The sequence below is a fragment of the Malus domestica genome, chromosome 11 (assembly GCF_042453785.1).
Source record: "Malus domestica chromosome 11, GDT2T_hap1".
Taxonomy (NCBI): Eukaryota; Viridiplantae; Streptophyta; class Magnoliopsida; order Rosales; family Rosaceae; genus Malus; species Malus domestica.
The window spans coordinates 5422321-5525656 of record NC_091671.1 but is presented as its reverse complement, the minus strand read 5'-3'; the positions used below and the strand labels follow the sequence as shown (position 1 = coordinate 5525656).

At 38.3% G+C, this 103336-nt stretch overlaps 8 protein-coding genes, 2 long non-coding RNA genes and 1 other non-coding gene across 11 annotated transcripts; 7 read left to right on the top strand and 4 right to left on the bottom strand.

The window, feature by feature from the left end:
• The first annotated feature begins 1726 nt into the window (after positions 1–1726).
• Positions 1727–4487, top strand: LOC103412800 (pentatricopeptide repeat-containing protein At2g30100, chloroplastic-like). Its single transcript, XM_008351328.4, has 2 exons — positions 1727–2990; positions 3410–4487. Exons 1-2 carry the CDS (start codon positions 2262–2264, stop codon positions 4181–4183), a joined length of 1503 nt encoding a protein of 500 aa, XP_008349550.2. The 5' UTR covers positions 1727–2261; the 3' UTR covers positions 4184–4487.
• Positions 4488–9011: 4524 nt separating this feature from the next.
• Positions 9012–13415, top strand: LOC103447338 (ethylene-overproduction protein 1). Its single transcript, XM_008386532.4, has 5 exons — positions 9012–9264; positions 9376–11366; positions 11716–12007; positions 12156–12465; positions 12706–13415. The coding sequence occupies exons 2-5, from the start codon at positions 9376–9378 to the stop codon at positions 12915–12917; spliced, it is 2805 nt and encodes a 934-aa protein (XP_008384754.2). The 5' UTR covers positions 9012–9264; the 3' UTR covers positions 12918–13415.
• Positions 13416–13566: 151 nt separating this feature from the next.
• LOC103447339 (probable inactive receptor-like protein kinase At3g56050) lies at positions 13567–17510 on the bottom strand. Its single transcript, XM_008386533.4, has 10 exons — positions 17385–17510; positions 17062–17221; positions 16786–16927; positions 16440–16511; positions 16190–16333; positions 15974–16105; positions 15181–15794; positions 14812–15002; positions 14566–14698; positions 13567–14389 (listed from the first exon to the last, which is right to left on the bottom strand). Exons 2-10 carry the CDS (start codon positions 17180–17182, stop codon positions 13791–13793), a joined length of 2148 nt encoding a protein of 715 aa, XP_008384755.2. The 5' UTR covers positions 17183–17221; positions 17385–17510; the 3' UTR covers positions 13567–13790.
• A 6852-nt stretch (positions 17511–24362) lies between these two features.
• On the top strand, positions 24363–25369 carry LOC139189367 (uncharacterized). Its single transcript, XR_011573266.1, has 2 exons — positions 24363–24791; positions 24861–25369. It is a non-coding gene; the product is annotated as an uncharacterized lncRNA (long non-coding RNA).
• Positions 25370–26756: 1387 nt separating this feature from the next.
• On the bottom strand, positions 26757–28382 carry LOC103447336 (uncharacterized protein At5g39865). Its single transcript, XM_008386531.4, has one exon. The coding sequence runs from the start codon at positions 27793–27795 to the stop codon at positions 27028–27030; it is 768 nt and encodes a 255-aa protein (XP_008384753.1). The 5' UTR covers positions 27796–28382; the 3' UTR covers positions 26757–27027.
• Positions 28383–34256: 5874 nt separating this feature from the next.
• Positions 34257–35587, top strand: LOC108174485 (uncharacterized). Its single transcript, XR_001791379.3, has 2 exons — positions 34257–34777; positions 34871–35587. It is a non-coding gene; the product is annotated as an uncharacterized lncRNA (long non-coding RNA).
• A 1854-nt stretch (positions 35588–37441) lies between these two features.
• Positions 37442–42243, bottom strand: LOC103408253 (ubiquitin-activating enzyme E1 1-like). Its single transcript, XM_008347112.4, has 5 exons — positions 41403–42243; positions 40754–40971; positions 39815–40609; positions 38793–39661; positions 37442–38666 (listed from the first exon to the last, which is right to left on the bottom strand). The coding sequence occupies exons 1-5, from the start codon at positions 41935–41937 to the stop codon at positions 37637–37639; spliced, it is 3447 nt and encodes a 1148-aa protein (XP_008345334.2). The 5' UTR covers positions 41938–42243; the 3' UTR covers positions 37442–37636.
• Positions 42244–45879: 3636 nt separating this feature from the next.
• On the bottom strand, positions 45880–49644 carry LOC103447335 (uncharacterized). Its single transcript, XM_008386530.4, has 3 exons — positions 48992–49644; positions 47737–48817; positions 45880–46325 (listed from the first exon to the last, which is right to left on the bottom strand). The coding sequence occupies exons 1-3, from the start codon at positions 49381–49383 to the stop codon at positions 46032–46034; spliced, it is 1767 nt and encodes a 588-aa protein (XP_008384752.2). The 5' UTR covers positions 49384–49644; the 3' UTR covers positions 45880–46031.
• A 1386-nt stretch (positions 49645–51030) lies between these two features.
• Positions 51031–68087, top strand: LOC103447334 (uncharacterized). The gene is made up of 22 exons (XM_008386529.4): positions 51031–51394; positions 51589–51632; positions 51748–51811; positions 52044–52152; positions 52262–52329; positions 52415–52512; positions 52775–52946; positions 53457–53673; positions 53886–54012; positions 62700–62809; positions 62959–63051; positions 63156–63284; positions 63436–63569; positions 63969–64058; positions 64178–64248; positions 65061–65325; positions 65424–65495; positions 65877–65916; positions 66044–66321; positions 66958–67135; positions 67235–67446; positions 67666–68087. The coding sequence occupies exons 1-22, from the start codon at positions 51338–51340 to the stop codon at positions 67960–67962; spliced, it is 2925 nt and encodes a 974-aa protein (XP_008384751.2). The 5' UTR covers positions 51031–51337; the 3' UTR covers positions 67963–68087.
• Positions 68088–68605: 518 nt separating this feature from the next.
• Positions 68606–68677, top strand: TRNAP-AGG (transfer RNA proline (anticodon AGG)). The gene has a single exon. It is a non-coding gene; the product is annotated as a tRNA-Pro (tRNA).
• A 26511-nt stretch (positions 68678–95188) lies between these two features.
• LOC103447332 (protein LIGHT-DEPENDENT SHORT HYPOCOTYLS 5-like) lies at positions 95189–96690 on the top strand. Its single transcript, XM_008386527.4, has one exon. It carries the CDS (start codon positions 95850–95852, stop codon positions 96519–96521), a length of 672 nt encoding a protein of 223 aa, XP_008384749.2. The 5' UTR covers positions 95189–95849; the 3' UTR covers positions 96522–96690.
• Positions 96691–103336: the final 6646 nt, after the last annotated feature.

Here is a 103336-nt window from a genome sequence, read left to right as displayed (position 1 = left end):
TACAACCTTTGACTTTCTCAACGCTTTCCCTCAAATTGGTGAGTGAATGTTTTGAACGCCCAACTTGCCCAGCAAAGAATGAAATCTCTCATTTCAAAGAGCCTTAGTGAACAAGTCGGCCAGATGAGCAATAGATGGAACAAATCTTGTTACAATCTTTCCTTCCATAATCTTATCACGAACAAAGTGACAATCAATCTCAATTCCCAATGTCTTATATGTTCATGAAAGACTGGATTTGTTGCAATATGAAGACTGAAGAGCAACTTGATTATTGCAAAACAAGGTGGCTGGCCTTTTGTCTTGGATGCATAGATCGTGAAAGATTTTGTAACCATGTGAGTTCACAACAAGCTTCAACAGAGGGTAAAGATACTATCTTTTGACGTTTACTTTTCCATGAGAAGAGAGTTTCCAAAGAAAATACAACAGCCAGTTGTTGAACGTCATGTAGTAGGACAACCCGCCCAATCTGAATCACATATATGCCTTCAATTTTAAAGATTTTTGATATGGTAATATCATACCTTGACCTGAAGTACCTTTCAAATACTTTAAAATATGTAAGGTTGCTTTGTAGTGAGACTTTCAAGGAGATTGCATGAATCTACTTAATAAATGAACGAAACAAGGTAATATCCGGTCGTGTAATGGTAAGATAAATCAAACTGCCAACCAATCTTCAATACTTTGTTGGATCATCTAGTCCATCACCATCATCAGATGGTGATAGTATAAGGCCTTCCATGGTGTGCCAAAAAATTGAGTTTGATTCCATATTTATAGGAATACAAATCTTACACAGGGTTAGAAGATTTGAGTTTATGAGAGTGATTATAATTCTTGAGTTCAATATTTTGAATTCGTAGTTTGATTCATGTATAACTAGATGACCAATCCTTTGAGAGAGGAAAGAGACCACTCAATCATAATTTCGGGAAAAAGAAAAGAGAATTCACATATATCAAACTCATACCACTGTAGCAACATTGTTATAGGAATCAAACTCAAGTTGTTTGGTTCCTATATATAAGAATAAAATTCGCCTAAATTATTGTGAAAGGCGTAAATACTTGTAAGTGTTTTAGCTAAATACTAAAATTTCACTGTGTGCTCGATTATATGGTAGAATAATACTTGGCTACTCAAATTCTTTGTAACCAATTCACAAAATTGTGTGTTTATGATCGGAAAATAGCATATTATAAAACACTTTGTAAAGATTATATTTATTAAAAAAAATCAATTAAAACTAAAATCATTTAATTAATCAACTGTAGCAAATAAATCACTTTTCATTTAGTCAATCTATTTTGAACCGTCTATGTATTTACTCCAATTGATTGATTAAACGACTTTTGCTTTGATTGATTTTTTCAGAGAACTTTTATGTAGTGATTATAACATAACTGATTTCTATGATAAGCATGAAACTTTATAATATCTCGTTTGGAAGTATTTTTTAAATGATTAAAATCATTTTTGGTGAAAATGTGTTTTAAACTAATTCTTAATAATCCTGAAAATACACTTAAAATACTTCATGCAAGAAACACTTTAAATGCTTTTAACATTCAAAAATATTATCACTAAAAACGAATTTAGTCATTTTAAAAGTAATTTTAAACAAGCTCTAAATATGCTACCAAAAGTTTTGAATAATTTCTCAGGATTGAGAAGCCAAAGCATTAAAAAGGTACCGAGTTTTCTTAATTCACACGTGGGAGTTGGGCGCCAGATTCCGCCGAGTAGACTGACTTGGGACACGTCAGCAGGCGCAACGGTGAAAAATCAGAGGAGGTTTGGTTGTCAGTGTCACACAGGACAGTGGTGGCAAGGTTCGGCCATTGCGGGAGCACCTCACAAATCACAATCAATCCACAAATTCCCAATTTTTTATTAGGGTTTTCAACTGGATGATACCACTTAAAGCGCATGTCTTTCATATTCTATACATTCCTCAGGAATTCGCTCTTGGGGTTCAGCTTTTCCAGCTGAAAGTCCTCAAATCCTGTTTGGTTCCCGAGAAAATTTGGGGATGAGAGAAAGAAGGGTGAGGACTTCGAATCTCTGTTCTGGGTTTTATCGAAACTTCAATTCCAGACAAGGGTAGGTTCTACTTCGCGGATATTTGACGTGGGTTTTACTTCACATAAATTTTCTTTTCTTTTCTTTTCCGCTTTCCTTGATTTTCTCGGCATCCAAACGGAGTGGAAACTGGGTTTTCTTAGTTGAGAAGTTTTGGGATTCGACTGAAGAAAATGGCCTCTGCCCAGGGGATTGTTTCGCTGACTCGGTTGTGTTTTGCGGTTAAACGGCAACGTTTTATCGGTCGCCAGGGGTTCTCGGCTCAATCTTGCGCTAGGGTTTTTCCCATAATCTGCAAACATCAAAAACCCATCTTGGTCGTTGCGAAATCAAGCAAAGTTCGAGACTTTAGGGTTTTCAATTCGGTTCAATTGGACCAGTTCCTGACCAGCGACTACGAGGACGAAATGGGTGAAGGTTTCTTCGAGGCAATTGAGGAATTGGAGCGAATGGCAAGGGAGCCGTCCGATGTTCTTGGGGAAATGAACGACCGGTTGTCGGCCAGAGAGTTGCAGCTTGTGTTGGTGTATTTTTCCCAGGAGGGGAGGGACTCGTGGTGTGCCCTTGAGGTGTTTGAGTGGCTCCGAAAGGAGAATCGGGTCGATAAGGAGACGATGGAGCTCATGGTTTCCATAATGTGTAGTTGGGTCAAGAAATTGATTGAGGGGGAGCATGACATTGGGGATGTGGTGGACCTTCTTGTAGAATCGGACTGCGTGGGTTTGAAGCCGAGTTTTAGCATGATGGAGAAGGTCATTTCTTTGTATTGGGAGATGGGTGACAAGGAAAAGGCGGTTTTGTTTGTGAAAGAGGTGTTGAAGCGTGGAATTACGTATTTGGAGGAAGATGATACGGATGGGCATAAGGGAGGGCCAACTGGCTATCTTGCTTGGAAGATGATGGTAAGTGTTTGTTTACTATTGTCCTCAATAATATGCTATTCAATTGTGAAATGTACCTGTGAATTTAGAAGCTTTTCAATTTGAACTGCCCACATGCCGTTGGTAGTGATAGAAATTTTGGGTTGTGGCTTTGGCTTTGACTTGAGTTTACCTTGTCATGCTGAATTATTAGGGTTGTGTGGCCATTTTTGATGAATTAAGTGGGTTCTCCAGTCATATAGCTAATTTTAATACTAGAGTATACACATTTTTAAAAATTATTGTTAGACTGGTTAGGTAGCAAAACATAAATCAGTGGAAGGCAAAACTGTTAGCATTGGTTTGGGTTTGTATTCATCTTTCTTAGCATATATATTAAAATAAAGTTTTAAGACTTTCCGAAGGAAATGATAAGGAAACTATTGGATGTGTTTCTGCAGGTCGAGGGTAACTATAGGGATTCTGTGACATTTGTGATTCATCTAAGAGAATCAGGGTTGAAGCCAGAGGTCTACAGCTACCTCATTGCAATGACAGCTGTGGTTAAGGAACTAAATGAACTTGCGAAAGCTTTACGCAAGTTGAAAGGTTTTGCAAGGGCTGGGCTGGTAGCTGCATTTGATACAGAAAATATTGGGCTTATTGAGAAGTATCAGTCTGATCTTATAGCTGATGGAGTACAACTGTCCAATTGGGTGATTGAGGAGGGAAGTTCTTTACTCCATGGGGTGGTTCACGAGAGGCTTCTGGCTATGTATATCTGCTCTGGACATGGACTTGAGGCTGAGAGGCAGTTGTGGGAAATGAAACTTGTTGGTAAAGAGGCAGATGCTGACCTTTATGACATTGTTTTAGCTATCTGTGCTTCCCAAAAGGAGGCTAATGCCATAGGACGGTTGCTTACTGGAACAGATGTTTCCAGCTCTCTGCGTAAAAAGAAAAGCCTATCGTGGTTGCTTAGAGGTTACATTAAAGGGGGACATTTTGACGATGCTGCAGAAACAGTAATAAAAATGCTTGATTTGGGTTTGCACCCGGAGTTTTTGGACAGGGCAGCTGTGCTGCAGGGACTACAGAAAAGGATCCAACAATCTGGCGGTGTAGATACTTACCTCAAACTTTGCAAGCGCCTCTCAGATAGCAATTTGATTGGGCCGTGCCTTCTATATCTGTTTATAAAGAAATATAAGCTCTGGATCATAAAAACGCTTTAAAGGTCATTGACAACAAGTTACGAGAATTCAAATTATAGTTTTGTTGGTAAACATATTGTAGCACCGGAACCTAAATTCGGGTGCTTTTTACGTGTTAATTTTGTATAGTTATGGTTGGGTATGAGATTTGGCCGTGATTTGGGATGGCCGAATCGCAGAGGCAGGTTAACTGTGATGTCCGAAAGTTTCTCTCGGGGATCTTGCACTCGTGTATATGGTCGCTGCTGTAAACATAATTATGAAGCTACAACTCTATGTAATTAAGTAGCCGTCGTATAAATCCTACAGGTATGTTTCACCGGTTTCTTGTCTTGTTCTGCTTTTAGAATTTCAAATTTCTCATGCAGATGCATCTCTGCATCTTACTTACAATAGCATCATGAAATTAAGTTATCGAATATGCGTTTCACACCTGTTTTGTAATTCGGATAGATGTCTACCAGTAAATGGAAGAAAAGTGTGTTTCTGTTAGAATTATATTCCTTTTGTTGCATTTGATCATCACCAAGTCAGTAGTATTTCATACATCTGTGCATATCCTGCCAGGATGATCCTCCTCTAATCACATATGTTCATCTTACATTGTGCGGTCAGAAATCATTGTAAATTTTTTTATTTAAAATTTAATATAAATAGTACCTAAAAAAATTGACTGCACAATGTATAATGAACGAATGTAATTAGAGGATCTTTATGATCCTCACAAAGAGGATCCAAGGGTCCTCTCTCCATATCTTGGGCCCAAAGTTCTCACTTAAGACCATTTAAACTCCCCAACAACTACTAATGTTGTTTGTAGCTCTTCTGATTTCAACTAATCCTTTTGTTTTTGTTTTCGTTTTATTTAATGAAAGATTCCAACTCCTCGAACTTTATTATGCTTTGCTATTCAATCAATTGTTGGATTAGGGGAGGCCTTTTCTTTTGTTGTGTGGTGGGGTGGGTTTGGAGGGTGGGATTCTTAAGTTACATGTAACTGAGGAAATATAACCCCCCCTCTACTCACTGATCACGTGATGAGTGATATACATATATAGATATATTCCCGACTACACGAAAGTTTTCATCCGTTGGCTATATATATAATTCAGAGTTTTCTTTCATTGCAGCTGGCATTTTTTAAAATATTATATCCTTTTTTGTTTCCTTTCTCTAATTATTGACTTTAATTTTTTTTTTTTGAAAGACATTATTGACTTTAATTATATATTAAGAAATTGCAAGAAATCAGTGAGTGGGTGCAATCTTCTTCACGTGTAAATTATGTGATGCGATGGATTATGAAATTGATAATTGTATCTGCTTTTTGTGATGCTGATGTGGGCTTCTCAGGTTCATGCTGTCTAAAAGATGTCTGCTGCATTTGTCCCCTTCTTTTTTCTTTGAGCCACACATCTGCTTCTTAAGCTAATCTGAAATCATCTCTAGGAGATTGGAGGAGCCATCTTGTTTGACCTTTTCTTGCATAATTTGCATTGAACCTGTGAAAAAACATGACCCCAAAAGTACTGTTGAACACAGGCCACGTATCTTGTCGATGTGCACTCACAATCATATAGACAAGTCAACTATGCACTCGAAGCATACGAAGTATTAATAATATGAACATGTCGATAGTCGATAACTTATCATTATAGGGTGGTCGGATAAACCATGTGATTAGGCGGCTTGATCTAAGATTCTCTCATGTTACACGCGTAAGCTATGAGGATTTCCTAAACATTTGCCTAAAAGAGTTGTGCTAAAGCGCTTTTTTTCTGATCACGTGATGAGAGATACCAAGTTATGTTAAAACGTTTTCTTTCTAATCACGTGATGAGAGAGACCAAAAAATAGTATCGATGAAAGGATTTAGTCTGCTCTGTAAAGAACCAGTGAGAAACAAAGGGCTTCAGAACAGTCACATGGTCTTTTGGACCAACTTCACAGGCACGTGATCGTTTTTTGGCTCTTTTCCATACACTGTTTGTGATCTGATTGGTCTATTATTATTCACTTTTTGAACTTTTTAAGTTAGTACAAGAATTGTTTGGCCTCCTTATTTCAATGCCCTTCCGTGTCCTCTTGTTTGTGTGGTTACGATTAAACCACGTCAATATTTTTTATTACTATTCATTTTGGTCTTATTATATCTATAAAAAAATAATATAAAATGTTGACGTGGCTTAATCGTGACCACACAAAACAGGAGGGCACAGAAGGGCACGGGAACAAGGAGGGTAGACAATCCTTGTCCTTTAAGTTATGCAGTACGGACAAGGATTGTCTGCCCTCCTTGTTCTCGTGCCCTCCTGTTTTGTGTGGTCACGGTTAAGTCACGTCAACATTTTATATTGTTTTTTTATAGAGATAATAAGACAAAAATGAATAGTAATATAAAATGTTGACGTAGTTTAACCGTGACCACACAAACAAGAGGGCACGGGAACAAGGAGGGCAGACAATCCTTGTCCATGCAATAGCATGGAAGAAATTATCATGAAATTAACATAACTTTTTGTTTTGGTTTTGATAATGAAAATGATACAAGTAGTCTTTGAGTTTGTACACCGTAGACCATTTTGGTCCTACCACGAAAATCTATCAATATACTTATTAAGTGTAGCGGTTAGTTTGATAAAAATACTCTTAAAAATGTAGTCACGTGGTCGTTCACATGATAATTTAACGAAAGTAGTGACATATGTATCACGGAAATACCAAAATGTTTTACGGTAGACAAAATCATGGACCACTTATATTGATTTTCATTGTTAATGATCAAAATGATGATTTATGTTAATCTTAGAAAATATTTTGACAAGAAGCCAATCTGAAATAATAGTAATGTTATTACTAATGTGCTCTTTTGCTTTGTTTTTATTTTTTTGGACAATTGATCAAGATAAGCATGCAAGTTGTAGAGATGTGGTAGACATAAATGCTCAACAACTCCCAATAATTTTTTGCAATTCAATATTTAAAGGTATATTAGCTAGTGGTGGCAGGAGAAAGACCACATAGATGTAACCCTAAGTTTAAATTATGAGTTTTATCAAAAGTTCTTAGATCTAATCTCCTAATCCCATTATTAATTTGGTCTTGAGCTTCCTGTATTATTTATTAATTATTTATAATGATAATTAATTGATAATTAGCTCCTTAGCAAAATCTAGAGTTGTGATATTTGATTGGGTGGTGCCTAATGTATGGTCATTAAAAACCAATTGGTTGGACCATGCATGACCGTGATGTACACATTTTAACCACTAATTGAAACAACCGCAAGATTAAAGCTCAACTTACACGATTTTTTTTTCAGCATTAACTACTTCTTTGTCTAGTGTAGTTTATGTCTCGACATTAAAAGAGGTTCAAAATTTGAATAATTCTAGCTGGCTAATTGATCAAAAGAAAAGAACGTCTTATGATAGAACGATAGTACTTAACGTAATCAAGTTTAGTAAGGTAACTAATGTTTTGGTTACATGTAAGGTGACTAATTTAGTTCACATGGCAGTGGAAAGAAGAAGTTGCCTATCCTTAAGCTGATAAGGAAAATAAAAGGGGTTGTATTCAATTGGGGTTTTGAGGGATTTTAGTAGATTTTATAAATCTATGAATTTTGATAGAGTTTAATTGGTTTGTAGAGATTTCAAGTAAGGAGGGAGGGTGTATTTAGTTGAGATCTTGAGAGATTTAAATTTCTTAATAAATTTAGGGGTGTTCAATCAGGATTTTAAGTGATTATCTGAAATTTAAAGTGTATTCAATCAAGATTTTAAGACAGTTTATTAAAATCCTTATAAATTCAGGTTATTCAATTAGCATTTTAAATAAGTTTATAATATTTCAGGTGTATTTAATTAAGAATTGATTTTAAAGAATTTTAAAAAGTTTGAGGAATTCAAGGGAATTAGAGAGATTTCGTAATGTATTTTGAACATTTACAAATCTCACTTCTCTTTGAGATTTCGACGGAATTGAATCAATTTGTTTTACATAAAATCTCTACAAGTCAATTAAACTTCATCAAATCCATGGCTTTATGAAGGGAGCAAATGCTCCCTCCCTAAATCTTGGTGTATGCTCAATACCCACCTAATCATCTGCCGTATAATTTTACTTAATCTTGGTTATTTTTTTTTTCAAAATTGAAAAAGGTAACATATTTATGTGAAACTTAATTAGAGTTAGTTGAAATGACACATGACAAATGATTAGGTATATGCTGAGCATACACTATAGTTATGGTGATGAGTAAAAATGCTTTCATTTATGAATCTTGTAAGATTCCTCAAAATCCCAATTGAATACACCATTTTGATTCAATTCTCTTGAAATATCAGGAAAATAGATGAGATTCGTGAATGCTTAAAATGCACTATGAAGTCTCTCAAATTCCCTTATAATAACTTACAATTCTGATTAAATACATTTTAAATTTCAAAAAATAACTTACAATTCTGCTAAATTTATTAAAAGAATTACAATAATTCAAAATGCCATTGAATACACTTCATAAATATTGTCTATTATAAGGATCCATTTGGTGTGATGTGACTCATCAACTTTTCTTCTCTTAGTCACATTTGTTTACAAGCTCACTCCATGCCAAATGACCTTTACTTAGAATTCAATTTCTCCTTAATCAACATTTTATAATTAATTAATTACTAATTAAGCTTACAATAAGCTAAGGTAGAAAATTAACCCGTTGACCTACTTCATCACTTGGGAAAGGCTAATTTTCCCGCTTGAAAAGCCACATGTCACTATTCTAGTGGTTGACAATGGTGGGTGCTGCTGAACTGACTCCGATATACAGAAAAAAAACTCCTTTTGCTTCGAAGTTAGCCACCTAAACAACAAAAACTTTCCGGTTAACCAAAAACCCCATCGAGAGCGGTGCGAGAAAGACAGAGCCTTTAGAGAGAGAAAGAGGAGAGAAAGCACATAAAAGAGTACAACCCATGAAAGAAAAGAGAAAACCCAGAAGCAGAAACCATTTTCCTCCATTTATTTTCTTGGGAAACAAACACCACCTTGGCCTATAGCTTGCTTCACACCTCTCTCTTGAGTCTCACTCTCTCTCTCCGGAGGTAAAAACCCAAAACTCAAATATTATCCTCTGTTGGTGCAAAAGCTCAGAACTTTACAAGTCTTATTCACTGTTTGTTTTTGTTCATATATATATATATGTATATATATAGATGCAGAAGATTTATTGCCATTTAGATATGCGAGGTCTGAAACTTTTAGACCGGTTCACAAGCACACAAGTCCATGCTGTAAATCCCATAGAAACCTCCAATGGCAAATCTTATGGCGGTGTTTCGAGAGCTAAGTTTAATTCCCATCTGATTAAGTCTTTTGGGTCGAACTCAAAGCCCAAAAAGTCGAGCTCAGTCTCTGTGGCTGAAGCTCTTCTGCTTCCCTATGGAGTCCCAGCTACTGACCTCCTTGAGCCCTCCATAGACCCCCACCTTAAGCCATCTGATTTCGTCGAAAACTTGGCTGACTTGTATCACCGGTTGGAGGGGTGTTCCTCTCATTCTGAGAGGTCATTGTTGTGTGTTCAGCAGTACTCTCTGTTGGGTGGGCTTGGTGATCCCAAGCTGCTTCGCCGTTGTCTCCAATCTGCTCGACAGAATGCTGCTGATGTGCATGATAAGGTTGTGCTCTCGGCGTGGTTGAGGTTCGAGAGGAGGGAGGATGAGCTTGTGGGAATGGCAGCTTTGGATTGTGGTGGGCAAGTTCTTGAGTGTCCTAAGGTTGCGTTGGTAAGTGGGGTTGATCCGAATTTGGTTTCTGGTCATTGTCAATGTGGGGAAGACGCTGCTAATGCTGTTAACGTGCCTTTTTTTGAGGGCAGTGAATGTGTGGGTTTAGATGAGGAGGAAAGTGACGTTTCATTTTGTATAGGAGATGAAGAAATTTATTGTAGAAGGTGTAAAATTGCGTCACTTTCTAGCCCTTTTGAGGCTATGTTGTATGGATGTTTTAAAGAATCGAAAAAGGGTAGGATTGATCTTTCGGAAAATGGGATGTCTGTAAAGGGAATGAGAGCTGTGGAAGTGTATAGTAGGACTAGGAGGTTAGACTTGTTTAGTCCCGAGATTGTTGTTGAGTTACTTTCGTTTGCGAATAGGTTCTGTTGTGAGGAGATGAAGTCTGCTTGTGATGCTTATTTAGCTTCACTGGTTGATAATGTCGATGATGCATTGGTTCTTATTGAATACGGTTTGGAGGAGATGGCATATCTTCTTGTAGCTGCCTGCTTGCAGGTGCTGCTGAGAGAGCTCCCAAGTTCTCTGCATAATCCAAAGGCGATGAAATTTCTTTGTAGCTCCAAGGTTAGGGAGAGATTGGCCATGGCAGGGTATGGTTTCTTATTGTATTATTTTTTAAGCCATGTGGCAATGGAGGAAAGTATGGTGTCAAACACAACTGTAATGTTATTAGAGAGGTTGGAAGAATGTGCAACACAGTGTTGGCAGAAGACGCTTGTGTTGCATCAATTGGGTTGTGTTCTGCTCGAAAGAAGACAGTATAAGGATGCCCAGTTTCGCTTTCTGGCTGCGGCTGAGGCAGGTCATGTTTATTCAGTGGCTGGTGTTGCAAGGACGAAGTACAAACAGGGGCAACAGTATTCGGCGTATAAATTGATGAGCTCTATTATCAATGAGTATAAACCAGCGGGGTGGATGTACCAAGAGCGTGCCCTCTACAATATCGGGAAAGAGAAGATTTTGGATTTGAGCACTGCAACTGATTTAGATCCCACTCTTTCATTTCCATATAAATATAGAGCCGTTGCAAATTTTGAGGAGAAGCAAATTAGAGCAGCTATTTTGGAGATTGACAAAGTTGTTAGGTTCAAGTTAAAGCCTGACTGCATTGAATTGCGGGCTTGGTTCTTCATTGCACTTGAAGATTATGAAAGTGCTCTTAGAGATATTCGTGTTTTATTAACTTTAGAACCCAATTACATGATGTTTCATGGAAAAGTTAGCGGGGATTACTTGGTGGGGCTTCTCAGCCTTCGGGTTAAGCAATTGAGTGAAGCTGAGTGCTGGATGCAACTATATGATCAATGGTCGTCTGTTGATGACATTGGATCTCTGGCTATCATACATCAGATGTTGGGACATAACCCTCGAAAAAGCCTCCTGCAGTTTCGTCAATCTTTACTCCTTTTGCGGTATGTTTTTCTGATCGTAGCTATCATCTTCTGTGTTATCCAGCTATAATCTTTGTGTATTATACTTCCTGTTATATTGTGCTTATAAAATGTCATCACATAGTCATGATGTTTGGATTATTTGAGGGCCTAATTTGATTGAAATGTTCGATATCTGTAGAATTAGCAATTTTTTCTTATGATATGATATAAAACCTACCGCAGATTTGAATCACTTCACATCAAAATGCTGTTGGATTAATGAAATCATACATGCTGATGTATCAATATTCAATAATAAGCGAATGTGCAGGCAATGTAGAACTTTGACTTCACCCACGAAAGCTTCCTAACTTATGAACTTTATTAGGTTAAATTGTCAGAAGGCTGCAATGCGCAGTTTGCGGTTGGCAAGAAATAATTCTGGCTCTGAGCATGAGAGGCTGGTTTATGAAGGGTGGATTTTATATGACACCGGGAATCGTGAAGAAGCTCTCGCAAAGGCGGAAAAGTCCATACACATTCAGAGATCATTTGAAGCTTTTTTCCTTAAAGCGTACGCACTGGCAGATGCTAGCTTGGACTCTGAAGCATCATCTCATGTTGTTCAACTGCTTGAGGAAGCTCTCAGGTGTCCTTCAGATGGCCTCCGTAAAGGACAAGTGAGTATTGCTTCATTATGCTTGCATTGTTCATCATTCTACATTCACATTCTTGTTCGATAGCGTATTCTGATAGAATATTACGCTTGCATTCTTTGTCGTTGTACCATCACATTCTTGTTTGATAAGTTATTCTGAATATTTTCAGGCCCTAAATAACTTGGGGAGTATATATGTGGATTGTGGTAAGCTGGACAAGGCTGCGGACTGCTACAAGAGTGCTCTTGACATCAAGCATACAAGAGCTCATCAGGGGTTGGCGCGTGTTTATCATCTTAAGAATCAAAGGAAAGCTGCATATGATGAGATAACCATGCTCATAGAGAAGGCACAAAGTAATGCATCAGCATACGAGAAACGGTCAGAGTACAGTGATCCCGAGATGGCAAAGAATGATCTCAATATGGCATCACAATTGGATCCATTTAGGACATACCCGTACAGATACAGGGCAGCAGGTAACCATTCTGACCCCTTTTATTTCCCAATTTTCCGCACTTTGTTGTCAAAGAAGTGGTTAAGAATCCAAATTCCAATTGTAAAACACACATCTATCACTCATCTAGCACTTGCATTCCCAAGAACATGAACTTTTTCATTTTGTTTTAGGCTTGCTAATAGTCCCCGACTAGCGGGAAGAGTTTTTTACTTGTGAAACCGAAAAACATTGTCTAATATATGGAATCCCATGTCAACAGTGCTGATGGATGAACAAAGAGAGACCGAAGCTATAGAAGAGCTTACAAGGGCCATATCTTTCAAGCCTGACTTGCAAATGCTTCATCTTCGAGCTGCATTTTATGAGTCCATCGGAGATTTAAGCTCTGCTCTCCGAGATTGTCAAGCAGCTCTCTGCATGGACCCCAACCACACAGACACTATCGACTTGTATAATCGAGCCAGGGACTGAGATACTATTTAGCGTGTTTATATGCTGCTCATGACTCCATTGTGTGGGAGACTTCATCTTTAGTGTTGAACAGGTAAAACTACAGGGGCTTCATTGTTCGAAAAGTCTCCCAGAAACCATAATCTCGAAGCTGTTCAGCTGCAAACCCGCCCGGCCACAACAAGGTATTGGTTCAATGGAAAAAGATCGCCAATGTAATGCTTTGTATATATGGCATTGTCGATAGATCGCGATGAAACTTGAACTGCAAGCCGCAAGCAGCCTTCTTGACCACTCTAGTTGGAGATGGTTATGCAAGAAAGAATCACATAGTAGCACAGGTTGAAGATTAGCAATCCATTTTCCAACTTTTAATTTTATTTTTAAAATTCTCAATCATATTGCCTTGAGAATTGTTTGATGTCAATCGACGAGAAAACGGATTTCCAATACAATCCCATTGTACATTAGCAAAGTTGAGGACATCTATTTATCTCAATTATTGCAACATATTTGAGATTTTCCTTTCTTTTGTATCTGTTTAATTTCGCCAGAAAAACAATGCAGAGAATCTGCCAAACGATGGTTGCCCTCGGAAGGTTTTACGGTAACTTTCAGCTCTTGAAGATGAAACTAGAACGCTAAATCTGGAGACCACCCAACGGAGGCCTTTCTACTCAGAAAGTTGAATTTTATTGATCTCAGACGTATATTTTCGGGTATACAAGCTTAAAAATCTCGCTTTCTCAGTTATTTACAACACAATACCTCTAACTTAGTTAGATACAATACAACACAATCATATATATATTCTATTTGCATCCTGCTGCTATAAATCAATGGCAAAATCAGGTAAAAGAATAAAACTCACACAAAATTAAATAGATTTCATGATCAACTTCCTTCTGCTGACATAATTTCAAGCTCTGCCCACCAAAGTGGTGATAGTTTCGGTGTGGCTGCGTCAGGTCCCATGGCTGTGATTTCCTTTAACCTGCCCGTGATCTCTGTCATTGTCGGTCTCTGTTTAGGGTCAGGATGGACGCAATCCTTTATCACTCGAAATAATTTGGTTAGCTCTTCTTCTTGGTAAGAGTTTAGGGTAGGATCCATTATTTCTCTTAAGGATTTATCTCCTTTTAGATAGTGAGACGCCCAGTCTTCAAGAGAACCGTTTTCCACGGAGTATGGAATCCTACCAGTGATCATTTCAAACAATATTACTCCAAAGCTGTAGACATTGCTTTCTGGATCCATGGACATGGAATCACGAAGCTTCTTGTTAACGGGTCCCATCTTCGCTGCTGTCACTTCATTCAAGAAGGTAAAATCGGATATTTTGGCCGCGTAGTCTTCAGTCAGGTAGACAGAAGATGATTGCAAGTTCTTCTGTACTAAAGGTGGAGTCAGCTGGTGCATATACTCTAGACAATATGCCATCCCCATGGCTATTCGTAGTCTCATTCCCCAGTCCAGGTGCTCAGCTTCTTTTACTGCAAGACACAAAAATTCGGCTTATCAAAACTGTGTATCCTAGGTACATAAGCATTCCTTTTCAGCTAACGTAAGTTGGTCTGTGTCAAAGCATTTTGATTACGAAAATGCTATAGGAAGTACAGATTGACTACTTTTTATTACTTTCTTCACAACATAGAGAGAAAGTACTCACTGTGTAGATGCTCAAAAAGTGTTCCATTTGGAGCATACTCGAAAACCATCATTCTTGTGAATGGTTTCTCTTCTTCACAAAACCCAATAAGGTTTACAAAGTTCTTGTGGTTCACTTTGGACAATGTTTCTATCTGTAAAAGCAGGAAAAACACATGTTTATATTGAATATACATCAAAAGAAGTGGCAATTCGGGACTCTTGGACTAAATGGTGCATAAAATTTGATAGATTGTTTGCTATTTACCTTCTTTCTAAACTGAGTCTCCAAATTTTTAGTCCAGTCTGCAGAAGATTCCATTGTGATTGATGTCACAGCTATTTCAACCCCACTTGAAAGAGTTCCCTTATAAACGTTGCCATCTGAGAGGGTTCCAATTACATTACTGAAATCTTCACAAGCTGCCTCAAGTTCTGATCGGTTCAGCTTTGGTACACCTGAAACACAGTTCATCAAGCTGAGCACTTGAAACATTGTCGGAGTTTAAGCGAAAATTTGACCGCACCAAATTTAAAGGAATCAGATGTGAATATAAACATACATATATACATGCATAAGTGTTTAAGTTTGTGTGTGCAGGCCTGCCAGGGGCCTGAATATTCTCACAAATCTGACCTGTTACAAATGCTTTCTGCAGCTGCCCACTTAAGCCGGTGACCCAGGGCTTGACGGTAACAACTTTAGTGCTTCGGGCCACAATAATGCCAACAACTGAAAGGAAAATCAATAACGAACCTCCAACAACGCCTGCACATATCATAACTACACGATGCCTTGAATTGGAGCTGCTTTGAGCCACCTGACTTGGACTTAAAGAAGGGGAAGGAATTGGCTCTGGACTGGACTCTGAAGGTGGAATAATAGTTGTTGGGGGATTTTTTGGGACTGGAGAGGCAGGAGTCGGTGCTACTGAAGGTGAGGGTGAAGGAGCAAGAAAACTACTTGGGGGAGATGCCAAAGGAGAATTTGTCGATGGTGATGGTAAAGGGGAATCTAATGATGGTGATGGTGATGGTGATGGTGAAAATATTGAGGGTGGCAATGAGACTGAAAATGGCTGTGGAGATGGTGAAGAAGGCTGATGAAGTGGTGGTGAGGAAGGTGAAGAAGCTGATGTTGATAATGATCTGCGTTTATTTTCTTTAGCCCTTCCGAATCTAGATGGCTCCTTTTCATCTGCTACCTGCTGCAGCCTACGGTAAGCTACATCTTCAGGTTTGGCAGTGCTCCTACCAAACAAACAAAAAAAAGGTCATCATGGACTGAATGAAGGAAATTATATGTTACAACGTACAAAATTGTTTGTATATTGTAATGCTTCCCATATTTTGTACAATGCCGAAACATAAAGAACTTGTTGAGAATGAACTAGTTTTTAGTAAATTAGGTCGAAGTTTAAATTTCTTACCAGCTGATAGATCTGCTCATACAAAAAGCAGCATCTGTTAGCTGATCCTGATCTACCTGGCATTCCGAAAGCATCTCCAATTGGTGGAGTTCGGCAGGTATGGAACCAAGAAATCTGTTATTGTCAAGCAAACTGCAAAAAGAGTCACAAGATGAGTTTAGTAAAACTGTAAAATCCAAGAAGCAATAAGACTCGTGAGTGGAAACATCTACACACAGAGTAGTAAGAGATGGATTCTTGCTGAAATCAGATGGGAAAGGTCCGGTAAAGTTGTTATATCCCAAGTCCAAAACTTCCAGCTCCATTAACTCTGCAATCTCTTTCGGTATGTTTCCAGTAAACGAATTATTGCGCAAAATACTGCAGTAAAGAAGTACCAGATTCAGAGTAATGCCTTGAAGCAAAAGGTTGAAAATAAATAGATTTTGAAGAAAAATCATTGGACTAGAACCAGTTATATTCGTACATGGATTTTATGTAAGCTAGCTTCCCTAATTCAGGGGCCAACGTTCCTCCAAGACAAAGATCTTTCAAATTCCTGCAAGTTGATCAATCTTATTTTATTAGGCTAACAAAACCATGAATTAATATAGGAGATGAAAGAGTCTAAATATATATGATTTCAAATATAATTGGTAGAAACTCAAAGTTTCCGTTGATAGATCTTTAAAGATTCGCGCTTTTCCAATCACTAAAGCTTCAAGCTAGAACAATGGTGAAATGATTTGAGCCGTGTTCCAGTACTCAGAAAACAAGATGCCGAAGCAAAAGATGATGAACAATATAGAGATTTATCAGCAAGTGCCACTCACAAGATGATAACTTTTCCATCCGAGCATTCGACCCCGAACCACGAACAAGGATCGTCATCTTCTCCACCATTGTTGTTCCAATTCGACAAAGCCCCAAAAGGGTCTGTCACCACCCTGTCCCTGAACCTCAACAACGCCACACCTGCATCCAAGCACCACGCATTTGTCAGAAACCAAAACCCATTAAGTAGCTGGTTTAAAAAGCCAAAACCCATGAAGCAGCTGATTGAAAACTGTATGGAAATGCAGAACAACAAGTACTACTAGTTCGTATACCTTCAATGTTGAGAGACCAACACGGGCTCAGATTCTGATGAAACAGTAAAAGAAATACCACCGTCACCACCGCCATCCGCCGGTGCTCCAAAAGCCCAGAAAATCTCGACCGTTGAATCATCCCCACGTCAAACAGAATCAAATATTCCCAAGCTGCAACCTTTATACACACAGAAAGAGAAGAAATGTTTTTGTGGGAGTCTCAAGAACGGCAAGAGAAAAGTTGGACAGAGGTGGAAGAAAGCGCGTGCAATCAGAGACTTGTTAAAAATCATTTACCAGTTGGAAAGTTCCATTTTTTTAATGCTTGACCGAAAACTTACCAAAATGGGAACCCGAAACGGGAATCGAAATATCGGGGAAAGACGACGGAAAGTTGAATGTTTCGGTTCCGCGGCAATTCAGCAACGTTTTGTTTTGCTTGCTTTGTCTTGTGGCTAGCAGCCAGCGACTGGGCTCGGAGACATATTTATAGCGCCGTCATATCGCAGCCACGTGCTGGCCACGTGATATTTTCGGTGAGGTTTCCTTTTCTTTCATTGTACTTCTTTAGGGTTGAAGAGATTTTCCAGTATGATTGAAATATGAATTGGTACACCACGTATCATTATGTAAATAGTACGATATATGTGTTAAAAAATTAATAATATATAAAAATACGTAATGTACCATCTGTGTTCCAGTTACAATGAAAAATTTTCCCTAGGGTTGCCACTTTCTGCTAAGATCAGTTTGTAGTATTTTCCTAGAAATATCATGACCGCCCGTTTGATTTAATCAGAGTCCTTTTTCTTCCTTTTGGTATATAATATTCGAAGGGATTTGTTCTTCTTTTTTTATTGTAAAATAAAAGATTAGCTCATAATTTAATCACTTAATTAATATGTATAATGTTTAGTTATATCTCTCACCTAAATGAAATTTCATAAGCTCGTATTTATTTCGAAAATCAGTTCAACGCTGAGATATATCATATGAAGATTTAGATCAATATCTGTTTTTAATTATTGTATATGAAGATGAAATAGTTATAATCATTATCTACGTCCTCAATTGGTGTCTCTAGTTGGCTTGACTTGAAATGATGAAGAAAATTTATCACTCTTAATCTTACCATTTTTGTAGAGATTATAAGGAATAAGTTTTCTTCATGAGTTCTCTATCTTCTAACTTCACTTCAACAATGCATACATTGTACATATTTTCATTCAACATTCACTGAATATATTGAGTTGTCTAACCCAAACTAATCCTAGACAACGATGAATATTACCATGAAACTTATCTCATACATAAGCATTCTGTTATATAATAAATTAAATCAAAACCCCTTCATTTTCGAGATCATTCCTCTTGTAGTTATGTAAGTTCATACCTTTCTAGGAACCCACCCTGCAATTTACTTAATTGGATACACGTTCGTGTCCCTTTTTTATCTATTTATTAAATCCCTTTGGAATTAATATAGTGAAAATTCTACGTAATTTCCTTTCTTTTGGTCTCTTCCATTCTCCATAGTTCGAGCCATATTTTTTTCTGTAAGACCGAGCAACCTTCATTGACTATTTACACAGGACTCATACCCCAGCTGGTACGACATAGGGGGCCTCAATTTTATAAATTAAAATCGATCATCTGGCATCATGCAATTGGTCACAAGGTGGAAATTACATGTTCTTCTGCGTTTTTTATGTTTTTGGGGCAAGGGTTTGGGGGAGAATCTATAACTTGAACGAGTCCACATTCCAGTTTCCATCACACGCATTTCACGAACCAGCTTGAGTTCCGGCCTGCACAAGACAACCATTTAACAATTAGTAGCTAACGTTTGTATTACTTTGTCTCCACACAGAACAATGATTCAGACCAATTTGTCCAGTTTCAAAAGGTGGGCTCTCAATGATCTCAACAACAATAATAATACTAAATAATATTTAAAAAAGAAAATTATTGTCTTGATTCCTACTTGGATATGCTTCATGTAGATCTACATTATATATATACATATATATATTAGTTTGATTGAACATGAAAAAAAATAATATAAAAAATAGAACTATATATCGTAGCTAATATCAGAGAATTAGTGCCCTAATTATAAAAAGAGTTAAACTGTACAGCTCAAGCAGATACAGTGGTGTTTGGTCAGTAATTAACAGATTTTTTTACAGGTAGGGGAAAGAAGATAGTGAAATATAATCTTTCTAAAAAACTGAGTGGCTGATCTGTAGTGGTTTTCAAGTATCCAAAGTTTTAGCGGATTATTCTTCTTCACCCAGCAACATCTTCTGCAAGTTACAACGACCTTAATGGGGTCCGTTAGGTCATACTCTCTTTTGAGTGTGTAGCTGCGCCGGAAAAGATGATCGCGGCAGTTTGAAGTTTGCGTTCTCTCTTGTGAGTGACTAATTGTAGCATTCTTCATATTCGAAATATGCAAATATAATTAATTTGACGTACTTTATGCATATTAATAAGAGAGTTGAAAGTTTCAGGTTGGGTTTATAGTGCATAAGCCATTTGGAGGACTATCCATAACACGTACGAAAAAGTGCTACCAAAGGCCTGCCCTCTTATTTGATCAACTTAGATTAGGGTTTCCTAGGGTCTTTTTCCTCTTGAACTAATTTTTATTTCGTATAACAAACTCACAGAAAAGAAAGGGAAATTAATGCAATATATGTACACATAAAATATAAAATGTTGTTGTACTGATAGAGGCTTTAGGGTTTTCGACCCTATAGCCGGACCACATTAACTTGCTGCTAAATTTTTCTAGGGTTTGTGCATGATTGAGTACTTAGTTGAATTAGACCCATCACCATATGTGGGGCTTTTCTGGTCTCCTTCCTTTAAAAATAGACAACACAACCACCTGTGTTATTGGACAATGTTGGAGGACCTATATTTCCAATGACGTTGGATCAAAATGCAGGACTTTTAAGCCTCTTAGATGAGCTTTGGAGAAGCCAGTTGGTGTGGTCTGGACAATATATCAGTATTCAGTACCATCTTAATTTAAATTACTCTTTAAAAATCAACTTAATTTGAAATCGTTTAATCAATAAACTTGGATGCAATCATGCAAGGGAGTTGGAAGACCAATAACCCTTGGCTACTCAAGGATGAGTAGGAACTCCTTTTCAAAACTCTTCATGTTTGAATCACAACGTTTTGTGATTATGATTAGAACCATTCATATTATAAATTACTCTGTAAAGATAATCTCTGCAAGAAAGAAATTAAAACTAAGGTCGTTTAGTCAACTGTTGTAGCAAATACATAAATGGTTCGTAATACTTTTACCAATTAATTTTGTTTATCTGTTTTTATACATTTCGTGGACTAAAGGACCTTCGTTTTAATTGATTTTTTTACAAAGGCAATATTTATAGAGTGATTTATAATATGAACAGTTCTAATTATAAACACGACAACAAACAATTTTGAGTAGAAACTCCTACTCAGACTTTGAATAGCAAAGTATTATTCTAATTAGACGATGGATTATCTAGGAGTCTATCCTTTTGATACAGACTTACAAGAATACGTAGTGGAGTTGTTGGCACTTGGTTTGCGACACTATCATCTAAGACGATGAATTATATGGAAGTCTAATCTTTTTTATACAAACTTAACACCGAGAACTCTTGTGGAATAAAGTAAAGACTGAGTGTCACGAAACTGATCATTACCTCTTTAAACACGGTCTTTACTTAAAGAACCAACACCAAAACACTTATAATACTTTAAAATCATTTATAAAAAAGAAAAGAAAAGAGAAGAATAATGCTATTTTAACATGGGAATTGCACATCATCCGGCGTCTACAGCTCCACTTTGATGTCAATGGCAGCTCCTCCTTCTCAAAAGTAAGACCTTTGCCCCCATGATTGAAGTGGTATAAGGTACTATATCACATACATGTGATGTGAGGTGGACCTAAATTTATGCCTGTTTCCCGAAGCTTACGTTTGCTTGTTCAAAATGGCAACCATATCACATATGCATTGGTCAGCCTACTCAAACTCATGGTCATATTTGTAAACTGATAAGGTTCGTTCTCATTATCTTCAATTTTGTTTTCGGCTAGCTCGAAACGAGGAGAAAAGAACCGAGCTTGAGCTTTGGTACGTACGATCACAAAGTTCAATTCTTGAACATAAGGGATGCATTGGACTGAACTATACCACATACCTCATCTTCTACCTCAGTTTTTCCAAAAACTTAGGCATACGCTATCAAAATTAATGGAGCTTCATTATACAATTTGTATACATTTTTTTTTTGAGAAATTAGGTTTACATCATTCTTTTTGCTACTCCATTAATTAAAATCCTATTCATTTTCAATTTTTGATCATGGTCCTTGGATATTAATAACATCATTAATTATTTGAATAATAAAATATTTTTATTTTTAAATATATTTCTTTAGTGTTAAAAATGTTACAATTAGTATATTTATATTTATGGCTAAATTTTCTATCATATATTTTTATTTTTAGTTTGTCCTATTTTTAATTTGTATCAATTTTCTTTTCATTTTTAATTTGTACCCATATATTAGTTTCTTTTTGTGCCCATATTTTTTAAAGTTTTATTTATATTTGTATCCATGTGTATACCGTCATGTGACATTGTATATTTAATCAATGATAGAAAAATTACATATGGTATATTTATGTTTTATGCCTAAACTTTGTATCATATATTTATATTTTTAGTTTGTACCCACTTTTAATTTGCAACATTTTTTTTTAAATTTATAGTATTTTCTTTTTAGTTTTATTTTGTACCCATGTATTAATTTCTTTTAGCGCCTATATTTTTTAAAAATTCATTTGTACTCATAATTTTTTAATCTTTTATTTGTACCCTAATTTATTTATAATGTCATATCCCGGCTCGGGTCCACCACATCCGGGGCCTGCTCTACCACCATAGCACGATATTGTCTGCTTTTGGCTTACCATTCCCTCACAGTTTTATTTTTGGGAACTCACTAGCAACTTCCTAGTGGGTCACCCATCCTGAGAGTGCTCTGGCCTCCTTCTCGCTTAACTTCGGAGTTCCTACGGAACCCGAAGCCAGTGAGCTCCCAAAAGGCCTCGTGCTAGGTAGGGATGAGAATATACATTTAAGGATCACTCCCCTGGGCGATGTGGGATGTCACAATCCACCCTCCTTAGGGGCCCGACGTCCTCGTCGGCACACTTCCAACCAGGGATTGGCTTTGATACCATTTGTCACATCCCGGCTTGGGTCCACCACATCCTGGGCATAGCACGATATTGTCCGCTTTGGGCTTACCATTCCCTCACGGTTTTATTTTTTAGGAACTCACGAGCAACTTCCCAGTGGGTCACCCCATCCTGGGAGTGCTCTGACCTCCTTCTCGCTTAACTTTAGAGTTCTTATGGAACCCGAAGCCAGTGAGCTTCCAAAATGCCTCGTGCTAGGTCAGGATGGAAATATACATTTAAGGATCACTCTCTTAGGCGATGTGGGATGTCACATATAATGTACGCATTCTTCTTTATTAATGTACCACATGGGTACAAACACAAATAAAACTTTAAAAAATATGGGCACAAAAAGAAACTAATATATGGGTACAAATTAAAAATGAAAAGAAAATTGGTACAAATTAAAAATAGGTACAAACTAAAAATAAAAATATATGATAAAAAATTTAGCCATAAATATAAATATACTATTTGTAATATTTTTAACACTAAAGGAATATATTTAAAAATAAAAATATTTTATTATTCAAATATTTAATGATGTTATTAATACCCAAGGACCTTGATAAAAAATTGAAAATGAATAGGATTTTAATCAATGAAGTAAGAAAAAGAAGGATGTAAACCTAATTTTATCTTTTTAAAAATTCATTTGTACTCATAATTTTTTTAATCTTTTATATGTACCCTAATTTATTTATAATGTACCAATTCTTCTTTATTAATGTACCACTTTGTTATATGTGAAATGTACCAATTTTTTTAACACTATGGATACATTCTTTTGCCATTTATTATTTCTTATTTTTATATAGTTTTTATCCATTTATTCAATCAAAATGTTTGAATTTTTTTATTGTAACCGTTTCTAATAGTATTTGTCACATCCTGGCCCGGGTCAACCACATCCCAGGCCTGTTCCACTACCGTAGCACTATATTGTCCGCTTTGGGCTTACCATTCCCTCACTGTTTTGTTTTTTGGAACTCACGAGCAACTTCCCAGTGGGTCACTCATCCTGGGAATGCTCTGGCCTCCTTCTCGCTTAACTTCGGAGTTCCTACGGAACCCGAAGCCAGTGAACTCCCAAAAGGCCTCATGCTAGGTAGGAATGTAAATATACATTTAAGGATCACTCCCCTGGGCGATGTGGGATGTCACAGTATTATAATGAGGAATTTTAAATTTATAGGATTATAAATCTCATAAAATATCAAACAATTAATGTCAAAACTATAAAAATAAAAATATTAATTGTAATATAATGAGGTGTATAAAGTCCAGGGACTTTGATCAAACTTTGAATATTATTAAGGTTTTAGTCAAAAAATGTTAAGGATTATGGACCACTTTCAAAATATCCCTTTTTTTTTTCTATGTTAACTCCTTAATCACAACGTATACCGTATATGTACATTCAAAGATTTCTAAGGTAAGAAACAAAGATGGGTATATTCCTAAAACGATTTACCCATTCTCTCATAGTCCTTTATTAAACTAGTGATATTTGACCTAATAATTTTCAAGAGAGAGAATAAGGGGTGAGCATCAAATGTGCAACTTCGCCAACATACATCTTGTACTAGTACTTATTCCAACCTCATGTTAATACAAGCAAAATGCGCCTTGGGCTTTGTATTTTTGGGCTTTGACTTTTGATTTTAATGAAATTCCAAATGTGTGATCATCAATTGTTAATTTGCAATTTCTAGTGCGACCAACACTTTGCGCAATTATGGACGAAGCGTAGTTCGTTGAATGAAAATTGAACAGCTGAAAACGAATCCATCATAATGAGCTTAGGATGAACCATTGTCAATTGCATTTTCATGTGAGAAATTAGGTCCTGTAATCAAGATTCTATTAGCATAACCATCCAATGAGTGTATATCACTTGTCCAAGTATCCAAAGTGAGATAAAAAAATCATTTAATATGGTGATAGGCACTATGTGGCGAGCAATAAGTCGGTAATAAGCAGATACTATAGGCCACTATGGAACGGTGGTGCCATTACGATGGTGTCTTCATCAGAAGATAGATTTAGCCCTCATTTTGAGCCTTCTTCTTGAGCCAAAATCTAGGGTAGTTGGCATGAGAAAACTGCGCATGCTATGCCTGAAGTTTGGAACTGTTGTAATATAACCTTAATATGTAAAAAGAAGAAAGTGCAGAAAAAGGAAATAAAAGCAAAGAAATTAAAATTCATTCATTTCATTCATGCCTTTCAGTGAAGGTTCATAGTCTTATATCACATTCGGTAGAAGCCTAGAAGCATCTAATTCTCAAACCAAATGTCGTCAGATTCAAAGATTGTCGGAGCTCTAATTACATTCAATCTTCTCCAGATCTAAAATCTAAATGTCCCTTCACGCACAAGACAAGATATGGACATAGGAAGGAGGATGTTGGCTTTGGTTTAGGGTCATAGTCATTCCACCGATCACATGCTTGAATCACGCAGCGAAGTTTTAGTCATTGAGGTACTTCGTCCAACACGCGGTTTGGTTTTTATTTATTTATAATTAATTGTCTACTTTTTTGTTTTTTAGTTTCATGGTGGTATGCTCAGTGTTCTAAAAAATGCTCTAGGCGGCCGCCTAGGCGTTAGACGGCGGTGCTCCCCCCTGATTAACCCAAAATCGTTTACTAAATTGGGAAAGCTATTAGGTGGCGTAAGGCGGACGCTGGGCAGGCTAGAAGGAAGCTGGACGGTCTGGGTTGCCTGGGAAAATACGATTGGTCTACCCAGAAGCAGGCGGACGCTGGCCAATCTGGGTGCTCTGCGCCTCGTTGTCTTCTCTCCCCGAGTCTCGCTGTCTCCCTCTCGGTATGACGATGGTTGACAAGACGTGAGAGAGAGTATGGATCTGCAATTGCAGATGTGGTGATATGGCTGACTACAGCCATGGTTTTTGTAGTGAGCAACGTAGGGTTTGATTATGAAAAAGGTGAATCGGTGATTGGGAATCGAGAGGCTGTACAAGCATTTGGTGTATTCTTTTATTCTAATAGGAAATATAGGATAATAAATGATCAGATGACTTTGGGTTGTTGGTTATGGTTCATTGCGCCCATTATATTCAAAGGTTAAACAAGGAATACAAGGCCCAATCTTCCATTATATTAATGAAAAAGGCCCAAAAAAATTTATAGGCTTAGAAAATGATACAAAAGGTCTAAAATTTTACATATTTTCTTACACATATATTTTTCTTTTTTTAAAAAAAAAAGTAATATCTTATTCAATGTTTATTCACATAGTATGTAGTAAATTGAATTAATTTATATGATGTATAATAAAATTACTGAAATCCGCTTAGGCCGCCTAGGCACCCGCCTAGACTCTGCCTAGGCGCCTAGCCGCTAGGCATCAGCCCGCCATCCGATTAGGTCCTAGCGTTTTTTAGAACCTTGGGTATGCTTATGGAAATGGTGTATCTAATTTCCAAAGGATGGATTTACTACAAGTTCATCCAATTGTGAAATGAATTGGAGCACTTTTGAGGAGATACATACAAAGAAAAGAAATAAATTAGATACAACAAGGTTAAATAATATAGTCTATGTCCAATCCAATGCAAGGATCATGAACAAGAAAAATTTAGTCTATCATCCAAGAATACTCATCGTTATGATTATATGTTTACTGTTTTTTAAATATTGAACTTGTTGGATGGATGTACTTGGTGTATTCTTATACTTCTATTTTTGCATTTTATCATTATTTTATTATTCATATAAGTATAGTTTTTTTTTTTTTTTTTTTCAAAATGTAAATAGGCACTTATTTTCAAGATATATAATAAATTTACATAAATCCATCTAAATGCCCGCCTAGACCCCGCCTAACCGCCTAGGCGCTAGGTCCTTACCCGTTGCCCGACTAGCTAGCGCCTAACATTTTTTTAGAACCTTGTTGCCATCCAAAATGTGTTGCATATATGTCAATAGATATTAACATATGCCGAAGCAATATGATGGGTGTTAGCAAGAGAATTTGTTGAGTACTCTTGAAACAACCTGCCGAATGCTATCGAGATATGACTAGCATGCATTACACCAAACACTTGATGGGCACAAAAAACTCATACCAACATTTGAAGAGTTCTCGAAAGATCTTCACATGTTTGTGCATCCCCCATTGCGTACATATACACAAAAATGAAAAATATAACATCGGACTCACTTATCTGTCTAAAGTCGTCTAAAGTCTTTATGGTTTTGATAGGATGTTGATTTGTTATTTATGGTTTGGGGTAAACATATCGAACTTGTGCATGCAAACCCTAAAAGATCATCCCTTTTAGGCAAATAATAATTCCACATTCAAAAACAACAACAATTTTTTGGCCACCGAAGATAATTTTGCACGCCAAAAGTTCATAACACATGCACCTCAAAATTTCTCAAAAAATAAAAAGAGAGTAAATAATAAAATCCAGGAAGAAAAAAAATGTACTTATCATAATCAAAGTTAGCTGACATTAACCTTCATAATCCATAATTAGGGTGACACCCCCACATGCGCCGGGCCTACACATTCTTACATGCCCAACAACATTTTTTAATAAAAAAACTACAAAAACTCCTCTCACCCAAAAAATTAAAAATAAAAAGAAAATAAAATTCGAAGTGGGTTTTTTTGCCCTTCTCTTTTTTTTTTTCACATTTTCTTTCCAATTTTTGTTATTTCTAATTTAGATGTAAATTACTAAATTAGAGTGGCGCACACGAACAAGAAGGGCACCTGATGAGACCGTTTTCGTTGCACGACGTACAACTCTTGAAGCCGTTCTTCTCAGAGTACAACTTGTGACTGCCGCTACACACGTCGCACAGAATAAATCTGTACCCGCCGCACGTGTCGCATACCCCCGGTTCCTGTGCGGGCAAGCCTTCCACGAACTTCTTGAGCTCGCCGGCCTCATGCAAATTTCTCACCTCGTCGGCCCCACCTACGTACCTCCCCCCAATGAAAACCCTCGGTAATGTCAACTTAGTTTGTTGACCGAGAATCTGCTGCAGCTCGGTTAAGAACCGGTGGTCCATCGCTAGATCTCGTTCGTCCAATGATACGCGAAACCCTCGGAGAATCGATCGGACGGTCTTACAGTCCTCGAACGTAGGCCGCACGATACGTAGGCTCGTGAAGTAAACGACAATGCGCTTCTCCGCCCCCGGGATGGAGCTGATGGACGGCTCAGATTGTTTTGTGGAGATTCCATCGTCTGGTTGGGGTTTGGGCTGGGGCTGGGTGGATGGGCGAGTTGACCAGGCGCGGAGGAGGGAGTTGGCGACCCGGACGCGGTGGAAAATAGCGGAGGCTTTTTTGGTGGCGGCGGCGGTTGTCGGTTGTAGAGAGTGGTCGTTGGTTTCGTCCGCGCAGAGGTTTTGGATGTCTTTGAAGGAGGAGAAGGAGAAGGGGGAGGATGGGGATTGCGTGTCGTGAATCTGAACCGTTGATTTGCTCCACGACCGCCACATTTGAGGGTTGGGATCAGAAGTTGGATTTTAGCTAGCAGAAACCCAGATGAAGAACTGATAAAAGATAGAAACTTTATGAATCGAGTTGAAAAACAGAAGAAATATGAATTGGGTTTGCTCTGTCTTTTGATTTTATGGGATTTTTTTGGGGGGATTGGTGTTGGTTTCTGGGTTTTGCTTTGCTTAAAGCAAAGGCCTTGGTGATTGAAATTTGAAAGGGAGATCTGCAAAGTTGTGGAGAGCTTTCGAGAGAGAGAGAGAGGAAAGAAAGGGAGGGGAGGGATTGGATTGGATAGATAGGCAAAATGATGGGGTTGTAGGGTTGGGGGGTTAGGCAGTTGGTTAAGTTAGTTGAGAGAGGTGGTGTGTTTTGTTTATTGCCTTAATGGGGGTTTAGGGGAGAAGGGGAGGGATGAGAGAGGTTCTAATTAGAGAGATGGGTAATTGGGATTTAGAGCCTAATTATAGATGAGAGGTCCTGTGTTTAGGAAATGGGTAACCTTTGCCTAATTTTCCATAGAAATTGAGGACCTGGTCAAGATTGTTCCTTTTATGTTTTGTGTTACACAAGTGTGGCCTATATTTGGGGAAACTTTATTTATCTTGGGTGGATTCATAATGAGATTTAGAGGGAGAAAATTGCTTGAGTATACAAGAGTTGGTAATGACTGGTGACTGATGCTAAGACATTTTTAAGCTTGAGTTACGCCTAGCATGACTGAAAACGTTTTTAGAATATTCTGAAATTCATTTTAGAGTTTACTATTTAAACAACCTCGTGCATTTATTCTTATTATTTATGAAATTTGATGTTTGTCAATTCATTTAATTTACCATGGTAGATATGCATGAATTTTACATTGAGAAGCACACAAGTTGAAGACCAATTATGGTTCGTTTGGAAGTGTTTTTTAAAATGACTGAAAACGTTTTTAGAGAAAATGTTTTTGAGTTTTAAAAACACTTAAAGTGTTTCCTATAAGAAATACTAGTTCTTCGAGTACTTTTCTAAGATTCACTTGCATTTTTTCCTTAGAATTGATATAAAAAATATTTTCACTAAAAACGCTTTCAGTCATTTTAAAATATTTTCAAACCAGGATTTAGTATAGATGTATGTGAATGTTAATGTGAGATTTAAGATACATGCCTATGCCTTAAATGCTTTGTATCAAAATCATGTGCTTATTTATCTAAATGACCAGCACAAGATCCTGCTAAGCAACAGCTTACTTAGATTATTCTGGAACCATATATTTAAGTAGGGTGGTGGTGGATCACGCTAACTCATAGCTTAAATTATTCAATCACAGGAGCGTGCTGATTTTCTTGCCAGCCCATTAATAGCAAGCAAAGCACATCGACATTATCTGCTTGCCAAAATCTTCTCCTGTTCACATTAGCACAACTAAAACCAATTATGTTGCAAGTGGTGGATTCATTGGATTGCTGAATAAAAAATTTCTTTTAAATTTATTGTCGTTCGGATTTAAACTCTTTATCAATTTAATGTAAATTATTTATTGTTTGTTAAAAAAAAAATGCCTACGTCAAATTACATCGGTTACTCTTACACTCAGGTTTTTGTTTCTATTTTCATTACATATCCACATACAAATATAATTTTTCTCAAAACACAGCGTCTGTTATACTTTGAAGGCTTGTCGAATCGAGAAAATGTCATTAGTAGTCAATTTGTTTTCACTTTGATCCATTTTATTGCCATGGTTGATTATTTAGGGTACCCTAAAGTCTAAATCTTAAGCAATTAACTAATCCGATACTTAAAACTAAAGTCTCTAAACTTTACATGGTGAGACAAACCCTAAATATCAACTGTGTCAATAAATAAGACCAATGTTGTAGAAACTTAATTATGAGTGAGATTGTTTAAGTGCATCCGTCCTTCAAGAAACACGATATTGAGAATAATAATCTTTGTCTATATATAAACTATTTGAAAGGAAATCGAATGAAGGACATCGGATACAAGGTTAAATATAGTTTAACACTAAGCTTGAAGTTATAGGAGAATAATAATAAGAGAGGAGAGGGTGAATGAGTAGCAATGATACATCCAACATGTGTAAGGAGGGACCATATATGCATAATTAACTGCAGACTGTAGTGGAGACAATACATGTTTGGTAGTTCTGAAAGTCTGAATAAATCTGGTGTTTCCTAAAGCAAAAAGTAGAAAAGCCACCAACTTGGTGGATTCTGAAAAGTTCACATGGGGGTAGAAGTGAGTAACAAAGCTATGGACTTCACATGCTTGATTGATTGAACATTGAAGAAGTTATAAAACAGCCTAGAGATCCTCTTTCATGTGAAACCAAAACTCTGAGTTTTTAGGGTTTTTGTGCACCCAAATTAAGGTATCTCTTTGTTCATTTCTTCTGTCTGTGAGTCTCAGAGCTGGCAAAAATTCCTTGCATGGTTTTGGTCCAAGTTCTACAGCAACAAATGACCAGATCTGGTTGACCTCAACCTGTCAAAACACTGTCATATGTGGTACTTTGATTATATTATTGTTAATACAACTGATTTAATTAATGTATTTTTATTAGTTTAGTTTCGTAAATTAAAAAAGAGGGTTATCTTTTTTTCCTAGACAATTTAGTAATGAGTTTGTTGATTGCATGTTCTTATAGTCAGTGTAATTCCTTAATTTATTGTAGAAAATTGTGTTGGAATATACCCTTGTCCGTGGATGAAACAAGAATATCATCAAACAGACAGACAAACCCTCAACTGTTATTGATGGTGGGTTTTTATTGATCAAGAAAATATTATATATCCTTGGTACAATTAAACTTCATAAAAGTAAGGCCTTCTTTAGGCACACATGGTAAAGATCAGTGTTTGAAATTTCTTTGATACAATCGATATTTTCAGCTAAAATTGACAAACTTTGTTGATATTTTCCAACATATTGGTTAAATATCGATAAATTGTTATACAACATTCCTTAAAGTTTCATTTTGCAATTTTTCATTTTTGAACAAATTTTCATCATTTCTATTTAAGACAATCGATATCGATATTAATAAGTCCATCAATATTTCCATAAATTTGCATATCGATATTTCTACTAATACTGATATTTTAAACAATGGTAAAGACTAAACCCACATATGATGATATAGCCAGGCTCGATTAACAGAAAACAATAAAAAAACAAAAACAAAAACAAAAACAAAAACAAAAACAAAAGCAAACTTAAAACTACAAAACTCTCGTAGAATGAAACCACAAACTCCGCAAAACAATATCAAATAGAGCACATGCAATTTACATGAGTTGAACTAAAGAAATCAAAGAATTAATAACAACATAAATTTTACAATGGTTGATTATTTCAGCTAAGATGGGGATGACCTATAAATCCCAACAAGCACAATCGTCGTTTGGGTCGAGCCCTAACTATAAATCCCAACAAGCACTATCGTTCACGGTAGATATTGACAAATGGTAGTGCTAATCACACAAGTCACATTTATCTGTGTGTGTTTAGTCAAAGCACACAAATCTTATTTGTGGAGATAGGGCCCCAGTGGTGAAGTTACCAAGGGGCAGAGAGAGGCTGCCGCCCTTCCTCTCACCGGAAAACAAGCCCAGAAGTATTGATTTGCTGTGGTGCTGCCACTCTGGTAGGTCGGAAAACTTGCAATTCTGTGAGGAGTTCATGCTGCTGTGCAGCGCAGGCTGTGCACATGCTCTTTTTTTCTTTTCAAAATAGTTAGGCCAAAAAAAAGAGGAATGAAATCTGGTTGGTTTGGTTTCGGTTCGGTTTAGACTTCACATGCTTGATTGATTGAACATTGAATAAATTTATTTAAATGTCTAGCCGCCAAAATCCTTGCCTAAGCGTTAGGCCATGTCTGCTGCCCAACTAGCGCTTAGCGTTCTTTAGAACTTTGCTCAATATATAGTTATGTAATGGAACTTTACAACAAGACACAGTGCTTGAATCCTCCTTCAAATAATACTGTTAGTTTAAATCCTCCTTCGAATCTTTCGGGCAGCCCAAGTCCTCTTTTGAATATTTCGGTTAGTCCAAATCATTCTTGAATATTCTGGGTAGTCCACATAGTCTTTTTGCAAACCTTGGACTTAGACCTCAAATGAGAGTCCCTATTTTGTTGGAACCTTTTACTTTTTTAAATTTCGCCCCTCCCCTCAACAATTTATGGCTTCGCCCATTCGTGATGTAGTAGTAGTGACTAAACAAGTCCACCATGGTTTTCGATATATAGTTCGCTCTGAAAGTAGTCGACAGTGCCATATTCAAGTGCAAAATATATAGCAGAGAAATATCTTACCTCAAGGAACTATATTGCATGTAGCCTCGCGCAGAGAGAATAGAAAATAGGGATGCTGGTGGGCTAAGGTTTCTTAACCCTCCAAGAGAGACTGTTCATATGCATCGATCCTTTCGCATCCCGCCGTCTCATAACTAGTTTAACAGCAACATATTTTTTTGGTCGTCTGCTTTGTTTTCTATTTGTTATATTTTGGTTAGGAAAGAGATTTTTTGAACTATTATCTCTATCTGGAAAAAATAAAATAAAAAATCTTGTATGGTGGTATGAGCCGAGAATTTTACCAACTTGCGGCAGAACCTACCGAATCAAACCTGGTTTCTAGCTGAACGCATTGCAGTCTCTACCGAATCAAGCTGGGCCTACGAGTCCATGACTGCTATGTCCTCCTCCCTCTTCACGTATTTGATCCTACGGAGAGTCAATGTCTAATTCTTGTTGCTTGTGGAATTATAGCAATATACTTACTGACAAGCTTATCCAAATATATTGGGAGAGCCTGTAGATTGCAGTTATTAATAGCTGACTGTGACTCTGATTGTTTAATAGCTAACAATTTTTTTGTTGCATTGCAAATGAATTGATCAACATAAGAGATCGACAAAACAGAGGCCATTCTGTGTTGATAAGACCAACTCTTTCCGTTTTGGGTTCACAAGGATAGATTAACGGCATAGGCCATTGTGTTTCGATAAGACCTAATTTATGTGTTTTTTGTTCATAAAGAAAAAGATTTTACTGGAAATTCAAAACACACAAATTCGTTTTGATTAAAACATAATGGCCAACTTAAGAGGTAAAAAAAAGCAACGGCCATTGTGTTTTGTTAAGACCGAATCTATGTGTTTTGAGTTCGTAAGGAAAGAGATTAATTGCAAAATTCAAAACGCACAAAATTTTGTCTTATCGAACATAATGACCAACTTAGGTGGAAAAAGATGAGACGTTATGGGGTTTCGATAAAACCAAATCTATGCATTTTGGGTTCATAAGGGAAAAGATTAACTGCAAAATTCAAAACACACGAATTTGTTCTTATTGAAACATAAGGGCCAACTTAAGAGGTAAAAAAAGTAAAGGTCATTGTGTTTTGATAAGACTGAACGTATGCGTTTTGACTTCGTAAGGAAAAAGATTAATTGCAAAATTCAAAACGCACAAATTTTGTCTTATTGAACATGATGACAAACATAGGTAGAAAAAAAAACACAAGAAGTTATTGTGTTTCTATAAGACCGCATCTATGCGTTTTGGGTTCATAAGGGAAAACATTGATTGCAAATTCCAAAACACATGGATTCGATCTTATCGAAACATAATGACCAAATTAAGAGGTAAAAAAAAAAAGTAAAGGTCATTGTGTTTTGATAAGACTGAATGCATGTGTTTTGAGTTCGTAAGGAAAGAGATTAACTGCAACAAAACACACAAATTCTGTCTTATCAAACACAATGACCAACATAGGTTAAAAAAACAATAAGTTATTGTGTTTCTATAAGACCATCTATGCTTTTTGGGTTCATAAGGAAAAAGATTAATTGCAAATTTCAAAACACACGGATTTGTTCTTATCGAAACACAATGACCAACTTAAGAGGTAAAAAAAACATAGGCCATTGTGTTTCGATAAGACCTAATCTATGCGTTTTTTTCATAAAGAAAAAGATTAACTGCAAAATTCAAAACGCACAAATTCGTTTTTATTGAAGCATAATGATCAACTTAAGAGGTAAAAGCCATTATGTTTTGACGAGACTGAATCTATTTATTTTGAGTTCATAAGGAAAGAGATTAACTGCAAAATAATTCAAAATGCACAAATTTTGTCTTATTGAACATCATGACCAACTTAGGTAAAAAAAGAACAAGATGCTATTATGTTTTGATAAGACCGAATCTCACCTTTTTGTGTTCATAGAGAAAAAGATTAACTACAAAATACAAAATGTATAGATTCGGTCTTATCAAAACATAACGGTCTTTCCTCTTTTGGCCTCTGCCACTAGTCAAATTTGTATTACGTGCGGAAAATCTCTAAATTACTTTTGTACCATTCCTAAAAGGAATTAATCTCAACCTCTCTGTATAATCCAATTCGTTTACCTTATTTGCTTCACTCACTCTAATCGGTTATATAATTGGGTACTCATTGTCCTCTCCATTCACCCATATTTTCTTAGTTATCTCAATTTTCTTTCATCCCAGCTCAAGTTTTTCAATCCAATCTTATCCCATCACAACTTTGCTCATCACGATGAGAGCATCGATGTGACTCGACTTCGTGGGAGAAATCCAGTTCTGCTGCTAATTTGAATCTTAACCATGTAAATCGTGAGGGCAGAGTTGATGAGCTCATCCTTTTGTCATCAATGTCACTTGTCACCTCACTGCCCCTTAGTTCACACACAAGCTCTTAACCCTAGCAGCATGAGTCTTCCTCATTGTCATCACCATCACCGCGGCGCCTCTTGCCTAGTTCTGCTCCCAGAGGCTAGCGATTTCTGCGAGGCACTTGCACATAGGGTATGCATCCATACCATCATTTGACATTGATCCGGTCCAGTGATGCCTAACTTATCACTTGCAGAAGCAGCAAGCCTCCTCTTCTATTGGTGATCTTGGTCATGAGGTTTTGAGAACCAACATATCAAGATGTTGTAAGAACTGATTATCTTCTGAGAGCAACCACAAAAGTTGATTTTAGGGTCTTTTTTCCCGAAATTGATTTTATCATTTTTTGTTTGTTGTAGGTTCAAGTTTAACTGGATAAAAATGGCGTTGGCTCTCGGCTGGTAATTTGGAGTCACAAGACTTAAAGCGTTCAAAGTTTGTGGTTTATCTCATTACGTGGATCACGAAAAGAGAAGGGCCCTGCTGATGCTGCTGGTGATCTGTTTGGAATAACTGGATTAATGTCAAACACGGCATGGATGAGGACTCTACGTGATAAGATCCCCATCGGATTCAATAACCTATGGTTTAGACGTTAGACCAAGCTGGCAGTTTGGAGCGGAACTAGGCATGCAAGAGAGGTCACGGTGATGGTTATGGCAATGAGAGGAAGACTCATGCTGCTAGTGCTAGGTTAACAATGTGTTGTGTGTGTTTCCTAACAGGCAGTATGGTGAGAAGGTGCAATGATGACAAAGGGGTGAGTCCATCAACCCAGTGCCCGCATCATGACTTATCTGATCGATTAAGATTCAAAGAAGAGAAGAACTGGAATTTCTCACAGGAAGTGGAGTCCCATCAATGGTGTCATCGTGGTGATGGGTGTCAAAAAAAAAAAAAAAAATTTGTGATGGGATAAAACTAGATTAAGAAACTTAAGAAGTTGGTTGATGAGAGAAAATTGAGATAATTGAGGAAGTATGGGTGTATCGGGAGGAAAATGAGTACTCAATTATGTTTGGATATTGTGATTTTAATTATGATTTTAATTAAAAAGTAGTTATACTTATTGAATATTACTGTTTGTTCTTTTATTTATGAATTTTTTTTTATCGCAATGGTATCTTAAATTGACTGAATTAACTTCTCATTTTTGGTCCTTCACTTTTGAAAGCGATTAATCTTATCCTTGAGTTTCAATGCCACACATCAAACTTTGGATTGCAGTAACCGTGGAGATTTACGTACATTTTTAAGTGTTCTTTCGGAACTTTTGAGTTAGTACAAATGGGTTATTAATAATGTGGTATTTCTGGAAATTTTTGTACGGATAGGACGAACCCATCCTAAAACAAGCTCAGACATGCCCCATTCCCAGATTCAAAATTGTTGATACGTTGGGAAAAGAAAAGACAGAAGTTCGTGTTAATAAGAACCGGTTGGATAGATGGAAGGCTAGTGGAGTTATAGCACTGTCTGACTACAACTTGAAGGTATACGAAACTGGCCTTTGTTTATTGTGGACCCTTATCTTACAGTCTGCATTTTTCTGATTACATTTCACATCAAGAGAAGCATTCTTGTTCCAATGTGTTAACGTGTATGGCCTGATCAACCGGTATTGAGTATGTCAATAGAAGCGGTATGGCTTGTAGAGTTATATTTTTTTCCCTTTAGAAATGACGTGGGAATCAGAATCGTTGATACTGTGAATCCAATTTGTTGCCAACTAATATTTTAGAGGACCTAAGTTTTTTCAATGTTGACAACTTCTTGTTGGTCGAATTTGAAAAGGCTATACCGGATGAAGTGTGGGTTTCTGGAACTTCTGCAAGAGTTACTGAACAAAGCAATAATTCTATTCGAGATGTACCTGCAAAGATTGGTTGTCTAAACTCCTTGCAGGTATAGAACCCTCTGTTTCTTTCTCGTATTTTCGCTCTATCTGTTTCTTTCTCGTATTTTCGCTCTATCGCCATCAAATTCGTATTGAGAACTAGAGGATCCAGATTTGGTTCCTCTTGTTTTTCCTTGTATGTCTTCGAAGATATGTTGATGAAGTCACGATTTCTAAAAGATGTGTGTTATGTTGATAACATATCTTGGTTAAACATGCGCGTATCTATGTTGCAGGATAAGCATCATCCCTACATGTATAGCGGGCTGCAATGCTCTTATTGAGGTACTACTTTCGGTGTTTTCCATTTTTTTCATTTCTTTTGGGTGTCTCTGGTGGGCGGAGGGGTGACTAGAGTGTTGGTTCGTTCCCACACTATGTAGTTTAGTTATACATCTGACTTACTTTCCGCATGGTGCAGGTTGATGTTTCGTCAAATCTTCTGTCCGAGTTGCCAGAGACAGTGGGAAGTTTGCGCAATCTGAAGGTCCCTACTTAATCTACTGTTTTGAACTTATTATCCGTCTCTCTTCCTTTTTAACCCATCCAAATTTGAGCGGTTCGGTTAATTAGTTAATGTTCCCTATTACACTGATTACGTTTTTGCCGTAGTAGAATTTATTTAGTTATTTGTACAGCGCAATCTTCCCAATTAGTGGGAAAAGACTTTGTTGTTGTATTCATATGGCAGCAATCTCATTTGTCTTGTGCATGCTGATATTCACCCGAAGTTTCTACTTTAGTGCAGTCTTTGTATCTCAGCAACAACGGGTTGAGAGCCCTTTGCGTTATTCAAAACGTGCCTACAGCTCACAACGCTTGATCTGCACAATACAGAAATAACCGTGGATGTCCTTCGTCAGGTACGTACTAGCAGCAAATGTCATTCTGTATAGTAGTCTAATTTTTCACTTTTAACGGTGTGATACCGACAACAGTATGTTCGCAGTTTGAAGGCTGGGAAGGCTTTGCTGAACGCCGCCGGTTGAAGCATCAGAAGCAACTGGATTTCCAAGTTGTAAACTCCGGTGCGTTTGATGAAGGTGCCGATAACAACATTAGTATCTTGTTATCAAAAGTCGAGCAAGAGAATTTACATGCCTTTTTTCTGTCTATAAGCTTGAGGGTGTTCAATGTGCAAATATAAACAAGGGCCCAATCCTAAAAATGTACTGTTCGCATCCGAGAATCACAGACCGACAATCACCTGCGGATTTGAGAACAGAACCTAACGGAAGTAGATGGATACCAGAGGGATGTCAACTTCGTCCCCTTCATCGTCCTCACAAGCCACAACAACATCAAAGTGGGAGCGGTTTGGAGACAGTTCCAGACCCCCCACTTCCCTAGCCAGATCCACCATCTTCTTGTCCATTCGGTCTTGGTGTCGTGCAAACATGGTATTATAAAGCAGGGAACTGGCATATGAGATGCTATAAGCATCCAGTCCTCTGTCCTTGAGCCACTGAATAAATTCCCTCAGAGTGGGATTGCCCCTCACGATCCACCTATCCCAAATGGTCCAGCTCATGTCACGGTGCTTGATGACCTTCGCTGGAACTGGCTCAGCCATGGCGAACAAAGGTAGAGCTAGATTTGCAAACGTGTTTCTATAGTCTTCTAGTTTGTGGCCTCCGTCCAAAACTTTGTAAAGCTCCAGGCACACCAGTCCTGTGGCCATTGCGGTGGTGGTAGCAATCGCGGGGATAATCTTGCCGGCAATAAACTTGGCTTTCAGCTTGTCAACCTCAGGAATACCGTAATTTCTGGCCCTCATATTGGCAAGCCCAGCTATCAGATCCATATGGTAATTTGTATCATCGTCCTTCTCGAACTGAATTGGTTTCATCCTGAACCCTGGTGGGAGTTTCTCTCGACAATGCTCTAACTTGATGATCAAGTCATCAATGACCTGTGCATCATCTGTAGATTGAGAAGTTAAATTGGTAGCATTATCATCGGTCACTATGTTTGCATCTCTCCTTGGCTGAAATTCTGGGACCATCACTTTCTCAACAGCTTCAGCAAACTTCTTAGAGTTTCTAACCCAGTCGGGGATTGGGATCCCAAATGTTTCTGCCTTTAGTATGGATGCTGCCATAACAAAATTAAGGTGACCGGGATCAGCAGTTGAGAACTGCAGTGGATGGGGGAACCGCTTAGGGGCAGACCAGAATGGAGTCCCACTACTGGTTGTAGCATCTTCAGGAAAAGTATAGATCAGCTGTTTGATGCGGTTGGAAAAATAATCTTCAAACCTGTGTAAACAAAAATCAGGCGGGAATTAATGAACAACACCATCATTATAATTCAGGATTACAAAAGAAGGGAGGAGCAAACGGAAAAGCGTATAATTTATTTATGTCAATTAGCTAATGACTTACTTCAGGCGTGCCCATGCAATGCAATCTTGAAATGTTTCGCATCTTTCTCTGTCAAGGCACTCAAGAATGCGCTCCAACGTATCCCTGGCCTGTGCGTCACCAGCATTCCTCTTCGAAGCAGCATACTCACTTGGCTTGGCTAAATACGCATTCACTTCAGCTGGAGTTTTGCCAAGCAAGCCCTCAAACTCAGATCGAGCCCATGTCAAGCAGTGATCAATGTTGTGTGGAAATGAGTGCAAAGTGCACATGGGTGCTTGCTTCTCCGGTGGGTCTCTTGAGGCACCATAGTTTTCTGTTAGGGGAGGAATAACCATCTGAGTGTTGCATTTTGTGCCCAGTGTACCTGACTCGAGAAGTGGCTTCTGGAAATATAAGCACCTCTGATCAACATAGAGCCTTGCATTGACATTATCGAGTGCATTGATAACAACACTTAAATTCTCCCAGAAGGCATCATCAAACACATCCTCAGTTTCAGAGCTAACTCTATTCTGCAAGGCTTCGACATTGAGATAAGGATTTATAGATGCAGCAGCGGAGGCAGCAGCCGTGGATTTGGGCTGCCCAATGTTCCAATCACGGAAGAGGAACTGCCTACTAAGGTTACTCTTCTCAATTACATCATCATCAGTGACTGTTAGCTTCCCTTGCTTGCCACATGAAACTCCCATCAGGGCCAAATTTTTTAAGAACTCACATCCTAGTGCCCCAGATCCAACTAGAAATATTTTGGCATCTTCCAATTTCTTCTGTAGCTTGGACCCAAAAACTGAAATTTGTGCATCATAACGGCTATTTAATGGTTTCAAATCACTGGATTCCAGTGGCTCTGTAGGAAGTGATTCTACTGAGTCGAAGTAGAAGAACTGGTAGGAACAAGTTAAACATCAAGTTACCACCAGCAGTGAAAATAACTTATGTGGCGAAAAACTTTTTGGCTCTCAAATAATAGTCAACTCCAAGATGAAAGTAAGAATGAACTCTTAAAACAATGGAGAGAGAGAAGAATGTGTAATGACCTGAAAGAGTGGATGGAACTTTCCAGAGCAAGCTTTTACAACCTCTTGACCCACAATACCACCAAACATGGCAGCCATGGGATTCAGTACCGCCTTTGCACCAAAGGCAAAGTGCCGCAAAAGTTTTGGATTAATATCTTCCATCTTACCATCTCCCAATTTTTCATTAATGTTACTAGCAATAGATATAAGCTTCTGCGCATCCTCTTCTGAACCAGCAACAGGGAATCGCCCAAGCTCAGACACAACTTTGTCCAGTGCTTGAAATGTCAAGTGTAGGAGTGGTGGCCGATCAAACTTGGAGAAATCACTGGGAAGAAATTCACCAGGATCATTGAGTGCTTCTCTCAATGGCTTAAATTTCAAGACTTTTGGCTGCTTCACCTGTGTGACAATACCACCTTTCTCATAGGTACCAAACCTCGTGGTATCCTCCTCAAGAGTGAATGAGTAAGCCCTAGCCTTTTTTATCCTTCTTGGTTTTCCATCATTTAGTTCTGTCATTCCATGAACCTCTGAGAACACAACAAGATCCCCATCCTGAAATTCAAGTCTCTCGTCGTCAACACATGACACTATAGCAGGGTTGTCATTGCTGATGGATGCAATTATACCCGTGTGTGGTTCCTCCCCATCAACATCAAAAACAGTAAACTCAGGTCCAAAGTCACAAAAGACAGAACCAAAAAGGCCTCTAGCTTCAGTTTTAATGAAGGCGATTGGGGGCTGATGATTATGCGTATAATCATCGAATTCAATGGCTTTTTCGAGATTGATGTCAGTGAATACAACAACCTACAAAAGAGTTTACAAACACATGATTTTTACATCCTCAAGCAAAGTACATGATCACTACAATATGAACTGCAAACTAAATACCTTGAATAACTTTGATAATTGGCATACTAATCAAACAGTTATAATTAAATGAAAATGCACCTGGAAATTAGAAAGCTGTTCTTTAGTCAATTCAGTTGTCAAGGTATTAACAACCACAGCATTGTTGAGTTCCTGCAACTTTTGAACCGAAGCAAGTGCTCTGTTCTTACCCACATCGTCCTCTGAAAAAACAAAGTTACTAGACAAATCCCATAGCTCCACATTCCCTTCATCATGCAAAGTCACAGACTTGACCCCAGCCAGAATGAGGTTCTTTGCTGCAGAAAGCAAAAGCCCGCATCATAACAACACCAGCAAAAGCCCACATTAAAACAACAACAGCAAAAGCAAAGACGCACAAAAACTTGAAACAGACAATCTAAACAGAATACATATTGCATTTACAAAAGATAAGCGCCTCCAGAATACGAGAACAACTTCCATGCAACAGAAATGCCACTATGGCAATTCTCAAGCCAATCACTACCGTGTGAGAAAGCTGAAAAAGGCATTGGCTTCGGAACCGCCACAGTGGCATCCGTCCCGGTGTATGTAAGTTTCTCTTCAAGAATACAACAGGATTCTAAATATGGCAAATTAAACCTACAACAAGATAATAGATAAACATCTCCAGAATTCAACATTTGTATCTCACTAATTACAAAAACCAATTGAAAACGATAAATGTGAGGGTTTCCGAAAATCGTACCAATTTCAGCACCTAGACCTTGAATCCCTGAGATGAGAACATTCGACGCGAAGAGCCGCCGCATCGTCTCGCGGCCATAGACCGCGAGCTGCCGGCTGTGAAGGTCCTCGTCGATATCGGACTGGTTCGAATCGCCCACTGCCATGATCGGCACGTCTTTCTCAACCACGCTACCGTTGTTGCTGCTTGCGAGGCTGCTGTTGTTGCTGACAGTAGATTCGGCAACGAAGTGGCCGATCCGATGCTTATTGATCGACGATGACGGGGCGGAGCTGCCGGCGTCTCCTCCTACTTCTACTTCTACTTCTACAACGACTCCATCCCCAGGTCTCTTTTTAGGAAGCATACAGTGCAGCAATCTGCTGAAAACGCCAGAAAACGCCACGATCACCGAAACCAGCAAGCTCCAAACGAGAAAACGAGTGGTGAAAATTGAATTGGCGGCGTCGTCGTCGGCGCCGGAGTATTTTCGGAGCGCCAGACCAAGAAGGATTGGGGCCGCCGAAGCCACTATGAGAAAGCGTAATTTGGGCATGATTCGATCCCAAAGCAAAGCAACAAAGGCAAGAGAGATGAATTAAAAAATGGGAGAGATATTAAACGTACCGATTAGGACTGTAAAAGGAAAAAGATTGGAATTTGGAATCAGCGAGAGAGAGAGATAGAGAGAGTTGTGGAAGCTGGTTTTGAGTTGGGGGTTTATGCTTCGCTTGAGATTTTGGGTTTCAAAGTACTGGTTTTTTCTGGAACGGTGAATATGTCAATTTCACGGTTTTTGGTGAAATGAAGGGTACCATAAAAGCCGACGAAAAATCAAAGGTTAGCGTTTGTCCGTAGAAATAAAATTTTCTGCGTAAAATCGTACCACTTAATAATAGTAGGTGTATTTCTGCTCATAATTTTCAAGTGGCGGTAATGTTCATCAGTTTATTCATTATTATTATTCAAAATTATCAATATTATTGAACGAGATTAAAGTTTGAAATTTGTGCATATCTATTATATAGAATAGATCTTAAAATTTATAAATAAAATGATGAGTAAAAATATTCCTAATAATAAGCACCGTTGTAGGCTATATATCTACTAGAGTGAAACAATGGATGGTAAAACAAGGGATTTAAAAATACATAAAACAAGATGGATGGCAAAACAAGGGATTTGAAAGAAATAAAACAACGCATTGGGAAGAAAAATAAATGGGGTGTATTCAATTGGGATTTTGAGGGATTTTAATTCTTTTAATGAATTTAGGGGTATTCAATTAAGATTTTAAGTAATTCTCTGAAATTCAATGTGTATTCAATCAGAATTTTAAGATAACTTATTAAAATCCTTAAAAATTCAGGTGTATTCAATTAGAATTTTAAAGAAGTTTATAACATCTCATGTGTATTCAATTAGAATTATAATTTAAAGAATTTGGAAAAATTAAGAAATTAGAGGGAATTGGAGAGATTTTGTAATGTATTTTAAGCATTCACAAATCTCACCTCTCCTCATAAGATTTTAAGGGAATTGAATCAAAGTTTTACATAGAATCTCTACAAAATCCATGAAAATCTTTCAAATTCCCAATTGAATACACCCACAATGAGTTGAAGAAACTAAAACAATGGATAATTGGACTTTGACACATTGAATGCAAGAAGACGCAAAATTGTCACATAAGTCATCAAGTTCAAATTTGATGGTTGCATTTGATATCTAACTTGGAGTTTGGGAGATGTAATTGTAGACATCGAAATTTCGGTAAATAAATGTTGACCGATAAATCAAAGTGTCAACGCTCATGTATTACATAAATTTTACACGTAGCGTGTGACTCAACGATAATTGAAATGAGTTGGAAAAGTCATCAAATAGGACACGTGTCAACACCTGGCAGAAACGACTTATTTCATCTGAGATATTATATTCAAAATTAGGCCTTGGAAAATTCTATAAATACAAGCCCATTTCATTCATTTGGGGGAACCAATTCATATTACACCTTGAAGCTCTGAAGCTCTGAAACTCCGAAGCTCTCAAGCATCCAAGTTCCCGAAGAATCAAGAAAGCTCTCTTCGTTCTTCGTTCTTCGTTCATCCTAAGACCAAGCCCCAACGGCCCTTTGGATCAACAATCATCCACCAATTCAAGATCAAGTCCCGACGGCCCTTGAAGAAAGTGTTCTTCGTTCTTTGTTCATCGCTCTTTCAAGATCAAGCCCCGACGGCCCTTGAAGAAAGCACCATCGTTCATCATCCGTTCATCCAAGATCAAGCCCCAACGGCCCTTTAGATCAACAACGTCGACAAATCCACACACATCCAACCGTTCTTCAAGATTAAGCCCAAAAGCCCTTGAAGATCTGTTCATCACTGTTTCTTCAAGATCAAGCCCAAAAGCCCTTGAAGATCCGTTCATCACCGTTACTCAAGATCAAGCCCCAACGGCTCCTTGAAGATTCACTCAAATCCACCTTCAAAGATCAAGCCCACGGCCCTTTGAAGAAACTTCCAACAGTTCATCCAAGATCAAGCCCCGACGGCCCTTGGATCAATCGCACATCCACTAATCAACACCTTACGGAGATCGAATCAGAGGATCAAAATAGAGAGAGATTGTAACCCAAAATCATCAAAATACAAATATTTGTTTGTGCACGTCGTTCTTGTCTCTTTCGTTTCAGGAATTTTCCGTGTTCACAGTAATATTGGTTTAAATTGTCACATAAGTAATCTTTATCATTTGTTGATACGTATTAAGCTTATAACAATAAAGTTATAGTTAAGTTTGATAACACGTGTCAACTAAAGATAATGATCACAGAGCATATAAAATGGGTGGAGAATATCCAAACTTGTATTTGAGGCATTTGTTGTATGATTTTGATTGATGGATGGTTAATTGTCAATTGCTTTGATTTGATTTTGTGTTTTTATTGTCGAAATTATGATTTTTTGTTAATGGGACCCCAAAATAACATGATTACATTATACGTACAGTCCAATCTCGATTCAAACAGTAGAAATTCTAGAGATCATCACATTCTAACTATTTATCATACATTGTGCGATAAAAAATAGTTTGAATTTTTTATTTAAAATCAAACATAAATAGTACTAAACAAAAATTCACCGCACGATATACAAATGAACGATCATGATGTGAGAATTCTTAAGATCCCACAAAGAGGATCAGGAGGGAATCCTCATCCCTCCGTTTTGGTCCCTCCCATAAACATACCAAAGGAAAACAAACAAAAACAAATTCCATCACTCTCACAGCTTGTAGACCCACCAGACAATTCCGTTCCCCTTATATTTTCTGAGTCAAAACCACAATTTTCCTTCCAGTTTTGTCTATAAGTCGCAAGAGAGTCTCACACGCAAGAAAAAAAACTTTTGCTTGACTGGCCATAGACCATATACATCTTAGCAGCAATTCGGTGTCGTCGCACAAACATATGATCCGATAAGTAGATTTTAGAATTTATCCACATAGAGGTAAAAAGTACCCGAGCCCATGGAATGAACAAATTTTACCATTCCTTTGAAACCCATGTGCTACTTTTAGACAAAAACATAGGCGAAAATTGCAATTTTAATTGAGATTGGTAACACTTCACCACATGGGTACTTGACTTACCAAGTGGGTCACCTTGAGACATACCTATAATCCACCTACATGATTTGACCAATTTCCAGCCTAATCTCTTATGTTACCTCATAAACATACAATAATCTTTAATTAAATAATCTGAATTGCCTAATCAAATCATGATGACACAGGGAATGCAAACGATTTGAATATTCTCATTTCCCACCGCCAAAATCATTACCACATTGAATCATAGTGCGGTTGGTAAAGTAAAATCCTAAAGTAACCGAATAAAATATCTACTTTTTTTTTTTTTTTAAATTTTAACGAAAAGTCCACGGTACTATTCACTTTAACGAAAAACCACATTTTTACACTAAAAAATCAAACCTGGTATTATTCACTTTACCCTTTATTTTGTCCTTATTATTAAAACTCAAAGTTTTCAAACCGTTTTCATTAGTTTTTTTTTTTTTTCGAGATAATTGAAGCAATGGTCAATTAACTCAATTGAAACTTTGGTCCATTAATTAAAAGTTCCCGAATATTGATCATTGAACTTATAATAATGTGAAGCAATAATTCTTTCTTTTGACTAACTCCGTTACCTTCGTTAGAACTTTCATCCATTTTTTGCCTCTTAAAACCCTTTATTTTGGAAGGAAGTTCTAACAAAGTTAGCAAAAATGACTACTGTCCCACATTATAACAAGTTAAATGATCAATACTCACGGATCTTTGGTTAAGGGACCAAAGCTCGAATTGAGCCAAAGTTGAGGAATCATAACAAAGCTCGAATTGAGCCAAAATTGAGGAATCATAACTCCAATTTTCTCTTTTCTTTCTCCTTTTACCCTTTTGTAGAGAGAGAGAGATAGAGAGAGAGAGAGAGTTGAAAGAAGATTTTTTTTCATTTCAGCTGCATAAGCTTTTCTTTGCATCTACATTAAGCATGGATTACTCCGTAATTAAGGGTGGTTTTACATTAGCGGTATTAAATATAAATATACTAGAAATATATCACTCAGACTAGCTTAAGGATGTTCACCTATTACCGTTGTTGTTTGACCGCAGCAAAGTTGATAGAATTTCCGAGAATTGAGGGCGCTTTGACGGTGAATTGTTCCAGCACTTGGTCATCAAGGACTTCAGCATTTGTGGGCAGTCCTTTGGAATCTCGGGTCTAAGGCCGCAGGCAGCTATCCCCACTGCTGCTTGGACCGGTGAACACGCGGCATATGCTGCCTCACCAGTAACCATCTCCCAAATTACCATCCCGAAACTATACACATTACTCATCCATGTCTCGCTAACACACTCTGGATCACCGGCAATGATCTGTGGGCAACCAGAAAGGCGAACAAAGCAATGAATACCATATCTGTTACTTCAAGTATTCAGATCATAAATACAAGATATACCAAAGCGGAGAGATGTGGAAAAACGTATAAAACTCCCAAATATAAGGAAAACTAACGAAAAGTTAAAAAAAAACTTTAGTTTTAATGAAAAATGACAAATAAATGTGTAGTAAATAGTACAAGGGAAAGGTAAAAATGTGGTTTTTCGTTAAAAGTAAACAGTACTGGGAGTGTATCGTTAAAACTCCCAATATATGTCACCCAGCTAGTACGCTGGATGGCTTCGATAAATGAGAGATGAGGTGTAATTCATTAGAAGGAAGAACAACTTCAAGTTTTTGTTTACTTCTGTACTTCCAAAAATGTGAACAAGCTCATTGTTATTCAGATTGACGGAAGGTATACAAAAGTGAAAGTGACAAAAGGTGGTCCCAAAAGAGCAAACTTGAGTAAAGAAAGAAAATTATTCTGTTGTAAGTGATTTGTATCCGCATTTCCCGGGACCCAAATCAAAGCAAATCCAAATAAACGACATTAAAATAGTTCTTTTCATCATCAAGTAATTTATACCTAGAGTTTGTGTCAGCATCCAATTATTATCACAAGCTAATAAAAGGTGGATGAAACATGCGGCATCAAACAATGTTCCGGAAAGGATATAATTCTTGACCAGTGATCATTGCTAAAAACTTAAAATTTTCATTTTGGGGGATCCGCACAATAATACCTGTATTTCGGAAAGTAGCACTACTATAAGGTTGCGGCTAAGCTGATATGTTTAGTGGCATGCATAAACGTAGTTGGGTAAAGTTTCACGGAATATAGATGAGTGCTTATATAAAGATAAATAGTACACTGAGATGTAAAAAGTACCACCAATTATGAAGACATGTTAGGCATGCTCAAACAAATATGTCGGGGTAAGTGACATAAAGTGTATTTAGTGAAAATAGATTGATCCTGAATAGGTGAATTAATACATTGAATCTGTGAATCCATAGGAAACAAATCAAATCTTGTATGCTGGGAAGGTCTATGCAGGTAAAGTTTTTGTAGCAAAATAATGACTAGAAGACTGTAATATGATCATACCAGTAAGTTTTTGGAACAACAGCCACATTGGGTTTGCAACGTCTATGGAAATGGAACGTTAGTTTTTCCACAGCCTTTGGTTATGCAGATTGACAAGATAAAAGGTTTATATACATGAAAGAACTCAGTTTAACTGGTTCAAAGCAGAAAATTCATGGGATGACACTAAAGTAATGTAATGCAAGATGTGGTCTAAGTGGCTAGCTAAACTTGGGAAAAAAAGAATACCAGGTTGACTGATTAGTACTGAGCTATATTAATTCACGGAATAATAACTGATGCAACAATGAACTAACCTCGGGAGCTAACCACCGGTATCCATCTGTCTCGTACTCCATTGCATCACCAACACTTTTACAAGCAGCAATTATACCCATGTCCCCTAAGCAAGCATTCCCATGTCGATCTAATAATAGACGCTGTGTGTTGAGGTCTCTATATGCAACGCTGTGGTCATTCATGAACTTGACCCCCTCTGCTACATCAACGGCAATCCTTAATATGTCCTTAATCTGAAGCTTCTTGTTCTTAAGCATCAAGTCATATACTGATCCACCTTCCATCAGCTTCGTAACAACGCACAACCCATGATTGTCGTCAATGCAAACACCATAAAATTGCAGAATGTTCTTGTTCCCACACGTCATGAGCTCCAAAAGATCTCTTCGGAGTTCAAAGTCATAGGAATTTCCCTTGTCACACCCTTTAAGCTTCTCAATTCCAACCTTTTTCCCCTTGTACACTCCCTTATATGAATTGGGTCCAATCTGATCAACAAAGTCGAGATTATCAGAGTTCAACAGCCACTTCCCAATTTCATCCCCACCAGATTGGATCGTCTGCCATTCATCTACGGATACAACAAATGACGAAGTGGGTAGAGGATCCGGAAGCTCAATCTTTTGGCTAGAAATCTCAATCCCATTCCTATAATTTTGTTCACCAATGTCGTCCTCAATATCTCCCACCTCCCTCCCCTTCGTATTCTCTTCTTGACACCCACATAGTCCAAACGGGAGCTTCACTGTGCTCGATTTGGGCTTCCTTATAGCCGACTTCAAAGCATTTTCAACCCGGTTTCTGAACAATTTATCTTGCCCAACTTCAACCATAAGAAGAACAACGCCAATAGTACACCCTTTCTTCTCAAAGATCTGTACCTTCTTGTAGCAAATCGACTCGTTATCGAGTGCACCGGACATCAATGGCCATGAAATCGAACAGTTACAGGCAAAGGTGAGCTTGAACACAGACCCCTGAGCGTCCTCCTCAGACACCTCTTGAATCAACATTGCAGGATGCCCTTCCAATGATGCCTGCTCTATCAATTTTATATGAAGAAACACTTCTTTCATCTCGAATCCCGCTTGAGCATAACTATTCATCACATACACAAAAACCCAAATCACTAAACAAGCAAAATCAATCACAACACAATCCAAATCCTCTGTTTGGCTGCTCAACAAATTGCACAAGGTCGCAATCCATCAATCCAAACAACTATAAAATAAACTCAGTAACCAAACAGAGCTAAAGATTCAGCCTTCAAACCTGAGGGGAAGAGAATCGTAATGCTTGCGAATGTTGGAGACGAGCTTCTCCGGCAGCTGACTGCCAGGGTAGAGCTGCGTGAGATTACGCACCACACTCCCCCACACCAACTTCCTCGAGCTCTCGATCTTGCCAAACGACGCCGTAGCCGAGTCACTCGCCGAGTCGAGATTCAGCGAGTTCTTGAACGACGCGATGGCCTCTGACACGTTCCGGCTCAGCCTCTGCAGCTTCTTCTGCACCGCGGACGACTCCTTAACTCCGGCGCCGTTCGAACTCTCCGGCGCCGCCGTCGCGCCTTCCGATCTGTCATGCGTCCTCATCAGCACCTGCTCCACCATGTCCTCGTCCGTGCTCGCTCGGCCCGACCAGCACTCCAGAGCCGCAGCCATGGGTAGCTAAGTAAGCTAGAAAAGCTCAATGCGGGTCGGCTCGGGTGACTCAGTGAGTCAGTGACTCGCCCGTCGTCTCTGTATTTAGTTCAGCGACACAGAGAGTACAGAGAGAGTGGCCTCGTCAGTCGTCACTTTCATATTTCTGAAATTTTTCATTTTTCTGACAAATAAAAGGAAGAGAGAGAGCGGGGGTGGTGGGCTTGTTTTATTGTATGGGAGCGTGAATAAATTAATTAGTTAATGATTGTGTTAATAAATCACAACTGCCTGTGTGTTAGGACTGATGATGATGATGATGCTTTCCGATTTGAACCAACGGTGGGGATCGCTGTGTGTATATGGGTGTGGGGCCCTTGTTGGCCCACTATGAGTGCTTATGTTTTCAGAAAACAGGGAAACCACGTTGTAAGACCTACTTGGAAGTTGTAATTGTGGAAAATTTTTCGAGTGCAACCGGAAAACAGAAAGTTATTTCACATATTATTATATAATTAGAAATAATTTTTTTTTTCAAGTGCCTCTTTAATTATACGATGATATGTGATGTATTATATTTCGGATATGTTGAAAAATCTCTTATATTTGTGAGTTATACATTTATTAGAGAAAGGTGGTACAATGAGAACTCGTAAAATATCGTCTCACTCTCATTTATCCAATTGAAATTTTTTGGATGTCAAGTTTTTATTTTTTTTTAAGAAGCATATAGTTGACATTTTTTGAGTAAATTGTAGCTATGGTCCCTTAACTTTAATTCAATAAGAGCAATGACCTCTCAACTAAAAATTCATTACTATTGGTCCCTTAACTTATCAAAACGTGTAGCTATGGTCCCTCAATTAAAAATTCATTACCATTGGTACCTCAACTTTAATTCAACTGAAGAAATTGTCCATTAACTTTAACCAAATTGTAGCCATGGTCATTCCAACATAGCTCGTTTTGACAAATTCTTTGACGTAGTTGACGAAAATGACTTAATTACACACGTTGATGAGTTGAGAGACTTTAATTATATAAATGGTTATTCCAACATAACTTATTTTGACAAAATTTCGACGAAATTGATGAAAATGACTATAGCTACACATTTTGATAAGTTGAGGGACCAATGGTAATGGATTTTTAATTGAGGGACCATTGCTACATTTACTCATGTTTTTTTAAAACGCTTATATGATTATGAATTATAAACACTTTTAAATTGTTACACTAAATGCAAAGGAAAATATTTTTATGAGCACTTTTACCTCTTTTAGAAGCAATTTCAAACAAATCGTTACTCCCATTATCTTGTACGGTTGCCATTTTGTAATGCGAATTAATATAAGATTGGTGTTTCATGAATGGAGTTCGAATTTGGTTTATGGGAAATCACATTACATTCCACAATTTTATTTTGTGATAGAAAATCAAATTGTCTTTTCATTCTCATTTAGTTGACAACAAGAGTTTTGTTAATAAATAGTTTAAATTATTAGGTATCGAGCTTGAATGGACCGAGCTAACCTCAAGTCTACCTTGAGCTGTTTTGTTAAAAAATTCAAGTTACTCAAGAATTTACGAGTTGGACATACTAATGTTCAAATTTGGCTTGTTTCTTAATCGAGCCGAACTAAATTTGACTTGATTCTTTAACGAGCCAAACTTAGACGAGCCAAAGGACTGACCGAACCCAATGCAAACTCGAATTGTGTCGAAACGATCTACTTAGAAGGTGCCGAATACAAATATCATAAACCTCGGTGATGAAACTGCAATTTGCATAAAACGTACAACACGGAGAAGCAAGAGGAGAAGTTCATCTGCAATTCCCGCACTCTACAGATCTTAACAGTAATCCTTCGTCTACAGATCTCAACCCAGTCGATCATCGATTACGTGAACTCAAAGAAAATCAGACGACGTCGTAAATTCAATCCGAAAAGCACATTTCTGCTGCGTTCCGTACATGGCATCATCCAGCAGGTTGGAATCTGTCGGAGACGATGAAGCTGAAGAGGAGGAGGTTCGCCATTATCCATTGCTTTGAATTCATCAATTTTTAATTTTTAATTGTTATTTTTTATTCGTGCTTAATTGAATTTCACGTCGTAATTTTCCTGAAATTTTTAACTTTAATTTTACTCCGAAGCCACTAATAAGAGCCAATTAAGGAAAAAGCTATGAACTTAATCTGAAGGAAAATAATATTGGTTGCAGGTTGAGCATTTTGATGATTTCACTCTCGCCTCTTCATGGGAAAGGTAATTCATATATGTGTGTGTATGTATATAATTATATATATCAGCTAATTTTTGTAAAGTTTTCGACTTTGTATACGTTGGGAACTGATTTAGATTGTAATTGTAATGTTTTTAGGTTTATTTCCGATATTGAAGCGGTTTGTAGGCAATGGTTGGCAGACGGTCCGAAAAATCTGCTGGTATGCTTGAAGAAGCTTGTTCTGTTACTCAAATTGTTATGCAAATGAATGATTCGCGTCAGCTTGTGCATTTTGATTGCTACTTATATTTTTGCATGCCGAGTTTGATTTTTATTGCCATTGTGATGAAAATAGTAATACGATCATGTTGAGAGGAAAAATTTTAAGTTTTTGTTGTCCTTTGTCATGTTTGTCACTGCCAATATGGATTTTGTGTATTGTTTGGCTGTAGAAAAAGGATGCAAGGGAGGTTTCGGAGGATTTATACAAGGTCAAGTCCGAGTTGAAGTTTTCAGCAAAAACTTATTGCATGGAATACTATTTTGGAACAAAATATGACGGTAATAAGGAATTTCAATCGTAATTTTTCTTTTATTATATTTTTGTCATAAATTTGAATCAAAATGTTAATATTGGAGGCTAATGTTTTATTGTATCGTGGTGGTACAGGCAAAGTTATCGATTGGAATTCCACATTGCATGACTTGCAGTTGTGTTTTGGGGTCAAAGAATTTTTGGTATGCCTTAGCTTGGCACCTTTTGTTCTTTAGTGCTTTATTTATTTGTATTTTGGTTTCAAACTTGTTGATCATATTTCATCAGGTAATTGCTCCTCAAAGTGCCAGCGGTGTGGTTCTTGATGCACCTGAGGCTAGCAAGCTTTTAAGTGCAGTTGCAATTGCCTTATCAAATTGTTCAAGGTGGGAGGGATACCAACTTAAAACTTTTTCTTTGTAACTTTTGGTTCTTCTTAGACATGTGCCTTGGTCATGGTTCTTCTTAGACATGTGCCTTGGTCAATTGAAATTTCTGATATTAGATCAACATCCATGTAGTGTTCGTTGACAATCAGTGGCCTGTGGTTTATTAACTTTTTGTCATGGTGTTAGAGACTTTATCTAGTTCATTATTTGAGTTAAGTTATATCAACTGTATGATATTGTTCAAAACTTGGCTACACAGTTTGTGGCCTGCATTTGTTCCAGTACATGTTCCTGCTAGGAAAGCTTACATCGGTATCCAAAATATGGGAACAGTTTTTACTAGAAGATTTGAGGCTGATCATATTGGTAGCCAGGTTCCAGTAAAACTCATGCATTTGGAAGGATTGTATGAGTTGTTTGTTTCCAAATTTGTAAGTTTCTACCAAAAGTTAAATGTCCTTTTTTCTTTTTGATATAATCTTACAGTCTTGCTGTCACAAGTTGGTTATTCACTTACCTTTTGAGCTTACAGTTACCACTATAATAGTATGATTTGAGGCTTATAAGATCTTTAGGGTGTACTCTATGTCCCTGTTGTTTCCTTTTATTTTGTGAACCTCCTTTTCATTTCATAATGCTATAGGTAGGTTGAATAGTATAGTTTTGGTCACTCTGATTCATGCTATCGTCGTAGTTAGGTTTTCTTCAAGAGAGGTAAAACCTTTTAGTTTTGTAATTCCAAAAGTCTGTTTTTTCTCAAACAATGTCAGCAGGATTTTTATTTTTTGAATTATTAATTATATGTTCTTTGCTAACCATTCTTGTTCTGTATATTTCGCTATCCACTGAATTTGAAGTTCCTTAAAGTAGTATTGTTTTTAAAATTATATTTTGGTTTCCTGTTTCTCCAAACTCTAATTATTTTTCTTTTGATGGTGAAGGCCTACTCCACATTGGACTTTTCTACTCACAGTTTCAAAGTCCATTTCACAATGAAGCTAACCTATAGATCCCTTCCCCATGATGATGAGGTTCAAGGAGATGATCCAGATGTTACTGAATCTGAAATAGATATTGGTGGTGAAATTCACAATAGAACACAATGGGATGATGATTGTCCATGGAGTGAGTGGTATTCTGCCGAAGACCCTGTAAAAGGTAGTTTTATCCTGAATTGTTTCATTGTAATGCTTCCTCTTATAGGTTTTGTCCATAGCCGTGCTCTTTCTTTTAGGTATGACTGTGTGGGATAATGTCTTAGGTTTTCCCTCAAACAACATGCATGTTGTTTACCACAATTATCCTTGGCATGCTTGATAACTCAATATGGACTAAACATTTAATTTGATGTATGTATTGACTGCCCACAGGATTTGAATTGGTTGCCATGTGGTCAGAGAAATTGCTTGAGAGCTCTATGGAAATGGCTGAGCTGGAAAATTCTTCACCCCATGAAGCTCAAAAATGGATACTATCTCCAAATATGTCTTCAGCTTTGTGAGATACTTCTTTATTTAGATGACATTATCAATTTTTATCAAATAAACGCTATGCCTGTAACTCCGCCTATGTCTTACATGGCCGGTCCCAAGCCCGGATAAAGGAGGAGGGGGAGGGCGTCAGGTAGTCGACAGCCGGCACTCCATGATCACGTCGAATCCTTATGAAAATGAATCCAGAACAAAATCGCGCTAAAGCTAGGGCGTCACCCGTAAGTGGCGCGCTGTGTGGCCCGAGCACAGTGATAAGTGAGCAAGGGTCGCTGTATCTCCATCGGCACCCGGATGCAGTGTTAAATGAGCAAGGGGGCCATAGAAACTTCTTTTCGAACGACTCCACTCAAAGTTGTTTGGGAGCATATGCTCCTATCAACTTTACCCGGGACACACAAAAGAAGTACTTTGATCCTATTAGACGGGGGAGGGTGAAGAAGCTAGGACAGAAGGGTAGAGTTCAAGAGAGCAAAATGCGTTTAGGAACGTGGAATATAGGAACCTTAACGGGAAAATCTATGGAAGTAGTGGAAGTTATGGTGAGGAGAAGGATAAATATTATGTGCCTACAAGAAACTAAGTGGGTTGGTAGTAAGGCAAAGGATCTAGAAAACTCAGGGTTTAAACTTTGGTATTCGGGCACAAATAGAACGAGAAACGGTGTTGGCATCATCGTGGACAAGACCTTGGTACAAGATGTTGTAGATGTCAAGAGGGTAGGAGATAGAATCATGGCAATCAAGATTGTAATAGGACAAGAACTTATCAATGTGATTAGTGCGTACGCACCTCAAGTAGGGTTGGATACGAGTTCGAAGGAGAAATTTTGGGAAGATCTTGGAGACTTGGTGCAAGGAATTGCTCAGACGGAGAAGTTATTTATAGGAGGAGATTTAAATGGACACGTGGGCAGGGAGACAGGCAACTATGGAGGTTTTCATGGTGGCCATGGTTTTGGGGAGAGAAACGAGGATGGGGAAGCTATCTTGGATTTTGCAATGGCATATGATCTCTTCTTAGCCAACACCTTCTTTAAGAAGAGAGAAGAACATGTGATCACCTACAAGAGTGGGTCGTCAAAAACACAAATAGATTTTCTTCTAATGAGGAAAGGGGATCGTATAACTTGTAAGGATTGCAAAGTTATACCAGGAGAGAGCGTGGCTAATCAACATCGCTTGTTGGTGATGGATGTACATATCAAAAGAGTAAGACAAAAGAACAAGACTTGGAAGTGCCCAAGAACTAGATGGTGGAATCTAAAAGGAGAAAAACAAGCCATTTTCAAAGAGAAGGTAATCACCCAATGTGTGTGGGATAGAGAGGGGGAAGCTAGCCAAATGTGGGATTCCATGGCTAGTTGTATCCGAAAAGTAGCAAAAGAGGTATTAGGAGAGTCCAAGGGCTTTGCCCCACACCAAAAGGAATCTTGGTGGTGGAATGAGGAGGTACAAACAAAGGTGAAGGCTAAGAAGGAATGTTGTAAAGCCTTATACAAGGAGAGGACCGATGAAAATGGTGAAAGGTATAGAAAAGCGAAGCAAGAGGCGAAGAAAGCTGTCAGAGAAGCTAAGTTAGCGGCTTACGACGATATGTATAAACGACTAGATACCAAAGAAGGAGAGTTGGATATCTATAAACTAGCTAGAGCAAGGGAAAAGAAGACAAGGGACCTAAACCAAGTGAGGTGCATCAAGGATGAGGATGGAAAGGTTCTTGCTACAGAGAACGCGGTTAAAGACAGATGGAGAGGTTATTTTCATAATCTTTTCAATGAAGGACATGAAAGGAGTGCTTCTTTAGGGGAGTTGAGTAACTCAGAAGAGTGTAGAAACTACTCCTTTTATCGTCGAATCCGGAAGGAAGAAGTGGTTGTAGCTTTGAAGAAGATGAAGCATAGAAAAGCAATAGGCCCAGACGATATACCAATCGAAGTGTGGAAAGTTTTGGGAGAGACAGGTATAACATGGCTCACTGACCTTTTCAATAGGATTTTGAAAACGAAGAAGATGCCAAATGAGTGGCGAACGAGCACTTTGGTGCCTATATACAAGAATAAGGGCGACGTACAAAATTGCATGAACTATAGGGGTATTAAGCTAATGAGTCATACAATGAAGCTCTGGGAGAGAGTCATTGAGCATAGATTGAGGCAAGAGACACGGGTTTCGGACAACCAATTCGGGTTCATGCCAGGGCGCTCAACCATGGAGGCAATCTATCTCTTACGAAGATTGATGGAAAGATATAGAGATGGGAAAAAGGATTTACACATGGTCTTTATAGATTTGGAAAAAGCGTATGATAGGGTCCCAAGAGACATTCTTTGGAGGATTTTAGAGAAGAAAGGAGTACGAGTAGCATATATCCAAGCTATAAAGGATATGTACGAAGGAGCAAAGACTGCCGTAAGAACTCATGAAGGACAAACCGAAAGCTTTCCCATAACTGTAGGATTACATCAAGGCTCATCCTTAAGTCCTTACCTTTTTGCGTTGGTAATGGATGAGTTAACAGGACATATTCAAGATGATATTCCTTGGTGTATGCTTTTCGCAGACGATATAGTGTTGATAGATGAAACTCAGGAAGGGGTAAATGCAAAGCTTAACCTTTGGAGAGAAGTGTTGGAATCTAAAGGTCTTCGCCTAAGCCGATCAAAGACAGAATATATGGAGTGCAAGTTCAGTGCAAATGGAGGCCAAAACGAGTTAGGGGTGAGGATCGGAGATCAAGAAATACCAAAGAGCGACCGTTTTCGTTACCTAGGATCTATCTTGCAAAAGAACGGAGAATTAGATGGAGATCTCAACCATAGAATACAAGCTGGATGGATGAAGTGGAAGAGTGCATCCGGCGTGTTGTGTGACCGCCGTATGCCACTGAAGCTCAAGGGAAAATTTTATAGGATGGCAATAAGGCCGGCGATGCTGTATGGCACAGAATGTTGGGCGGTGAAACATCAACACGTACACAAAATGGGTGTAGCGGAGATGAGGATGCTTCGTTGGATGTGTGGGCACACGAGAAAGGATAAGATTAGGAATGAGGATATCCGGGGTAAAGTAGGAGTAGCCGAAATTGAAGGAAAGATGAGAGAAAATCGGTTACGGTGGTTTGGACATGTGCAAAGAAGGCCTACTGACGCTCCGATTAGAAGATGCGACTATGGGACAGAGGTTCAGGGCCGAAGGGGTAGAGGAAGACCTAGGAAAACTTTGGAAGAGACTCTAAGAAAAGACTTAGAGTACTTGGATCTAACGAAGGACATGACACAGGATCGAGCACAATGGCGTTCTAAGATTCGTATAGCCGATCCCACTCAGTGACTTGGATTTTCCAAGTCTCCAACCAAGAAGTTTTCCTCACTCGGGAAATTAAGGGAACACTACCCCAACCTACATGCTCCACTCAGAAAGCTTCAACATACAAGCTTCAACAAAAGAAAATTCAAAGAACTTAGCGAAGAAGGCTTTGGTGTATTTAACACAATACGTTGAAATGAAGGAAAGCTTATTTATTGATATCCCCGATAAGCTACAAATATGTACATATACATGAGTCAAAATAAACACACAAGAGGGAGCCTTCACAAAGGTTGCTTAGGAGAAGTCTCAGCAGTCGGTAGAGCCCCAGAAAGAGAAGGCACCGGAGGGGGATCATTTGGAGCCTCAGTACTGGACAAAACCCTAGAAGGAGGAGGCATCAGAGGTTGATCATTTGGAGCTTCATTACGCGGTACAGCCCCAGAAGACGAAGGCAATAAATGCCTTTGGAACAAACCCACAAATCTCTGATGATCAAGTAAAACCTGACCATCAGTTTCCTTCATCTGGTCAAGCTTCCTCTTCATGTTTGTAGCATAGTCATGTGCGAGCCGGTGCAACTGTTTATTCTCATGCTTGAGCCCTCTAATCTCCTGTTTGAGACTCATCACTTCAGCCGCCAATGATTCAACTTGGCGGGTTCGAGCAAATAGGCGTTGGGCCATATTAGACACAGAACCTGCACACTGAACACTGAGAGCCAGCGAATCCTTAACAGCTAACTCATCAGACCGTTTGGAAAGTAGTCTGTTATCTTTGGGAGTGAGAAGGTTCCTGGCCACCACCGCAGCGGTCATATCATTCTTCATCACGGAATCCCCAACGGTAAGAGGACCAGTTGGGGAGACAAAGGATGGGCGCCATATGTTGTCTGGAGAAGGCGGGGCTGCCTCTTCAACAAGGTTCAAGTCAAAACGACGGTCGGAGGGGCCAGACATTTTCAAAGGTGTTGAAGAGAGAAGAGGTCGGACAAATCAAGATCTTAGAAGTGCAAGAATGAAGCTTCTACTGGTGGAGATTCAAGTGTGCTTTGGAACTTAATGCCAGCCTCTATAAAAATCTGCACTCGACGGAGCTTCAGAAATCAAAGAGGCGCCTGCTCAGAAATCGAAGAGGCGTTTGCTTTCTCAAAAGTTGGGCTGCTTAGAGATCACGAGGGTTGATCTCAGAAATCGAAGAGCCGTTTGCTTTCTCAAAAGTTGGGCTGCTCAAAGACCACGAAGGCCGATCTCAGAAATCGAAGAGGCGCTCGCTTTCTCAAAAGCTGGGCTCCCTAGAGACCACGAGGGCCGATCTCAGAAATCGAAGAGGCACCTACTTTTCCAGCCTTGTCAGCACCTGTCACACGCACACTCAGCTTTGCGGAAATTATGGGCATTCTGTCAAAGACTTCTGGGGAAGTAGAAAACACATGAATCTTACTGTTCAATCACCCACTTCCCACACGCAACAATAAGCTCATGGGTACCACAGATAACTTTGCCAAAGTTCTCTGCCAAAGTTGAGCACGTGAAGCTTGCAGCTCCCACTACATCGCTCTGACCAAGAAGGGTAAAAGAATAGCAAAGAAACAGCACTAACAAAGTTTAGACCCATAAATTTTGAAGGTCTAGCTACCATATTATTACCCACAAGGGTAAAGGAACAGTACCACTGCTGGATAATTGGAAAGTCCATGTATGTCAACCTCTGTGCTTCGTGGCAAGGTAGACTAGCAAACATGCCCAACCTTTACTCACATTCGAGAAAACACTCCCAATAAGATTGCTTGCTCCAAAATCGAAGAGGCACCGTCCTCCGAATCTAAAGAGCCAGACTCCCAACATGACTACTTTCTTAAAAATCGAAGAGAGGGTAAAGGAACAGTACCATTGCTGGATAATTGGAAAGTCCCTGTGTGTTAACCTCTGTGCTTCGTGGCAAGGTAGACTAGCAAACATGCCCAACCTTTACTCACATTCGAGAAAACACTCCCAACAAGATTGCTTGCTCCAAAATCGAAGAGGCACCGCCCTCCGAATCTCGAGAGCCACTCTCCCAACATGATTACTTTCTCAAAAATCGAAGAGACTGCTCCCCGAATCTCGAGAGCCAGACCCCCAGCATGATTGCTTTCTCAAAAATCGGTGAGGCACCGTTCTCCGAATCAATCGAAGAGGCGCTCGCTTTCTCAAAAGCCGGGCTGCTCAGAGACCACGAGGGCCGATCTCAGAAATCGAAGAGGCACCTACTTTTCTAGCCTTGTCAGCACCTGTCACACGCACACTCAGCTTTGCAGAAATTATGGGCATTCTGTCGAAGACTTCTGGTGAAGTAGAAAGCACATGAATCTTACTGTTCAATCACCCACTTCCCACACGCAACAATAACTCATGGGTACCACAGATCACTTTGCCAAAGTTCTCTGCCAAAGTTGAGCACGTGAAGCTTGCAGCTCCCACTACATCGCTCTGACCAAGAAAGGTAAAAGAATAGCAAAGAAACAGCACTAACAAAGTTTAGACACATAAATTTTGAAGGTCTAGCTACCATATTATTACCCACAAGGGTAAAGGAACAGTACCACTGCTGGATAATTGGAAAGTCCCTGTGTGTCAACCTCTGTGCTTCGTGGCAAGGTAGACTAGCAAACATGCCCAACCTTTACTCACATTCGAGAAAACAGTCCCAACAAGATTGCTTGCTCCAAAATCGAAGAGGCACCGTCCTCCGAATCTCGAGAGCCAGACTCCCAACATGACTACTTTCTCAAAATCGAAGAGAGGGTAAAGGAACAGTACCATTGCTGGATAATTGGAAAGTCCCTGTGTGTCAACCTTTGTGCTTCGTGGCAAGGTAGACTAGCAAACATGTCCAACCTTTACTCACATTCGAGACAACACTCCCAACAAGATTGCTTGCTCCAAAATCGAAGAGGCACCGTCTTCCGAATCTCGAGAGCCAGACTCCCAACATGATTACTTCCTCAAAAATCGAAGAGACACTGCTCTCCGAATCTCGAGAGTCAGACCCCCAGCATGATTGCTTTCTCAAAAATCGAAGAGGGCATCGTTCTCCGAATCTCGAGAGCCAGATACCACATACCACTTTTTCAAAGTGCTCTGACAGAGTTAAAACATGTGAAACTGGCAGCTCCCACTACCGTGCTATGACCAAGCAGGGTAAAGGAATAGCATTACTACTTGTTGTTAGGGAGACGCCTATATATGTCGACCTCCATCCCCAACGGACAGGCAGACCTGCAAAAATGCTCAACCCTTCATCATATCTGAGAGGGCACTCCCAACAAAGCCTTTCGAAATATTCAGCTTTCTTCCCCCCCGATAATACCTCTGCAAACAAGCTATACTAGAGCAAGAATATCTCATATCATCAGGGTTAAAAGCAAGAGTATCCCATATCATGCTTTTTCCCTGTTTTTTCTTTTGGCCTTGTTTTTACCTGCAAGACAAGGAGAAAGAGAGCAATCAGTCAGCACTTGGAATCAAGCTTCCAGCCAGGAACTGACTGCCTGGAACCCCTTACCTGATTACTTACCTGGCATTGCTCTCGAGTACTCATCTTCATCATCTTATGTTTCCAGGGAAGATTCCGCATCTGCTTGAGGAACAGATAGGGCAAGTGCGAAGGATACAAGGAAGCATGTGGAGACAAGCGTAACAGCACACGTGCCGATACATCCATTACTCTGTCAAAAGCAAAAGTATCCCATATCAGCAGGGTGGAACGTACTCTAGATTTGATGGACTTGTTTTGACCCTCAAATTCTTCAGTCGGCCTTATACTCTGGAGGAAACCAGAAAACCCTCCAGCTCAGTTCAAGAATAAGCCTGTGGAAAGTTACTTCTTCAAAAGCAAAAGTATCTCATATCATCTCTTCTCATTTTTCTTCTCTTTATCCTTCATGCTGCTGCAAGATGGGGAGAAGGTGAACAATCAGTCGGAGCTCTGATTGCTTACCTTGTCTGTCAACGCTTTCAGCAGACCCCCTAGCTCGGCGACTTGGGGGACTCCTACTACATGGTTTGTATCGCGCTTGACCAAGCCTGAAACTACAAGTAAGCTTCAAGTGAAATTGATACATTACCTTGTGCATCTCCACCAGTTAAAGATACCACCCCTGGATGGAGGAAGAGTACTTCCAGGGAAGATGCCACATCTACCTATGAGACAGATAAGGCAAGTCAAGACGACACCACACTCCGATACTTAGAAGTTTCGTGATTACGAGATCATCCTCCCACAATATTTCCTAATGTCATTTGTACTAAATCATTCACTCGTACTCACTAAAGGAGAGCTTGAACCTATGTACTTGTGTAAACCCTTCACAATTAATGAGAACTCTTCTATTCCGTGGACGCAGCCAATCTGGGTGAACCACGTACATCTTGTGTTTGCTTTCCTATCTCTATCCATTTATATACTTATCCACACTAATGACCGGAGCAATCTAGCGAAGACCACAAAAAGCGACCGTTTTCGTTACCTAGGATCTATCTTGCAAGAGAACGGAGAATTAGATGGAGATCTCAACCATAGAATACGAGCTGGATGGAAAGAGTGCATCCGGCGTGTTGTGTGACCGTCGTAGGCCACTGAAGCTCAAGGGAAAATTTTATAGGACGGCAATAAGGCCAGCGATGTTGTATGGCAGAGAATGTTGGGTGGTGAAGCATCAACACGTACACAAAATGGGTGTAGCGGAGATGAGGATGCTTCGTGGGATGTGTGGGCACACGAGAAAGGATAAGATTGGGAATGAGGATATCCGAGGTAAAGTAGGAGTAGCCGAAATTGTAGGAAAGATGAGAGAAAATCGGCTCTGGTGATTTGGACATGTGCAAAGAAGGCCGACTGACGCTCCGGTTCGAAGATGTGACTACGGGACAGAGGTTCAGGGCCGAAGGGGTAGAGGAAGACCTAGGAAAACTTTGGAAGAGACTCTAAGAAAAGACTTAGAGTACTTGGATCTAACGGAGGGCATGACACAAAACCGAGCGCAATGGCGTTCTAGGATTCATATAGCCGACCCCACTTAGTGGGAAAAGGCTTTGTTGTTGTTGTTGTTGTTGTTGTAAACGCTATGCCTGTGATAGCTTTGTCCATGTGTAATTGCGTATTGAAGATTTTGGTCATTTTTCATTTATTCTTCCACGGTATATGTCACAAGAGGTTTTGCCCATAATTTATAGCTTATCCAAATTGTAGGGTTTTGGTGCTATATTATTCTGAATTCTAATCTCCCTCAACGAAAAAAGCTAAAACTGAACTTTATTTCGTTTTTTATTAATTGGTGCACATGATAGCTGTTGTTGTATAGTGTGCTTATTTTATAAGCTTTCTGATGACTACTTTTCTTCAGAACTGATTCTTCCAAAGGAAACAGAATTGGATTTTCTTCTCAACTGTGCCTATTACTTGACGCATTGAATATGTCCTTTGAGGCTCAATTTATGGAAGATTTTGTGTCAGGTTTGAATTTGACTTCTTATGCAACTTAGATTCATCAGCTATTTTTCGATAAATTGCTTGTTTTTGTTTCATGAGGTGGAGATGTCATTTTGGTTTTTTATTGAGATGGCCACTTTTTTTTTTTTTTTTCTTTCTCTTTCTTTGGGTAGTTGAAAATCCAGGTTCAGATAATTTGAAGTCCTCAATGGTTATACCTCCACCTACAGTTATTGATCGCGTGCTTAAGGAACTCTTTCATGATGGTATTGCTCCCTTCCTGCAAGACATTTTCATGTAGCTAACTGAAACAGACACTTTACAATATATTGTGGTGGTTGCTAATCATAAGCACCAATGATATCTGTAGGTGCACGATTCCTAGATGTTGCTGCTGCGGAGCATAAGACTTCTCGAGCTATTAAGGGCGCACCTCTTAAATCCCTTTTTGCACAGTTTTGTTTGCATTCTCTTTGGTTTGGAAACTGCAACATACGTGGTATGCATAGGAACCAAATTTCTAATATTTTCACAATCTTTTTAAAGAAGTTATTGAGTGTGTACACCATTCAGATGGTTGGATTCATTTCCTTAGTAGTGTTATTTTCTAAATTATGACCAGCCGTTTGTTTTTTTATATGTTTGATCAGCTATTGCTGTTATCTGGATAGAGTTTGTTCGTGAAGTCCGGTGGTGTTGGGAAGAGTCACAGCCACTGCCCCTAATGCCAGCCACTGGTTCAATTGACCTCTCCACGTGTTTAATTAATCAGAAACTTCACATGGTAATTATCTGTACAAATCTTCAAAGAGTTTGATGGAATTCGTTTCTGAAAAAAACAAATCATTATCGTTAAACAGATGTTTCTACAGGCGTTAACAATTTGGTTTTTGAAAACTTTAACACCCTTGCACCTGCTTTGTTTTATAAGAACACATGTCTAAGCTTATGACTTTTGCTGTATGGCACCATGGTTGCTTGACAATATCCAAGATAGTAATGAACACACACATTATACAATTTTGTTGATCAAATTGAGATTAAACTAATATGCCGAACATGTTGATTTTATTTTTAAGATATGATGTGAACATGTCGTCATTTGACCTTTATCCTGTGATGATTCCTTTGATGCACATGAAACCAAGCCAAAAAACATTTTATCTTGATGCTTTTTGTTCAGCTTGCAATATGCATTGAGATGAAGCGTCAATTGAATGAAGACTTTCAAGATTGTGTTGGAAGCCAGGAGAATTCATCTCCTCAGACTGAGGTCAAACTGATTCTTTTTTATGCTTTATTTTGTATGTGATCTTACTGCTTATGTTCTAATCCTATGTACACCATAGTTCCTCCTCATGTCAGCATGACTGTAGTTGACTGAAAATGCAGGAAGATAGTCAAGATGAGGATTCCTGTATAATGCAAACACCTGGTGAAAACTTTGATGGGAAACATGACAGGTGAACTAAGCAAGTGAGATCTCCTTGGTTTTCTTCATTAACAAATTCTTTGGGATTATCTCTTCTTTTTTGTTTGAATTTAGATAAAAATTTGTTTAATTTTGCCGTTGGCAGATTAATTACTTATAATTCATATGTGTGTATATGTGTGCTTCCCATGATTATGCACCAAGACTGCATTCTTCACTTTCTTTGCTTAGATGAAAGCATGAGGTGAGTTGTAATGTTAACATTGAGAAGCAAGGTTGTGGGTTCCCTCTTGTTTCACCATTAAGTCCTGTGCTGCAGATACATTCACGTAAAGAGTACTGCTATTGGTTAGCGTATGCTTTTCACATGCTTAGAGTGGGGTAGATACTTATAGATGCAAGATTGCTGGTCTGTTGTAAATTACTTCCATTTATATCTTCCCAACCCGGAACTTTGTGTAGCAATTCAACAGAATTAAAAATTTGAACGGTTAATCTTAATTATGTGCGGAATCAACATGTCCTAGGCTTGGGTACCCTATTAGGTGAATTTGGTCAGGTACCCAAAGTTCTGGCAATGATGGAAAAAATCTATTCTACTTTTTTGAGTACCTTTGTTAGCCTAGAAACATGTTTTAGTTTACTGGGCTGGCTGGTCTGTTGCTATGGAGTTTGACTTCAGTTGTTTAAAATTAAGATATATATTTTGAAGCGAAGGGAAATTATGGTGTATAGTCCTTTACCTTGAAGTCGATAGAGAGTTGGGGACTAGGGTAGATAATTTTCAAATTTACAGAAAGTTAATTTTCATTTGATTAATGCACTTTACTTTGGATGCTGCAGCCCTGTAACACCAGATAATTTACAACACTCTGAAAAAAGTTTATCGAGTGGTAGTACTAAGCCAGAAGCTGTGGTATCTGCTAATCTGAAATCTTCAGATTCTACCAGGAGGGGTTCAGCTGGTGTGGCAGGATCTATGAAGCAGGAAGATGTGGTATCTGCTAATCTGAAATCTTCAGATTCTATCAGGAGGGGTTCAGCTGGTGTGGCAGGATCTATGATGCTTCTGAAGTCGTATCAGAGCATGCATGCGCCATACACTCAGGTTGATGTAACATATAAAACCATTTAACAATCTCATCATAGTTTGTGCTCTTGCAAAGTCTGAAGAAATGGAAGTTGAACTTTTTACCCTTTTTGTAGGAGTCACCACTTATGACAGAAGACATGCACGAAGAACGGCTTCATGCCGTTGAAGCCTTGGGCGACTCATTTGTAAGATTAAGACCATTGTTCAAAAATGTTCTTTGTATTAATTTGGCATCTCTGGCCATAAGTTTTCATACGATAATTAGCTCTAGTCATACCAATCTTTTGCATGCAGAAAGATTTTCATGTTTGGGTTAAGAAAACATTAGGTACTTAATGTTTCAATGGAATTAAAAAAGTTGGAAGTTCTCAAGGATTTTCTTTTTCCAGCCTCCCCCATCCATCACGCATTAATATGGACCATAGAATGCCCACTCTATACATTACTCCACAATATGGAAATTACAATTCATTCTTCATTACTTGATAGACAATGTTCTTTAGATGGTTTTCATGTGGTGTTAAGCATAACTTACTGCAATAATCTTATCAAATATTCTATTGCAGGACTTTTCTGCTCAGTTGGAGAGAGAGATCTTAACTTCAGGTGAAAACCTTTAAAAGATTGTTCTAAATATCTTTTGTAGCTACACTTGCACATTGAGAATAACTTTTAGTGGATTTGTGATGCTGTTTATACTGGACATGTCACTTATGAGTTGAATTTTGTTTAGACATGTCAGCGTTTAAAGCTGCAAATCCAGATGCTGTTTTTGAAGATTTTATTCGCTGGCATTCTCCCGGAGATTGGGAGAGCAATGACACAAAAGATACTGGATCATCCAACACTCCGGCAATAGAGGGTTCAAAGAATGACTGGCCTCCTCAAGGACGACTTTCAAAGAGAATGTCTGAGCATGGAAATTTATGGCGAAAGATTTGGAATGATGCACCTGCTTTGCCAGCTTATGAGCAGAAGCCGCTTCTGGATCCAAATAGAGAAGGAGAAAAGGTAAACTAACTTACCAGCAGTTATTTTGTAAAACATCACTGCTGCATAAGCCTATTCTCCTAAAAGTTCCACAGAAATCGGGATGTAGATGAAAAGGGCGGGGTCTGTTTTGGGGTTTTGTGCCACCTGACCTAAACTGGTTGGTTTCTATTTTGCCACCAGAAAGTTGAAACTGACTGATCTTAGGCATGAAATAGAACCTACCCAACCCAATCCAGCATTCCACTGCATTTAGTTGGTAGGTGATCCGTAGGACACTTGGGCATTCACCAATTAAGTTTCTTGCTCAGTGACCAAGAGAAATGGGATAAGCCCATATACATGAAATTGGATGCAACCTGAAGGAATTCCCATGGCCTCTTGTCAAAGCATAACCTCCTAATAAATAAAGGGAAGGGGGTTCTCTTTCTTCTAAGCGTGAGACTCATGGCTCTAATTATTCACTTTGAAATATGATCAAGAAAAAATTCTTATAATTCACTGGAGCCACAGTTTAAGCGGCATGGGATGGGTTTGGTGACGAGAGATCGTAGGTTTTAAATCTGTGTAGGCAAAATAATTTATCTTTTGTTGGTTCCTGTATTTTACGGTGTCTTTGGAATCTCCTTAATGCTTTTCTAACGTTATGTTTCATAGATCCTTCATTACCTGGAAACGTTACGACCACATCAGTTGCTTGAGCAAATGATTTGTACTGCCTTCAGAGCATCAGCAGATACTTTGAACCAGACTAGCTATGGAGGCTTGAAGCAGATGGAAACCAAAATGGATCAACTTTACATTACTTTGGCGTCTGCATTGAGGCCTCTGCAAGGTTTCCTAATCTGTTTATTTTTAAAAGAAAAAAGCTGAATAAATAGTACATTAACTCTAGTTTTGCAGTGAGTATTTACAATTTCAGTTTCTATTCCAGCAAATCGTCTATCTGCTGGCAGTGAGACTATTGAAGACATAAGACGGCTCTGTGGTGTTTTTGAACATGTCGAGAAGCTACTCACCATTGCAGCTTCCCTTCATCGCAAGTTCTTGCAAGCCCCACGCCTCTCTGAAGCCATTTTCTCCGACTGCTGCAGCTTTTATTTTCCTAGAATGGCAACAAGCTCATCAGGAGACAATGCTCCAAAGGTAAACTGCCTTTATGCCTGAAATCATTCCTAATATAGCAGTCCAGCAGATAACGTCCACGATGTCTTGAGTGATCGAAACATTCTGTTTTCATTCTTAGAGGATTTGATAGTGTTTATCCGAGCTAGTGTAGCAGTTGCACCACAGCGGCAAAGTTTTTTCATTAGCATTAAGCCTTACCCTTCAATTTTATATCATGTACCTCCCTTAACTTTGCAGGAGTTTGACAAGAAGCAACAAGTAAGGATGCACGAAAGACCCATCGTGTCAAATATGTTTACCCCTCCAACTGCTAATCAGTCGTGGAGGAAAGTTTTAAGCTTGGGTAATCTTCTCAACGGCCACGAACCAATCTTGAGGGAGATAATATTTTCCAAGCGGGATAGAGTGAGCGGAAATCACTACGCTGCCCACACATCCCAAATTACTCAAGAAGAAGTAGAAACATATAGAATGTATTCATGTGGAACCTCGAACGATCTTCGCGTAGCTCTTTCTGTCGTTTCGTGTGACTAGTAATATTCTCAGGATATTGTACAGAATTTAATAACAATCATTCTTTATGAAATTCTTTTTCCAGTAATTTCTTCATGTGGACCGAAATTGGATATCGAATGGAAATGAAAGTATTCGTCTTTTAATCTTGTGCTTTGGAAATGGAAATGGATTCTTGTTGCCAACTGGCTGATGATGAGATAATGATTTGCTGAGAATCAATGCTGGATGGTTGATTCACAACTTTACGAACTATTTTCAGGCTTAAAGCTTCGAAAAATTAACGGGTAGCGATTTTGACACTCTTTCAAACAGATTCTTCGTAATTTTCTTTTTCTTTCACTCATACGAGTGCAAGAAGCTAAATAAAGGAGAGTGAAAATCAATGACAAACTAAATCCAAATCGAATTATATTTCTAATTCTTAATTTTGACGTTTTTTTATTTGTCACACACTCCAAACTGAATATTTACCGTTTATTAAGCCCTTATTATTTTAATATATATTATGAACTTATAAGAAGATTGCAAGAAGATAAAAATAAATGAGTGAAAAAAACTAGCCAAATTAATTCCAAACCAACAATTGTAATTGTTTAACTAATTCTCCCATGTGAATCTGCTGTATTTTATATTGGTTTAAAGTCAGGCAGGAAGCCATCAAGGGCATTTGGTCTAGTGGTATGATTCTCGCTTAGGGTGCGAGAGGTCCCGAGTTCAATTCTCGGAATGCCCCTTTCTAACAATTAATTTTTTCATTTCTTCTGGATTTGCGGAGCATGTTAGGGGAAGACAATGCTCAATTGCTCTTGTTTCCGTGAGGCATTGGATAATTTTTTATGGATATCATGAGTGCTGATTTTTTGTTACATTTACCGGAAACCCCATCAAAGATCATAGACATACATCTTCTCCAAATTTCACTGTTTGAAGTTTAAGGATCAAATAATCTGAACCACTTAAATTGAACCAGACAATCCCTATTAACTTATTTTGCTAGCCTACTTCACACGATCTAATGACTCTGATCTCATTTTTTCCACAAACCAAAATGTCGAATTTTCTGGTTCTTGAACTTCGAACAATAAAGTCTGAAAATGATCCAAAATTCTTGGTAAGTGTGTAAACTACCTTAAAGTCCCCCATCTGTACGGTTAAGAATGTGTGGGGTCAGCATCTCGATGAAGATTAGATTGCTTTTTAGAGTCAAGAAATGGACAAATGAAAGTAAGGCCTATACATCCATGAAAAATCTTAGATAAGTTTTGATTCTACAAGTCTATCTAACTTAGGAATAAACAACTAATGAAAACACAATTGGATAAAGGAGGATAAGAGAAAGAAACCCATCATTTTCCTAATAAATCTTTGTAATTAAAAAACTAATTAAAGGCCTTTCATCGAAAAATGCCTAATTATTGATCAGAGTAGAATTCTCTCCCCTCCTATTACCATCTCATTTCATCCTCTCCTCTTACACTCTTCTTTTTGTCTTATTCTGTATATAAAAAATTCAAAACAAGATGTAGACGTGACGCAATCGCAACCATTTAAATAGGAAAGAATGGAAGGGGAGAGAGATTAGGAGAAGAGATAATCATACTCCTTATTGATCTATGGGGCTAGTAACTAGTTGTGGGGCCATGGTAACAATCGTTGAGATGGTGAGAGTTTAATAGGGTTGGACATGGCCTAGTTTCGAACTGTTTCACCATAAATTGTATACAATTACCGATGCGCTCCGATCTTTTGATATTATTTTTTAGCATAACTAATAGGTCACAAAGATATTTAATAAAATGTCTCAAAGAGATTGGGACACGAAAGGAAGTCAAGGCGAACTAGGCAATGTGGTGTGCGGACACCAACTAGGATGCCGAAAGAATTTTTGTTTAATCCGCCATAGGCTAATTGCTAATGTGATAACCCTCTAAATAAAAACACTTCAAACTTAATAATTTAAAGAAAGAGAAGAAAAAAAAAAAAAACTTTGTAAGAGTATTTAGAACAAAGAATCAATTAGAATGTGAAATGTGAATAAATAAAGAATTTTTTTTCTTTTATATAAGCTCTTAAAATGTTTTGTGTAAAACTTATAATTGTCGAAATGTTTTTTCTGAATTAGTATTTTCTGTCCGAATTCTTTTCTCCCCCCCCTTTTTTTTTCTTTCTTGTTTTCCTTAGGGTTTATGCAAGTAGTCATAGAATCGCTTTCATGGCTTTTAAGTCAACATCACAAGAAAATAGACCTGCATAAGAATGAGAACACACGGCATGAAAGGTGGGTGGGAGGTAATAAATAAAGGAACCGGATCCCCACCAGATCCAATAATATTGAGTCTGCTGAGCAAATTATCCATGCTGTTGAAATTTGATCTAACGGCTACAAATAGAGACCCTCTAAAGTTATAATAATTGTAGCCGTTGGATCAAATTTCAACGGCCCAAATCCTTTGCTTAGCAGACTCAATTTATTTAGGTCTGGAGAGGATCCGGTTCCATAAATAAAACAAAGATGTGTGTACTATACGTATATAATAAGATGCCTATATGAACATTGAACAATGCTTGCGAATTTGAATCCTCTATGAAACTTAGTGTTCAAAATCTAATGATCAACAAATCCGAGTCCTTAGTTTGTGTGAAAGAGAATTGTGGTTCTCGGTTTGTGTGAGATGGGCCAACATAATGAAATGAGGAAAATCGTCAAATTCAATTTGAGTGGTTCAAATTACTTAGTCCTTGGGCACTAGACAATCTAGATCTCTGTCCAATGCTTCCGATAAGTATCATGCACCACCAATGCCATATACACACATATATTTTTTTACTTGTATCATGTCTGCGAGCCCAGATGCATTAGAAATTTGATAATTTCATAGTTTTCCTTAGAAGTTTATTTATAATCTCAAATTAAAATCTCTTCAATTCAGCATATATAACATAATATTTCATCTACTAAACTTGTATGTAATTAAATCCTTGATGATTATGACCCTTCAGTCCGTGAATTTTATCTTCTTCCCCGTTCTATTATTTCTTACCTGATCGACTAGTCTCAATCTTGACTTCATGGGATGGATAGCTTCATAGCTTCATAGCTTCATAGCTCAATTTTTCTAATGGATGAAAAATTACATGTATTAACTTTTTAACTCTATACATGTTTGACAGTAAAATTATAATTGATCAAATGCTTAAGAGGACAACAAGTTTAGATTAATGAATAGGGCCATAAACTCTTCATGTTTTCTCTATTATTTTCCCTTAATTTCAAGCTTGATATCATTTACTCTTTTTTTGACCAAAAAAAAAAAAAAAAAAGAAGAAGAAGAAGAAGAAGAAGAAGAAGAAACCATTTACTTTTGCCAAAATCTAAAGTAAAAAACGTATTTCATGATAGCCGATTATATCATAAAGTAGAAACAGTGAAAATATGAAAGTTTATAAATTTGGTATTCAGTTGTTTAAGAAAAATTAATATACTTTATTGTCGAATCAGAATCTACTAAGACAAATGAAGCTGAGCTTGAGTACATGAAAAACTACTATTCTTTTCCTAATAGTTTTGATTTTATAGCCATCTCTAATTAATTTTAGGAGCTCACCCTAGAAGGAAAGGGAAAGAAGAGTACTCATGTTGAGTCAATTTGGATAAGTCTTTGAGTATGATTGAGAGCTCTTGATCAAATACAACATTTTCTCATCCCATAATAAAGGCTCTCATCTTTAAAAACCCCGACTCTGTTTTGATGGGGAAAAATCCCTGATTATCTTTCTGTGGGCCAAATTTTGATCACAAGAGTTTTTATACAACACCAAAAACCTTACCAAATTAATCATTTTTCACACGGAACTCCTTGTTGCAGTCCTATTGGAATAGGAATGTGATTATATAAATCCTAGTAGATATGAGAATGTATCTTATATTCATATTAGGAGTAGATTACCTATTAAATGTTGTAATCCTAAAGGGGAATGTTTTTACCTATCCAACTACTATAAATAAAGGCACAATGGGGTGGAATAACACACACCCACAATTACACATCTCTCTTCTTCTCTATGCCGCACTCTCTCTCTCTTTCTCTATGGCCTCCATAATTGTTCAGTAAATTATGCCTACAACACGTTATCAGCACGCTCTTGACACTGTGCTAAAGAGAGTTTATTCTTCAATCATGGGAGTATTACGTTTTAATAATTCTTTTTGTGTTTAATTTATTGTTTTGAATTGATCTACATGTTATTGGTTCAATTTAATTTTTCTGTGTTGAATGTGATACAACGCATTAGAGATGCAATTCCAGTTTTCTGAGAAGGATCTTCTACAAATTCAAAGGCTTTTGTTGTTTTCTGCCAATCAGGTACGCTTAAAATAAAGTAAGATATTTGAAACGACCTTGAAGCATGAAAACATTCCCCATAATGCATGAACCCCCCTATGTTTATATATTGTATATGTTTCATATATTTGTTTCATGCATTACGCAATTAAATCGCTATGTGGAATTTGTGAGTCAAAGAATTGAAAGAAATTAGAAGCAATTAGGGTTTTTCAAACCCTAGAAATTTTGAAAATGAGAAAAAAAAATTATGGGAATTTTTTTGGCTAAGGGCACGACCTGTATAGGTCATTGACTGTTGTTGGACCCGCATGCTTGGATTCCACAGATTGGGCATGCAGCCTCAATCCATGCCTCAGCCCATCTCACCAGAAGCTAGCCTTGCTAAGCTTCCTGGCCTAATACTCGAAGCCAGCAATGTTGGGCTTCATCCATGCCGAGTCGCACCAAGCCAGTAGCTTGTGCTAGCGCCACAAACTGGGTTTGTGAAAGTTGCTGGGCCCGCAACACTTCAAGCAACATACCAGCATAGGGATTTTCCCATCCCATCGGCTCAATATGCAGCATGCATACATCTTGCACTGCAGCGAACTGGGCTGCTTTACAGCCATTTCCCCGAGGCCCAACAAGCATGCAGCCTTGTCCCATGTACTGCATTTACAGCCATTTCCCCGAGGCCCAACAAGCATGCAGCCTTGTCCCATGTACTGCATCCAACCTAAGTATGATGGGTTGCGTCCCTTTTTCGACCCAATATTATTATTATTATTTTGCTTCTATAATCGACCTCGAATGGTCTTGATTTATTGAATTATTTAAAAGTGACCTGCAGTCCATTAATTTAATAATGAATCCAAAATTATTTACCTGAAGATCACTTTTGGACATTAACGATTCAATAATTTATTTTTATACTTTGAACCGTTGACTTACTTTCGTAGTCCCGAAACACTCACACTTGAGTTCCCGAAGAACCCCAAATCCACTACACTTAGTTGTATATTGCATTTTGTGTTCTTGCAGGAACCTCTATTTTATGCACTAAACGTTCATAAACTAAATTGCAATTGTAGTTTCAAATTTAGTGTCTTTGAAACCCGAAGATTTCATAAAACAATACACCCATGAAAACTCGACGTTTTTCATGAAAACCATGTCTTAGAACTTGAATGTTCTAACTTTGATGCTTATGGATGATTCATTCCCATAGCACCAATCACAATCCTGTTCCCTCCATTCAGTGGATTGTCGTACCGTCACAAGTTCGATTTTCCTGATTTGGACATTTCTAAGAGAAACCACTTTATGTGGGGTATAAGACATGAATCTCCACTTGACTATCAAGAAGCTGAGACATCATTGAAGCCAACAATGGCATGGAAGAGCTGAATAAGCCTCCACCATGATCTTCACTCGAAGACTTATGCCCGAAGCATTACCAACGGAAGTACCTCCTGAACGAGGATTCCATGGCTATTTGGCTCGCTCATACGGACTGTCTAATCATGAAAGACATTGCCTGAAGCACACCATGATTACGTCCATAAATGAGTACAATTCTGAAGTTTATAAATCCGATCGAATTTTGACTGGAGAATACTTTTCTCATCCTTCCTTGTTTCTAACTCGCCCCTGAAGTAGCAGTGTAGATAGCAGAAGTTTACCAAATTATCGGATCTGATTACTACCACAAACATATGGTAGAATCAGGACCTGCCAAGGTGTGGCATCATGCCCGAAGCATAATCCTTGGCACCTAAGACCTAAAACTTAAAGAATAAGGGAAAATATTCCCGAACCTTAACCCTGCATAATTTATTTCCGTCTCGATGGAATATACCATTGGTTATGCACCTGTTCATGCCCATACCGATGTTATTAAGGAGTACCATTCTAGTAGTCAATACGTGAGACTAATTTTGCTCCACCAAACACTGTTGGAAGAGCAGAATTTTGACATGGATGGCTTTGTTGGCCGAATCTCCTTAGTAAACAATTTACTTTGTGAACATTTTTCCATGTTCTTGGATTCAAGTTTGGTGTATGTTTTACTTATGGATAATCTTATTGATATTGTCCTTGAATATGAGTTAATTGAATCATGTTTCTTAATACATGTGACCGATTCAATTAAACACGTGATTAGGTAGGAATTTGGGAAAGTTAGTTTTCTGGATGAATGGGTACTATGCACACTAACTTTACACATAAATCACATCTCTAACAATGACTTAAGGTTATCCAACCTGATTAAGAGCACTGGCACGCTCCTTGTTGTATGAATGGTACTAAATCACCATATAAGGGACCTAAAATTCTCCCCGACGTTGAGTTTTTAAGGATATTTGAGATGACAATGATCATAAATGAACCACTGAAGAAAATAGAGTGAAATATCTTTACACCACCTCCAAAAATGAGCCCGAAGCTTTGATTGGAGGCCAATGGGTTGTCTCCCAACTGGGACCACGCCATATGTGGCCGACCTGGAGCCAGGTGATTCGAGCAGTTTACTTGTTTTGGCATGACCTTTTGGGACACTTAGGTCAAACAATGATGCTATGATGCATCTCCTTATCCAAAGTAAGGATCTTGTGCCTACAAGCACACTTTGCCAAAACCCGCTCATTTTGGGAAATTTGATTTCTAAATCATGCCTACCAAAGATACAAAAATGACTCTCTTTTCGCAGTGGATTCAAGGGATATATGTGGACTTATCCAACCAAAATGCGGACCATATAAATACTTATGGTTTTGGTTGATGAATCGACAAACTGGTCACATGTTTGTCCATACACATTGTTGTTAAACCTCATGGCCGATTAAGGGTTCACCACCCTACTTATCCCTTAAGGTCCGAGAGACTGGATGATGCAGGAGAGTTTATATCGACGGTTTTCGATAAAGTATTGCATGTATTTTGGGTTTATAATTGAACATTGAATTCCCATGTTCACCCCAAAGAGCCTCGCTTAGTGATCATAAAGTGCAATTTACATGATCGCCCGAATTTTGGTAAACGCACCAAGTTTTCGGTTTCTGCCTAGGGCTATGCAATCTTTGTATGCAGTTATGTTGGTCCGCCTTGAGGCCCATTGCCACCCAACTTATATGATGTTACAGTTGGTTACTAGGTACGAACCTGACGATTTTCGTATTTACGCATTTGGGTGTGCATTCCATGTGCCAAGTTGCGTTGCCGCAACGTACCACCATGGGTCCTCAAAGAAGGATGTGTATCTTTTGTCGATCATGATTCTCCTTCACACTAGCTCTCTTCGAGCCCTTACATGCGATCTCTTTACCACTCATTTGCAGGTTGTCACTTTAATGAGACAGTCTTCCCGTCGTTAGGGGGAGATAAAAACGTCAATGTTCCTATAGAACGACACGAAGTTGTGTGGACGTTGCCCATTATGTCTCATCTCGATCCCTATACTGTACAAATGTGATAAGCAAGTGTAATGAATTCTAGTTTTCAGAATGTTGCTCCAGACGCATTCCTCTAATCTAGCTAAATTGACGAGATCATATACCAGCTGCAAACATGCATGCAGGATAGACGTACTTAACGGACGTCGAGTCAACATCCCTGGAGGGTATGCCGCCCCTGTTGGACGGTTTGGACGCCCTTGTTGGACGGTCCGGTACACCGGCGGATAACCAATCAATCTGTCTTGGCCTGGAGCATGACAGATCATTCGGTTCATAGTATTCACTTCCCTAGAAGAGGAAGGCACGACACAAAATGAATCTACACTTGATCGCTGTCTCAAATCATTTCCATCTCATAAGATTAATCCTGATTTCTCCCGAGACTTAAAGTTCTTGGTCCAGTATACTAGTTTGGATGAGCTAAATGGAATTGAAATGAGATTATCATCAATGATGTTTTCACTTATATGGTAGCTACCGACATAAATGAAAAGCCACGATATCGAACCGTGTTCCGTTGATTAAGTGGCAACGTAGAACTGATTAGACAACTGAAATTACAATCCAGGTCAAATTCCTTACCAAAGTATGTATTGGACCTGTTGTCCCTACACTGCCCAAGATAACCCTGTTGTGTTACAAGTATTGTGATATGATTCACGCTTTACGGCGCAATGTTTTTCTCAAAACGTCTTGTGATTGATAGCAACATTATGAAATATGGTTAGTGTTTTCTCCATTGGGATATAGATACGTAGATTTACTTGTAAGTTCCTGAAGAATTACATGAACTGGTTCAAATAGTTCCTAAAACCACGGAACACCCTCTTAACTTGTTTGAGGCGTTCGCTTATGGATTGAAAAATCTGATGGATATGGTATACCCGTCTAAGTGATTATTTGATCAGTCAGGGATATGAATTATGCCATTGCGTGTTAAACTATGAAGTCTTATTCCAAATTGCTAGAGTTACAGTTTATGTCGTTGACATGAATCTCACTAAGACTCCGGAAGAGCTTGAGAAAACTGCCTCGCATCCGAAGACAGAATTTGAGATAAAGGATCTTGGGAAAACTCGTTTATGCCTTGACCTGAAGTTGAAGCATTGTTCTGATGGTATTTTGGCCTACTAGTCGAACTACACCCTCAAGGTGTCACTTTTGAGTATACATTTGATCATCCATACGTTATGTGCAAATGAGACTATTGAAAAGGTTATGGAAATCGAAATTCCATATCTAAGTTCAACTTTGCACTTCGTTGTACTAAGCTCATTGTATTTAGACATGGCATCTCATTCACTGTTGATTTTAGTAAAGATGCAGCATCGCGCCTACATGCATCCACTGAATTGGTATTAAAGACGTACTCTGAGGGTACTACATGGGCAAATCCCAACGCATCTCAGTGGATGCAACCCCCTGATCCTCGAAATGATGATTGCCTTGTTTGTTATGCTGACGCAAGTTACTTATCAAACCCGCACAAAGCAAAATCCCAAAATGGTTATGTCTTTACCGTTTGGGATATCGCAATATCTTAGAGGTCCATGATATGACCTTAGTTGTGAAATCTTCGAATTGTTCCAAGACTCACCCTACTTCACTACGCCACAAGTGAGACATGGTTAGAAGTTTTTGTTGAGCATATTCGAAGTACTTGCTGTGTTTTCATCTATCGTTGAGTCTCGACAACGATCCATGAAAATTATGCCGCATGTATCAACCCGACCAAGCCATGATACATCAACGAAGTCAACACCAAGACATATTACGTCTACATCTACATCAGCAAAACATCAGGAGATTGAAGTCATGCAAGCCAATCCCAGACAACCTTGCTGACCTCTACACGACGTCGCTGCCGAAGTTAATCTTCCCGATGCTTGTCCGAGGAATTGGTATGCCTAACTATTCATATGAAATGCTTGTAGTTCTCATTTGGAAGTTATGTCAAACTCAGGGGGAGTATCCAAAAGTATACTCATTTGATCTTAATGTACTATTTTTCCCTACGATTAGGAGCATTTTTCCCACTAGGTTTTAACGAGGCACTCATCCTGGGCTGATCATACCCTTGTGAGCTCTTCTACTTGCGTCCAAAAGACGTATAGTTTTGACTTAATGCAACTTCTCACGTTTCTCCTTAGACTATGGGTTTTTCTCCCACCTTGGGTTTTACCATAGCGAGGTTTTGTGAATTTTACTTTTTATGCATTCTTTTGCTGATTTGACACTCGCATTCGCTCATTATGCCGATGACTTCATCAACTATACTTGCTTCATCACTGAAGACCTGATGCGCCATTTACTTGAGTATTTACACACTTAAGGGGGAGTGTTGCAGTCCTATTGGAATAGAAATGTGATTGTGTAAATCTTAGTAGATATGAGAATGTATCTTATATTCCTATTAGGAGTAGATTACCTAATAAATGTTATAATCCTAAAGGGAAAGGTTTTTACCTATCATACTACTATAAATAAAGGCACAATAGGGTGGAATAACACACACCCACAATTACACATCTCTCTTCTTCTTCTTTATGCCACACTCTCTCCTTCTCTCTATGGCCTCCATAATTGTTCAGTAAATTATGCCTACAACACTCCTCTCTTTTTCTTTTTCTTTTTTGGTTGAAAACAGGGCTAAAAGCTTGAGTCCAAACAAATCTACTCAATAATAAATTTAAACCGGGACATTACAAGTTGACTTCATGAATAAAATTAACTGAACAAGAAGGAGGATTGTCAAAATAATTTTTTTTAAACCTAAATCAAGACTATAGGTCGCTAAATTGTCTGTCACAAAATTCTTTTCTCTGTAGACATGTTGAAGTTCGCATTGCCAACATCTTGAAAGCAATTTTTGGCAAGCCAAAACAAGGGGACTCAAAGAGTGATTATTGTCTACAGCTTGCAATACCAAATAAACTATAACTATCTGATTTCACTAGTAATTTATCACTCCGAAATTTTCATACCAAGCCAAGTAAATTTCTATCATTTTCATTTCCCAAATTCCCACCTTCATACAAAGTTCTTTTGTTTTTTGTTTTTGTTTTTGTTTTTTTTAAATTTTTCCTAAACCATATCTGCTATTATTGCTCTTGCTTTTGTTAGATTTCTTCTGACATATGGAATCCCACTGCTGAAAGCCAAATGACACGACTGGTCCCCCATTTGAAATCACTGGCCAATCAGGCAGGCAACCCAGATGTGTTATTCTCTTCGTCACGTTAGGGTTCCAACAGGGACGTGTGTATGTTGCTTCATAAGAGAAGAGCCGTGCATGTATTGCATGTAAATTTTTAGGGAAAATTATACATAATAGCATTTTTTTTTCAAAATTAAATTGCAAAACTAACATTGTTTTGAAAATTTTCAGAAGTTAACGACGTTCAGTATGTTGTAAAATATGTTCTACCAGAATAGACTACTTGAACGGGTTTAACCCTAGACCATTTATAAGCTTTTTTTTTTTTTTTTGAACGGATGAGGATATATAAGAATGAAAACCCTTAGACCTCGTTTAATGACTCTAAATTAGATTGGAACGAATAACTTGTTAGATGCAAGTTTGGAAGAAAAAATGAAAAAGTGATATTTCAATTTGAAGGTAAAAGAGAAATTAGGGTTTCAAATGATAAGTTTTCTTTAAAGCCTATACCTTGAATATAATGAGGTATTTGTTTCAATCCAATCCTAACGACGTCCAACGACTAGACAAGACGTTACAGTATCTATAAATAGTAATCAAATGAGTTTTCTTCTGTTTAAAATTCTGACCTAGAACTAGATCACTGTAAGTGTGGCATAGTAGCACTATCCAACATTCCAACATGTGTATGATAAAAGGAGTTTTCTATTGATTTATAACAAAACCATAAAAGAAAAAGAAAAAAGAAATAGAGTTTTCCATGCCATACATTTGTGAGTCATTACACACAAAAAAAATCACTCCAAAATACGATATGGATAGCATGCATGCTGCTGATAAATTACCACTCACACCAACTGGTCAGAATTTGTTTCATAAGAATTAAATTTTGTAGAAACGAGGTCAGGACTCAGCACGGTCATACATTATATAACTACATATATATTTGCACTGTAGAATCGTCTTGTGATATTTTTTTTAATTTTTTAAAGTCCATCTGTTTTCTTTAAAAATTAAAAGATACTCAAAAGGACTTGTGAACAAATAAATTAAAGTGATCATCAAATTGTGTCTGGTAATTCTTATATAGGATTCTAGAAATGCATCACGCGTGGGGGGATCATCCATAAATATGATGCCCCACCATCAACAGATTATGATATATAATCACAATTATCTCAACTTGTAATCACATTTAAGAATCTTAAGTCAAATTTGGTCTCATAAATAGATTAATCGATGCCCTGCATATGATCCTTTAGACCCTTTTCTTCATCTGTGATCCATCCAATTCACGGATTAAACCCAGAATGCACAAGTATCATATTAAGATCAGATTTTGCAGATCTTATTCTACCATTCTTTTCCGTTTCTTTATTGCTCCTTTTTATTTTGATATAATATCTTTTATCCGAGAGTCTAGCGTTTGAAATGTAAGTCTTGCTCTTATTCAAAGAATATGTAGCTGTTTACCATTCACCTGGAATCGTTACATATTTCGTTCTAAATCTTTTAGTGAGGCATCACAAGATATTACTTTTTTTTTTAACAAGCTTCAATTACAACGAGGTTCCTCTACAAATTTTTAGAGACATTTAGTGATAGTACGTGTACCTTGTAAACAGACTAGAAAAATGTGTACAATTATGATGGTACCGAAGTTTAGTGCATTAGTTATTATGTTGGCTTCTCAAAAGATATGTGTGAGCAATATTTGTGAGAACTTGCTTCAAAAGTAGATGAGATCTTGAATGATGGACATAAATTCTCTACGGAAGTTGTGCTTTGCTGTTATTGATGTTAATGAAGATATGTGCCTTCCACCTTAACACAAATCAGACCCAACCTTGATAGCCAAAGAAGGCTTTAAGGTCTGCAATTTTGCTCGTATAGGACTGAATATTTCATTATTATATAAGTATTTTTTTTGTTTATGAAAATAAAAATAAAATCTTTAATAACACAAAAATAAAAGTGTATAAATCTCAATAAAATTATAAAAGCAACAACTTGAAAAGACCAAACAAAAGGCGGACAAATTTCACATCACTAATATCTAGCATGATCTATATTTAAGCCCATACAACCAAAATAATCGAAGTTGTAATCACGACTATAACCACAAATCGAAAGCGTTTTGGTATACAACAACTACATATAACTAAGGTAACTTCTAGAACAATAGAAGAAACTGAGAAAGATTCAGTCTCTAGTTATTTATCTATGGATAAAAACGAATAAGAGTCGCTAATAGTGAGTCATGCGTGCTAATGATCATGATGTTAATGATAATTTTGGTTAACCAGGATGTTATAATAGTTTATTTTAGTGGCATTCAATCTCCACTTAATGAGAAAAATACTTGATTTTCAATCTTACAAAGACAATTTATATATCAGAAAGAAAAGCAAGAAAACATGATGCATGTCGCTTGACACATTGAATGAGTTGCAGGTGTCTTCCTTTTTAGAATGTTTGCATATCCTCAGTGGCGGAACCTACTTGTTCCTCCGTTCCGATTAATAAATTTTTACCGTTCAAACATCATAATCGGAGTTGCTCATTCTTTTTATCTTCATCTAAAGATCATATTTGCAAAAAATTATTCAATTTGAAGATTGTTTAGTCATCCATACGTGTCAAACTAATCAACGATTTTGGTAACAAATAGCATGTTTATGATGAACCGTACGTCCATTTATTTTGTGCCTATGAATGGCTAAAAGATCTCTAAATTAAATAATTTTTATATGATCTTTAGATGCTGATAAAAAGAATGAGAGGTTCCAATTACGATGTTCAAACAGTAAATATTTGTTAAGGGATACTTTGGATGTGGTCCCTAATCCTTGATATTCTTTGATTAAAACCTTAATAGTATTCAAAGTTTGATCAAAGTCCCTTGACTTTGTACACCTCATTATATTACTATTAATATTTATATTTTTATAGTTTTGACATTAATTGTTTGATATTTTATGAGATTTATAATCTTATAAATTTAAAATCCCTCATTATAATACTATTAGAAACGGTTACAATAAAAAAATTCAAACATTTTGATTTAATAAATGGATAAAAACTATGTAAAAATAATAAATAATAAACGGCAAAAGAATGTATCCATAGTGTTAAAAAAAATTGGTACATTTTACAAAAAAATAGGTACATTTCACATATAACAAAGTGGTACATTAATAAAGAAGAATGGGTACATTATAAATAAATTAGGGTACAGATAAAAAATTAAAAAATTATGAGTACAAATGAATTTTTAAAAAATATAGGTGCTAAAAGAAATTAATACATGGGTACAAAATAAAACTAAAAAGAAAATACTACAAATTTAAAAAAAAATGTTGCAAATTAAAAGTGGGTACAAACTAAAAAAATAAATATATGATACAAAGTTTAGGATGAGGATGGAAAGGTTCTTGCTACAGAGAACGCGGTTAAAGACAGATGGAGAGGTTATTTTCATAATCTTTTCAATGAAGGACATGAAATGAGTGCTTCTTTAGGGGAGTTGAGTAACTCAGAAGAGTGTAGAAACTACTCTTTTTATCGTCGAATCCGGAAGGAAGAAGTGGTTGTAGCTTTGAAGAAGATGAAGCATAAAAAAGCAATAGGCCCAGACGATATACCAATCGAAGTGTGGAAACTTTTGGGAGAGACAGGTATAACATGGCTCACTGACCTTTTCAATAGGATTTTGAAAACGAAGAAGATGCCAAATGAGTGGCGAATGAGCACTTTGGTGCCTATCTACAAGAATAAGGGCGACGTACAAAATTGCATGAACTATAGGGGTATTAAGCTAATGAGTCATACAATGAAGCTCTGGGAGAGAGTCATTGAGCATAGATTGAGGCAAGAGACACGGGTTTCGGACAACCAATTCGGGTTCATGCCAGGGCGCTCAACCATGGAGGCAATCTATCTCTTACGAAGATTGATGGAAAGATATAGAGATGGGAAAAAGGATTTACACATGGTCTTTATAGATTTGGAAAAAGCGTATGATAGGGTCCCAAGAGACATTCTTTGGAGGATTTTAGAGAAGAAAGGAGTACGAGTAGCATATATCCAAGCTATAAAGGATATGTATGAAGGAGCAAAGACTGCCGTAAGAACTCATGAAGGACAAACCGAAAGCTTTCCCATAACTGTAGGATTACATCAAGGCTCATCCTTAAGTCCTTACCTTTTTGCGTTGGTAATGGATGAGTTAACACGACATATTCAAGATGATATTCCTTGGTGTATGCTTTTCGCAGACGATATAGTGTTGATAGATGAAACTCAGGAAGGGGTAAATGCAAAGCTTAACCTTTGGAGAGAAGTGTTGGAATCTAAAGGTCTTCGCCTAAGCCGATCAAAGACAGAATATATGGAGTGCAAGTTCAGTGCAAATGGAGGTCAAAACGAGTTAGGGGTGAGGATCGGAGATCAAGAAATACCAAAGAGCGACCGTTTTCGTTACCTAGGATCTATCTTGCAAAAGAACGGAGAATTAGATGGAGATCTCAACCATAGAATACAAGCTGGATGGATGAAGTGGAAGAGTGCATCCGGCGTGTTGTGTGACCGCCGTATGCCACTGAAGCTCAAGGGAAAATTTTATAGGACGGCAATAAGGCCGGCGATGCTGTATGGCACAGAATGTTGGGCGGTGAAACATCAACACGTACACAAAATGGGTGTAGCGGAGATGAGGATGCTTCGTTGGATGTGTGGGCACACGAGAAAGGATAAGATTAGGAATGAGGATATCCGGGGTAAAGTAGGAGTAGCCGAAATTGAAGGAAAGATGAGAGAAAATCGGTTACGGTGGTTTGGACATGTGCAAAGAAGGCCTACTGACGTTCCGATTAGAAGATGCGACTATGGGACAGAGGTTCAGGGCCGAAGGGGTAGAGGAAGACCTAGGAAAACTTTGGAAGAGACTCTAAGAAAAGACTTAGAGTACTTAGATCTAACGAAGGACATGACACAGGATCGAGCACAATGGCGTTCTAAGATTCATATAGCCGATCCCACTCAGTGACTTGGATTTTCCAAGTCTCCAACTGAGAAGTTTTCCTCACTCGGGAAATTAAGGGAACACTACCCCAACCTACATGCTCCACTCAGAAAGCTTCAACATACAAGCTTTAACAAAAGAAAATTCAAAGAACTTAGCGAAGAAGCCTTTGGTGTATTTAACACAATACGTTGAAATGAAGGAAAGCTTATTTATTGATATCCCCGATAAGCTACAAATATGTACATATACATGAGTCAAAATAAGCACACAAGAGGGAGCCTTCACAAAGGTTGCTTAGGAGAAGTCTCAGCAGTCGGTAGAGCCCCAGAAAGAGAAGGCACCGGAGGGGGATCATTTGGAGCCTCAGTACTGGACAGAACCCTAGAAGGAGGAGGCATCAGAGGTTGATCATTTGGAGCTTCATTACGCGGTACAGCCCCAGAAGACGAAGGCAATAAATGCCTTTAGAACAAACCCACAAATCTCTGATGATCAAGTAAAACCTGACCATCAGTTTCCTTCATCTGGTCAAGCTTCCTCTTCATGTTTGTAGCATAGTCATGTGCGAGCCGGTGCAACTGTTTATTCTCATGCTTGAGCCCTCTAATCTCCTGTTTGAGACTCATCACTTCAGCCGCCAATGATTCAACTTGGCGGGTTCGAGCAAATAGGCGTTGGGCCATATTAGACACAGAACCTGCACACTGAACACTGAGAGCCAGCGAATCCTTAACAGCTAACTCATCAGACCGTTTGGAAAGTAGTCTGTTATCTTTGGGAGTGAGAAGGTTCCTGGCCACCACCGCAGCGGTCATATCATTCTTCATCACGGAATCCCTAACGGTAAGAGGACCAGTAGGGGAGACGAAGGATGGGCGCCATATGTTGTCTGGAGAAGGCGGGGCTGCCTCTTCAACAAGGTTCAAGTCAAAACGACGGTCGGAGGGGCCAGACATTTTCAAAGGTGTTGAAGAGAGAAGAGGTCGGACAAATCAAGATCTTAGAAGTGCAAGAATGAAGCTTCTACTGGTGGAGATTCAAGTGTGCTTTGGAACTTAATGCCAGCCCCTATAAAAATCTGCACTCGACGAAGCTTCAGAAATCGAAGAGGCGCCTGCTCAGAAATCGAAGAGGCGTTTGCTTTCTCAAAAGCTGGGCTGCTTAGAGATCACGAGGGTTGATCTCAGAAATCGAAGAGGCGTTTGCTTTCTCAAAAGTTGGGCTGCTCAAAGACCACGAAGGCCGATCTCAAAAATCGAAGAGGCGCTCGCTTTCTCAAAAGCTGGGCTCCCCAGAGACCACGAGGGCCGATCTCAGAAATCGAAGAGGCACCTACTTTTCCAGCCTTTTCCAACCTTGTCAGCACCTGTCACACGCACACTCAGTTTTGCGGAAATTATGGGCATTCTGTCAAAGACTTCTGGGGAAGTAGAAAACACATGAATCTTACTGTTCAATCACCCACTTCCCACACGCAACAATAGCTCATGGGTACCACAGATAACTTTGCCAAAGTTCTCTGCCAAAGTTGAGCACGTGAAGCTTGCAGCTCCCACTACATCGCTCTGACCAAGAAGGGTAAAAGAATAGCAAAGAAACAGCACTAACAAAGTTTAGACCCATAAATTTTGAAGGTCTAGCTACCATATTATTACCCACAAGGGTAAAGGAACAGTACCACTGCTGGATAATTGGAAAGTCCCTGTGTGTCAACCTCTGTGCTTCGTGGCAAGGTAGACTAGCAAACATGCCCAACCTTTACTCACATTCGAGAAAACACTCCCAATAAGATTGCTTGCTCCAAAATCGAAGAGGCACCGTCCTCCGAATCTCGAGAGCCAGACTCCCAACATGACTACTTTCTTAAAAATCGAAGAGAGGGTAAAGGAACAGTACCATTGCTGGATAATTGGAAAGTCCCTGTGTGTCAACCTCTGTGCTTCGTGGCAAGGTAGACTAGCAAACATGCCCAACCTTTACTCACATTCGAGAAAACACTCCCAACAAGATTGCTTGCTCCAAAATCGAAGAGGCACCGCCCTCCGAATCTCGAGAGCTAGACTCCCAACATGATTACTTTCTCAAAAATCGAAGAGACACTGCTCCCCGAATCTCGAGAGCCAGACCCCCAGCATGATTGCTTTCTCAAAAATCGATGAGGCATCGTTCTCCGAATCAATCGAAGAGGCGCTCGCTTTCTCAAAAGCTGGGCTGCTCAGAGACCACGAGGGCCGATCTCAGAAATCGAAGAGGCACCTACTTTTCTAGCCTTGTCAGCACCTGTCACACGCACACTCAGCTTTGCAGAAATTATGGGCATTCTGTCGAAGACTTCTGGTGAAGTAGAAAGCACATGAATCTTACTGTTCAATCACCCACTTCCCACACGCAACAATAGCTCATGGGTACCACAAATAACTTTGCCAAAGTTCCCTGCCAAAGTTGAGCACGTGAAGCTTGCAGCTCCCACTACATCGCTCTGACCAAGAAAGGTAAAAGAATAGCAAAGAAACAGCACTAACAAAAGTTTAGACACATAAATTTTGAAGGTCTAGCTACCATATTATTACCCACAACTGTAAAGGAACAGTACCACTGCTGGATAATTGGAAAGTCCCTGTGTGTCAACCTCTGTGCTTCGTGGCAAGGTAGACTAGCAAACATGCCCAACCTTTACTCACATTCGAGAAAACACTCCCAATAAGATTGCTTGCTCCAAAATCGAAGAGGCACCGTCCTCCGAATCTCGAGAGCCAGACTCCCAACATGACTACTTTCTCAAAATCGAAGAGAGGGTAAAGGAACAGTACCATTGCTGGATAATTGGAAAGTCCCTGTGTGTCAACCTTTGTGCTTCGTGGCAAGGTAGACTAGCAAACATGCCCAACCTTTACTCACATTCGAGACAACACTCCCAACAAGATTGCTTGCTCCAAAATCGAAGAGGCACCGCCCTCCGAATCTCGAGAGCCAGACTCCCAACATGATTACTTCCTCAAAAATCGAAGAGACACTGCTCTCCGAATCTCGAGAGTCATACCCCCAGCATGATTGCTTTCTCAAAAATCGAAGAGGCATCGTTCTCCGAATCTCGAGAGCCAGATACCACAGACCACTTTTTCAAAGTGCTCTGACAGAGTTAAAACATGTGAAACTGGCAGCTCCCACTACCGTGCTATGACCAAGCAGGGTAAAGGAATAGCATTACTACTTGTTGTTAGGGAGACTCCTATATATGTCGACCTCCATCCCCAACGGACAGGCAGACCTGCAAAAATGCTCAACCCTTCATCATATCTGAGAGGGCACTCCCAACGAAGCCTTTCGAAATATTCAGCTTTCTTTCCCCCCGATAATACCTCTGCAAACAAGCTATACTAGAGCAAGAATATCTCATATCATCAGGGTTAAAAGCAAGAGTATCCCATATCATGCTTTTTCCCTGTCTTTTCTTTTGGCCTTGTTTTTACCTGCAAGACAAGGAGAAAGAGAGCAATCAGTCAGCACTTGGAATCAAGCTCCCAGCCAGGAACTGACTGCCTGGAACCCCTTACCTGATTACTTACCTGGCATTGCTCTCGAGTACTCATCTTCAACATCTTATGTTTCCAGGGAAGATTCCGCATCTGCTTGAGGAACAGATAGGGCAAGTGCGAAGGATACAAGGAAGCATGTGGAGACAAGCGTAACAGCACACGTGCCGATACATTCATTACTCTGTCAAAAGCAAAAGTATCCCATATCAGCAGGGTGGAACGTACTCTAGATTTGATGGACTTGTTTTGACCCTCAAATTCTTCAGTCGGCCTTATACTCTGGAGGAAACCAGAAAACCCTCCAGCTCAGTTCAAGAATAAGCCTGTGGAAAGTTACTTCTTCAAAAGCAAAAGTATCTCATATCATCTCTTCTCATTTTTCTTCTCTTTATCCTTCATGCTGCTGCAAGATGGGGAGAAGGTGAACAATCAGTCGGAGCTCTGATTGCTTACCTTGTCTGTCACCTCTTTCAGCAGACCCCCTAGCTCGGCGACTTGGGGGACTCCTACTACATGGTTTGTATCGCGCTTGACCAAGCCTGAAACTACAAGTAAGCTTCAAGTGAAATTGATACATTACCTTGTGCATCTCCACCAGTTAAAGATACCACCCCTGGATGGAGGAAGAGTACTTCCAGAGAAGATGCCACATCTACCTATGAGACAGATAAGGCAAGTCAAGACGACACCACACTCCGATACTTAGAAGTTTCGTGACTACGAGATCATTCTCCCACAATATTTCCTAATGTCATTTGTACTAAATCATTCACTTGTACTCACTAAATGAGAGCTTGAACCTATGTACTTGTGTAAACCCTTCACAATTAATGAGAACTCTTCTATTCCGTGGACGTAGCCAATCTGGGTGAACCACGTACATCTTGTGTTTGCTTTCCTATCTCTATCCATTTATATACTTATCCACACTAATGACCGGAGCAATCTAGCGAAGATCACAAAAAGCGATCGTTTTCGCTACCTAGGATCTATCTTGCAAGAGAACGGAGAATTAGATGGAGATCTCAACCATAGAATACGAGCTGGATGGAAAGAGTGCATCCGGCGTGTTGTGTGACCGTCGTAGGCCAATGAAGCTCAAGGGAAAATTTTATAGGACGGCAATAAGGCTAGCGATGTTGTATGGCACAAAATGTTGGGTGGTGAAGCATCAACACGTACACAAAATGGGTGTAGCGGAGATGAGGATGCTTCGTGGGATGTGTGGGCACACGAGAAAGGATAAGATTGGGAATGAGGATATCCGAGGTAAAGTAGGAGTAGCCGAAATTGTAGGAAATATGAGAGAAAATCGGCTCCGGTGATTTTGAACATGTGCAAAGAAGGCCGACTGACGCTCCGGTTCGAAGATGTGACTACGGGACAGAGGTTCAGGGCCGAAGGGGTAGAGGAAGACCTAGGACAACTTTGGAAGAGACTCTAAGAAAAGACTTAGAGTACTTGGATCTAACGGAGGACATGACACAAAACCGAGCGCAATGGCGTTCTAGGATTCATATAGCCGACCCCACTTAGTGGGAAAAGGCTTTGTTGTTGTTGTTGTTGTTGATTAAATATACAATGTCATGTGACGGTATACACATGGGTACAAACACAAATAAAACTTTAAAAAATTGGGCACAAAAAGAAACTAATATATGGGTACAAATTAAAAATGAAAAGAAAATCAGTACAAATTAAAAAATATTTACAATTAAAAATAGGTACAAACTAAAAATAAAAATATACGATAAAAAATTTAGTCATAAATATATTTGTGTTGATGCACAAAATCAGCGAGGACTTTGTGTCAACAGAAAGTGTTAAGTTTGTGACCTTCGCTAAATTGCTCCGGTCACTAGTGTGGATAAGTAAGTAAATGGATAGGGACAGGGAAGCGAACACAAGATGTACGTGGTTCACCTAGATTGGTTACGTCTACGGAGTAGAGGAGTTCTCATTAATTGTGAAGGGTTTACACAAGTACATAGGTTCAAGCTCTCCTTTAGTGAGTACTAGTGAATGATTTAGTACAAATGACATTAGGAAATATTGTGAGAGAATGATCTCTATTTATAGAAGAGAGTTTCTAGTTTCATTCTGACATTGACACGTGTCGTGTTGTGATTGACTTCTGATGTTGACACGTGTCGCGCTATGATTGGCTTCTGATGTCGATACGTGTCGCGCTGTGATTGACCTCCTGGTTGGAGGGAAACTCTTCTGGGTCCTTAACGGTATAACGTTGACCGGTGCTCAGTAGTTTCGGGATTGGTCAAGTATGGTACAAACAAATTGTAACATTTTTAACACTAATGAATATATTTAAAAATAAAAATATTTTATTATTCAAATAATTAATGATGTTATTAATACCCAAGGACCTTGATCAAAAATTGAAAATGAATATGATTTTAATTAATGGAGTAACAAAAAAAAGGATGTGAACCTAATTTTCCCATTTGTTAATCTTACCGTGGGGGACAAGTAGGTTCCACATGAAAGGAACACAAGCATTTTCCGAAAGGAGCTTAATTATCATCATAAAATAATCATTTTATGAACCCTTGAGATACTTTGAGACGCATGTATAATCAGCAATTGGTCAGCTGCAATGAATGTTTTCTTGTATAATGCTTACCCTAACAAATTCGAAAACCAAATAAATTAAACTGAAATACAAACAAGGAAAATATAATTTCTTTATAGAACAAAAATATTAATACATGAAATGGACAATTTTTCATTACAAGAAATGCAGCTGGTCAGGATTTTTGTCCTTGTGACAAGTCCATCATGTTCATTGTACGAGAGAGTGTTCGACACGATTCCTACAACCCACGAATACAATTTTCTCCTGAACAAATACAGATCAAATTAGAGGAGCTCAAGTGATTGTCACTTTGTTACTATATTTGGATGGGCACAGACCTCAGAGTGATAGAGAATTGGATTGGAGATGAAAACTTGTCAATCGAGTCATTTCAGAATATATATGTCAATTTGCCAGAGTGTGTATATAAATTATAATGTATTCGGATTCCTTCCTCTCTCATTTTTTTCTTCCATCTTGTCTTCTCCTATTTGAACTCTCACAATTAAATGACGTTAATATTTTTTGTTGCCTTCATTGTAGAGTGAGAAAGTAAAAGAGGAAAGAGAGAGAGGAGGGGACCGGAGGGAAGAAGAATAAGGGAGAAGAGAATTCTACTCAGTATATAATAGGCACATTTGCACACTCCTATTTCTTAATGTGTTATGACAAAATTAAGGACCACTGCAACACAATATATAGCCATGAAAAACATGAAAGATGAAAGAAGTTGTTGGAATATGATATGTTGATTAGATGACCTTGATTGTCATTTTTTTTAACAAACGATATTATTTACACTAAGGGAGAGATGACGAGCTTAGCCTCATATTGAGCTAGCAATAATGTGGTTCAAATTCGCATTTGGCAAGAATATCGAATGGCAAGAATATTGAACCTAAGACCTCCCACTCACAAATAAAAAAGAATATCACTAGACTGTAATACTAAGTAGCGACCTTAATTGACATTGAACCGTAATTAAGTAATTAATTTATTATTGGTTTCTAAAGAAAAATTTTACGGTACCTTTTAAAGGTAGAGGATGTAATGTGTGAATGTGATTACATTACAAAATATCTTCTGATTAGAAAATACTAGTACTATAAATATCATGAAACGGTAAGTATGTTGAATGAAAATGGAAGATACTCCCAAAGAATAAAAACTAGTTGGTAACGGCTACTAAATAATTTTTAAGGTGGTTATTTTCTTCTTACATTCATCCTAGTTTTTATCATTCCTTCATGCTATCAATCATGACTCAGCAATTAACTTTCGGATCATTTTGATTATGGTCCCTGGTATATCTAATTGTTAGACCAAAACTTTCTTTGCTTAAATAGTTTGAAAAATACTAAAATGATTAAAGTTTTTCAATTTTAAAATTGATATATGCTGACATGTAAATAATTTAATATTAAAATAATGATGTGAACAAAAGTCGAAGGACCTTGATCAAAGATGAAAGAGAAATAAATTTTCAATTTTTTGTTTTAAACAAATGATATTATCTACACTAGGTAGTGGGAGAATGAGTTAAGCCTCACTATGAGCTAGCAATAATATGGTTCAAATTCGCCTTTTAGTGAGAATCGAACCTAAGACTTCTCACTTACAGGTGAAGAAGAATATCACTAGACCGTAGTACTAAATGACAATAAATTTTCAAATTAATGAAAAAGAAAAATAAGGATGAAAACCTAATTTATCATTAACTTTCTACAAACCCATTATTAATAACATATTGTTAGGGCACGTGAGAATTCGTAACCTACAATTCTAATGGACCATTGTAACAAGCTAGGCAAAGTTGTAAGGCTTTACAACATGAAAACTAAGTTGAAGTCACATTTAAAGTAAGCTCAAAACAAATTTATCATCTAGAATGTCTTCTCATTTTTACCATGTTCATCTCAAGCATAATCAACATTAACACAATAGTACTCCATTCAATGTTCAAAATTGTCATTCTATTGTTGACTAACTTTTTCTAAAAATTACAAGATAAAGTTAGAGCTGGATTGAAATTACTTCTCTATAGAATATTCATACTCTTAAGTGCGTTGATAGAAGTGTTTTTTTTAGAAACATGAAGCACTTTCAAATTCTTTCTGATCCTAAATCAATTTTAAACTTTTTCTTTTGTACTCAAATATATGCAGTCAAAAATATTTGTTGTAAAAAACAATTTTAACCTTTTTTGAACAATCTCAAACATGCTCTTAATGATTTTTACTACTCACCTTCAATTTACTTTTAACATAATAATTCAAGGTATATACAATGCTTAAAATATTCATGAAATTGTCAATATTTCAGTTGAACTATCCGAAAAATCAATAATTGATATAGAAAGAGGGGGTGAAACACAAATTTAACCCTATTGGCAAGAGATAGGAAAATTAATGATATCAATGATATTTGTTAGGAATATAATATCAATGGCTGTGATATTGACAAGTGTCATTAGATTACATATGCAATTATAAACTGTTGTAATAATTATAGTTTAACTTGTAAGCTGTTATAGGTACATATACTAAGGTTCTAAAGGTGTGGCAGTTGGTCGAAATGAAATACACTTCCTTTCTTTCTTCTTCTCTAAGAAATCTCTCTCTCTCTCTGTAGTTCATCTTCTCTCTGATTTCTACTTTCTGTGATTGATTAATCTTGGTTTACAAAACTTACCACTTCACTACTGAAATTTTACTGAAATTTATTGTAAATTTTGAACTTTTGAACATTTTTTGAGATTTTTTTCTCTAATATTGACTAAATCTGAATGAGATTATATACACACCTCGTTGCAAATTTTCATAATTTCCGTCAAAAACAACATATAGAGATATCGATATATCCATTAATATTTCTATAAATTTGTATATCAATATTTCCACCGAATTTTAAACACTGGATATATATATGAATGTTTGAAAGCAGCTGCATGGATTATACGTACACTCCTGAGTGAACCAAAGATTAAGCACTTTCATGGGCAATCGTATAAGCTCCTTAAGTGGGTTTTTGTTTTTTCCCTTCCTGTCCTTATATGGCCTGAAGATGTTTGACCTTACCGGGACCCAATTCATTGCCATCCACTTCAAGCCAACGCTTATCCCACGCACCAACATTTGATGTTGCAGACACGCAATAATATATATCTATTTATGTTTTTATACTCTAGCATTAGTATTTTATGAGCTTTACAACATTACATTGGCCTTTTACCCCTAAGCATAATAATGAGAAAATGTTATATTCATGAAGTTGCCATTTATATATTTGTATAAATTTTTCTTCGACATTTCCAACTAAGAGAGATTTTTCAATGTACGTAAAATACGGAGCGATATCACACATATAATGATACAATGGAGAGACACTTAAAAAAATCTTTCAAAGGTAAAATAGTATCTCATTAAAATTTTGTATGGTGACAAGGAACTAGGTGGGGCTCGGACAGATCTGAAAGGATTAGGAACGTTTTGTTGGCTTAATCGATTATTGTGGGTGGGTTATTTAAAGAAAAACCTAGGGTTTGTTTGTATGAGTTTCAGCCGCATATCGATTGATTGATTATCCTGCAACTCGATCGATTGTTTAACTTTTAGAGTTTTTGCTTAGGGGCATAGATAATTGAAATAGTGGTGGAGTTTGGTTGGAGAGGTTCCGCGACTGGAGATTCCATTGGTGGTTTTTTATTTTGAGAATTTAAGGTGTGCCATATGGACGCCACACATGCACTTTTAAATACACATCAGCATATTTGACAATTTTTGTGACAGAATAAATGAAATCAAAGTAAAATGGAGCAAATTTTGAGTTTCAAAGAGTAAAGTGACGACTTTTGAGTTCTAGAAAGAAAATTGAGATCAAAATCGAGTTTCATAGACCATAGCAAAAAACAACCTTAGATTTTATATCTCTTACGGAAAACTGATCTCATGATCAGTATCAACGTTTTATTGCTTAGTTTTGTGTCACTCTAAATCAAGAAGATAGTAACTCTTTGACCTGATGACATGTAGTGAACTGTTAGATCTTTAACCATTTAATACCATCTTAGGCATCTGGTAATCCTGATTACTGTTAAATGCACTTGAAAATGGGTGATTTTTTTTAAACGATATTATCTACACTAAAAGGGTGAGAGTTGAGTTTAGCCTCACAATGGGCTAGCAGTAATTGTGGTTCAAATTTGTTTTTTGGCGAGAATCGAAATTAAGACTTCTCACTTACAAGTGAAGAGGAATACCATTAGACCAGTTATAAGTGGCATAAATTTTGAATTTTTTGGTATAAATTTGTTTGTTTTCTAAAAGTTTAAGGAGAGGCGAGGCCATGACATACTACAAGTCTTTTTGAGGACTTACAAAGAGGATTTAGACATTTTCTTGGTTTTTACAAATCATTCACCAAGAAGGATTGTCGGCAACAGGACTCCAACCTAGGCCTCGTTCTAGCAAAGAGAACGATTTTTATCAACTCAATCAACCCTTGTTGGCAATTTTTTTTTATTATAAATTTCAAATTTTTTAAAAATAAATTTCAAACACATTTTACGCTTTAAAATGTTTATTCTTGTAGTATAAAAGAAAAACTAATGCTAGAGAGACCAAATTTAGAGTAATGCTAGGGAAACTAAGTTTGGAGACTAAATTTTGAAAACTAAATGACATGTAAGTTGATGATTGATTTATTACTTAAGTGCTGATAAACGTGCTCATTTGTATTAGTGACACATCATTTCGTTTGCAATTTTAGTCTCCAAATTTAGTCTTCATAGCATTACTCCCAAATTTATAGATAAAATTTGCTTAACTAAATAACATGAAAGTTGATGATTGGACTATAACTTAAGTGTTGACAAACGTGTTTATTTTTATATGTGACACATCATTTAATTTGCAAATTTCGTCTATAAATTTAGTCTTTATATATGACACATCATTTTTAACGATTGAATTATTACTAATTGATTGATTAACGTGTCTATTTCTTATTAATGACACATCACTTAATTTGTAAATTTAATCTCTCTAATATTACTAAAAAAAAAATAGAAACAAAATAGGTGTTTGTGTTTACAAGCGCCTTATGCGTGCGTATAAATGGAAAATGGGTATTGGGTTGGTGCAGACAGAAAAGATTATATAAGGGGAAGAGTGGAGCGGCCAGCAGAAGGCAGGAGGAAGGAATAGTAAACATATCACTTCCAAAGGGGCCACCCCATGTGAATTCTCCCTTCTGATTACTACCACCATACACACACACCCCATTTCCTCCCTCCTCCTCTTCTCTCTCTATCTTCTACATCGCTCTCTCTCTCTCTCTCTCTCTCTCTCTCTCTCTCTCTCTCTCTCTCTCTCTCTCTCTCTCTCTCTCTCTCATTTCCATACTTTTTACGTCCCATCACCAAACGCTCCTCTCTCTCTCTTCCCCACCTTCCCCCCCCCCTCCCTCTAAAACCCTCTTCCGTTTCTCACTCATCCAAACAAAAAACAATAACCCCCCCTCCCCCCCCCCAAAAAAAAACCAAGGAGATTCCCGTGAAAAGAGTTTCGCAGTATACTAACACCACCATTCTCTGAACCCGATCACCCCAAATATTCAACCCTCATATGGAGGAGGGCAGAGAGAGAGGGACACAAACAACCCACAATTCAAAGGTTCAGCTTAGAAACTAGAGAGAGAGGGAAGAAGAAGAAGAAAAAACCAAAAAACCTGTATATATAAAACACCCAGTTGAAAAGTATTTAGCAGAAGAGCCAAAACAATTAGACAAAGTGAGAGTAATTTTATTACACATGGATTCTGCTTCAGGTGGAGCCGGACTGCCCGACCCGAACGTCAGCAGCGGCGAGGGTCCGTCGTCTGCGTCAAGGTCGGCAGCCCCGGGGGCTACCGCTGAGCCCCCGTCAGCATCTCCGGCCCCGCCAAGTCGCTACGAGTCGCAGAAGCGGCGGGACTGGAATACCTTCCTGCAGTACCTCAAGAACCACAAGCCTCCGCTCACGCTGGCCCGCTGCAGTGGGGCCCACGTCATCGAGTTCCTCAAGTACCTTGACCAGTTCGGGAAGACCAAAGTCCACGCCACCGGCTGCCCCTACTTTGGACACCCCAACCCTCCCGCCCCGTGCGCCTGCCCGCTCAAGCAGGCGTGGGGCAGCCTAGACGCGCTCATCGGACGGTTGAGGGCCGCGTACGAGGAGAACGGAGGACGGCCCGAGTCAAATCCCTTCGGTGCTCGAGCGGTGCGGATTTATTTGAGGGAGGTGAGGGAGGGACAGGCTAAGGCCAGAGGAATTCCCTACGAGAAAAAGAAACGGAAACGGTCGACCGTCACTGCCACTGCGGTTGTAGGGAATGTGTCGGTGGCGTCCACTCAAGGCGTCGGTGGTGATGGTGATGGCGGTGGCGGTGTTGATGGTGGCGGTTCAAGTAACACCGCTGCTGCTGCTACTAGTACTGCAGTATAGGTTTCTCTCATCACTAATTTCCATCTCTCTTTTGTTTTCAATTTTTTTTTTAATCCTTCTATATTTATATCTTCTCTCTTTTTAATTGTGATTATGAGCCATGTATATCAGGCGATTCTCTTATAATTGGATCGACCAACCCCATGAACAAAATATTTAGGAATTTCCATCTCTTACTAGTTAATTCCCAAGCATATCTATTGATCTTCGTCATCATCTGCAGAAAGTGTTGTCCCATATCACAAAGTGAGAGTCTGCATGCTCATAGTCGTCCTCATTTTAATTTTGTTTTGTTAAATCATATAAACATAGTTATAAAGAATATGCAAACTATTGCAAAAACAATCCCAACTATTATTGTGACTTGGATTTTATAATCATTGCTGTTTTGCAAATGATCATAGGGATAAACAATTAACTAGTCCAATGTTTAACAATATTATTTATTTGGGTTTTCATAATCTTGTGGATATTTATGTTTGCTTTGATTAAAAAACAAGTACTACTGTGAAGGTCACAAGTCATGGGCTTTTTATATAACGGTGTATTGTGTATGATTTTTGGTCGTTGAAACTGTTGCTTCGGTGCCTGCCATAACACCGGAGTACAGTAGAATTTTCGCACGTCATAGGGAAACCAGGTTACTGGCAATAGGGCAAATGCATATCTGGTACTGGCAGTCCCGGCTTCTTTGCATTGATCCGCTGGGATTCAAACTCAATTAATCGTTCTATATATCTGTCTCTGTATATATCTGATTCTATGTGTCATCGTGCCCACGTGCGCTTCTGATTCACTCATTTTTTGCACTTTCAGTTTCAGTTGTTTTCTTTCCCTTTATATCTTTTTCTTCAATCTAAGATTTTGCTTTCAGATTTTTTAGATTAATATTTAGGGTTTTTTTTGGTATTTAACTCTCTCTCGTATGAAAACAACATTTCTTGCTGTGATGAAAGCAAACAACAAAATGATACAGGCTACAAACTTACAAGCACCAATAAGAAGAAAAAAGTGGTAAATAAACAATACATTGTGATTGCTGCTGTTATTTTATTTGGAGTAACCTCCACCTTGTTATGAAAACGACCACTAGCCAAACACTTTTGCTTCTCATTTTATTTGATATATATATACATCTTACTATATCTCTTACAAATTATATATTATATATTATATATATGTATATGTACAATATATTTTTATATTGGTTTATATTTTGTTATAATAGCAGTAGACCCACCAATCACTAAAAAACAAAAGCCATTTCTGAATTTCACCCCATATTCCATATCCAATGGCAAGGTCATGATGCTACATTATTGTCCAATTGTGATGGTGCTAAAATTATTTTCTACTGTTTTTAAACTTTGTTTGGTTCTCTTTTCCCTTGCTTTATTTTTTCTTATTTATAAACAAGATTGATCCTTATGCACTCAGCAGGTGCTTTTCACTTTCTGGCTTTTTGAAGAATCGCAATTGCGATTGTCCCCTCTTCTTTATTTTTCACTTTCTGTTCGCCCGTTTGCTCACTCTTTTACTTCCCCTCTTCACACGTTGGAAGCAATTTGATCCATTTCTGACAAGGGAAGAAGACTACTCTTACAGAGAAGTAATATACTCACTCCTCACAGTGAAACAGATTGTATTTCAAGTAATGCTAGAGGAGTTACAATTTTTCAGTAACTAATTATAAGTACAAGTAAAGGGTTTAGGGTTTACATGATATGATATGAACAGAACATTATTTTGTTTAGATTGGACTACTTTTCCCTCGCAACCACTTTTGTTACGAATTGGATTGGGCCATTTCATGTTCCAAATATAACTTTACCCCAACAGTAAATTTTTATTTACTTTTTGTTAGCATCCATGCGTTGAGCGTTGTAAGGGCGAATCTAGGAATTAGGTTCCCACTTGAAATGTAGTTGTCTTCTGAAGCTCGATACGACGTTGAATAAAAATTAACTCACCACCATCACTAGGAGGCACATATAACACAAAAAAATTTAATTGTAGAGCTGCCAGCTTGGGAAGAAGACGAAGAAACAGGGGAAATTCTATATATGTTCTAAGAGAAATAACTATGAATTTTTTTAAAGTTTGTCATTTAATATGTCTTCTAAATCTGACCTTCCAGCCCTGTACATGTGATTTATTTCTTTGTTCATGTAACAATATTGACCTAAAGATACAATTAAAGTGAGACAAATTGCGAGGATGTACGCTCAACACACAATGTGTATGGCTTTGCAAAGTACTTGACAAAATGCCTCCATAAAAAAATTGGTGTTGCTCACATTATTTTTGAGATTTCATGAGGACCTATATCCGTCACTGCTTAATTTTGCCCACCGTGAACTAATTTTCTAGTTTCACCCTAGATTTAACTGATAAATAGCTTCGGGATTTAAAATTGTAGAAACACTTTTGTAAGAGAAACTAGGAGTAAAAAAGAAGGAAACAAACATCTAGTTTTGGGTAAAGGAAAAGGATCCTCACCGGATCTTTTTCTTGGGGATCCTAAAGGTCATGTAATTATGTCCGTTTATCGTACATCATACGATCAATATCGTTATGTACCATTTATATTTAATTTAAATTTAAAATAATTTTTTATCGCACGATATACGATGAACATACATGATTACACGATCTTCGAAATCCTTAGAAAAAGGATCCGGCGAGGATCCTTTTCCTTGGGCAAAAGTAAATAAAGAACTTGCTAAATCTCTTTGTGTTTCGATCGAGAAGTGTATTTGAATGCCATGTATATGCTACAGCACGTGGGTTAGAGAATTCTGAGCGGAATTTAAGTGCAAAAGGAGAAATGTTCACAAGAATTCGATTGTAGAAAGAGAAAACCCTCTTGGCATTTGCAAGCTTCTGAGAGGGCGGGCAATTGGCTTGGCATGGCATGGGAGGGTGATGTTTTTTAAGCACATGCAGGCTGCACCGAATGGTCTTGTCCGTCACTACTGAGGCAGTCGGCAGTACCTATAGTATACGTATTTATGTCGATGCCATATATAAATATGATTCTTTGAGATATATCTTTTGATGTCATAACTCATAAGGGTTCCGGTGATGAAAGAAGAAATGTCTCTCGCCAAAAGATTAAGACCTAGTTTGGGAGTGAGGTGCTTAAAAAAAAGCACCCATGAAAAAAAGCTGTGAGGGTTTTAGGTGTTTGGTAAACTGAAAAAAAAAAAAGCTTATTTTGGAAGCTGCTGTGAGAATAAGCTGAAATCAAAGGAAAAAGCAGAAGCTACCATTTGCAGCTTTGGAAAACTGGCTTTTTTTCAAAGCACATGGAGCTACAGTGCTTCTTTAATGAAAATACCCACTATTAGACTGTTTTTTTTTTCCAAAAGCACTTTTACAAAAAAGTTTACCAAACACTCTGCTGATTTATTTCACAGCCGCTTATTTTCACAGCACAGCCGCTTATTCTCACAGCAGCTTTTTTTTCAAAACACAGCAATAGCAAACCAGCCCTAAGAAATCTTACAAGGGCTTAGTAAGATCATTCTTTCTATAATGTAGAATAGTTGGATGGAATTTCAACTTTTTCATGATATCAAAACAAATTAGTTTACATCTAAAACTTTAACGACCATATACCATCCGCGTCATTCAATATGTATTTGTTAATAAAGAGTTCTTTTCCGATCTCTAGGAACAATGCAGGCCAAGAGAAGGCCCAGCTAAGGCCCAAGGAAATGAGAAGACCAAGTCTCAAAGATGAAAGGAAGACCCCAAAGGCCCATGGGGATAGAAAGGGATTTCGTCGAGCACTATAGCTGACTGCCAAAGGCTCAACTCGATTAGGTTGCATAAAGTACTGGCATGTGGGTGGACCGATAACTTTATGGTACGTGGGCATCTCTAACAGTTGACGACTAAAAGTCAGTAGCGAAAGACCCAAGTTGGACAAAAAATGGGTTAGGAAAGTGGCTTGGCAAGATCTGGTTGAGTAATCAAAACCGACCGAGAGAAATTGTCTACTTTCTCTCAAAAGGTGTGCATTTGATTAAACACCCATCACTTCACCGCCGAATATTGAACTGGTAGTGTAAACGTGTCAGTGAGTTCACCTACACACAGAGGCGCAATAACTGCTCGATGGGAGGAACCCAAGGAACAAGGGTTCGCTAAGGGCCTATATAAAGGGGTAAAGGTCTTAGTAATAGGGGTCGGACTATGTTTGAGAGAAAAATATATGTATTTTACCAATGCTATTTTTACTTGCAATTAATAGAATATGATGCTCCATAGTGGATGTACGTAAGGGGTGAACCACTTATATTTGTATCTTTTTCATTCCAGTCCATATCTTAAGCTCAATCTAGGGTTTGAGACCTTTGATTGTTTCACTTATAGTGTGTGAGTCCACTAAGATACGCCTGGGTTTGACTTACAAATTTTGAGCATTAATAGTATTTTTCATGTATTTGGCTTGTGCGTGCTATACGTGTGAGGGGTGTAAGGGATTTGTAAAATGTCATCAATCAAAAAATTAAGAAGCCTTACAAAAGTTAATAAGGAGTTGCCGCCCATCGTTGTTGCCAATTAATTTTAGGGTGAAACTTTTACTTCATTCAATTAGATATCTTTGGTGTTTTTATTATTTTAATGGATAAGTACATTTTACACTCTCTAGGTTTAAGGTTTTTTTTTTCAAAATTTGTCATTATGTTTTATTTTCCCCACATTACATCCTGAAGTTTTAAAATTGTATCAATTTTGTTTGTATCATACTTAGGGCTTCTGTATTTAGATCTCGTATAAATACTCAGGGGACTTAAATGTAATTATATAATAAAGGAAGAGGCAAATATGTAATAAGTGAGGAGCCCTTATTCTATAAAAGGACTCCCCACCCTCACAATTAAGGAGAGGCCATTTCTAAAGTCTTCTCACCCCTCTCACATCTCCTTTCATATTCAGAGGTTCTCTCCCTCACCTCTCAGATAAATACAATAATCAGTGTGGACGTAGCCCAAACATTGGGGTGAACCACGATACATCTTGTGTTATTTACATTACTTGCAAATTCACGGTTGGATTTACGTTGTTCCAAGACCTCTGGTTTGTGCATCAACATTTGGCGTCGTCTGTGGGAATCGACACAAAAAGCTATGTTGGTTCTTTCCCATTTTTTTTTTCATCATAACCACTGTCCACCGTGGATCCATAAAAAATCAAAACACCCAAATCTCATTTCAGAGATACCACAGTTTTTCCAATCACTTCCTAGAAAAACCCAGAAACATAAAAGATCCAGATTTGAAACACTCAATCTCTCTCTTCTCTCTCTCCTCGCTATCAATCTTGGCTCTCATCCCCCACCATCTTCACCATCTCTCTCAGACTCAATCAGACAAAGAAAGTCGCCAAAAAGAGCGAACCAGAAAAATCGAAACTCCGAGAGTGTAATATCGTCAAGATCAGCCATGGTGTTGGATCCAAAACCTTTGCCTGAGCCACCAGCTTCAATCCCCCCCATAAGATTGGACCTTCAGGGCTACACCGACCAAAATCAGGCCTCTGATGAGGATGATCTCTATAGCCGCCTCAAGTCCTATTAGCGACAGCTCGATTTCATCGACATCCAGGAGGAGTATGTCAAGGACGAGTAGAAGAATCTGAAGCGTGAGCTTCTCCGTGCCCAGGAAGAAGTCAAGATGATCCAATTGGTGCCGCTCATCATCGGGCAATTCATGGAGATGGTCGACCAGAACAACGGGATTGTGGGCTCCACCACTAAGCACTACACAATCAACTATTTGGATTTTCAGAAAACATGACGGAAAGCACCGGAAAATCTCAGAGAAAATTCCTAGCATGATGAAGACAATGAAGTTCATGGATAAGCAGATCATGGAACTTTTTCAGTCCCACTTCGAGGATTTCTTTCAACTTTCGTACCCTTAACAATTCGATAACGACGACGGCGACAACAACCACCGTCCCGCGGTCACAATCGCCACAAGAAGCAAACATTCCCTTAGACTCCTTAACCCACATAGACATCAACACACTCTCTCAATCGGAGCTCCAAGCGCTCTCCCTCTTTTCCTCTTCCTCCTCATCGGCCTTAAACCTCTGCCGTACCCAAGACCTCATCGTCCCCAAAATTGACCGATCTGTCTTCAACGAGAGCGCTGGTTCCCGTTGCCAAACCTATTATTGTCCCTGCAATCAACAAGTCTGATACCTTCACTGCTGGCGCCGTCACTGGCCACCGTCATCGCGTTGCCGGCTTGCTTGCCACCCCTCCTAAGCTCACTCCAGTGCCACCGGATGACCCTGAACGCAACGAGAACCATGCGATCATCGCTCACTTCAAGAACCTCATTTCCCAGGACCCCAAATTCTGCCAAATCGACATCGAGCCCGCCCAGACGGTGTCATTTTTCAAGGTGCTCAGATCTCGACATGGGGAGGGGAATCGTAGGTTTGAATGGGAGAGGTGAAATGGGGGTGAAGAAAATGAAGCGAGGGAGGAAGCCCAAAGTGAAAGTCTTTGGTTCGGAGAATGAGGGATATATGAGTATGGGGATGGTGAATAAGGTGGGCACCGCGGTGGACATTTCGGGTTTGGAGAAACCTGCTAAGACTGAAGGCTAATAAATTTCACGATGTTGTTGGTGCTGGATCTGGATCTGTCGTAACGTAATTTTCATCGTCTTTTTCAAGTTTGAATGAGCCAACCAATCAGGATAGAGTTTCTAATTTCCCATCTGTTTCAATAATTTGCCTGACGCATGCCGAGACAGAGACAGAAAGAAAAGCAGTGGGAATAGAAAAGCAAA

Bases quoted from the DNA above. Each gene is read 5' to 3' on its own strand.
- LOC103447339 (XM_008386533.4), bottom strand. From the start codon at position 17,182: ATGATTCAACGGTCGAGATTTTCTGGGCTTTTGGAGCACCGGCGGATG. The intron at 16,106-16,189 runs GTGTGTAGATGT...CTCTTTTTGCAG, and splicing joins AATCCATCTCTTACTACTCT to TTTGCTTGACAATAACAGAT. The intron at 15,003-15,180 runs GTCAGATTTGTG...ACTGTGTTTCAG, and splicing joins GCAGAAAGCATTTGTAACAG to GTGTACCAAAGCTGAACCGA.
- LOC103447338 (XM_008386532.4), top strand. From the start codon at position 9,376: ATGCAGAAGATTTATTGCCATTTAGATATGCGAGGTCTGAAACTTTTA. The intron at 11,367-11,715 runs GTATGTTTTTCT...GAACTTTATTAG, and splicing joins CAATCTTTACTCCTTTTGCG to GTTAAATTGTCAGAAGGCTG. The intron at 12,466-12,705 runs GTAACCATTCTG...CCATGTCAACAG, and splicing joins GTACAGATACAGGGCAGCAG to TGCTGATGGATGAACAAAGA.
- LOC103408253 (XM_008347112.4), bottom strand. From the start codon at position 41,937: ATGCCCAAATTACGCTTTCTCATAGTGGCTTCGGCGGCCCCAATCCTT. The intron at 40,610-40,753 runs GTGCATTTTCAT...ACTCTTTTGTAG, and splicing joins AACAGCTTTCTAATTTCCAG to GTTGTTGTATTCACTGACAT. The intron at 39,662-39,814 runs GTCATTACACAT...TGTTCCTACCAG, and splicing joins AGTTCCATCCACTCTTTCAG to TTCTTCTACTTCGACTCAGT.
- LOC103447334 (XM_008386529.4), top strand. From the start codon at position 51,338: ATGGCATCATCCAGCAGGTTGGAATCTGTCGGAGACGATGAAGCTGAA. The intron at 64,059-64,177 runs GTCAAACTGATT...CTGAAAATGCAG, and splicing joins ATTCATCTCCTCAGACTGAG to GAAGATAGTCAAGATGAGGA. The intron at 67,136-67,234 runs GTTTCCTAATCT...TTTCTATTCCAG, and splicing joins TGCATTGAGGCCTCTGCAAG to CAAATCGTCTATCTGCTGGC.
- LOC103447332 (XM_008386527.4), top strand. From the start codon at position 95,850: ATGGATTCTGCTTCAGGTGGAGCCGGACTGCCCGACCCGAACGTCAGC.
- LOC103447335 (XM_008386530.4), bottom strand. From the start codon at position 49,383: ATGGCTGCGGCTCTGGAGTGCTGGTCGGGCCGAGCGAGCACGGACGAG. The intron at 48,818-48,991 runs GTTTGAAGGCTG...TGTGATGAATAG, and splicing joins TACGATTCTCTTCCCCTCAG to TTATGCTCAAGCGGGATTCG. The intron at 46,326-47,736 runs GTTAGTTCATTG...GGTTGCCCACAG, and splicing joins ACCGGTGGTTAGCTCCCGAG to ATCATTGCCGGTGATCCAGA.
- LOC103447336 (XM_008386531.4), bottom strand. From the start codon at position 27,795: ATGTGGCGGTCGTGGAGCAAATCAACGGTTCAGATTCACGACACGCAA.
- LOC103412800 (XM_008351328.4), top strand. From the start codon at position 2,262: ATGGCCTCTGCCCAGGGGATTGTTTCGCTGACTCGGTTGTGTTTTGCG. The intron at 2,991-3,409 runs GTAAGTGTTTGT...GTGTTTCTGCAG, and splicing joins ATCTTGCTTGGAAGATGATG to GTCGAGGGTAACTATAGGGA.